Genomic DNA, 144179 nt, shown 5'->3' with positions numbered 1-144179 from the left:
CGGCGCAATTAGTTTGAAATGCTTGATTTAGATTTAAAGATCTTTGTTTTTGAAGTTCATTCATTCTGAATTCCCCTTTAAAAATAAAAGGCTACAACTTCAGAAATTTAATCGAGGTATGGAGATTTTAGGAGTTGTCTCGCCAGCATCGACTAAGTGGAGCCCGGGTCAGTTGTCTGTCCACACACACACACACACACACACACACACACACACACACACACACACACACACACACAGCTTTATTAACGTTTATCTGATAAGCAGAAACTGACTGTCCTTTGAGGTTCACTGCATTCAGTTTTTTACAATGAAACTGAATAAATTTCATCATTGGTGGAACGATATGGTTGCTAGCATTATTTTGGCCTGCTGTAAATGCATTTGACAGGGTGTTATCTCTGAAAGCTGGAGTTGAGACTGCACTAATTGACTGCTAAATTTTTAAGGTAACCAACCGAAAAAAATCCCACCTACTCCCTTCATAGCCTCTCCTCCAAAACACCTGCACACTTGTGCTGCTAGCTCCCTAATAGCTTTAGCAATACTTTAGCTAGCTCTGTGGAAGACTCTGGTCATATGCAATGAGGGCAGAGTGCAAAGGGTAGAGTGCACGCGGGCAGTTAGGTAGATAGGTAGACAGGTTGTCTGTCCAATCTTTTCATACAGGCTAATTGAGACAATTGGATGGTCTTATTAAAGGCCTGCAACAACCAGTTACTGGATTTTTTTATTTGTCAGAGCATTTGATTTATTGACTGTTGTCAGGATGTTAAGAGGTTTTCTACAAATATCACACACAAAAAAAATGCTTCTAGAATAACTTACCGACCTCAGCTTTAAGTACAGTGGGTTGCTGCTACCAGATTTTATTTATTTCTTTTTATATTTTTGTATATATATATATAATGTATGTTTCTTTCTGTGAAGGTTTTATATTAACGCTTTAATCAAAGTAGATGAAAGAGATGAAGCGCCGTCTTCTCAGTGTGGTAGCCTTTGTCAGCATCAGTTAAAAAAGCTTTCAGCTACTTACATTACTTTAAAAAGTATCAGTCAGCAAAAAATTATGATTATTATACAGAATATTTATTCTGATATTGACCCTGGTAACATTTAAAATGTATCATTTATTTTTTCCACCCTGCAAGGTCATAAAAGTTTAATTTCAGTGAAACAAGAACTTGTGGTTGTCAAAGACCAGTGGAAGATTCTTCACTCATTGATTTATGAAATAGAATAGACTAATTACATACTGGATAAATGAACCATGGAAAAAGCGGAACATTTGCATTTAGCTATGAAAAGAGGAAAGCGACTGTGTGTGTGTGTGTGTGTGTGAGAGAGAGAGAGAGAGAGAGTGAGAGTGCGAGGGAATATGCATGCTACTTCTTGTATCCTCTGTCTTACCCTGATCCATTTCAGGTCCATTGTATTGTCAGTTTGATTTATGTGGCGCCACACTTGCATCTCCCTACAATGTCAACCCTATGAAAAATATATGCAGCTGTTCATATAATGTGTGATGATATCAATGCTCTGATGAATGCCTTCAGTTCGATCTCCCTAAATAAGATGACTCCCATCCAACCCATAGCGCCAGCCATTAGCAAGCCACTCGGCATGCCTGGAATGTTAATAGGATTAGCATTAGCATTTCATTCAGGTCTCCTACCTGTCTAGCATTAATGCTTTGATCTGCTCACACAGAGAATAGATACTTGGTCTGTAACAAGGGCTAACACATGTCTTTGCTCCTGTTGGTACTAAGTAGAACAAGAGAGGAGGACAGGTGGAAATGTGTCAAGTTCCGATTAATTTGTGTGTATTTGAATACAAACTTGATGTGGCCGGAAAAAAAAGCTGAATAGGGATTTATTGATGGTTTACTGAAAGACAGTCTTCTGCTGCACGGAGGCAACCACACACACACACACAGAGACACACGACTACATTAGCCCTTTCCTTCAAAGCAGTTAGCAGCTTAACATGGCAATGAGAGGTGCCACATTGAAGTGAGGGGCAACCACTCGCTTGGTCTTGCTGTGGTAAAGCACACTTTCACAGATGAACATCAGCCAAACATTCTTTTCACGTTTAAATATATTGCATGTATCTATAACGACGTGAATAGAACCCATTCACAGGTCACACAGGGCTTCTCAATTTAAATTACAGATGAATACTTTCATCTGTGTGTGAACCCTTGATGTTGCTCTGACCAGCGGCTGAGAAGATACATCAGTCATGAGATTAACTGCAGCCCTGCACCAATCTACTAAGGTGAAGAGAACTTGAATCTATCAGAGTGTTCCCAGGGGTTGTTAAGACAAACAGCTCGGGGCTGTTGAAACTTGTGCACAGTGTCTCTTGTCAGGCGTTTTGCGAGCGTCGGGTGGCCTACGTGGCACTTGTCTAAACAGGGCGATGTGAGCAGTTCCAAGGTGAGTTTTTAGGTCACTTGTCAGTTGGAATGACAGTGGAGAAGGAGATGAGGCCACACCAGAGGAGGCTAGTTGACTGTGTGTACAGAGGGCAACTTATGTTAAATGACAGCTAGTCACCCTCTCAGCCTCAACAGTTTGCCTCAACTGATGCGTGCAGAGAAAAAAAAAGAAAAAACCTGAAGAATTAGGTACATAACAGACAAAATGAATTAAATTAATATAAAAGTAATGGTCCAGAGACTCTGCAGCTGAAATCTGATCGTGAGGTGTAATCACATCAGACCTGCAATTGGACTGGATTAATTTGTGTAAATGAGTGGAAGAGTTGTTTAAAGGATAAATCTGGTTAAATCTTATTTAATTTGTCAACTAATTGGTAAAAATTACCAAAACCAACAATGAATTGATACCACTAACAATAATGCCTGTGGAATCAGAGTCTGATATAACTTATTCCTCTGTGCATGTTCCTCTGTTGTGTTCCTTTAACTATTATAAACACATTGATGAGACACATTGTCTGACATGTTCCTTAATTAAGGTGAACATCAGCATCATAGTTCATTTTGAATCAATCTCACAGACATCCTTCTGCTGCCATAAAAACTCACCTAGGCACCATAGCTGAAAATGGTTACCAACAAATACAAATTTTTACACCAAAATTAGCACGCAGCTTTTTTAAGTGCAGGTTAACCCACTAAAAATAGGTGATTTTCTCTTTTCCCATTGCCAGTAGACGATTTTGCCTTTCTGTTTATTTTAATAAACCCCATTTGAATGATGTTTGAGCATGCTTGAATGGAGACAAATGGAAAAATACTGCCAATGTCGCGCTGGAATGGGGGCGAAAAGGTGTCATTTTTCCATCACAGCCAATCAGAGCTGGAAATACCCCGTGTCCACTGCAGAATCATTTGATCTGGGAATCTTGCTTGTACCCTTTCCCACTGAAGACAAAGGCCAGATGTTAGTGGGGTTTTTTTGTCCAGTGTGGAATGGGTAAAATACACTTGTATTAACACTACAGTGCCCAGTTGTTTCAGGACATCATGTAGCCTTTTTTTTTAATTACAGTATATATTCATTGCTTATTTTTTAAATATTCATGACTTCATTAAACACTGATGAGTTTGAGACTTTGAGAGCAATAGACAGAGCAGGGAAGTCCTTAAGTATTTAGAGACGGACTAATGCACAGCTGGTTTTGGTCTTTCGTTGATAATAAAATAAAAATAAAAACAAATTAAAATAAATTAATGAAATTAAAATATTGTAAGGCTTGAGTTGAGACTGTGCTAGAAATTGTTAAGAGGAAATAACAAAAAATATATAATTTGTGTCTGGCTATAGCCTGCAGTTTCCTTTTAAATGCCACATACCATTAATGTCTCTTAAATGATGCACTATAACTATTAGTAATGTAAAAAAATTCATCCATGCAAAAGCAGAGGTTAAGTTGTGTTACCACCTCCATCGTTCTCGATCTCACCTTTTTCCCCTCATACTCGTGCCACGCACTTGAACGCATACTGTACATCTATTCACACCCACACTCCATATATTACATCGCGCACATTCACTCTCTTGCCCTCTCTTTTCGTCGCTCCATCTCCCACACAGGAAAAGCAGCTCTTATTCTCCCTCCCCGATCTCATGCCTGCTGATGAGGGTTAGAGAGGACTGTGGAGGGGTAGGGAAGGTGGGATGGTTTGACCTGCAGGTGTTTCCCCATGAGCACAAAGACCTCTCTACAGGTCGATAATGCACACACTAATGGCAGTGAAGTGACTGGCCAGGAATGAGAAATAGCCCTCATCAGTTAGGGTAATGGTGTCCCTGGGCCCTCTCGGCCCATTCAAGGGGAATACTGTCAGATCCGTGGGCTTTCTGCGCGTACCTGCTCATGTTAATTACAGACGGTGGCAGACAATCTCGTGTTTCATCTGGCCAATCCCTTGGTCATATATCATCCTTATGAGGCTAGCAGGACAGGGTGAGGATTAATAAAAATAAGAGAAAACTCTTGAAAGTGAGGCACGTAGAAAAGTGCAATGACTGTGTGACTTATTTATTCATTGAGCCTTCGTAACATAGCATGAATATGCTTTGAAGTGCCTGATAAAGATTGTGAAAAGAGTGATGAGTTGGCTTTTTGTTTAAATCTTAAACCTCTTTTGTGAATCTAAAGTAAAAGCGCTATTCATGATGGTAAATACACATAAAACAGAAATTAACAGCTGAGCACACATTACTCATTCTATGTCTTGAATTATTAAGTCTTTCTAGTCTAGTCATACATTTCAAGTTCAAATTCAAACATCCACATACTATATTCCACAGCATTGCCATTCATCAGCCAGGAACCAGTTGACAATAAAAAGAACAATATGTAACAACTGAAGGACACTAAGAAAGCTGCTATCCTTTTCACATAGCACTGCTTGAGCAACAGAGCTACAACTTGGTTCTGCTCAATTGTGCTGAGACAGATTAGAAGTCAGTCTAACATCCAATACTCTCATACTTTGATCATCATATTAATAATGCCCGAAATGTAAAAGCTCCACAAAATTCTCCCATCAGCTTGATGCTCTCAACTTGACATTGGTTTAATTTCGAGACATTTTTAAACATCCGCACGTCCCTATGGTCATGACCGCACTTAGCGAATGGAATAGCCTTGATAACGATTTCAGCAAAACGGCTCACCTCCTTCACCTCTAATACGACACTGAGAGAGTTGCCTAAAGGCGGGACAGCTTGATGTTATTCTAAAAATGGCATCACAGGTTGCGCGTCCTTGTGTCTCTGTACATGCAAGCCTGTGTGTTTAAATGTGCACGTATGTGTGTCTCGATACAGCAGGGTGTAGTGGGCATGTGGACCGTCATATCCCTCTATTTTTGGCAACAGAGACAGATGCCTTGTTTACGCAAATCACCATGACACAGAAAGAGAGGAGGATTGGACTTTACATCGCTTTATACTGTTTATATAACCAGTAGATATAGAGGGAGTTATAGTGATATAGACATAGATATCTGTATGGATATATTTATATATAGTGTGTGTGTAGAAATTGGCCCACATGCAGCCCTGAGCACAGTTGGAGATTGAGTGGCTTGGTGAGTCAAATAATTGAATGAGTCAGCCGTGACGAGGCAAACACATGGGTTGGAGGAATAATAAGAAGAGTCTTAACTTTGCATAAAGGGAAAGGCAACCAATGGGAAAGAAAGGCATGGGTGTTGTTCATGTAACAAAAAATTAGAACAGTGAAACAAATTTTGCAGCCAAGTCTGTTCTTTCTGAGTGTACAATGATTATTTTTCATGCTTAAGCTCATGCAATTCTGATCTTTACACTGAAAATCATTCTGTAGCAACAGAATAGTGTAAATCACTCAAGAACATAATGTTTCACTCCCTGCCCATCAGAAAAATTGTTATTAGTTGAAGTTCGTACAGTGTTAAAAGGTACAGGGACTGTAAGCAGAATGCTCATGCTCAGCTCAGAAATGCTCATATACTGATACTGACTTAAAACAAATGAGGTTTCAGATCAATACATTAATTTCTTTGGTTTAATTGCACTTATTTAACTTGCATGACTTTAAGTAGATTTTGCTCCTTTAATTATGCCTACCCCCTAAACATTCAATATGTACTTGAATTTAATTAGTGAGGAACAGTTAATTTTGTAACAGCGCATCCGCTTTACTGCCAAAATTACATATTCAGAATCAGATGTCCTTCGGGATTAAAGAACGATTAGTCAGTTGGTGTCTCCCTGCTGTTAGCAACCTGCTGACAAAATAAAATGAATGGAAGAATAACCATGTTAGAATGTCGCCGTCTCTCTTTCTGAGCCATCATATTTTGATAAGGATGTCTAAAAATACAGCCTTGTCCATTCACCGTCACACAACCTCCATGACTTTCCCCATTTTTCAGCTGGCATGAATGCAGGAACGGTGAAGCAACAGGGACCCTGTGTCTTTTCTGAAAAGGCACATCAAAGTGAAGAAAAATACAAAATCAAAAAGTGATGGAAGTGCTCCAATTACTAGTCTGTTTACCTATATCAAAATGTGAGGGAGAGAGGTCAATTTCAAATCAAACAAATAAAATATTAACCAAGAACATCCAAGAGTAAGAAACTGCTTTTGGCACTCTCTTTGATGCCCACTGAGTCAGAGCTGCTGAGAGAGTTGTTTTTTTCAGGACTTGATAACCTAGTTTGCACAGGCAAAGTCAAGGAAGGAGAACATGTCAATGTAAGGACCATTGTGTGTATCTCTACATCCTCAGTACTGTCTGATGTGATCCTGCATTTGCTGACTTCAAAAGATCACCGCTGTCTAGGGTATGTCCTCTGTCGAGTTTCTTGGCGCAACAGGAACCTACTGTCAGGTTTGATGGATGGATTTGGCAGTTACACGTCTCATTATCAGAGCCCTGGCCATGTTGTAAGATCACCAGATGGCTTGTCATGTGTTTCATGGTGTGTGCGTTCTATCATTGCAGTGTTGTAGACTTCTTGTCACTTAATGGTCATTTACCAAATAAATTTACATGAACATCAATGTACCAATTGCTTTGATAAATAGGTTCAAGGAAACAGTTCAAAGCAACATTTTAATTACAGTCATTACTCGTGCACAGTTCCAAACCAGTTTACACAGATGAGTTTAATGATTGGGCTGCTGTTTGCCAATCCATTGAACTGAACTTATCTTGCCTGTAAATATAACCTCTGGCAAAAAAAAAAAACAGCAACATGCAAATAATTAAATAAATGATAACCTACAACATACTACAAGCTTTAGAAAAATAGGTGGTTACTTTATGTCTAAATTCAATGTGACTCAAATGACTTTGTGTCATGCGAAAGAGGTCATTTCTAGTGACATTTACAACTAAATTAGCCGTTCCTCTTAGCTCTAAGCAGTGTTTTAGGGTCTTGCAGCATATTGTTTTTGTGTTAGGGCGTTACTGTTTTGGTTCACTCTCAGAATTGTTTCCAGGTGGCAGGTGTTGTCACCAAACAAGCTGTGATAAACCTGCTCTATGCTGTCTGCCTAACCATATGAGAGATCAGCCCGATCTCGCTGCCAGCATGTCAAAGACTGTAGCCTGGTCAGTGGCCCAACTCAAGTTTAATGCTGTATGTCCCCCTGTAGCATCGCATCTTAACACACCCATCTAGTGCGGGGTGACTGGGGTCATTACATGGACTTTCCCTCTTGAGACCAGGGTTTGCATCCCATTTGTGACCAACAGTCATATGTTATTTGTTTTTAATTTATGTAACATAAGTAAGTGAACGTAAATACATGGGGTAACTGATGTCATGACGTTACATAAGTATCATCTTTTCCTTTTTATTTAGCCTAACCGAGCCACGACCATTTGACAACGTTATCGGATATTGAAAATTAAATATTGTTGCTAACTTGACCATGGAGCCTTTATTTTGAAAGTCTAACCAGACTTTGTATATAACGTATTAGTTAGAGGAGACACTTGGACGGAAACAGCCGAACCAACAACGAGCGAGGGAACAACACAGACTTAAATACAAAAGCAAATTATCAAGGGGGTGAAGTGCAAGTGGAGAGACACTGGGAACAGTGCTAATGAGGCTTATGTAAGACAGGTGTGGGGTGGCGAGGAGCACAGGAACAACAGGTGAGAAGGAAATAGAAGGTGATGACAATACACAAGAGAATCTCATCTCATCTCATCTCATTTTCTTAACCGCTTTATCCGTGAGGGTCGCGGGGATGTTACTGCTTTATCCCCCCTTTCAGGGGGTTGCGGTGGTTACTGGAGCCAATCCCAGTTTTCATATGGGCGGAGGCCAGTGTATATCCCTGAACAAGTCGCCAGCTCATCGCAGGGCCCTTTCTGACGGCAGAGGCTGCCACACAAGGTGCCAACTGCGCGTCAGGAGCAATTTTGGGGTTCAGTATCTTGCTCAAGGATACTTCGGCATGTAGCTCAGTTCCGCCCAGGGGAGCCGGGGTTCGACCTTCTGGTCGCTGGTCACCTGCTCTACCCACTGAGCTACAGCCGCCCCACACAAGAGTATATAACTACAAAATAAAACAGCAACACAACAAACCAAAAAAACCCAAACTGTGACAAGCTAATAGTGCTTTAAGTCAGGTCAACAGTTTTTACAGTTTACTGTATTAGTACATGTAAACACATTTTTATTTCAGTAATTCAATCCCGTTCACAACTATTAAAAAACACGTAACATAGTGTATACATGTGGGTTGGTTAGAGCCAAACTGTGTGGGGGTGGGTAAGGGGTGTTTACAGAGCCCTTAGCTTATCTAATATACAGCATTTCAAAATTTGAATCCAAAAGGAATAATGCCAAAGACAGAGAACAGTTAAAGATAAAATGAACGTGCCAGCCATAAAACATCAAGTATGCAGTAGATTGTGACTTGGCTGAGGAAAATAAAGCCCCAAGATTTATAACAGAAACAATGCAACACATCCAAACTAGCTGGCATAAACATATGGTGGTATTGTGTTTATTACAATCCACAGAGCGGTCGCCAGTGTGGTTCATAATATAAGACACTATCACTTACAGAGTCAATTGACAAGCAACATCTCAATCTCTGAGGATGGGTGTCCTGTTTTTGAAATTTTGGGAAGTTTCATACAGTATGGGAAGCAGTGGGTGAAGTTCATGGACTTTATAATTACCTGTTTAGCCACTTGATACTACAGTACATTTATTTGCCACAATGCTGCTCCCTGTTGTTGCAATGGAGGGCAGACTTTGATGGAAAAGGGTATTACCTAAAGTAATTTTACACAGCGGTTTGATTGATTGAGATGAAAATATGGAACCATTAGAAGAGGTGATGAAAGGTTTGATGACCTGACATAATAGTTAATGTAGTCTCCCTTACCTTAAAATGGATATCTGGGAAACAGTGTGACTTTGAGGGTCCTGCTGGCCATTTTCTCTGTGGAACTTCATGCTCATATATTTCTTGGGCCGAGTAGAAAGGGTTAAATTGCCAGACGCTCAACATGATCTTGTAAGTTATGCCACTTGTCCTAGGAAATACTTCACAAAGTCAGTTTCTCTGTTTACATTCCTTCTCAATGAATGATTACACTTTCATTATTTCATACAAAACCAACACAATATGACCCATCCTGGTGTGTCTAATCCACATTTGACTTTATTAGAAATACAGTCATTTTCCTTCAGCTCAAAAGCAGTCCAATAATAGAGAATGATCAGCCAGACATGCCCCCACATTTTTAGAGTGATACATCCATGAAATTGGATCCGCTTCTCACACTTTCATCCCAACCCGTTATTAATATTCTATATCATCCGCACACTTCCTGTGCTACTTCCCATACTGTTTAGTGGCCTTGGAGGAAACATTTGGCTCTTGATTAACCATGCAATTAAAGCGCATTTTACCCTACAATAATAAGAATGTACTAAAAAATAACTGATTCAAAGACGGCTCTTAAAGGCAGGAATTCCCCCTCTGAAAGCATAAACGTATCCATAAAATTCAATCACTACACATGGCACATTGGTATTCATGTATCTCAGTGTTGTTCTCTGAGGAGACGCTGCCTTCTGCCTGTATTATTCACTGCTTTAGTCATTTAAAAACAAAAATGTCTTCAGGTCTCATTTTTTTTGGCCAGGGTGTCTGACATGAAACAATATGTGACAACCTAAGAAATACTTCCGAGTGTGATTCTTTAAATAGCAGCTTTTATTGTTTAGCATTATAACAGCTATAGCTGTTAGTGAAGAAGCCTGCCTGTACAAGCCATAGCATGCACCATTAAAACATTAGCCAGTCAAATAAATTAATCACGTTGTCACTCAGAACCTGAGTTACTTCCTGAACTTTGCAGCTTGCAGGTTGTAAACACAACTTGCAGAGCACAACATTGTATAAGCTTCTCTCTCTTTTCCTTTGCTTTTTGTCTGATTCAGTTCACTCTTCCATGATGTGCGTTCGTACGAAAGGGAATTCGATTGATTTTATTGATACTTTTTCCCACATCTGGTAAAGCTAAACATCATTAGTTAAGATCTAGCTGTATGAATAATCATAAAATAGCTTTCCACTATTTTATCATTATTGAGGCAGCCAGAATCATTTGAAACACATTAAAGTGTGCAAGATTTTGTTCAGGATTAAAGAAGGCTATGACCATGGTATATCAAAACCGGTGTATAATAGGTTACACTAGAAATCACCCTCTGAAAACAAGTTGTGGTAGATAATTTTACATGAATTGTATTGGAGGTAATTCACACAAGCTGGTGTGTGACAACGTTACACAGTGCTACAATTTTACACTTTAAGCTAATTTTTTGGTTGTTTCGGTTTAAATTCACATACACCTCACTGTGTATTGTGCAATTCTGCTAAATCTTTTAAAGGAGGTATATTATGCTAATTTTCAGGTTGATAATATTATTTTGGGTTACTTATAGAACAGGTTTACATGCTTTAGTGCTCCCCCTCTGTCTGAAACGCTCTGTTTTAGCACTTGTGTCTTTAAGAACCCTTTAAGAACAGGTCTCCTTTAACTGAACAAATCAATTTATTGTTTAACAAGAACACTGTGGCTTCTACAAGACTTGACAATGACTACCTTATTATTAAACTCTTCCACACTTCCATGATGTTATTGGTTACAGTTGTGCCGGCAGGTTACAGATCTTTTTCCTAGCTCAGAGGACAACAAATTGCTGCCTACAGGTCACAGTGCCCACCATTTGGCACCGTGACACCAGACAATCTCGAAAATCGGTTGAAAACTTTCAAATGAAACTGAATGAAGCTTAATAAAGAGAATTTCTAAGTAATACAACTGTGTGTTCCCATAATGAATTGTCATGAAAGGCCCTAGTCTCCAATCACCATCCCTGTTATTTACTTGGTGACTGAGCAGACCAGGCAGCCAATTACAGGGCCCGTCAAACTGTCAATCAATGTGAAGCAATTCATAGAAATCAAACAGCAAACTGTCACAGCGACATTATCAGGTGCTGAGGAGAGAGAAAAGAGGATGCTCAAGCACCAATTAAAGGAGCTGGATGTGTTGCTAAGGAGGAACACAATCAATGTTGACTCTGAAAATTGAGGAAGATGGATAGAAAAGTAACCTACAACCCCGTGACATTTTCTACGCATGTTGGCTGCTAATCTCTTATTCTCTTCTCAGTTTAATGGGAAATTGTGCAATGTTTGAAATGTTTGTGCTCTACACAACCTGGCACCAAAAACCAGCCATTAGCATTGTGCGGCCTAACTTCAACACAGGTCATAGCATTCCATCACAACCGTGACTACTGCAGAGTCATTTGATGCAGGCGTGAATGACAATTGTATGCATTCACATTAAGAACAAAAGCCAGATGTTAGTGGGCATTTTGTGAAAAGTTTGAAAAGGGTTTATGTGTCACAAACTGCTGAGATCTGTATTCTGAATGTGATGTATACAATGCAAATTGAATTAATTAATTGAGTTAATTGAATTCTCCTGAAACTGAAATATATCAGCACACAACACATTAAAATTAGGCTTTATTCTGAAATTCAAATGGAATATGCTGTTTACATGACCCGTGTCAAATTTGAAATATTTTCATATCCAGAAAAATTGTAGAATATTTGTGTGCATGTAAAAATAGTCAATGAGTTTAGTTGTTCTCCAGATGGAGCCAGCTAGTGCAAGGGTATCACATTCCTGAGTTGCTGTGGCCATCCACTGAGGTGGAAGCACAAGGACGGGGATGGCTCAGGACAAGGCAGCTTGGATTTTGCTCCCGAAAAATGACCCCGTCTGTTCACAGATCTCTTCCTGTTTTGGTTTCTCTCTAGTGGAGGAGCAGATGAACAAGCAGAAAGGCTGGTCAAGGATGATGTCCATAGAGAGACCACGGATAAAGAATACATGTTGAATTATTCAATTGGCTGTCTCCTTGGCAGTGGGGAGCCTGGAAAGGTAGAATAGACATTTTGACTTTAAATCTTGCCCTATATTCTCCACCTCTATTTTGGTGTTTGTACCAGGTTTTCCTGACTCCAACAGGTCTAGCAGCAGCCTCTGCTGGGCCATGTCTCAGCCTGTCTTCAGGTCCTACTTGTGTAGGATTTATCTGTTTATCGACCCGCGCATCTGCAGCCTTAATGACTTATCAGGTCTTGTGTTTTTACTTTCTGGTCACAGATACTGTCGTTCCTGGGCTGTCAAACCTACCTGCCTGACACTATGCCTATAATCATTGAGTGCACTTCTCTCCGTTTATGCTGCTATCAGTTTCAAATCCTTCAGAGTGTCTGTACATCAGCTGATCTACTCACATCCATCTTTGCTGCTATTTGCGGGTTCTTCACAAACTTAACTAAGCTATTTAAAGGTTGGCAGGTGTAGGTAGAATTGCAATCACAACTGTTTGTTTGCTGTCATTCACACATGTCACCTGGATTGTTGTCAGTCCGTGTGGCTTGCTGCTCTCATTTACAACTGTCCTGATCATCCGTCGAATGAGACTCATCTTTTTCACTTCATTACTACTGCTTGTGTGTTTCTGACTGACAGCTCGGTTGTGTACTTCAAACGATGAAGTAGCGAAGGATCAAAGGCTGTGCTCTTTGAAACAGCAGTGCAGCAATCTCTGCCTCTATGAGTAAGATAGACAATGAGAGCGCAAGGAGGGTGAATAAAAGTGCGGGATATAAGAACATGTGTTTGCTCGGAGGGGGGGAAGTATGCATGTATGTGTGTGTGTGTGTGTGTGTGTGTGTGTTTGTGGAGGTGAGTGTGAGTCCTCTCGCTGCAATGGCGTCACAGTTCTCTCCAGCGTACGTACCCTGTTTACTTTGTTCTTCTCTCCATCTTCCCCGTGCTGTGCTGGCTGCCTCTCGACTGGCAGCTTTCCAAAAAGAACAGCTTCCAATATTAGTGTGCTTGAATGCACACACACACACACACACACACACACACACACATAGGCACATACCATATATACACACACGCTTTGAAAATGATCCTTAGACAATATTACTAAGTCTGGTAAAAGTGAAATTGGCTTGGACACAGCCGTCCTGAAATTGTGGCTCTGCCAATGAAAGTTTCACCATTCCTCTCCAAACTTTTTGGACTGAAGTAAAATAAACAGAGCTGTCCTGATTTTACTAACAGTACCACATTTGTTGCATAATCCTTTTAATGCAAGGACAAACCTGCCACTGTCTATATAGCATCAGTTTACAAACTGTGGTAGGCTGCTCCTGGTCAAACTCCAAAGCATCTTTTTTTTCCCAACAAAGCTTATGGATCCAGGGTTACATTTCTAGCTGTTGTGACTCTCCTCCCTCTGTCTTGGAGGCTGTTCTAGCAACCTCAGCAGGCAAATGGCTGACACGGAGGGTCATCAGGTGATTGAACTCAGCTGGGCCCTTTGACTTTAAAGGTCCTATCTGTAAGATAGTTGATTTTTGAGTCTCATTCCCAGCTTGTCAAATATTGACGCTTTGGAATTGTAGGTCAGACTGGCTGCCATCCCGAAGCGTCAGTTTTTGATCTGTTGTTTAGACTGATAACTTGAGTTACTTTTGTGGAGATTGGAGATTGGTTTTGGTTGATGTTTGACGGGAGCAGAATTAAAAATCCCCATTTTCTTTAGTTTGCAAACCCATTTGCAAACTCCTTTTACTCATTTTTTGGTTGGTTTTGTTGTGTGAGCTTTGTTGTTTGTTGATCAGCTTTGGTGCTTGTTTTGATCACAATGTTTTGATGTGTCATGGGTTTTAACCTCATTTCCTGCTGACCCCACTGCTCACTGTGTTCTTGGAAATACCATTGGACAAATCAGCTGTTGGACATGTCAAGCTGGAACCTTGATCTTAACAGGGGTGTGTGTTGGCCCTCCTACTGTCTTGGAGGCTGTTCTAGTAACCTCAGCAGGCAATTGGCTGACACGGGAGGATCATCACCTGATTGAGCGTACCTGGGCCCTTTGCTTTTAAAGCTAGTCCATGTGTTCAGTCAGTCTCTCCTTTCCTGCAGCTGGCATCCACCCTGCATTATTATTATTATTTTTCTGTTTTTTTGGCTTGCTTTGAATTTAGTTTTAAAAACTACTCGTTTTTTTTGTTTAAATGTCTTGAGTGGACACCTTTTCCTTTGACATTGCCTGAGCCAGTTTGTGTCAGTGTATACAATATTCAAAAATGTAGTAGTAAGTAGCCCAAATTAGCTTCAACTAATTAGGGTTGCTTGAGTGTAATTTGGCCATTGCTTCAGGAATTATGCAACAAAAGCTGCCCCATCAGCTGGATGCCAAACGTGTGTCACAGAGGTTTAATTTTTCTGTCTGGTGGAGACAGTAATGGATATTGTCTAAGATGTTCTGGCTTTGCTGCAGAGGTTATTTTAGAGCAGGACTGAGGTTCTGTTGTTAGCTCGTTCTTGCAGTGAGGTGTCATTGTTGTTGAGGCAGCCACACCTGCTTCTATTTTCTGGTCTCTCCCAGTGTATTCCTCACATAAAATTCTGCATTCACCTGTCATAGCTGCATCTAATTAGACACCACCCCCGGTGTATTAACGCCTTCTTCATGGCCAGACATGGGAAGTAGAAGTGGGAGAAATGTCAACACCAAACTCTGTGCGTTCGAGCTACTCGGCGGGAAAGACATGGATGCCCAGGGCTGTTTTGACTTGGCTTCTCATTAACACCAGAAACTCAAACAGAGATACTTCTTGACCCATTTACGAGAAGGCTCTGCAAATCAAACAAAACAGAGAGGTGTCTTTAAAAGTTTGTCAGTGATGCCTCAGCACATTGCTTGATCGGAAGTTTGCTCCTCCCGATGTATCAATAGCAATTCACAGACTTTTCATAGAATGTTTCAAGGTGTCTTTAAACTGCATACTGTATTTAAGTATTTTTCCTGTAGAGAAGCTGTTTTTGGAAGCGTTGCTTCGACAGTGTACCGTGTGTGTGTGTCCAGCCGATCCAACCTGTGACAAGCATATGGATATGCAACATTAAAGAACATAAATAGGGATATCTGCATCTGGAAACTTACTCATGAACTTGTGAGACAGGTTGGTAGGTTGAATGCATAATCCCTTCACAGGAATATAATTGATGTATACATATCCTTATATAAATTTCACATAGGTATGTTCTGCATTTTCAAAAAAACATTAAACATGAACTGTAAGGTTGGAAAGCTGCCAGCAATGTTAGACAAACCAATGTCCGAACCATGAATGCAGACCCAAATTTCTTCCTGCAGAATCCATGCCAAGATCTCCCTCAGTCCCTCTGCAATAGCCCCTCCAGTGTACTCTGGAGAAATGCAAGTTTGCAGACTTCTCATTGTTAAATCACCACTGATATAATGAACTGCAAGGCTCATATAAGGCTCTGTTGCAGAAAAATATCCTGCATTCTTCTGTTTCTTTGGAATTCCTCCTCCACACTCGGTTTACAGAACACGTAGCGCAGCTTTTGGGGAACGATTGCAAGAGGGGATTATATAACATTTGTTAAGAGTGTTAATAATTTTCTTTAAACCCCCATTGTGTGTGTGGCATTGATGGGAATCCTGTCTTTTGCCAAGTAATAAGTGATGGCCTCTGTACTCTCCTTTTGCCTCTGGGAGTTAAACAGACCCACTGATCCATTAAACAGTGTCTGTTCTTCTGTTGGTAAGAAAGGAGAAAGGAAAGGATGGTGTGTAAAGAAATGAGATAATAGCTTTATATATAGTTTATATACCTCGGAATGTTAATTATATGATCATTAGTATGATCACTTGTCTTTGTTTTTGAAACTACTGCATAACATGTTCTTTTTCCTTACTGCAATGTTGAATTCTTAGTGCAGCCTATTGCATGTTCTGCTGCCTGCAGCATACTACAGTAGTTATGTGGTATAGGTAATTATTTATTCACAGAAAATGAGGGTAAAAAATAGCAGGACTTGTTTTTTTAAGTATGGTTGCCATTAATTTTAAATCAAAGAGAGCGTTATGCACTGTAATTTGAGCATGGATGAATCCCCCTAAACCGGTTCTACTGTATAAGAAACTTTGCTTGCGTGTTCATATTTGCATGTTATTTGCAAATCAGGGGAAACCCACCCAGTTCTGCCTATATTCATGTCTGTCATACTTCACCCATGAGCAGCATCCTCAAAGTATATAACTCCGGCTGCTGTTGAGTTTACAGGGATTTGCCTCGTTTCATAGATATACAGTTTCAATGTGTAACATTTGATCAGCCTCACACTGTTTCCCTCTAATGGATCCTGCTATGATCCCCCGTTGTGACACCAGCACAGCAAGAAATGGCCATGAACCTTATGACGCAAGAGCTGGACAGCCTTCAAGCAGAGGGATGAAAAGGAAGATGGGGTGCACTCAACACAGCCTGACTGATCATACACAGTAGGCTCATAACACTCATCCATACTGAACTGTCTCCATGGGAGGAAAGAGGAGAGGTTGCGCCAAACATACGTATCAGTCCCTAGCAACCACACAAGGAGCCCACTAGGCCCTTAGATTTCAATATCAGTCACTCAGGCTGGAGAGAGGAGTTGGAGGTAAGCCACTTTCGTTATTCCACACAGATTTACCCTTCACTTAAGTGTGCTTTTTCACTCTGTGCACCCAACTTAATCTACCTGTATAGACACATGTGGGAGAGAGTGGCAACCGACGCAGCCTTAACTCCCACCAGTCTGGCACACTGGTAACCTTGCCAGGAGAGACCTATATAACGAGTGTCAGACCGAAGCAGCAGGACATTTGAAGATTCAAAAGGGACCAAAAAAACATGCAAGGTTTCATCCCAGTCTCTAGGCTGTGAAAAAAACCCACACCTGAACCTTCACCCAGCTAATGGGAACGACACCTCGTGGCCCAGCAGCCTTCCTCAAGAAACCTGCAGCGCCTGCACTGAGCACGGTTCGATGAAGAATCCTCTGATTATCTAGGGTCTCCTCTAGTATTGCTTCCTCCACCTGTGAGGGAAATCTCTTCAACGGCTCACAAGAGAGTGACCCGGGAAGCTCTCGCTGCAGGCCAGATGAGTGAAGAGTCGACTCACTGAGGGAAGAAACCGGTTTAGAAGAGGGTGACTAAACAATGCCCACTCACAGAAATGAAAATGACAGAGAGAAAATCACTGATATACATGTCCTAAAGATGGAAAGGTACTGTCCTCTACAATTTACAATGCAACAATGGAGAATAAATGCCATACAATTCTGAAATTTTTAAAAATCATGCTGAATCCAGGTAATGCTAACAGCTCTACGTTAGTTTGTTTCTGATTTAGATTTTTGTCATTTGTATTTTTATCTTCTCTTTCTGTATCTTTACTTTAGATTGAAATATACTGTGTGTGGTGATAACATGTGATACATTCATAAGAGGAACAACAAAGTGCCAGTGGCTAAAAGTCGACTTTACCCTCCTGTTTCTGCTCAAAATGGACTGAAATATGACTTTCCTAATAATAATTGGTTATTATGCATCCTACTCCAAATCATTATTCAGGAAAATGATTCCTCACGTAATCAAATTTGGCAAGACAATACAATTAACACAAGTAGGCCTAGAGGATGGGTGGACGGATGGGTGGATAAATGGATAGACAGATTTTTCTCCCGAAGTTCAAAGAAAGGATATGCAATACGCCATCTGGCTCCAATTATACTGGGCATGAAACATTAACAACCTAAGATATGGCTGGTATACTGGAACTTTATCACCACTGCACCTTGAGCTGAAATGAATGAAATCCATCGGTTGTAGCTTGAGGGCCTGAAAAACAATCTGGACCTCAGAGGTGACAGCCCATGGATAAATAATGTAAATACTAAGAGACAACCTTTTATTGAAGTTTTTTGTGTGAGGGGACTATGAATGACTATAGCGAGCATCCCTGTGCCATGGGATAAATTGCTGTCACTGCACAGTGTGTGAAGGGCCTCGAGTGACATTTGTCAGTGAGACTGACTAGCATTACAAATTGAGCATATAACCTTTATGAAATGATAATCAATCATGCATCAAGTCTTTCTGACGCACAACCACCAAACCACAACAGAATACTGTGTAAAAGAGTGTTTTATTTGTTGAAGTACAGGCATAGTCTTTGTCATAGTTAACTCCTTTTGGTCTTCCACTATTCTGTTTCAAAGTGATTGTTTCATAAATGTAGCTCCCGTCCACTCATGCTAGAGTGAATTTCTTCCATTTAGTCAGATAAATCAGATCAAATTTCATCATCTAATATCAGCCAATGTAAAGTTCAGTTCAATAAGTATTTATAATTATGATAGCAGTGAAAAATAAGATGTTCACAAAACTTATTTTCAGAGTTTCACAAATAATGACGCACAAATAGAATTACACAGTACAAAACAATTGTGACAGATGCTTGATTTCACAGTAAGTAACATCGGCTACCAAACTCACTTTGTTTGAGGCCTGTGGGTGTTTATTGACTGCTTGTGGCTCACATTTTTAAGAGAGATTTATGAGATAATAGCTATGCCCACAGCACAGAGGGCACAGAATAGCTTCTATGGACACCAGCCACACTTAACCCCCCCACTTTTTTTCATGAAGTCAGAAGATAAGTAACCTATTTTGAGAGAAGAACAGAGTTTCATAACTTATAAAACACAATACTGTAGAACGAAGAAGAAACACGATGCAAACCTATACTTACAAATGTAACAACTTAATGCAAGCAACGTAGTTCTTGCACAGTGTATGAATACAGATTGTGATTACTTAATGTTTTGTCATTGGCCACAGAGTGCATTGAACATTAACTGTGCCTATACTAAAGTAAACAATGCTATGCTGATACTAAATTCTGTGAATGAGCTTGCACATAGAAGAGATTTGTCAGCAAAAGGTTGACACAAAAATGTTTCCCCTTCTGTCTGGAGGGCTGATAACATATGATGCATTTAAACACATACATTATCAAAACAGAAGTGCTTTGATAAATGGGCTCTCTTGGTCTTATAATTAATCAACATGATTAACTTTAATTATAAGAAAAACTACATGACCTGACTAAATTTATCATTCAAAACTGGGTTCAACACTAATAAGGAACCCAGTGCACCAGATGTTTCGAGTCTCTTTATTATTTAGTCTCATCTCTAGCAGATAGCTGAATACCATCATTCACAGTGCTGAGTCTAATCAACACCTTGTCTCTCTCCTTTTCCCTAGATGTTTCCCAACAAAAGCTTCAGAAGACACGGGTTCAAACGAGAGGACGTACTATTCTACAGCAGTTTATTACCACCAAAGAGCCCCTTCACACGTCAATTCTGGGAGTCACCTTCAATACTTCAAAAAACACCTCTAGTGAAAATCATTCTGTGCAAAATTGAAAAAAAATAAATAAATAAATAAATAAATAAATAAATATATATATATATATATATATATATATATATATCTAAGGAACACTAGAGAATAACAAATGAAGCATCCATCTTGATAAATTGATTCTGTAGTGAATTCCTCTCCAAGTAATTATACAGGAACACTTATTGTTATACTGACTTGTTGAGTAGGGATCTGGCTTAGTAGGAGAGATACTAACCATTCACTTGAGTCCAGAGGGATGGCTGTTGTTTTTTCAGCCCGAGGTTGCTCTGATGCCAGGTCACGTGGTCATTTAGCTTTTTTTGTAACATAACATGATAAGAAGCAACGACAGCCCAAGTTTACTCAGGTGTACACGGCGTCAATTTCACCGATTTTACAGCTCAAGAGTATTATGCAGGCTAAATAATTCAAAGGCTTAATTTGCAGGCTGGAAATGCTCACACACACACACACCAACATCAGCCTTGCTCATAGTGTAATGAGACTGAATTCTTTATTCATTCACTGGAGCTTTTTCAGTTATTTTTTTAAAACAGTTTTCACTGCAGAGACAGGAGACAATTTGTGGTCACACCAAGTTAAACATCAAAGCTTTAACCATACCATTTCAAACTGCATATTGTCACTTCTTGGGTCCCTTGAGAAAGTTAAATGGTCTGAAAAGACGATAAAAAAAAAGTTCAATAAAAAGGTCTCGCTCTAATACCAGAATTTGCAGTCTTGTACTTCATGAAGTGCCTGAATGTGTTACATTTTAAATGACAGTGTTCGGGTAAATGTGTGGGAAGCACTCTGTCCTAGAACATGAGTGTAAGAGGCTTTATACAAGAAAAGCAACAAAAATTACCTATGATCGGAGGGGAGTAAGAAGCTTGATGAAAGTTTCTGATGAATAAATTAACTTTGACTGCCTTTGACTAAAGGACAGCTTTCAGAAATAACAGCTGGTAGCAAATGATGTTAGAAAAACTTTATCTCATCTCTATCTTAATATGAAGTATAATATAATGTTCAGCATGTTCTCGTGGGATGGTGTTTCAATCGCATGCCACTTTTAAGAACATTTCATGTGTAATGTGTTATGTCTCACATTTTAAGCTTTCATTTGAGTTTTGAATACGGGATGATGGTAGGTGACCTTCATAAATATATTCAGGGGACTTCTGTCACCGTGGCAACAATAATAAACGTGGTAACATGGTGAAGAGGTTAGTCTGCTTAGGTTAAGGCACCAACACTATTTTGTTACGGTTTAGTAAAAGATCATGGTTTGGGTTAAATAAGAACGTGATGTAAGTTAAATAGGTTATGCAAGTTTACAGAAGTACGTTTAAATAAGTCAGTGTTGACTTTTGGTTCCACATGGGACGAAAGCACCAGTCTGTTGGGTGAATGCACAGATTTGTAAGAACTAGATACAAAATGCAACGATGGCACTTATTCAGTGCATTGAGAACAGCTTACCTGGAGCATACGCCAAAAAGGTTTTCCAGCTTCAGGGTTTACTGGGTAATGCAGGCACTGAACATGTGTAGTAGTGTTTTTTTTTTCCCCTCTGGCCCCGCTTGTGAATTCCTTCTCAGCCCATAGACTTTGCATTGTAATAATGTCAGAGATTTTGAAATAGCTTTTCTTGGCTCAAGGTAAGTCAAACCTCCATGGATCAAAAAAACATTCATTCCATAAGGAGCTATAATTGACCTTGTTTGCAGGTCGAGGTGTACTGTCAACAATTTTACAAAAGACTCTTTTTTAATGGTGGTCTATGGGGAAAATGCTTTGCGGATAATTGTTTTGCTGCAATACTGTGAGTGGCCACTGGGCAAAATTGAAAGCAAGGCTGTGCTATTGTATCGAGGTCTAAATAATACGTGAACGTCCTGTGTTTCATCCATCCATCCACTACATCCACCTCCCCAGCAGAACTTTCTCACTCTTTCATAGACATGTTTTCTGTATGACATTCAAGCTTAATGCACATACCGTTAAATGACAAGGTAATGCATTAAGACAGTGGCATGTCATTCATAACCTGATATTTCTGAGACCAGTCTGTAATGATCTATCTAACGCTGGAATAAGTATACAGTAGTTCATTCAATTTTAATTTTTTCAAGTGACAAGCAATGGCTGTAAGTGTAAAAACTGCCTGCAGGACATACTGTATCAAAGAGGCCAAGAGAAATCAATGGGATGTCAGCAGAGTATTGAGTACAAAATGATTAAAGGAGCCCCGAGAAAAATAAAGGAAGGAAGTTTCTAATTCTCAGACAGTCTCTGACAGTGAGGTAGTTTGGCTTAGGGTAAGCTATAGCTAGCCTGTATTGCTTTAAAATAAACTGCCTTTACCTGAAAACAAAAGTCAGCAAAGAGCTTTAGGCTGAGGCTCAAAAACTTTATAGATACCAAGATACCAAGTTCAGCCTATACTAACATTTGCTAACATAAACCTCAACTCTTTTACTCTTAAGACAGCAATAATGCCTGTCTCTCCATGCATACCGTGATGAATGCCTCCCCCCTCCCCCCATGACTGTCATATTTGTGTATAGAGACTACATGGAGCTGATTAATGCTGTCTGACATATGACAAGCTGAATGCTCTCTTCTGTCGTTCTCTTTGTGGGTTTTGTAAGTCTTCTTTTTTCATGTATACTTACGTTATTATTAAATTACGTTGTCAAACAGTGTTAGTTTGTAATGGGACCCATGTAACACTCGTTGCAGTCTTACTCTCTGTCCCATCGAGACAGTTACAGTTCTATTTAGCTTTTCATTTTGAAAAAGAAGCATCATGTCTGACCTTGCCCTTACTTGCTTCCAGCAGTGGTAAATTATAGGAATGAGATCCTATTTCAAACTGATTAGACCACATAAGGACCTCCAACATAACAGTGATAATGGAGAACTAAATACTTGAGACCTGATTATAGCCTATATGAAAGAGAGCGTTTTAGAGTGTGGCAACACAACACGAAACTGTAGACGTCATTGCTCATTTCCAAAAGTTCATCAGTGAGATTCATAATTATTTGTCGAGACCACTGTGACACAAAACCTTGTAAGTTTATTATGCCGTGGAAATACAGTAGCCCTGTAATAAAGACCGATTCCCTAAGCAATGAATAAAATATTGCTCCATCTCGCTAGAAATCCCCAAGAGAGTTTTCTGTTTTACGTCCACTTACAGCCATGATCTCTCATGCCTCCAGTGAAACATCAGGGAGGCTTTGAATTGTAGCTGACCATAAACTTTGGCTGGTTGGTGGACACAGGGGAGTTGCTGCCTTCCCTAGAGAGACAACATGTTTGACAGCCTGTAACTCTGACTGGAATTGCATTATGCTATTATATAAACTCCCTATGTTTCATTTAATACTTTCTCCAGCCAATCCAACACATTCTCACTCCCAGTTCGTCAAATTTGGCAGCTTGGTCAGCGCCCTTAAGCTTCAAATTATGATGCTTTATCTACGTTTAAGCGTGCTCACAGACAGTTTGCATCAGCATTGCCAGATGGCAATTGTTGAACCATCATACCAAAGGCTTAAATGTATCATAGTTTGCATGGAAATGATCGTACATGAGTCTTAACTACAAGAGTAAATAGGTGTAAATGTGTAACATGACAGAAGATGTATTTAAACTAATTTTGACACACCTACAGATTCACCCACATTTTTTTTTCGTTTAAGCAAGCTGATGTAGCTCATGATGCATGGAGAAGGGCATAAATCCATCAGTCTAACAATCTTGGTAATAGCTTAAATTAGAAGACAGCACAACTGATAGCCAACAGTTAAGACTATGAGGTAAGCTAATTAAATTAATAACTGGGTTTACTCGAGCATTTTAATTGACCGTGCTCGAAAATCCTGATCATCAGCAGAGCCGACACCCAGCATGACTGGCTGAAAAGAGGTGCAGGATATATATTTTGCTATCCTGATTATGTCTGCAAATTCATTAAAACGGGGCAGCATAGACTAAAACCAGCGACTGATGTAAGCGTCACAAAATGGGCCAATTATTATACATTGATTGTGCACTGCACTAAGGACAAAATCATCGCACAAATAAGGAACTTATTGTTCATCTGGCAACACTGGTTTGCACAGTGACAGATGATGACTTACGGAATGTTATGGATGTTGTCAAATGGTTGTGGTTGTGGAAAAAAAAACAACTAATTGCAACAAAAAGCACTAGGAAAACATCATACTTTGGGTTAAAATAACTAATGCGAGTTACATTTGTGATTTAACTCGCATCACCTAACCTAGGGGAGATCGGTTAAACCATTTACTGACATTTCTTTACTTACATTACACAAATTAAAAAACAAATCACATTTGACTCTTGATCAAAAACAAACCCCCATGACTCACTCTTTATACTACTGCATGAGAGGGACGCTGCCAGAGCTTATGCTCAGGGCCGGCCCTGGGCATAGGCAGTATAGGCGAATGCTAAGGGCGCCGTCATCCACGGGGGGCGCCGCAAAGAAGGAAGAAAAAAAACAAACAAACAATTTTTTACCAGCGCTATTACTAATATTATTTCGAAATATTATATAAGCCCACAGCAACATAACCTTATTGCAAAGCCTAATAAATACTGGAGAGGCCTTTCTTCTGGGTTCCTGGCTCGTTGCACTGTACCTGCCCTCTGTGAGGGTGGGGGCGGGGTCGAGAGGCGAGCTGCCTGAATCTGACCGGACCGTCACCCAAGACCAAGAGAGGTTTATCAGTACCACTATGTCCAAAAGGCTGAAACCATCCGGCGCCCAGGGAAGGAGAAGAAGGAAAGCAGAGGAAGCAAAACGTGAAAAAGAAAGAGGTACAGTAACGTCAATGTGATGAAGTGAATGAAACTAATATGCATCGTAGTTACCGTTGTTGGAGCAGAGTGTTAGCTTGCTAGCTTACTTCGGACGATAGTAGCATTGTTTAATAATCAGTAAATAGCTGAGTCGACGTAAGTTAATGTTACTCCACCTTAAAGTCATGAGGGACATTTGGAAAGTTAACATCAGGTCTGTTCAGGTGTTATTTTAACCTGTTGGCTGCGTTTTCCTGCTTGTATGTCAGTTAAAATGCTATTAGCTTTCCACCCACTTTATAAGTAATAGGGTAGTTGTAAGACTTTGGTTTATTGTCTCACAGTTTATGTTTGTTAAAGTGTATTAATGCTAATACTACTTTCCCATATCATTCATAGGCTACATATGTATATGTATATATATATATATATATATATATATATATATATATATATATATATATATATATATATATACACACACATAAATTTCACTGCACTTTACTGCTTTTTGCACTCTGGTTAGACTGAATTGCATTGCAATGATGATAAAGTTGAATGAATCTCAAAGTATTTTCATTATTAGTCTATATTAGTCTTATGTATAGCACACACCAAGCATCTGTTTTTTATTAAACTGTAACATCCAGTGCTCACATATACTTCTCTTCTCTCTTCAGATGCACTTTTAAAATATTTCACCACCACCCCCAGTGAGCATCAGGTGCTCCTGTCCTCTACCTCAGCACACCAGAGTGACACAGCATCAGGACTAAAGGCTGCACCAATAGACTCTGCTGACTGGCCATCTCTTCTAACTGACAAAGTAAGAAAGGAGTTAGTTCACAGAGGACAGTTTCAAATAAAAAAACAGTTACACATTTACCAAAAACAAAGTTGGGAGAATGTCCACATGACTTTTTTTACTAGAGTCAGTGGGGAAAAATCAAAAGAAGCTGGCTGATGTACTCAAAAAAGAATGATAGCTTTCACTGCTTCTGCTGCAAAAAGGTTTCCTCCCAAAGAATACAGACTGTTTTTATTTTGTATGTAAATAGAATATTCTTTAATATGTTTGTGCAATACCTTATTTATATTGTATTTTTAATTTATCACTTGTTTCTTTTTTCAGTTTTTATTTGGTGTGATATTTTTGACTTAAAAGAAATAAAATCGAATAGAATACATACATGTAGTTTCTGTGTGAGTGTATGAAAATTAATTATAAAATTGACTGCGATGCAAGGGGGCGCCAGCCAAAATCTTGCCTAGGGCACCAAACTGGTCAGGGCCGGCACTGCTTATGCTAGAGGAGTGCGCACAGCATCAAACTTTGAACCATATGGCCACTGAGCAGGCTGCATTATTTGACATGTTGTGTATGGTCAATGAGAGACTATTTTAATTAAAAGTCAGTAAATTTTTCATTATAATCCACTTTCACCTGCCATGGAGAATGCAGCTGCAAGTTCCTTTGTGGAGCCAAGCTGGCAGCTGTTGATAGGTTGCAAGGATACAGGTATAAAAAGATAAAATAACAGACCTGATAACATGGTACCTAATAACTAATAATAGGTGCCTAAGAGAAGTTATGTATTCTGTGTTACTGACACTTATTAGCAATTACAATGCAAGGAGGAAGCTCGGTGTTGGATAATTTGGAATATGAATAAATTAGATGTATATCATCTGAATATGTTACGTCTTAACTCCGAAGAGGGTGGACTGCTGTGCCAGCTGTTGCATACACTGTATCATTGTTAGTACTGCAGCACTGTGAAATGCATATAATTACCCAAACTCACATCTTTTAGCACCATTAAATACCAATCAATACAATTCTGCTGCTCACATCCTCAAACCTGATGGGAGGTGAGCTCTGCGACACAACTTTCTGATAAACTTTAGGCAGCAAAGAAGTATAATGACAGCAAGAGAACTTTGGAATGATGGATAGGCAGCATAGGCTTTATTCCATAAGCTGATTTTTTTTTTTCTTCTTTTTTTTGGCAGGAGCAATGTGCCGCCTTCAATACAATATGAATGATTTGTATTGTACCATAATGAGAGAGCTCTGGTGCGCCAGAGGCCAAATTGTTTGGATTAAAAATCTTAAATAGGTCAGCCCGAGGTCAGATTTAATCAGGCAAACTCACCTTTTCACGAAATAGAGCATAATGCAAACCTTCAAAATCAATTTCATTTTAAGGTCTGCTCATCAGACACTGTTCTTTATTTGCCTTTATCAATATCCTCTATCTAAGTTATACTGCAACGGCTTATTTGAATTTAATAACCAAACACTAATATTCTCCCTCATAAGCTCGTCAGGATATTATGTAAAAGGCTCCGGGGACCAAATTGCAAAAAAAAGTGTGAGTTGCTTTCCCTGGTATGGCAGAACGCTTGGAAGGTGCTAATTTTCATTCCCCAGAGGTAAAGAAGCCAGCAATCCTTTACCTTCATTATAGAGCAGATGCAATGATGAACTCTTTGTCTTAGAGGCAAGTCATTTAACCTCCTCTTACCCCAGCCATGCAGTTTGTCACCGCACAGTCATGCCACGGCGTTGCCAGAGGAGAGCTAGAGGGATGAATGTCATATGAAAGTCAATGGCCAGAAAGGAATTAAGATGGCAGTTCAAGACAAATTTTCTACAATGGAGGTTGTGATTAGAAGGCAATTCAAAGCGCATGACCACCGGGGACTTAATCACATGAAAAAAACAGGAGAATATGATGGAGATAAAGGACCTATATGGGAACAGAACAAGGGAAAATTGCACAGGCAAAGCTCATAATTGCACAAATATATAGAAATTCATAGTGAACACTGACAGTTACATACTAAAGCACTGTCTTTGCATTCTCTTGAACATTATCATTCTCTCTCTTACGCCTCAAGTTTGATAGAGGTGGTGTGAAATGGTAAGGGCAGTAAAAGTAATATGAAATCAAGTATTTTCATTTCCATGATTTTCCATTTGAAAGTTGATCGCTGTTGAATAAAACTGAGGTCATTGTTGTAGATGACGCTCTGTAGCCAGGTTTCCATCGAAATGTAATACAAAATTTAACCAAATTTCCAGAAAGAAAAAGAGAAAAGAGAAATAAATAAAAAAAAAAAAAAACATTGTAGGTTGCCTTTCACTATTGTTATATAAACATTATAAGTTGGCGACTTATAAGAGATGGCTGCGAAGCCAGAGACAACTATTTGAGATACTGTTTCAACACAATTTATAAGCGTGATACCATAGTATTTTGAATCTTTCAAGCTATCACATCAAAACAAGGTATTTTATAGCAAAACATCATCTTTTCATAACCCAAACCAAGTGGTTTCGGTGCCTATGTGTAAACATCCCGATAAGCATTGTCCCAACATACAATTGAAAATTGAACCAAAAGAAATGTAGTTGCAACATATCCGTGGTTTGGTTTGATTAAAAGAGTGCAAGTCACACCTGAAACAATGGAAATCATGTGGAAAATGTGATGGAAAAACGTCAGTCATGCTTTTCATGTATTAATGCATTTCATGTATTGATTTCACAAAGGTTACAGGTTTGCAGGTTTGCAGGCCATTTTTTGCCTCTTCAAGAAAGACACTTGAGTAATGTGTAAGTCACGTGCTACATCATGACTTATTTGCAAAGTCTGTATTCAGCCCACTTTGTCGCATTTTCTTTTTTTCAATACACCTTTTTTCCATCTCAGCCAAGAATAAATACCTTTTGAAATATTTCAAACTTTTGTTCAAATTTACAGCTTTTACACTCCCCCTGAATTTGTGTGCAGATTCAAAATAGTTATTAAATCATGTGAATGGCAGATGCCCTTTTGTCATGTTTTTATCATTCCATAAGGTCATGTTTTGGTTATTAATATTTCAATTCTAGTCTAGATGAACTCATTCCCATCAGTCTGGCAGTTGAAAGGACACTTGATACACTTTTCCAATGATCCTAATCTGCTCTTTTGTACTGCATGAAACAGATCACAGCAACAGTTTTTAGCATGTTCATATCAATTCATTGTTTCAATCAGAAATAAAACAGTCTGAGATAATGAACTGAGCAAGTTTTGGTCCAAGCCTGAATTGAATTAAATTCCTGCATCTGTTACATGATATATCTAGGTGTTTACTACTTGTATTTGTGAATGCTTAGGGTTAACCATCTATTCACAGATGTCCATGTGTTTGTCTTAAGTTTTTGAGACCAAGTATTTATTGAATGAATTCTGGACAATAGGCAGACCTGGGAACATTTAACAACTGCACAGAATAGAAGTGAAGAAAAGAAAAGATAAATGTAAAGGCCTTTTTTTTGCTCTGAATGCATGATGTATTTTACAAGCTCATTCTCATTTAACACAATTTTTAAAGACCAGAGGCTCTTTTGTCATGTTGATTGTACATCTAAACATTTTGAGATTCACAGAAGGGCAGTATGAGCAACAAGCAATTATCAGTGCACTCACTCAGTGAGAGTAGATGTGAGAGAATGAACACATTAATCATTGTTATCATGACTGGTAGTATCAGTCCACTACAGTATGTGGGTTGCATTAATGTGAGTGGGACTCTGCGTGAATGTGTAAAAAGGGCTACAAAATGTATTAAATGAACACGAGAGAGAAGGTGCATCTTTGTAGGTGAGTATTAATAGGTTTTTGCGTTATCACCTGACTATGTGTGAGAGAGCGCAGAGAAGTCATATCGTGGAACAAACTGTTGAATTATTTACCATAATAATGATGATGCAAGAGGGCGAGTTGGAAAACAGTGTGGAGGAAAATACCCTTGCTGAGAACCTCAGCCCACTCAACTCACATCCTGAAACATGAGGCAACTGGAATGGGATCAGTAGTTACCCGAAAGAGTTAAGGAGAAGCCTGAGGCTGTACTTTAAACATAAACCAAAGTGTTGTCTGAAGTCATTCCAAACAGGCAGGGGGCTTTCATATGTAATGTTTTGATTTTCTTCATTTTGTTATCATTGCATCTTTCTTCAGTACATATATATATATATATATATATATATATATTGCATGAAATTGAAATTCTAACACAAAGAAATAGGTGTGGGTGATGTAATATTTATTTTCTTGGCACGATTTAAATGTGGCCCCTTATTAAAACTTGTATAATTCAGCCTTTTTGATTTGAGGGTTATTTATCTCTTCCAAACAAATGGAAACATAAACGATTCAGAAGCTGCATCATGTTTGCTAATGCTTGTCAGATGTTGTGCTCCTCATTAATTGCAACATAGCAATGATAACCTTTGTAACGTCTATTTTCGAGAGCATACTTGAACATTTCTGACTAACTAACAGGTCATGTCTGGCTACAGTTCAAAGTGTTTGAGTCTGTAGCATCTCTTGAGTTTTGGTCTGCATATTTCATAACCTCTATCATAAAATAAATATGATGTCAATTAAAAAACCCTAATATAGCCTCCGTGCAATGCCTTCAAATTAAAGCATTAATAAGAAACCATTCAGAATTCGACCACCACACATGTAAGTTGAATTTATACATTTATTAATTAGTTTATATATTGGCTGAAAAAAAAAACCTCATGTACAAAGAAAAAAAGAAACAAAGACAGAAAGAAAGATGGATGTGGCCAATGGGCTTACACACTGCCATGGCTTAATGGGAACACAAAAACAGTGCCATCATTAATGTCATCTGTAACACGTGTTTTTTTTTCTGCATGAAAACTCAAAGGATCTGCTTTGAAAAAGCTCCACATAGGCTGAATGTGAACATCAAATGGTCCTTTTGATGGTGGAAAGACTTTAAATCGTCTCAAATTAATCTTTGAAAACATGAAACCTCCCACACAAATCGCATTGGCTGTTTTCATTTAGGTCAACATTTTGGTATATGTAGCTTTTTCAAATCATTATAACAACAGTGGTCAATCACCACATTTCATACTCTCAGGTTCCGAAAAAACAAGAAACAACTGGGTCATTCAGATTGGAGTGTAGATCAGTACATTAAAATGCAAAGTATGGCCCACACATTTTTCAAAGAACGAGAAACATCAGAGCACTTTATACAAATACATGTAGATAAAGATTGTATATACATACCCTCCGGCTGTCGCTGTCATGCCAAATCCATCATCTAGTATATGTCACTAAGATAAACCAAATGCTGCTGCTGCTGCAAAAAAAAAGAAAAGACATCTGATGGCGGGAAGAAGCAGCAACACATTTCACTCCCAAATCATCAAATAAGGCAGCTTCATCAGTGGCCTTAAGCTTCAAATGCTGCTATACCTACCCCCCCTGTTGCTCGTGAAGGGCTTTGCATTCAAGTTAACAGTTAGACTTTCACATATTATGACATCTTATGACTTTTGGACTGTTATCGACATTATTAAACTGTCGTGGTTAGGTTTAGACAAAGAAACTACTGAGTTGGGTTTTGGAAAAGATTACGATTTGGATTAAAATAACTACATTCAATCACTTCCCTTACGTAACACAACTTAAACAAGTTGGTCATACACAAGACAAAAACCCTGGTCTCTAGGGGCAAAATCCTGTGACTGACCCATCCAACCACCCCAACCACCCCGAACACTCACTATCTTTATACCACTAAACTAAAAGGGCACTTCTCGAATGGCACTAGTGGAGAAACTACAGTGTCAAACTCAATAGTGTAGGACCACTGAACAGGCTGCTGTATTTCTGCATTCATGTGCTGGTGGAATTATCCAGTTATTGAATGCCCTCTAAAGGCAGTGAATGCCCTCTAAAGTTGGAACAACAACTGAAAGTCGGAGAAAGTTTTGGTACACGAGTTGCCGAGTTGACATCTGGCGCTGAAACACGGTGGACCAAAGTAAACATTTGGTTGATGTTAATAAACTTTTATCAAAGTCATGTTTTGTATAGTTAGTGTATCCTTTCCTTTACTCTTCCTTGTCATACTAGAAACAATAGTCAACATGTTGTTGAAACGCTCTGAGTGATAAAATGCAAAACATCTTCTTTTTTGCATCCATGTTGCATCCACATTCCGTCATGATGCACGTGAACTCACTGAAGTCTGAAGAACAACTTCCCAACTCAGGAAATGGAACCATCCAAAGAGCACGTGAATGCAGAATTTGACGTGCTGGGAGTGAGAATGGGCTGGAAGTAAGAATGCAATGACTGCACCTATACTTCCCTTATTTATGGATGGATATAAATATGCCAATTTCTAATGGTAACCTAATGGTTGTGGCCCATTTATAAGCAGCTTCTGCATTCTCTGATAGTGGTTCTCAGAGGGTAAGCATCCCAAGTTGCAAGGTCTTTTTAAGAGAAAGAAGATAAAGCGGAAGACGACGAATAGTTGAGTATTTTCTTACGGTTCAAAAGTCTTCACAAACAGATAAAATTAAACAAAATAAATGCAAATAATTTAAGCAAAGGGAAGAAACCCAAGCAGGAAAGAAAAAGGTAAAGATTGAGAAAGAAAGTCTTTCAGAGACATTTATTTTGTATTATATATCCATTATATGCTCTCACAGTCTAAACTGGTTGATCCAGCAGTCCTGATGGCAAAAGCTCACCATGGCCTGGGATACTATTTCAACATTTATTGCATCATTAAAAATTTATTTGCTGGGGGGAAGGTCACTCCCTTTTTTCTTTTTTTTTTTAATTCCTAAGGAGGGGTCATGAAAAACTCTTACTTAAGGTAGGGGCATTAACATTTAATGAGGTCCAAAATCCCATAGGTATCACAAAAAATGTATCAACCCCATACTGTCAGATGTCTATTGCAACAAATAGCTTAAGGAAATGTGATGCTGTGATGTTTGTGATTCAAATCAAATGTTTCGAAGGAAGGTTGATTACTGTATAAGTCATGCATATACATGAGCAAGGTGCATGGTTTCGCCTCTGTTGCAAGGCTGTCCTTTACCAGACAAATGACAGCATTGGTCATTTGTCCAAGTGCTTATAATGACAAGCAACCTCTTGTGGTTTTGTGAGTAAAGGCAGATGGCATGACATTGTTGCATTGCTTAAGGCTCAGGGACATAGTGGAGGTGGATGTTTGTTATGACGCTGACACTGAACACTACAGTTTGTTTTATGTCACCTATCGTGACATTCTTTATTGGGTCCCCATACGCTTCCACAAAATGGTTGCTAGTCTTCTTTGAGGCCCAATCAACATAACAACCACAGAAAATACAAATCAAAATAGCACAGTATCAATAGGACAAAAAAAATGCAGTATGATGTACGGATAAAGATCAGACAGAAATAATAAATAAAGAAACTCTATTCAAAAGGTACAAGAACAGCTATAACAAAATAGCATCTATGAGAGATTGCTCAAGTTCAGTTTAAGTGACTTCATATTACTATTTTCCTGACAAGGTACTACCAACTGACCAATACTAACTTAATGTGTTTCTTCAGTTAACAGTAAAGGCAACCTTTCCCTAACCTCAACCTAGTCGGTTTCGTTACTTCAACTGGTAATATACTTTTTTCAAACTTGTCTGCTTTAACGTATTGTCCTGATTTAGTGTAATGGCTGTAGAGAAATGACACCATCCATGTATAGATAGGTTACCTGTAAACTTTGCTTTCACTGTGCTATTCAGTCTGCAACCAGGCTGGATTTTTCTCAGATAAATGCGCAAGCTAAACAGGAAGAGGCATTGTTTTCCCTGCTCGCTCGCCCCAGGGAACTGGAATTACTGGAATCTCTATACTGCAAACAAGAAGGAACCCCGCTGATAAAAGAGGCAAGGAAGGAGAGTGATAGAGACCGAAGTAAAAACAAGCGGGAACGGACGGGCATTCACTTAATGGAGGGCGCTGCTGTTGTGTCAAATTCTTTTCCCCCATTGTGTTTCCACTTACCACCTGAGAAAGTTTAAAACCAGCAGTCTCTGCTAGATCAGTAAGCGACAAAACCTGCCTACTTATTATATACAACCAAGTGTTTTACTCAGCCTTTTCATAGCACTGAGATCAGAGTTTCTAGGTCAAACTTGGATTCTTATGATTGTTTTTTGCTTCGAATGGTAGCCAGGCTGCAAGCGGCAGCCATGTTGCTAACGTTGTCTTTGCAAAAGCTGTGCAAACAGTTATGCCACAGGGAAACACAAGGAGAGGGGATAGTTGAAAAGTTGTCTTTCCAACTTAAATGTAAGCAAATAAATTGTTTTTGGTCTCTTTGAGAAAAGTGCAACAAGCTTTTAAAACAACAGTAACTTATAATCACCTCATAGCCTTGTTGTGGGAAACATGTTCGCAATCAGCAGCAACATGTTTGTGTCTTATAAATGTTGTTACCTTATAAACGTGAATCCTATTCACTCACCTTCACTTTTAAGCTCTGTTTTGATCTCCACCATCTCCTGAGGGAAATATCTGACTCTCTAGCTGTGGAATGCTCCACTGTTTTCACCAGCAGTTGGGTTCATCCAATCTTAAAAGCAGAGTGTGAACCAAAACAGTAAAGTTGTGGGTGAAAAACCAAAACAATGAGCTGAAAGATGCCAAAATGTTCCAAAGCTGAGGGGAAATACAGGGTAGGGTAATAATTCTCTGTGGGTTAATCGCTACAGGCTAACCCTTTCTAACACATTCTCATTTGATCTGTTATTAAAATCAAAATATTGATTAGTGCAGATTCAACCAATCCTAAACCTTGAGGTAGCAGATCAGACAACATTTGTATGAGTCATTTTGTCATTTAGAAATTGCAGTCAGTCACCAGAAGATACCATTGGTCACAAAGAAAACAGAAAGCAGAAGAGGCAGAGCTGTTATGTTGCTGATCAGTGCGAATAATAACTGTCTGCTTGATATGCACAAGTGAGGCTTGAGCTTTACTTTTGTATGTCTTTTGCTCAAGTCTAATTGGGTTAATTAATCTCACTGCAGATCCGGAGCATAATAAGATTAAACATTACCAATGGTAGTGGACTTTTCCAGCCCATCAGATTTACACTCCAGTCCCAAGTGATCTGTTTATTTTCAATTAGGTCTGAAAATGAGAAATGTTCTGGCGGAGTGCGGGGGAGGAACAGCACCTCTCTGAAAATCTGCCACGGCCTGCTGCTCATGTTCACAGTCATCTTTTGTGGCAACTCCTACTGACTAAACCTTACTCCCAAACACACGCACACAAACACACCAACCCACACAATTTGAGCCAGGTTGAAATAGGGATTCCAATATGCTATTTTTTGTGAAATGTATTGACTAATGTTTTAAAGGAAATTCTGTACTTAAAGCTATACACCAACCACATATATATTTTAATTATACACAACACAGAATTTAGATACAGTATGTACAGTAGACAGACAAGTCTACAAAGCCCACAGAAACAAACATTTACTTCAGTTGAGCTTCATACTGTAGGTGATCTGGCTCAGAGGTAAAAGTTTATGAATGTCACGAGAAATAATAAACACCTGAATAAAGATCTGCATGTACCTACTGTAGAATTATTTGTACATTACTGGCTGAACATTGCACGATAAAAGTGTGCCTACCACTCAGAGTTAATGCAATAGTTTTGCATGTGAATGGCTTTCAGAATAAAGTTTGCTGACTAACAGCTTACATATTATGACATACTTTTAGGCTGTTACTGACATTGTTAAAATGTCAAGGTTTGGTTAGGTTTAGGAAAAGATCATACTTTGGCTTAAAATTGTTATGTTCATTCACAAAATATAAGTTACATGTCACGTCACTTACATAATGGGACGTAAGTTACATCTTTACATATGTTACCTTACTTACATAACATAACTTTAAAACAAATACATCTTGACTCTTTTTCATATTTCGGATGCAGTCTCCATCGGGGAAGTCCAGTGTATGACCCATCCAGCGAGCCCGACCTTTCTCGTTCTTTATACCACTGCACTAGAGGGGAACTAGTGGTGTAAATGCGATGTCTAACTGACCAAGCTGCTGTATTTGGCACATTGGGAGTGAGAGCAGGCTTGTTATTTCACTGTTAACAAACAATGAAATGCTTATAAACAATTTATTAAGCATATGTTTATTGTAAAGTTGCAAATGATGTTAATAATACTTGAAAATGTTCAATAAATACTATGTGGTTCATCTATAAGCATTATGTGGATGGCCATTATAAAGCTATGACTGATGTTTATAAACCATTACAATAGCCTAATAAATGGCTTATACAGCATTTCATTGTTTGTTAAGAGTAAAATAACTATTAATCAAAGTTTAATTAACTATTTAACTAAAGTTTACAATTTATTAATGATTGTTATTATAAGTGTTACCATGAAGTGGTTTAATTTGGAGTTAGCCTAAATGAATTACAGTGACCTCACTTTCAACTTGTTTATGTATGCCAACCCACATGAAAGTTAAACCAATGTAAGGTTTGAGCTGTTTTAGGATAGTAATCAAATTTTGTCTGCATCAGAGAGATCTGTAAAAAGCACCAACATCATTCAATGTAGAGCAGAACCTATGCATGCAAACCTTACATTTACTGTTCCACAGTTTTTCTCCTGTCATAGATTTGGACAAATGCACCACTCAGTCGGCTTGCTCCTGATTTAACTGGAAATAGATTAGCTATCAAATTCTGTTTGTGAGTTAGGAACTGAGAAATGAGGCTATACAGTTGCTGAATACAGCTTTATTTTATAATATCCATCACACAAAGGTTGGTGTAATACTTGCTCCTAAGGCCCAGAAGTTAGCATATTTTACTGAAAGGTCTGTCTGTTTATCAGTCTATCCGACTGGCTTTGTTCAGTTCTCAGTGAATGATCACCTGTTCTGCAAACTTAAGTTAACTTAAAGGCTATAGTGGTAAGCTCAAAACCAAACAAATTCATATCTTGACTATTCGTACTGTGATCACTTACAAGGGATGTAGTTCAGTTTTGTTTGTACTGGATTTTCTCTAACTGCAAAATGTCTCTCAGTCAAACATGACTAAAATATTGTGTTCACTCACCAGCAGGATTTCCACTACTCAGGACTGATTAGAGATAAGCATCTGTTGGTGACATATTTTCACATACCATGTCTGACCTCATGTCAACATTGTTGGCCATTAATCAGGAATGTGCAAACACATTTTTCAGAGAGACAATTTCAATAATATAATCAATGACAGTTATTGAAGTAAATTAGAAAACAGCTTATTAAATGTGAGCCACTGGAGGGTCTTTCAGATACCCTTTCACGGCAGAGCTGTGAGGTTGTTTCAGTTCAGTTCAGTCACAATTAAAAGTTTTAGCTGAAGCAAAATATGAAAATAGTACGAGGATAGAGAAAAGAAAAACCTCAGGAATATAACTGCTCTCATCAATATATTACCAAAAAGATACAAATCTATCAACATGCACGAATCTGTACATGCACATGCAACCGTAACCAAGGGAAAGAGGAAATCATTGAAAGGGTGATGCTTGGCCTCGTTCAACCTCTATTGATCTGCTCCCTGGATAAGGCCAAGGTGAAGGACACAGCCATCAAATGGATACGAGGAAGACGGGAGGAAGAGGTAGAGGAAATGATGAGAGATGGGGGGGTAAGGTGTCGCTGAAGGAAGAAAAGCAAGTGGAGAAAGTGCAACTGGAGTGGAGGTGGAGGGGAGAGAGGAGAGGAGAGGATCTGAAGGAGATTGACAAAAAATAGGTTCGAAAGAAAAGTATTAAAAAGAAGGAACAGTTTGAAGTCAATCGCAGATGTATGTCTACTGCATATAAAGGGGGAGAAATGTTGAAACTGCCCTCTTAGATTTACATAATGATGTCCCCAAAGTTGACCTCTTTTCAAGTCTCAGCACACGCTTTTCTTGTGTCACCCACTCATCTACCTGCATGTCTACACCAACAAAAGTGTGTTTTATTGATAGTAAAAGCTCATCTCTGCTCTCCACAGTGTCAGGGCATCAGTGAAAATACATCACAGAGAGGAGGCAGTCAACTTCAGCCTCCATACTGACAATAAATCTGAGGGTGAGAGGGCCTTGTAGGGTATGTGAAAAAGCTCGTTCTCGCTGATGAGAAAGGTGCATGACGCAAAAGGACACTCCATCTAAAATGGGCTTCTGTCAACACAGAAACAGAGGCGATGGAGCGGCAGGAGAAGGGCGAGAGGGAGATGAGCTGTGGATATGAGAAGGATGGCAGATGAGCAGTTGTCTCAGCAGCAGAATCATATTCTCCAAGCCTGTCAACAAGACACTTGGAAAATACAGTTGATGCCAATGACGGGATTAAAAAGGAAGGGAGGTGGACACTTGAGACATAAGGGGTGATGAGTTGAACGTTGGAAGAAAAAGGCTGCAGGAGTAGAAATAACGTCTCCTTTTGCAGATTGAGAGAGCAAATGACAGCTCTGGAAATCATCTGGAAGATGAATTTCTGTTGGCCTTGAGTTCCGCACACTCACCGGACCTTTGCATGTCGCATTTTTCTCCCCAACTGTTGTGTTTGTGGTAGCAATTTGAACTTTTTCTATTGTGGCACATTTCTTTGTTGCTCAGCATCAGAGCATTAGACAGAAATGGCTCAAATTTAAACTACAAACTGGAATATTCTTGTTTTTGTGCATTGTTTTCAACATTGTTAAATCGGACACATGTCTTTGGCTCTGGCTGCCTGTAATTGATACAAATAAAACCAGTCATGAGCGGTAATACTGCAATGCAAAAATATATCACTGCTTTGTTATTTCTGGCCAAAGAATGATAGAAATAAGCTTCTGTAGCTCAAATGGCAGCCAGCCAACGTGTTAAACACCATCCTCCACAGCTGAGCAAGATGAAGGACTTTTGACAACCAGACCCCTTGGAAATCCTTGCCTATTGCACTGCAGAAATCATTTAAAAACACAATAGGTTTTTGCACTGAAAAACAAATACTCTATCTTCCAGTCTGTACAGCTCTGTTTGTAAACACAATTTTTTGTGTTGTCTGCTCATTTATGTGCCTTATGTGTTGCTTGTCTTACATGCCTAGATTCACTGCTGAAAAGTCCTCCTGATTTATTCAGCTACATAAAAATCTGAGGCAATTTTACATTCAGTTTGATTCTTAGATTCATGTTAGTGGAATGAATAATACATGACAATATGTATTAGTTATATGGAAAACAGCTAAAGAAAATTGAATTGGTTTGCCTCTATTTTCACAGATGCAAAGCTACTTTATTCTATTCATTTTATTAAAACGTTACACAGATTACGTCTGTATGATAAAGGGACAATCTTGCTATGGTTTGGGCTCTTGGTTTCATAATTTCCCTTTTTATTTTGTAGGTTATAACCTCATGTGTCATGTTTTACTTTCCACTTCCTGTCTTTGTCTTTTTCCCATCTGTTTTCTGTGAACACTTGTGTTTCCTTTGACACCTCAAGTGTATTTCAGTCTGTGTTTTACCTTCCCTCATCGTTGGTTCGTCTACGTTTGCTGTGTCTGTTCCGCCGTCCTGCGTTGCTCCTTGTGTATCCTATGTGTTCCTGCTCTTGTTCCTTGTGGCTTTCTGGTTGGTTCTAAGTTTCTGCATTTTTCTTCAGCTCTTTCTTTGATTCTCTTTTGACTGCCTTTTTTGATCCCTGCCTTTTGCTGGCTGCATTTTGATTTTTGGGATTTCAGCATTACTAATAAAGCTTACCTTTTGCTTTATAACTTGCCTGCCTCGGTGTCTTGAATTTGGGTCCTTTAGCAAAAAAAAGAGCAAATCTACTGCACACCTACAAACATATAACTTTCGAATGACTAGACATTCAATATAAAGTGGTATCTGATACAGATTATGGCTTCTTTCAAATTGCCTGGTAATACATTTTCGATTGCAGAGACAAAAGCAGGATAAAACTCAAAAAGATTTAGCTTTTTTCTATGATTTTTAATCAGACCTATTGACCACTACATCATATATTTCACTTTTGATTCACTTTTTCAAACCAGAAAACTATGGTATCAGAATATTACAACAATTTAACATTCCCATTTAATCCACATCTAATTCAATTAATCAGCACAAGAACCTGAGGAGTGAAGTGCATACATTACAGGGCTGAAAACCATTCTCAGGCATTTGTTCTCAGAGGTCCGGGTCCTTGGAACCATTTCACAGCAGCCGTGTCACAAAGCTCCTTTGGCACAAAACGATTTGTAATTTGTAATTACAAAGATTGCTTCAAATGACCTCACTGGGTTACAATTTATTTTAAATATTTAAATTATTAGACCATTGAGGCTTTCAGCTGACAGATGAAGGTCAGATGTTATGAAAATACTGTCAGCTCTGAAAGAAAACCGTCATCATTTCAATGCATCTCCAAAAGCAGCATTGATGTGCTGATATGCACTCAGGCTTCTTGCCATACAAATACGATTCTATATCGTTCTCATTCCTTGTGAGACCTCTTATCCTGTTTAAATAGAAAGAGACTGAATAGCAAATTAACTCAAAGTGAACACAGAAGCAGAGGTGGGTGAGTGGTATCCGTCACTGGCAGCCATCACATCTGTCACCACTCATCAATAACTCTCAAAATGTCGCTCTCCTTTTGCTTTTAATCAGATCCTGCAGAAACGTCACTCAATTTGTCTCCCAGATTGTTTCGACAGACTCTCAGTTTGTCTCGACAAGCTGCCATGCTGTGACTTATGTAACAGACCCCATTTGAGAGCTGCACAAACTAATATACATGCATCAAAATTCATATCTCTCTCAAGGCCCTAAATTATTTGTGTAGCTTTTACAGCACAAATTAAATCCCACAAAGATGTGTGTTTTGCTACGTGGATCCATCTATCTTAGTTTGGAGCAGTAATTAGATTATCACTCAGTTGATGAGCTTCCATCACTCGGCCACCCATTTACTGAGCAAGAGTTATGTACACACTTACACACACTTACACACACATTCATGCTGCCTTTTCTTCGAACTCACACCACAATCAGCGCACACAAGGTTGAAAACATTCAATTTGAGCCAATGTTCAGGTGATCAATAGTAGATTATATGTACCTGTGACCAAATGACCTTCAGCACCTGAAAAATTGTGGTTTTCACATTTTTATTTGCTGGTTATTTGGTTAAAAATAATTGCAGTGTATTTTCATCCATGTAGCCTGTGTTCACAAATTAATTTGATCATTATCCAAAACCTAACTCAAGCCTTAAGCTGCTACAATATGATACAGCCTACACAGTATATGTCTAATAAATAGTGCCTAGAGGGCAAGAGAGAAAAGATAAAAACAGAGAGTTAGAGAGCGAGAGCAAGGTGAATTACTTGGATATAAGTTATAATAACGAAGCATAGAGCAGATCTGCTATAAGGCCTTTTATGAATTATTAAATTATTGATTAGTCTAACTATTGATGAGATCCTGTTTACTTTAGCAGCAAGCAAAAAGTTTCCATTTCTTAATGTGTTATATCTTCAGGAACGTAGAGCCTGAAAAATGAGTGTAATAAATGCACTATGTAAGAATTGGCCACCTGTCAAACTCATACTTAAAGCAAATATGGAGCAGCATAGCAATGGACTAACTGCAAACTGCTACCAACTGTTCATGCTGTTAGAAAGTTAGCTCAGTTAGACGTGCAACTAGCGGCCCGGACTGGGAGCTTGGAGACTGTAACTTCAAAACTGTTATTTCTTCACATTCTGTTCATCATCTGTTGATCATTTTAGTAACTTTTGAATGTTCTCGACTAAATATTTCTCCTTTAAAAGCAGACGACTGTGGCCTTCTTTGACTGGCACCAGCGTGGCACAATTACAATAATTCCTCAGCACTATGAGAGATTCTTACCAATACTTTACAGCATTCAAAAGCCTATTCGGAAAGAAAATTGTGTTTTCTGAAATGTCACTTTTTATTCGATTGTATCAAAAGATTATCCAAAGCTTGCAGAAGAAGATACAAATATACAACAATTTCATGTTTATGTCACATTAATGTCTGAAACCATTCTGAAGGCACAGACTAGGTCAACGCAAGGGGATAATGAATAGCTGAAATGTAAAAAGAAAAGTCTGCGGTTGAAAGGTCAATGCCTGAAGATAAAGCTTTAAAGTAAGAGTTTGTTTAAAGCATAGATAGAAGAAAGCACTCAATATCAAGAAACACTAATCTATTGTAATCTTTTTGGATGAGAGCAGAGAAGAACAGGGATTGGACTGCATCTTTTTTGGCGAGTGGTCTGATCTGAGAATGTAACTTATGCAGGACATCGTCCCAGTTCACAGCTGGCCTCCAAAACAATCTATCTTCAAACGTTGGACAATCCATCTCGCCTTTTCATGCTATTCTGTGCACACAAGAGAAGAAAAAAGTGGGGGGAGTAACACATCAGAAGAAGAGATTAGAAAGATGTTATCTACATCTGTGCGTAGCCCCATCCAAACTATTAATCAAAGATTCATTTTCCCCTTCATCACGGGGGCTGCTAATTCCTTTAGGAGATGAGAACATTACTACATCCTTACCTCTGTAAGCTCTTCATTTCTGCAGATTTAAAAAATCATAGTGTCAAAGCTCACAACAGACCGGCAGCTCCACTTTGTTCTAAAAGCATTAGTCTCTTAATCTCGTCTTTTTTTGTGTGTGTGGCAGCAGGAGTGGTGCAACTAAGCCACAACTGCTCGCAAAGTTAAGATGGTGAATAAATCAAAATCTGCTCAAGCAGCTTATAGATGTGGCAAGATTGCAGGGAATGCCCTGATATGCAGGAGTCCACTTTTGCTTGTTTATCAAATGTGCATCTCATCAAGGATCCAGTCGTATAGATATTGTGCGTAATTTGTTTTGAACAACACAAACAACTGCCAGTGTTTACTGATTGCTGAGCTGTTAAAGTGTTATGATAAACCTTCGTACACACGAGGCAAACAACAGGTGCGACTCCTTTCCTTTCCCGCAATTAAAGAGAATAAAAGGAAACGAATCCTGAGAGGCTGTTTTTATTTTAATTGTTAAACCCATCTTATTTGGTGTAAATCTATAAACAAAGCAGTGTTCTTTCTACCAGCAGTGTGTTGATAACGTTTGCACCATTCTGTGTGCTGAATCAATAATTGCAAATAGGAGTATGTTGTTTGGGAGCACCTTGAAATTGATTGTTTTAGTCACAAACTCTGATATGACTCTGTTAACATGTCACTGCTACACACAAAGACAATTATTTCTATTGGCCATGCACATATGGGGTAGTTAGTCAACCAATTACAAGTGGGCGCCTCTGTCCTAGATCTTGAAGGATAATACAAGCAGTAATTATGATGTGTTCATTTTAATGGAGTTTTATTGACAAGCAGGCTAGCGGCTCAGCCTTCGCCCCCAATTGTAACTGCTTGTGAAAACTGCTTTGCAACTCAATTAGTATGGAGTCATGTATTTGACCCCATGACAACAGATACAGGTACAATGTGGAACAGAAGTACAGTATGCCAGAATGCTATGCAATTCAGCTGTTTTAAATAAATCATAATGGAGGTGTTTAAAGCAGAAAACATACAATTTCATTGTGTGCATACATTAAAAATAATTGCTCTTACTCATAATGCTAACAGGGAAAAGAAAGAGCAGAAGAAGTTTGGGGGAAAGTTTCTTCTGCAAGATTTTTTCTTGTTCTTTAGTGAAAAACATTCACGTCATACACAGACTTTATTATGATTAATTCAATGATTTTCTGTTCAATAGATGAGAGGTTTAATGTCAAAGGGTTACATTCTTGTCAGGGCTCTGAAATAATCCTGTGTAGAGAAAATATAACACAACTGAGCCAACAAGAAAGAAAAGATACACAGGCAATTGTCTTTTCATTTACCTGCTCCTTTTCTTGCTCATGCTCTCTATTAACCTCTTTATATACGGTATCATCGATTTGACACTCTCTCTTTATCACTGCGCCTCACTCAGGCCAGTGTGTCTTTAACATCCTTTTATATCACGCCTTTTCATTCTCTCATTTCCGTCCTTTTCTTGTCCTTTATATCTTTTTGTATTCATTACTCCAGCTTTCTACTTCTCATTCTTTTCTTCCTGCTTCCCTCCTTTTGTTTTTTTCCATCTCTTCCCTTGAGACTTTAAGGTCATGGTCAGCCATTTATAACCATGTGCTTTAAATGCTGTTTAACCTTATCTCTGCATGCTTTATGGATGCTTCATGACTGATGGTAGAAAGCCTCAGTACGCTTCTCCAGGTGCTGCAACCAGACAACAGCTCTGTTTCTCTCTCTCATCCTCCCTCTCTTTCTCTCTGTCTGTCCATGTCTCTCATTCTCTCTCTGGACGGTACTTGTCATACTCAGCTCTCATGCATCAACCCCTCTTCTCAGTATACAGGTAGGTGCGCCACAGCCGACACGCTGACAAATAGAGATAGGGATGGCTGATCACATGATTCAGCGAGCCCACGTCCCGTGTGCTCCCTGTCGAAGGACACTGACGTCATGGGTAGAACCAGAGCTGGTGCAATGACTGTGTCAATGTCACCTTATGTTCTGCTTAGCTGTTAGCATAGAGTGCCGGGCGCTGCTGCTCCTGTCGTTACTGGCCTGGCAGCCTTGAGTGTAGCAAGGTGGAGGCAGTAGAGTGAGTGACAAGTCATCCTAAACTGCCACTTTAAAACCTGCTGTGGCTAATGACGTGTATCTGGAAGTACCACATGTGTGCGAGTTTATTTGTGTGCGTGCGTGCACACGTTGAATGCTTGTGCACCATTACATCTGTGGGTGTCGTTTTTAATGTGTTTTCATTTAGTTTAGCAATAAAGACATTGTCCATTAACCTCCTAATATAAATTTAATCTATTTTAACCCTTTGGTAGAGGTCAAAACACAAGAATAATCTAAATAATGGCCAAATAATGTTGTTTAGCATGCATTTCTTCTTCCATCTCATGAGCATGCCACCCATTTATAGATTATATTAGATTACATGTTCATACTGAACAAACAGGGTTCCTAGGCCTAAAGGAGTAAGTGTTATGTATGTGTAGGGACAGATTTTTCTAACTCCTGATCATGAAGTGCAACAGGATTTAAATATTGCTCTCCATCTCATGTGTCTTTAACTAGATGTAGTGTTTTTTCTTGTCAGATACCAAATTATCTCTAACAGAAGATGTAAATAAGAATTTATGAGTGTTTGTGCATCTGTCTTTGTATCTATTTATTGTAATCTGTAAGCATGTCTGTTCACCAAACCTCCAGCTGCACAGCAAAATGCAAATGGTGTTGTAAAGTGTGCAGCCTAATTGCACTTTACTGTCAGGGGCACACTCCACATCAAAAAGAGACTAATATAATGTCCTGGAAAGCACAGAGATGATAAGTGGTATATCATTGTGAGGCGTGAGTATTTGTATGTGTGCATGTGAGCGTGTGCGTGAAAGAAATAGAGAAATAGGAAGGAGGGACTGCACATGCACGTGCACATGCACTTTTGTGTGTATGTGTTGGGAATACTAAATAACAGCAGTGAAAAGCCCTCCAGCCACTGTCAAAATTATCTTCTGTAGCAAGTCCCCGTAGTGCTGCTTGGCGCTATCTAGAGCCTGTGGGTCGGACCCACAGTTGTGGCTCTGCTTGCAACTTGGACAAACCGCCAGTCTCAGTCTCATCACAAACTTACCACATCCTTAACTCAATGCAGACAACATCGATACAAAATAAATAAGTAGATCAACAGTCATAAAGTCAAATTTAACAAATCAGTTATGGCAGCGTGTACGGGCATCCCTCTCCCTGTCTCTTTCTATTTCTGCATTACCATACCCAGTTGCCTGGATACTGCTTCTATAATACACAGTTCTAATTGTTTTGACTGAGTAACAAGCTGTTTAATAAAGGCACCTTGTACAGTGTTGTGATTCAAGTCATGCACAAGCTCAGCCGATTAATTTGAGGAGGGGGTGTTTTGTAGTGGAGGGGCCGGTCATGGTGTCTGTATATGTTATTCTAAGTCAAAACAGTTGCATATAAACAGGTGCATTAATTATGTTAGGTAGTCAAACCCACTATGGGTGTAAAACACTAACATGCATGGACTCTGTCTTGCTCTCTCAAAGATTACATTTCTATACACCCACAGGGATGGAACACACATTGCAAAGACAACATTGGCAAGAGTTATTGTCAACAGTAAAAACAGCATATCACTCATGATTTGTATTTGCATGTTACATTTAATTGTTCTGCAAGAACACACAGATAAACTGTTACAAAACATCTACGTATCATGTGTCAATTTCATTAGAATAAAAGCCAACAATCTGACACTTTAATGATATTAATAGATTATGTTTCAACACATGCAGGAGGAGTTGAATGTGGGTGTGTATGTGAAAGTTGCTGGTGTTTCTCAGCGTTGTTTTTTTCTGTGAGCCGACTATATGGCAATGAGGCCAAAACAAAATTGTGCCAGTGTTAAGCTTTAAAATACCTCCACGGACCATAGTACTGCTGGTTTATGTAGTATCTTCCACCTCAACCCCATCTTCCAATTAACAATGCTGGCTCTTTCCAAAAGTCCTGCAAAAGATTTGACAAAGTTGACACCAAATAGCACAAAATGCCAATTTCTACATAATGTTGCCTTAACAACACAATATCATTAACTAGACTACAAATCAACCATTTCATCGTAAGTTTAACAATGTCTTGATTGACCAATTTCATTTACTTTTTTTTAATATTTGTTTTTATATTTTAAACAGAAAATGTCATGTGCAATTGTAATCTTTTTATAATAAGTGGTGAATATTGTAATTTCTTATTATATTATTATTATTATTATTATTATTATTATATATTATTATTTATACTGCATTTAGGTTAAGATGCGAGAATGAGAGAGTCTCTCAGTTGCTTACTGTTGTTTATGTAGAAAGCCTTTACAGGTGCAGAAGAGAATGCCTCAGATTGTGCCTTTCTCTCGTCATGAATGTGTTTGCAATCTAAATTTCTAGAGGCATCCATTTAAATGCTAATGACAGTTTCAGCTTCATGTAACTACACTCACATGGTAAGCAACAGGTTAAGAAGGTGTGACTGTCAATTGTCATTTATGTTGCTGCACGTGTCTGATGGAACAAGACAATTTATGCAGTGTTGTACTTATTAGCGTAAACATGTTTTAAATATCATCAATACAGAATAAATACACATCTAGGTTCATTATAAGAGACATCACAACAAAAGTATAATTTTATTCTTTAGGTTTTCTTTAATTAACAAACACATTTCTGTCCCCCCCTTGGTGCATTACTTGTATTTGAACTTTTCTGACTAATGCTGGTGTGCATAATGATTTTTTACTCTTTTGATTTTACTTTCTACCTATAATTATGTATAAATGTGTTTTTACCTTTGAGATTCTAATCAAATGAACTCACAATAAGAGGATAATTTACATTGATGTATCTTACATGACAATTTATTTTAGCAAATACAGTAAATCCTCAATCGCATATGGCAATAATGATCTTTGGCTGAGCATTCTATTGCTATTTTTAAGTATCTCTCCATCATTGGTAAAGGAAAAGTGAAACATTTTTGAACATACATGTAAGGGCACAGAGTTAGATGAGAATACTGATGGCCACCTGTTTATACTTATTTGCCAAACACCAGGAAATAGACATTTAATGATGGGAATGCTTTAAGTCTGTCTACACATAGAAAACTGATCAAAATATAAAGTTTATGTCTGAATTTTAGAAAATAATAATCTATCAAAGGTTATCATTTGAAAACTATATATAATTAAATTATTAAATGCATTATTTGTGATGACAACTCATCCACAAAACATTTCACAGTATTAAGTGAAAGAGCAGTAGCACAATTTGTCGTAATTGCCTTGTAACTAGATATTATTCTAGTTACTATTCTGAAGGAATACAAGCCCTTTGAAATGTAACAGTGATCTTAGTCAGAGCATATGGTTAAAGTGGACGCTCAAGTCAGTTTACTTCATTGCTAAGTGAGAAAGTAAACATGCAACATGTTTGTGTGGTCTATGAAAGTGAAAACCATAACAACAAATTAATATGTGAATTAACAAGCCAAGTAAAAGAGCAGTTTCAATGCCTTTAAAATTGAACCTATTTATCACTACCCGGTGCCCAGTCTGGCCTACTGTCTCCTTAGCATAAAGCTACATTAACCTTGGCTAAACACAGTCATCAATTAGCCTATTACAGTGTTCAGCAACTCTTACCTCCAACATATCTAGTTTCCATTACATGGGCCTGATTACATCTATAGTAATTGCACATTGCACACAGTCATAATCTTCCACAAATAATAATACTATATACTGTAGTTAGAAACCACACACTGATCACAAAACCAAACACATATAAAGTCACAATGCTTTGAACTCAAGGCTATTAAACTAAAAAACAATTCACAATGAATCAGTCAAAAAGCATAACTGTCAAGTAAACAATCAGCCTTGTGATGATTAAATCGCTTTCCCTATCATGATAAATAACAACTTACATCCTGTTCATTCACACACATAGACAAATAAAGAAGTTGTGCAGCTAAAAGATTAAGTATGCAGGATTTTTCCTGAAGTTTATTTCCAGATGAATCTATGCTGCCATTACTGCGGTGGCAAGTCGTGGTGCCTGCTGACACTGACAGTAGCATAGGTAGTTGAATTGACATGTCAGACAATGGCCCACAGTCTAGCCTATATGAAATGCAGTCTTAAAGTTATATTGTAGGGAGACGCCACCAGAGCAATGCAGACTTTCTACGTCCAATACTTCCAGGGATTTGTGTGTACACTGATACAAAATAAATCTCTGTCAATCATCACCTATGAACCCGTAGAAGTGTGTGATTGTGTCTGTATCTGTGGAGACCCCTGCCCTCTGCCTATATTTTCTTTCTTTTTCATGACATTTCTGAGCTTCAACCTTTGGGCAGTGGGTGTGAAGCCTCTGGCCAGTTACAGTCCTCAGGCTGTTAAGGTGGACTAAACATACTGACCAGCTTACATCACCGTCTCTGTCTCTCTGTTCTGCTCTCTGTCTGTTATTGATGCATACAGTTAAGAGCTGCGGGTTTGTGTGTCTGTTTGGCCGAGGGCGGGGCTGAGCTACACACACGGAGCCGCGAGGCAAACAGCAGACAGGATGAAGTTTGCTTTGGCTGCATTCACGCAAAATCTGGAGGGTTGCCTGAAGGTGCAGCCATGTTTATTAGTGCTTTGGAACATAAAAGCACCATGAAACAATCAAAATTTTTTTTCTCTCATTCACTACTTTGTTATCGTTCACGCCACTCCCTCCCTCTCCTCATTCACTCTCTAGCTTGATCAACCACTACTGCTCTGTCTCGCTCTCTTTGTCCTACCCATTGAGCCATGGGCAAGTGGCCAACTTTGAATGGTGTGTTTAGAACAGCCAATGACAAATCCTGCACAGTATGCCTTAAAAGTTCTTTGCTACTTTGTCAATGAAAGTACTTAATGTGCCAACACGTACACATTGTGGCTAAAGTGACTTAAGTAACATGTGTAAGTGCTACATGATGATTATGATAATTTATATTATGTCAAACATATTGTTAAGTGTCAAAATCAGGTCTTGTAGAGGGATATGAAAAAAAGAAGTGAGACACAGACACTCATACACCAACCACACACACACACACACACACACACACACACACACACAATACCGGCCATGTTGGGAGCTGAAATCTGTACAGACGGAATCTAGACGATACTAGAATCAGTATATTGGTCATTTAAGGCGTAAAAACACAGACTTACCAGTCAAATCCACACATATAATGCAAATATTTGTTTTCACACTGCAGTTCATGGTAAGATGGTTTGGTTCATGGTTCAATTTTATGACTAATCATCCAGATCTTTTTTTTATTTATTTTATTTAGCAAATGAACACACAGCAACACAGAAAAGCTAAAAATCCCCCAAATGTCTTCATGTCCATTTTATTCAGTCCATAGTTAGTTTTTTTTTTAGTGCAGCAGTTACGCATTAGAAGCATTCATAAATGAGTGTAAGTCATGATGCTGCACGAAGCCTTGCAGGGCTTTTATATAAGTGGAGTGCATTGTGTAAAATGTTTAATAATGCTTTGCACAGAGTAGTTTATCAAACTGCTCGAGCTCATGGCACTGTGTGCCGTGGGCAACTTAAAGACAGACTCACTGAAGAGATTGGAAGTAAATGTGTATACAGTGTTGTGCCAATGGAAAATAACTTCCTGTTTATATTTGTCAGTCAGTTTGAGCATGGGGAGGCAAGTGTAAGTGCTGCATGCAAATGACCAGGATGCCTCCGCCTGGGCTCCACAGGGGATGCTAATGTGAGCATCGGGCTGTCTTTAGAATGCAACTCAGACTCGAGTGGAGTGCACACAAACATGAACTTATACCTGATGAGGTGAGCACTGTCATTCAAATGCATCCGAACCAATCAGCGTGTGACAGGATTACCGACTTTGCCCTTGCAAAGTCGAGCCCTCTGTGTCTGGGGTAGCTCTAGAAAACCACACAATTTTCTCAGTTGTCATTGGACCCTGAAAAATGCCTCATATGTATTCATTATATGTTTGCAGAAAAGTAGTTTTCTTTCATAACAGCCCCGAATCATATTGTCTTAAAACCTTTTTCACATTGCAATTTGCATTAATGCGTTCTATGATTTAGATGCCCGTTGGAAGTTTCATTGAATGCTTTTGTTTGGTCTAATAGCAAAAAACTTATGAATAGTGTTGGTTTTGAATCAGAAATATTAAACTATTCAATAAAAATGGTTTGCGGTTGTAAATATGTCAATCGCTGTAATATTACAGCCATTTTTTGTTGAAACACATTATGTGTTTAATAATCCAAATATTCATTAAAAAAAAACATTAAGCAAACCCAATTTAACATTAATCATTGCTGTAATTGGTGATGATGAACAAGAGGGAAATTATGACTGACATGTTACATATGTATTTAGACAGACTATTAGTTTAATATTCTTAAAATGATCTCTGGCCATGACAAACAGTTTTGGAGCCACAGTTAAATCAACTAGGCTTCATGGTAGAATGCTTTACTCTTAGACATCCTCTGAGGATGACATCTTTTGTGCTACAATTTTCAACATCCTCTCTTTCTAATAAAATGTCTAGTACATGTAGGATCATGTTCACAAGCACTTCTCAGTGAGTCACATTCAATGTGTGACTGTGCTGCGAGCTGCTAGACATTATAAAACTTTTTCCTTTCAAATTAAATCCTGTTTCTCTCACTTTTGATGGTGAGATAAAATGATGATGTTGTGCTGGACTAAGACCAAACTAAAATGATTTCTGATTTTGTGTATCGACTAATAGAGATAATTATGACACTTATGAATTAAGTTGTCTGCCACCACCCACAGCTGGTATAAATCGATGTTGGTAAATTGCCAAAAACCTAATTCTGAATGTGCTTTCATGAGCATATTACAATGACAATAAAAACAAAGAGAGTAACAGATCCAATCTCTGTGTTAGCTTTGCTTGTAGGTTTAGATTATGGTAAGATGTCTGTGGGTCCGGGCTGATGTAGGTGTTACAAATGGGTATTGTGTTCTAATCCAACATCCACAAAATCAGCGCCTTGTATAAAAGAAGAGAGACTAGTAAACAAAACAAAAAGCAGATCAAAAAAACAAACAAATAAAATAAAATAAAAAAGTAGGAAATTAAACTAAAGTAAAAGGATTCCACCTGTGCTTACAGAACTTATTTCAATGCTCTATTGTACACAGATGGCAAGTGCTTGCACATCTCACCGTTGACCATAAATCTGGGTCACAAAAATATTCCAGGACCCATAAACATTATGGTAAAGAAGATTAAGCCATGACCTTTAACTGTTAAGGGAAGGGGCCAACATGCATCCATACCAGTTTCAAGGACACATACAAGGATGATGGATCACTGTAGAACATTGCCTTGTGATGCTGCACTTTGAAATACATAAACATTCTTGTCAAGTTTCCATCCAGAAGAGCACCAGTCTTTAAAACTTTAAATCACATGATTTTTATGGCTTTTTTTAAAAGTTGCTGTATTTAATTGGCTTGAGAAAAAAAACAAACAATACTAAAATGAGAATCTGCATTTCCTCACCATCTTGCGCTCTACTTTCTGTTACTGAAGAAATAGTCCAGGTTTCCCTAGCCACACAAGGACCTTGTTACTGTAAACTACAGTCCTTTTGCAGAAGGAAACACAAAAAGCTATGTAAGCAGAAATAACCACCACATAAAAATCAGCTTGAGTCAATCTGTCCCTTAGAATCTAAATATTTTGTGGTTAACTTCCATTAAAATGCCCTCTTGAGTTCCATTTCTTTTAACTGTGTAAAGCAATGTTCAGTCAGGCTCGCCCAACATGAGCACTGGCAATACTGTCACAATGATGGATAAGTTATATAGAAATACTCAGTAAGTCCACCATTGACTTTATTAAATTCTCTGAAAACCTCTGGGGAGTATTTTGTGCATCAGCCTACACAAAAAAAAAGGCGTCTTAGTTCAATGTCTGTTTCTTGAAAGACAATGGATTAGACTAAAGTTGTCACAGGTACAAGAAAACACATCACTAACCAAACTGGGCACAAAACTCAGTGACACCAGTAATTCTTTTTAAAAGCAAAAGTAATCCAAAAGAGGTCTAGGTGGGCTAAGAGGCCATCTTTGCAGCAGAGCTTCTCGGCTTTTGGCTGATAGAGATACAGACAGACAAGGATTACTGCCATCCAAACACCTGGCCTCTCATTGTGGTAAGAGAAGCTATAAATCAGTTGAAGTCCCCATTTACCCTGCTCTCTTGTTTTCATCCCCATCATATACACCCATCCAGTTTAGATTGGTGTATTCAGTTTGCACTTGTATTGGACCTGTTAAGTATGGACCAGAACTGAAGAGTGTGTGTCTGTGTGTTCCATTTTCTTTTGTTGTGGACCTACTACATGCTCAGACATTGTTGTAGATAATAAAGAATTTAACATGTTTTTTTTTTTTTTTTTATGAAAAAACATTGACATTGTTGTCCCACAGTGGACGAGTGGAAGAGTTAACTATCAGCAACAGGAGTCCCCAAGCAGCAAATGCTTCGGTTTGAAAACAAGTTGATGAATATAAATTGGGAAAATGGACTAAAGATGGACGATTTAAATGAGTGCAGCAATATTTGATGGACACATTTGTGTCCAGAAGTTCATGTCTCTTTAAAGGAATCTTAAAAAAGTCTATTTCCCTTGTATAAAGTATTCATCACTTCATGAAAAGTGTATTTTGCAGCTTAAGAAGAATCATGATCAACAAACATGCAAACAGATTAACATGTTCTCATTCGCTATTTGACGTGTTGTGAGTGAGAACAGGCTGAACAGATATACTCATTATTTAAAGGACTAAGGAATAAGTTGCTTAGCAATTTGAAAAAAAGCAAAGACAGCTTTACTTTTACATCTGCATGCTGATTCAAAGGGCAATAATCTATCTGGAAACATAAAAACAAAGAATCAATCCCTGCAGCTGTCCCAAACTACACTCCTATATCAGCCTACATGATATGTCATGTTTTAGCTGTAAGACGCATGTTTTAATGCCTTTGTTCATCAACTGTGATGTAAAGTTATGAGATTTTCACACAGTCAGAGACATAAACAAACATTCATGCATCCAAATGTTTGTGCATTCACACACTTCACAAATGCTTGACCGGTTTAGTCATGCAGCTTGAATCCATTTTTAATCCATTTATATCTATACCCTGACCAGGGTTTGTTAACTGGTCCTCGCACCAGGCTAAAGACAAAAGGAGATTGCACTTGTAGTAGTAGCTCCTTCACTCTGGAACTCTCTTCTATTGAATGTACGTAATGTGGACACAGTTGACACATTTAAAAAGCAGGTAAAGACTAATTTGTTTAAACTTGCTTTTGATTAATGTGTCCTGCTATTTTTACATTGCTATGTTTTCGCCCCTAGCATGCTGGCTGGCTGGTTGTTTTGGGGTTTTTTTTGTTTTGTTTTTTTTGCTTTTGTTTTGTTTGTCTGTAATTTTTGTAGTGAAGCACTTTGTGACATTCTGCTCTTGAAAGGTGCTATATATATACATGTATTATTATTATTACTATAAGTTATGCACCTATTAAAGAGCACTCCCACTGAAACACCCTTTTTTCCCACTTGCCATGAACAGTTAATCAGTTGTCCTTGACCTATCTTTCACACAATCGTTTACTGAATCGTTTTAAGAGTTTTGTACAATTTTGCGATTGGCCACTCCCTATTCCACACCATATTTTAGCCAGTCAGCATGAACACACTCACACACCCACAAAAGTTTGTATCCTGCAGCCTTACTGCAATGTAATAGAGAAATTCTGTCTACTTTAGGTTCTTGAAATATAGCTGACATCAATGTAACTGTGAATACAAGTTTTTCTTCATGTTCATGGCGAACTCTTAACAATCACACAGCAAATCAAGCACTTCTGCTTAGTCTCTGTCTTCCAACAATTTCCATCTTTACACCAAATCAGACCTGATTGATTGTTCTTATAACAGTCTCTTTTCTCATGATTAGTTTTGACTAGTTTCTGCATACACTCACTCAAGGTTAAGTTAATAACGTCTTCTCTCCGTCTTCTCTCAGCAGGACAAGACACGTTTATGCTCACATGATTAGCATGTTAACATAAGGCAAGCATATGTATTTCACATGACACTTATTTGACGAGTCACTGCTCCGTTCGTGCACGGCCCAGAAAAGGAAAGCTCTACAGCGGGTGATAAAAACAGCCCAGAGCATCACAGGAACCCATCTACAGAGCATTGGTGACATCGATGAAGTATCTGCACAGAGCTCAAAGGATACTAAAAGACAACACCCACCTCAGCCACAGTCTGTTCACCCTGCTGCCATCTGGCAAAAGATACAGAAGTATCCACTGCTATACCAGCAGACTACAGAGAGGCTTCTTTCCTCAGGCTGTAAGACACCTCAATGCATCATCAACACTCCAGTTTCTAAAATAGATGTAGCACAAAGGACTCAAACGTAGTTTTGTTTTTTAAACCCTTGTGTTTTAAAAAATGACAATAAATTTACCTTGAAACCTTGTACTGTTACATTAACCTTTAGTAAATCACAATTTATTCCCCTGCAGCACGCTGCCTTACCTTGCGCTGTCTGGCGCCATGCTGCCCACAGTGTAATACTGGGTCCTTTGCTCTTTCGCTTTAAAGAGGTTTACAGTCAGATGTATGTAGATGACACAATGATTCATGTAACAGCAGAAACTCCCCATCAGGCTGCTAACTAATTTTAATCAATAAGTTTTGAATTTGTATATGTAATGTAATGATTAATTGGTTTAAATAAATCAAACGTATAAGTAGCAATAACAGTATATGTAGGCGGTATACTGTATATATGTAGGTTGAGTACATAGCTGTAATATTTTTGTCACTGATAAAACTTGCAAAACTTTATACTATATAATTATAATAATGTATTTCGAAGCAACCTGAAGGTTTCCTGTGATTGCTTTTGAGACCATCTGTGCAGAGCATTCCTGGATTTGTGCTCAAAAGCATCTGTGGCATCTCTAATTCAACCAGCAGGAGGATTTCACACATAAAGGCACCTTACACACTTGTTTTTTAACTCAGATCTCTGCCTTAATCAATACCGGAGCTGTATTTAAAAGACAGACTTTCACATTGATTATCTACATAGGCCCAAGCTCACTTCTCTTCTATATAGTACATGTGCTATTTTTGAAATAAAACCACATTTTCTGTTATCTTTAGTCTTGCCAGTCTCGTTTCAGGAATATTAATCTGAATAGAGAAAGAGAAGACATAATGAATACAGCGTGGGACTGATGAGAAATAACCCAAGCCTTGTAGCCAGAGACACTGAAGAACTGACTCACTCTAATGGGAAGTGCCCTTTAATGAGAAGTGCTAGTTATTGTAGGTGGTGGTATTAAGAAAGGCAAAGGAGGATTGAGAAGTCAAGGTTCACACCCGCTCACCTCCTTGGGCTTTGTTCTCCATTACCACTGTAGTATACAGTGTTCACGGCTGCTGCTTGCATTATGCTCCGACATCAAAGAGGAGACTCATTTTCTGCCTCTTTAGCAGAAGACCTGGGGAAACAGAGATGCTGTGGAGTTGCGTGCTCATGTTTTTGTGAGGACTGGGATAGGAGTGTGAGGGGATGTTGCTGTCGAGGGATAATGTGTGTTTTTCGGTTGCTAAGGAACTGTCTGGCAGACCATCAGAATAGACAGAAGCAGAGAGAAAGATCAACACTGAAAGAAAAACATTTCAGATTTTCGCAAAGTCAAACAGGATTCTCAAAACTCTTTACAAAAGAATAGTTCAACATGAAAGAAGAGGGGGACAATGTATTCTCTAGTCTATTTTAACACCCAAATTTAAAAAAAGACAATCTCAATATATACAGTTTAAACATTATATGAGAAAAGGCCAAACAGCTGTCTGTTACATACATATTCTGTCTAAATTTAGTCTATCTTTATTATTCTATTTAGATAGCAGACTGTTCCTATGTTCAAGATTACAGTGTGTACAAAGTAGCACAAACTGCATATAACTGCATGTGTATTATTGCACTGTATGCATGTACAGCACATTTTAGTGAGCAGAGAGGGAGAGAGAGGGAGAGCGTTGCGTGAACAGTGATTTGTCCTACTGTAATTTCATGCTCACCCTCTCTTCAAGCCGGCTGGGAGACTTAAAGTTACGAGCAGATAGTCTATAAATTACTGTTTACATTCCCATATTGTGAGTAATGCTACAGCCGTACAGTACAGTACACTATGCAGCACATGATCAGACCTAATTTATCATGTCTCTCTCCTATGAATATGGTACTTTTTCCACAAAACAGACGTTTTACTAATATTTTTTGAACGTCGCTTCTACGGGAATGAGGTTGACTATTGATTATAGGGCTTGAATTTCTCATAAACCTCTCTTCTGTTGTCCCCCCATTCTATTATCAAGTGTGCGGGCTCACAGCCACAGTGGACCCATAAAAATCCCAGTAAGACTGTTTTTTATAAAAAATGGCGACACAGAATAATAGTCTCTTCGAACTCAAAGCCATGCCTTTCATACAGTTTGGTGCTAATACTAGTGTGAGCCTTTGTTGTGGGTTCATTGTTGATAACGAGAGTTTAAACCTTCAGGACACGGGTCCATTCTTAAATTTAAGGTCTTACAGCACTGAGCCATTTAAGAAACTGCAAATCCTCCTTGTCTCTTTTTCTCCCTCTCCTTTTTCATTCTTCCTCTGTACAGCTGGTACAATATCAATTAACAGCTTGCCTTATTAATTTCATCCTATCAATATTCATCATGACTCCAAGCTTTACTGAACAGCCAGGGAATGGAAAATCTAATGAAAGCATGAGTTTTGTGTGTTCAAAGGATGCTTATTGAAAATTAATACAGAGCTATTAAAAGTTGGATATATTTGTAGGTGTGCTCACCATGAGGGGGGGTCTACTGTAGCTTTTAATGTTGCCTCCAGGGAACAGTGTCACCTCGCTGCTGGAAACAGAATACGTTTTAGTGTTCGGGATCTTGAAATCTTATTTAAATTTAACATATACCCACAAACAAGTTTTTGTGCATGCATATGTGTACTTGTGGACGTCTGTCAGAACAAACGAATAGGGGACCCACATGTAAAAAACATTGCGCTTTTAATGGACAAAAACTCCAGATACTTTTAAGTGATGGATAAAAGGGGAGACAGGAGTCCATCTACTTAGTCCATTTAGTAAACGGACAAGTCCACATACCAAAAGCCTGAAATGATTGTTTTCTGATCAAACAACAAATGTTGGCATTTTCTGATCCAGCAGTACGACTTGCTCAACAGGTCCTCATTTTCTAAAAGACAGTTTCTCCATGCCTTCCAAAATGACTCAAATCATTTTCAGATCTGCCACCTCAGTGGTTTAGATCAGGCTAAGAGAGGCAAATAATACCACTTGATTAATTCTAGTTTAAGATCATGATCTGTTTTGACATCAGCACTTTATGAGCATTTAAATATAATCATGCTGCCCCTCACCCTTCCGCCAACTTTGACCTGAGTGCTTTTGTTGTCTAAGCTTGTTGTTCAACATGATAAATTAATGTACAGTACAATCTAATTTCAAGGAGACAGGGTGGCAGAGGGTTAGGGTTAGAATTAAGGCCGCTAACCCTAACCCTATTCTCTGGCAGAAGCAGGCATGAAAGGTGAAGTTGAGCCTCAGCATGCAGGAAACACTAGGGGGGTATATCTATTTAAAGCAACAGTTAAAGCAAATGATTAGACATGGTACGTTATTAGCTGAGACTTCCCACCGGCAGCAACCCTCCCCCTGGTGTGGGAAGGGGAGAGAGAGAGGAGTGAGGTTAGCCCCCTTGCCGGGCTCAGCTGCAAGCACCATGGAGTTCTACACAGTCGTTCCATGATGTCACTGCGAACCAACCGTTAAACCGTAAACCAAACAGAGACAGTGGCGTAATTATCAAATATAGCAGGTAGATATAAAAAATACTTGAGTGAGGCATAAAATTTGGTTTATTCTGAGCTAGTGTCGAGTATGAAGTCATGTATTTCCACGAGTCAGGTGAATCCCCCTTATCCACCCAGTCTCCTCTGATTCATTGTTTAAATATACAGACCATGAATTGGATTTACCTCAGCGCATTCTGTGGAAGTAGTGTTTTTTTTTTATTGCACTTGGAGCTACTTCAAAGGTGGTGGTTTTTCCTTTTCTGTCACATTTTTGATGCAGTTGCAAAAGTGTATTTGAAGGTTGTTTTTGCAGCTTGTTTTTGTTTCTAATCCAGCAGAACATGTGATTTATTCCCTCTGCTTCATGTTGCAGGCTGTATGGGTTGAACCAAACACAACAAAAAAAAAACATAATACAGGTAAAGACACAGTATAATTGATTTTCAGCTGTTGAGACCACACACATCCAGAGAAAAATTACTTTAAATTAACAATGATCGTTGAATCTTAACCTAACCTAAGTACAGCAAACATGCACTGAAAAAAAGTGTTTAATAAATATTCATTGTTAGCGTGACGAGCTCAATGTTTTTAAAGTCAACATGTTCTTTCTTTTTTTCTCTTACTTACTCATGTGTCCTTAATAAGAACTCAGAAATTATCATGCTATAATTTCATGCCTCCCTTTTCCTTGTGTCTTAGAAAAAAGACCACAATTACACAGAGAGACTGAAATGACTATGTTTACTCATGCTTCAAGCCTGGTGTTCACCACAGGAATTAGAGCGCTGGGGATGGAAAAAAAGGTAGAATGGAAGAGAGAGAACAAAGAAAAAAACATAATTTATACGAATGTTCATCCAGCTACGGTATCAAGTGTATCAAAGAAATGCCAATTCAATAACATCAACCCCGACACAATTTCATATGAATTGCATATTGATTCATATTCAACCATCTTTTACATTTTTGGAGGAGATTTTGCTCCTGAATTATTATCATATTAAACGAAATTGCAAAATGGCGATTGCATTTACTGACAATTTCAGTACGAGTGAATGAAATTATCAATCTTTTTTAATTCGGGAAGAACCATGGCCATTGAGTAAGTTGTTGTTTTGCCTTTTATGAGGTACGAGTGCAGTGTTTGTACAAAAAAATATGCTGTTTGGCACAAATTATCTGGTAATGTGAGGGGTTAACAGATCCAGTTTCAAGCCACCTGACCTGCTCACAGACTCACCGGGGCACCGGGGCCCCGCTAATATCAAACATGTTTGATATTTACGATTTAAAATCTGGATGATTATATCGGCACTCTCTGAGCTGGTCTATAACAACAAATGAGAGAGACATCCGAGAGCAGCTGACGGTGCTGCCAATTGAAAACCTGTGTTGACTGCATACCCAATCATCCGGACTTGTTTAATTTTCTGCTTTCGTAGGTGTTGCACCTCCCTAATCTTCATTTTGTTTACGTCTGCTTCCCCACATAGTCACGTGACAGGGATCACATGAGGTGGTGCATTGCTCCCTCTGGTACGCTAACCTCATCTTTAGTGTGTGATGTACCATTATTTTTAAAATATTGTTGCGTGTGCATGTTTAAGATTGGAGAGAAGACAATCTGTGGAGTTTCTCCTGATGATTGTGGCAGCCGTGAAGCAAGAATGCTGCTAGAACACAGTGTTCAGTTTTTAAATCAAAACGTATTAATATCAAACGTGTTGTGTGTCCACATTGCACCAAATTCGACACGTTTTTCAGACAAATGTGGCAAGTGTGAAGTGGATTGGATGAACGGTTCTTGAGATATGTGAAAGGACATATAGAAAGAAAGACAGACAGACGGAGATTACTTGTTTTATAGTTAGATAATAACAGTAGAACTAGTGTTTTTTTTCTTACTGTTTAACATCTCCCACAGTCCACTTATATTTATACAAAATCATTATCGGTGTAAGTTGAGTTTTGGAATCATTCCACTTTTCCCACGTTTCATATAACACAGTCAAGAAATTGGCATCAGTCATGCAGACAGAAAGGCTAAAGAAAGACTTTCTATGCAGACAGCAGCAGAGATAGAGAGATAGAGCGATCATCAACTGGTTCCATGAACACAGTCAGTCAGAGTCAGTTCACAAGTCTACTAAAGCAGCCTTCCACTTCTCCCTCACCCTAAAATGCACTTGGTGTTGTGAAGTAACTGTTACATAACAGATTGTATCTTATCCTTAAAACAAAAATAATTCTTTATTCAACCTTTACAAAAATGTGTATCTGTAAGGGAAAATGCTGCTGTAACACTGTGCAAACTCCACCACAAGTCATTAGCGCAAGAGCCACAAAAGTGTTGAGGATAATCTCATTAAATTTCCCCATAATACATTTAGTGTGACCGTTAAAAATAGATTTCTTTAGCAATAACTTTACAGTTACTGGCTGCTGTTACAAATGAGCTCTTAATAGAATATGACCAGGGATCGCTGGATTCAAATTTGTGTCATACTGTATCTGTCAAAGGAAGTTTTCTGCTTTGGCTGGTATCTCCTGCAGTCACAATGCACCTGTAGCCAAGGCGGGTAAATGAAGTACAAACTTGGATATATGGAGATACTCTCTTTACATTAATCAATTTCCCCCGTGTCTAGATAAGAATATCACAGTAAAATGTAACTTATATTTAAGTCAGATTCATCTGTTTATAACAGCAAACTCAACCGCTGAATTTCTCATTAAAAACTGGTGACAGAGACTCCAGTAACTCTCCCACTTCCACAAATACATAGTCAGCTACATGACATTCGGTAGCTTTTTTTCTTTACAAAACAATGATCCATAACTTAAAACTAATGTGGGCTACTTTCTACCCCCTTATTTCTGGTGCCCTTCCTTGGACCACGCCCATCTTTGAAATCAGCCTTTATTTTTTCCCCTAACTACATACCTGTAAGGTTTGGTGACTGTATCATGCACTGTTTTGAAGCTGTCACACTGACTAAAACCTTCCCACAGACAGACAGATAAACACCCAGCAAAATACTCAAAATCGCTTCTGTGCTCTACTACAAAAGGTGTCTCCAGGACCATATTCTGCCATGACACACAGACTCGCAAAGTGAAAACATTACCAGCCATCGCAGTCGTGACTGGTAAACATAAAAGCCTGGCAAAGTGCTCATTCTGTGGACCGCATTTTACCATGATCAAACACACCCACACATACACATGCACACACACACCCAGACTGACAAGGTGAAAACAATACCAGCCATGACAGCGAGTGGCTGGTAATAATGTAGTTATGACTACTGAGTAGTCATGGGCCAGAACATCTACACGTTGACAGTTGAGATCCCTTCACAAGATGATCTCTATTTTCTGTCTAACGAAAAAAATGTCAACAATCGTCAGTATATTTCAAAAGCAGCAATATATCTGATTAGAGTTATTCATACAACCTCAAAAAATGCATTAAAATAGAATGACTACTATAGAAATGACAGATTTTAACAATTACATGTTAAACTGTAATACGACTTTTATATATTTAATCAACTGAATCTGATGTGCCATATGTATTCACCAATTACCTTGAATAATATCAAGAACAGTGGCTTCTCCTTGTACATACAAATGTGGAGAAATTTGATCCTGAAAGCTAACAAGCTAAAGGAAAATTTTGCATCATACATATCATTATACATTCACACATACTGTGCCACAAGTATAATCATATCAGTGGTCTGACTACATTAATTAACTCACCTCACCTCACATATGAATAACATTTTTCTTGCAACATAGACTTCAAAGCATTTAGTTCGCTAGATCGATTAATAGGTGCATATTTGGCTGGCCTGATTCTAAAAGATCTGCAATTGCAGCCAAAGACAAATGAAAGGAAAGAACAAGAGAAACTGGACATCTCAAATGGAATTAGCCTTCCATTTTCCACATGGTAACAAACATCCACACCATTAAGAGTGACACAAATCTGAAAATACCTACAAATCACATGGTGAGAGTGCCGTGGCATGTGTGCAGACAGGCTGGTTATGTGCATTGACGTCTTTGATTTAGATCGGTTTGGAGATGGATCCGTGACTTTCATGAGCAAGGCTTATTAGCAGTCTGTAAATGCCCCTGCAAATGGGCTGATCTATTATATACAACTTGGAGCTCTGGCACTTTCAAACAAGTAAAGGGAGATTTTAAAAAGGACACATTTGGAGATAATTACATGAACACGGTGGAAATGAATTCATAATTTACTTGACATTCAGAATTCCTTATTATCTGGTTAATTTACTTTAGTCTGAGATTTCTCTTAATCAGAGAGCTTGATCTGCAAGGCACGGCAACTGTGTGTATAGTATATCCATTTTACTGCATTTATTGCATTTTTCTAAATAATAGATGGATGGGTGGATGGATGGATGGATGGATGGATGGATGGATGGATAGATAGATAGATAGATAGATAGATAGATAGATAGATAGATAGATAGATAGATAGATAGATAGATAGATAGATAGATAGATAGATTTTCCAACATAAACATAGTATATGCACATATTACTATACATTATGATTTGCGCATTTTGCAAATAATAAGTCCAGTGTCCACACATGACAAGAAAAGCTTGAGGGATCATCAATGGGACAGAAAGGCTCTTCAAAACTTACCACTAGATGGTGCTAATGTGTTTCCCACCCTGTTCCTAACAGCAGATGGATGTTCTTTTTGTAATGGTTGAACCATTTTTTTAATGTTACACAAATACATTAAACATATTTATTTAAAAAGCCTTAGATGAATTTCCCACTGTAGCAAAAATTAATTTCAAAGGCTCAGCCTTGTTTGAGCTGTGTGCATCTTCTGCAACCCCAGATGGAGGGAGAGAAGCAGTATGTGGTTGCCATGGATAAGCAGAAATTAGTATGGTGAAAAGTATAGTGTTTTTTTTTAACAACGGATGAGGGCTGTGGGAATGCAGAAAACACAGGGAATGGATAATAGAAACAGTGTAAATTGAATGCAACATATCACTGTAAATAAGCTCTCACTGCTCAGTCCATTCATCTTATAGGAGCGCAAAGCAGCTTCGCCTCCAACAAACAACACACTGTAAATAACCTTGATGCTTGTTGGAAATGTACCTAATCCAAGTACCATTTTGCATGGGAAACATCACTGTGAGTCAGGCATAGAGTCAGAAGGTTGTCTCCAGCTCTTGTGTCATCTACTGATCATGAACACAACCCATATGCATACTTCAAGGCCTCGAGAGTCTACAAATAATTGCAGCAGCTCTGAGGGAAACAGGTGCTGCACTGTCACTTCAGCATGATGCACATCTAAGCGCAGGCGCTGCACCGCTCTATGGGGATGGGTTGGAGTCTTTGTCTTCACCGCAACCCCTTTGATATCGCCTGGTAGGTGTGTGTTTGTGTTTGTGTGTGTGTGTGTGTGTGTGTGGGGGGGGGGGGGGGGGGGGGGGGGGATAATTCCTCCTCGATGGGAAGCAAAATATTGCCTCCTGTTTCACCTGTGCCGCCCCGGATCAAAGTACAGAGCTGCCGTGGATTACTCAGCATGTATGTTAGCTTGTTGTTATGTAAATACTGCACTTAATAACAGCAGAGGGTAACATCATAAATGAGAAGATGATGCAGCAATTCACTGAAATATAGAGCATTTAAAGGTGCAATATGAAAAAAAAATTATACATCCATGATTGAAGCTACTGTTAGCATGTTCACTGTTGCAAACTCCTCAGTAAGAAAAGTCGCTATTGGCTGTCCTAAAAGCTGCTAGAAGTTGCTAAATGACGCCATCCCTTAATTTGCATAACTGGCCATGTGCATTTAATTGTAATGGGCACTGTAGGAGAGAGGAATAACATTGTGGGAGAGATAAAAAAACACGCTTAATATGTTTAGAACTACAAATGAACTTATTTTAGCGCAGTGATTTATTTTGGACAAAGAAAATTTTACATTTACATCCAGCCCTGACTGTAAGCCAGGGTGGGATCAGCCAGCGGCGGCTTCGCACATGCGCTACACGCAGTCTGGACGCGAGGGGTAAACTTCTCCTGCTCTGACTGCAGCTGGGAGGGACTGTTGCGCGAGGACTGGGCCGCCTCTGAGTGCTTTGAGACGGTCCCACGGCAGCACCCACTGCTCATTGAACAATACGTGCTTTCACGTCAGAGTCTCCACAAGTCACTCAATTCAAGCAATCACTTTCCAAAAATGTGAAAGTGATTGCTTGAATTGACATATCCACTGCAAAACAAACCACTGCAGTTCCCCTCAACTCCATTAAGCATTTCAGCGTCTTTCAGCTCATTGTTAAAAGGGGATAATACATCAGTGTTGTGCTTATTACTTTTTTCCACTGCTCCAAGTAGCCAAAAAACAATTAATGCAAATATCTGATAAGCAGAAGAAAAAAAATCTGCTTTTACAAATCATTATTTCTTACCCTTATACCATGCTTCATTGTTTAGATTTCTAAGAAGGCATTTGCAGCTTCAAGTTAATAAGTAGGCTATTAAAAGCTTTACCCATCTAAACCTGGGATATAATAGTTAATACTTTATGAGAATTAACTGAGAATTCAGTCGTTTAGCTGCTGTATACATAATGGACTTCTACCTGATTCCTCTTGAGAGCACAGCAGCTTGAAGTGTTGAAGGAACCAAGCTGAGTCACTCTGCATTAATCTCCATACCTGTTCACTGAGTGATAGAGAGAAAAAAAAATGTCTGGAAATACTTTTCCAAGCCTGGAAACCTGGTCAGCGTGGTACCACAGTGCAGTGTCACTCCCATCACCTTTAATGGGTGGGGGAAGGTTACCCTGTGTGGGTGGCTGTCTGTGTGTCCACTCCCTGACATACAAGCTGACCGAAGTGACTGTGGACCAGATGGACCCTGATGCGGATGGCTTGATCAAGTGGAGCGTTATCAGACCACCCACTCTGGCTGACATAAGCTGTGAGGGCTAAGCGTATTAGGAGGCAGGGGGTCCGCAGGGAGTATGGAGACACTTCAGAGTAATAAACTCATCAGGAGAGAGACAGATACACCTGTTCGCTACAGGGTGACTGAGACAGAGGGCACCGAGTGGGAAGGAGACAGGGAACATTGAAAAGGAGGAGCCGTTGGTGGAGTGCACAGACAGAACGAAGGAGATAGCAACAGTGGAGGGTGGAGAGGGAGATAAAGAGGGTGAGACTGTGACCATCCCTAGAGTCACAATCGCCTTAGACAAGACAAACTGAGCTGGCCTAGTTGAGCACAAGTCAGGCCAAACATCAAAGAGGAAATCTGAATCCCGTTTTCAAATCCCAGATCTCTTGAAATCAAAACGACAATGCTTCACAGCATTGTTGAGCAAAATAGAACAATTAAGCGTTATTTTGAGATTATTTTAAGATTAGTTGTTTGATTTCTGCTGCAATTGAGAGTCATTATATTGTCTAAAACAAGACTTTGAGATGTTATGTCGAAAAATGAGACAACCGAATGGCTTTCAAATTGCAAATTTACAATGGTTTTATAGTAGTCCAGCCTTGAAAGACATGGGGAGCTAACACAGGCAGGCAGCCATGTAGAGAAAAAGGAAAGACGATAAAGTCCATATTAAGTGAGATGAGATGTGAAATAGAGGCAGAGAGAGACAAATCCACTCCCTTCACATACAGCAAGCCCACAGAAACCCAAATATAGACACTCTACGAGGTCACCTATATAAAATTGGTTGGTAATTTTCAACAATCCTACAACACTTGTTCTTTTTGATTTTCCAGAAATAATGCAGTGACCCATATGATTCTATCTCCTCTGTAGAAAATCACTCTGACCTATTTAGATGTAAAGTAGTCCAAGTCCTTGTTAAATCTGCCTTTTATCATATAAACGAATGAATTAGATGAACCAGAGGAACAAGTTCAGAGGAGGGTACAGGTATAGATGTTGTACAATGGCATTCCCCAAACAGAAATATTATTTTCATATCCCTGCAAGAGTCTGGTGAAGTGACAGACATAGTGTCCTAAAGCAGCATTATTCTTGCAAAGTATTAGGTTAGATTTTGTGGTGAAATGGTGCTCGGAAAACAAGATTTTTTCAAATATGAAAAGGCAACTTCCTTCTCTTTTCCCAAGGCCCTGCTCTTCAACATTAGCAGGTTTATTAAAGTTTTAAATCACAAATTTCAGTCTATTGCCGTAGTATAATTTATCAGTCAAGCAACAGCATGAGCCTGTTTCAGTGTTTGTGCTCTTGTTGTAGATGAACATCTGTTTATTCAATGACACTAAAAACAGGTGTGCATTGTTGTATCCTACCCGGCGCCCGGTTAGGATACAACATCATTGTTGTAGGATACAACAATGATGAAACAACGATGAAAATGTTATAATGTAGTTCACGTGGGCAGGGGTGCATGGAGATAGCTGAATTTAGATCTCAACAATATCTATCATAAGGCATCAATAATTTGAATTACTGTATTTTTTTATTTGTATTATTAGAGTACTTGCACTTGTTGAGCTCACCCCTGTGTTTACCTGAGCAGATGGTACGTTCCAGATTGAGGGGGACAGTACTAGTCATTGTCTGTAGTTACAGATTAGGTGGCAGTTTACTGTGGGGCGGTAGTACATATTATTTCAGCTCGATATTTTCTTTTGTTGAACTTGAAACTTGTTGAAACTCATTTTTCTTAATAAAAATCAGTGTTGAACCGACTCCTGCCTACACATTTTCATTGCTCATCATCCCATACAAAGGTTCTCAGTGCAGATCAGCATCTTTTGTGATTTATGTGGGCTGCGGCTGATTTATAAAAAATCATATATAAATGTATATTTTATTATACGATTTATTTAGGAAGAAATGGAAGGTGGAAGAACACACAAAATAAAGTGAAGATCTGGTCAAAAAGTTAAGAAGTGAAAGGGAAGTCAAGAGTTTCAGTATAGTTTGAATCAGATGTATCAGATATACTCAAAACTGATTCCAACTGTTGTGCTTTTGTTGGACAAACTGTCATTCTAAGCGTCATTTTCCTGTGATTATAGAGAGCAATACTTTGGTCTGAATGACTCAAATTGCTAAATGAACATAGGAAAATTAGACTGAGTAGTTTAACATTGACAGGCCAATGGAAAAGAAAGAAATAATATCCTGCTAAGTGTTGATGAAAAGCTATTGTCAGCGTGCTGTCTGTCAGGGGGGCTCATCTGTCACTTTGTGCAGTCTAATAAACACCTCTGTTTGTTGCTTTCATTAATCTCCTCCTAATGTTAATAAGCAAAGCAAAAGTATTGCAGGGAACAGCGTAAGTGGCTACTAATACCAATGACTGCTCAGCTTTTTAAATATATGAGGAGTTTTGGAACTTTCTACATCTGATCAAGTAAAAAATGATAATGAAAGTGATGTGATGCACCACTTCCTCTGATGTTTCTGACCAGGGCGAGCCTGAACAGAACAGATGGTTGATGGACAGTTTTTAATGCAGTGGATGATCATGATCAAAAATGATGCCATGTGTGTTGATGTATTATTTGATGTTAGGCTAAAATTCAAAAGCCTTCCTATGCCCAAAGGAGCTGTTGGTCTCATCTCCTTGTCACAGCACGATACCTGGCTCTGCAGGTGAGAGGAGAGGTAATTATTTGCACATCAGGGTGAATAAAAGACATAATGTCGACATAACCACGAGCCTGCCTCTCATTACAGCAGCAATTTCCCGTGTCCAGTCTCAGCTGGACAAATACGATTCAGATCTTTAGGAGCACTAGGTGATATGAAAAGCTATAGGAGATTATCATAAGTCATCTTTTACTCGTGCTCTGCCCAACGAGAAGAGTGTTACTCTACGCCACGAGAGTGCTGAGAGCATTAATGTATGCAACTGCACTGAGGTTTTCATTTAAGGCATCAGCGTCGAAGGACAAGTTGTCCAGCAATGAAAATGAATCATGACCGTACAAAGCAGAGCATTTTTTTGTTAAACCTCACTGAAGATTACACAAAAATGAATGGAATCCTTTTCATAGAGAAAATCCATGATCCTGCCGTCCAGCTGCTGAAGCCTATTATGGCTTGCATTCCAACAGTGAGGACTGTGATGAGACAGAATCAGTTACATAGTGTGCATTGATCAGGAAATACTTCTTGGAACATGCAAACACTGAACATTTGGTTGACACAAACACACACACGCAGGCAAATGAACACAAACAGGCAGACAAACAGATGCAGGTTTTACTTGATCAACAAATTCGCCCTGTCCAATAAACTCCTGTGCATGAAGCATTTGTAAATACACACTGGAAACCGACAAAGTGTACAGACACACAGGCAACGCACACGGAGACACTTTGTCATCAACCATTGTTTTTTTTCTTGAGGCTTAATGACATTGCTAAGCTAGGTCAGGGATTTAAACCGCTTCGTTACAAAGATGGAAACAAGGCTGGGAGAAAAGAATGAAGGCGAGGCTGCACGGTAAACATATAGGCAGACGGTTCACATGGCTCAAACTGTGAAACCCTCACTGTGCTCATCTGTTCATTATCATACATCTTTCAGACAGACACTGTGACTCAGTAAACTCACCTTGGCTGTCTATGTGAATGAGTAAATACACTGACATCTAACTTTGCTTTCCAGCCATCCCCTTAACTCAGCTGTTTAGATGCCTGTTGGACACTACTCAGCTTTGCTTTTAAAGTGCTATATAAATGAAATAAACTTGAAACTTGAAACTGTTCAGCAAACAGGTTTTGCACCTACATACATACGTATGTACACACATAGAGATACATATGTTTATGGCAAGGCAAGATTAAAATAGAAGCAGGCAAACATAAAACCATGTAGGTGTATAGCAAATGTCAATGTTATATTATGTAACCTTTTACCTTAAAATAACAGCTTCAAAATCATTTTGATGGTACAGTGTCTTGTAATAGGGTGAATGATGTCTGTGTCTCAGCCACTCTGCCCCCCATCACTTGTTTCTGCACTATGTAACTTCAGTGAAAGGGTAGGATCACAGCGTCACAAACATGTTTACTTCAACATAAAAGTTTTCATCACACAGCATTGTTATGATGTAATGAGTTTTGTTTGTAGTTAGCACCTACATTACAAATTGTTACAGACCTGGGATTTGTATTTACGACAGTGGTGTTGCACTCAGAAACTGTGGGGTGCGCCAAATCACACAAAATGCCAATTTCTACATAATGTTGCTTTAAAGGGGGCTTTTGTGTGGCATTAGAGCAGGTTTGAACACTTTGGTCTTTAGATTACTGTTTACACAAAACTCTATGCAAAGTTGTTGTTTTGAAGTATACTGAAACCTTTCCTTACTACCAGACGTGCAACATTAAGGGCATTTAGACGAAAGACAGCAAGAGAAGACGTCCCAATAAGCAAGTGTGTGAAATAGGAACTGAAAGTTCACTCTTATGTGGGTCTTATTCTGGTTAATGTCATCACTTTCAATTCAGCTTCATTCTATGGCATTAAACTATAGGGAACTACCGCTTCAGCAGTCCGTGAGATGCTCGGGGATTAGCCTATAAAATATACCGAGTTCAATGCAGATCGAACTAACTTTCAGTAAAGAATGTCATATGCAGGTCACCTGTAGGGAAGAGATTAATATTAATAGCTCAGTGCAGTGAGACTGCATTATACATAGGTGCTGTAACTAATGTACAGTACAGCAACCTTATGTCTTTGAAGGATGAAAGAGGCAAAAATCATACCTGGTGTGATACAATCGTAGACAAAGACAGAGACTTACTCCAACTGTGTTGGAAACCAGCATTTTTCTGCTGCTGAACCACAGCAAAGTGAAATAAACAATACGGTGATACCTCCCCTCTCTTTTTAACACAGCCAACACTTGAATGGTGCAAAACAGAAGAGAGGCTCAGATTCAGACAGCAACATGGAAAAATTTAGGTGGGAGACAAACAACAGCCAAGTAAAAAGTAGCAGTGAAAGAGGTGACAGTTTGCTGCTGGAAAACTCTCCGTGTGTAGAAGTCAGCTCTGATTTTTTTCCCCCCCTTTTTTTCTGACAGAGGTAGCGGAGAAAAAGCTTGCACTCAGACTCCACACGGTCCATTGTCATGGTTTGAATTTCTTTATGGTGGAAGAGTGTAACACATTCTTTTATCGCTCGAGGGAGGAAGGAGAAGTGGAATCAGAGAGAGTAAGAAAGGGAGGAAAAGAGAAATCAGAAATTGGTTAAATAGTGTAGGCAGGAAGAGGCCTTCACTCGCTTATTACCACCTGAAGAAAGGCCATTGCCATTAGATTGAAATTTAATTTACGAAACAGTGTTTTAATGCAGCTGTTCACCAGCAGCCCATTCTGAATATGCTTTCTGTCAGTGCATTTCCTGAGGGCCGTTTAATTGGGCTAATGAAGAAAGCTGCTAATGGCTGGGTTTATCTCTGGCGGTGCTGGTGACATTTCTCAAGGCAGGTGATTTTCCAGGCATTATTTAGGCTCAGTGTGTAGCATTTCGTAGTTGGAGAGAGAAAAAAGTCAACATGTTATTTGGGCAAATTTAAAAAACAACAACGTGGTGCTGAGGAAAATGGATAATTCAACTTCATTCAAGAACAGATTGAATTATTTTCTAATCAAATTCCACATACGCTGCTTATCATTTTGTTTTAAAACAGCCAGCTTATTGTTACTACGTTCTCACTCCCAATTCATCAAACACGGCCAAGCTTCAAAATATGACGCTCCTCTTACCCCCTTACCGTCGGTTTTGGGTGTAAAGGGGTTAAGTTAGGAATTATATGTTATATGCTACATCTGGTAAGACTTTCAAAATAAAGCTGCCTTACAAACAGTTCACTTATTATGGCATATTGTGAATTTTGGACTGGTATAAATGTTGTGAAATGGTTGGGGTTTGGTTAGGTTTAGGTTTCAAAACTGCTGAGTAAGGTTTAGGAAAATATCAGACCGTGGGTTAAAATAACTACGTTCAGTCTCGTAGTACTTGCATAAAATAACTTATCAACAAATCACCTTATACTCTTGGTCACAAAAGTCTTGTTAACCCTGGTGTCTGGAGATAAAGTCCGGTGAATGACCCGTCCAGCCACCCCAAATTCCCCCCTGACAAGCAATCCTAGAGGCGTGACAACAGTGTCAAACTTACGGCCACTGACCAGGCTGCCCTATTTGACACGATGAGAGTAGAACAGGCTGTACTCAGCATTTCATCTTGGGTCCTTTAATTCTTGGAAGGCCCACAGGACCTGAAGAATCCAGAGGAAGGTAAGCTTAATGAACAAAATATGCATCACATTTTAAGAGACACACACAAAGGCACCAGATACACACATTTGCACACACACCATGCAGACAGAGACAGTGATGTGACATTTACCTTCATCAGTTATCAACATCTTGACATTAGTACATCAAACCTGCTGTTTAATAATAAGCTTTGGGTGCCATCTGACTAACGAATGGTTCTGACATTCTTGTCATTCCATCCAGTCGGAGAGAAAGGTCAGTGAGAAAGTCAAAGAGGTTGAGACCCGTGTTTATACATGGATTGACTACAAGATTATACTGAACAAAGCTGACATGTTGAAATAGCAATACCAAATGAAGGGCATGGTTAAACTCTGAAGAAACTGCAGCTCTGTGACAATTGGCAAGTCAAAAGTCAACTAAATGTCCTCAGGGCCATGATGTGATATTTCTATGGGTATGCAATAAGATGTGATCTGTTTTAAAATGCTTGATGTGACATGGTAGCTCAGTGATTAGCAGTATTGTTACAATTGAGATTGATTACTGTTGTGTTCACTCTGATGCATAATCATCCTGTCCAGTAGTGCTGCAATTAAAGTTAATTTTCATTATTGAATAATCTATTAAACATTTCCTCAGTTAATTTTGTGGTCTGTGAAACATCCATTGCAATTTCCTAAAGTCCAAGATGACATCTTCAAATTCCTTGTTTTGTCTGACAAATAGTTCATCACACAGATATTTTAATCACATAAGACTAAGAAAAGCAGCAAATCCTCACCCCTGAGAAACAAAAAAAAGAGAGAATGTTTGGCTTTTTGCTTGAAAAAGGGACTTAAACAATTAAGTGATTACCAAAATGGTTGCCAATTAATTTTCTGTCTATCACAAAGTCATTTCAGCTCTGCCTCCAGTGCTGGAACAAAACTTTTTAATCGACAGTTTTGGTTGTTTTTTCTCTTTATAACAGGGACTATAATAGTCAGAGACAAGATGAAATGAAGTTCTCAGTCTATAATTGTTGAAGTACAATAGCCTTACTGAAAGTCAGAGTCAATGCAGCATTTCAATGTCACTTCAAATACCTGCTACAATCATCTACTCTCATCATTTCCCATCGTATAATTTCCCAGGTTATTCACACTTTTAATTACATAGAAAAATGTTTAATGCAATTACTGTTGAGCCTCAGGTGGCATTACAAACTTGCACAACAATGCAGAATGGTTTCATCCAGACTTTCTAGTCACACAGGGTACAGGGGATGTTTTTAAACTTCTTGTTTTGCTATTGAAACCTTAAATTTGGGTTCCAAAACCAATCTCTTAAGTAGGCTAGATAGTTAACTGCAATATGTGAAACAATATGATACATAAACACAAGTAAACTATTAAAACAAAACAAAAACAAATATAGGCTAAAGGTGTTATACAATTTAAAGTGTTATTTTACATTAGACTCTAATCCCTGAATACATTCTAATGGATTTCAGAATAAAAGCTAAGATCCCACATGTTACATTCAGATGATTCAGGAACTTCAAACCCTTTGTCCGTTATTTTCTTCTGATAGATGGCTTAACTGAAATTTCAAACCACTTCAGCTCTGCTCCCCCCCGCGCCCCCCACGCGTCTCCTGGCAAGGCTGTCCAACGCACGGTCTCCTTTATTGTAAACAACAATGAAGTGTGATATTTGAAAAAAACAGATGCGCCACCGGTGAACTACGAGCCACCAATCATTTGTAGTCTGCACCCAAAGCGGCTTTTGAATCCCTCCTTCTCTTCCCACCTCTTCAAATTCATTGGCTGCCGGAGGAGCAGCGACAATGTTTAATGCACCATGCGGTGTCCGGAGTTCAGTCAGTGAGAGGAAGCGTTCAATGTGCTTAGGACTGTTTTACGTGCAGAAAATACAAAACAACGACTGTGCGTATATATCCGAGAAAAATCACCCTCTTTTCTGACGGCTGCACAGACACTTGTGCCAGGATGCGGGGTTGTTGCTGACCACCTCCTCAGCAGCTGTCTCTCGCTCTCGCCCTCTCTCTGTGTGTGGACTTTGACGGGGGACGGCGGACAAGGACAAAATGCCACAACGGGAATCAGTCACTCAACGCCGCTTCGGACGTGGGGAAAAAACACTGACCGCTTTTTAAATACACACTTTTGGATCTACCTTACAGCACAACTGGATTTTTTTTCTTCTTCTTCTTCATCTTTTTTCTCCCCTTAGAGTATTTTCTCCGAACAGTTTTCCTTCCTGAAGAACGGTGACTCACTGCAGGCAGAAGGCGAGCCGCTGCATCCTAATCAGACAGCGGAGAGGACTTCAGCTCATTGACATTACAGTCATACTTTTCTGGAGCACTTTTTTTTTTTTTTTTTTTTTATTTCCACTGCGCTGCACTGTAGCCTGCGTGTGCATCGGAGGCTTGTGGCTTTTTTTTACCCCACTGCACACACACATACACACACGCAGCGGGGGGAAGAGGATACGGGTGGCAGCCTGGTGAAGAGCTTTGGGGATGAAACTCTCCCTGAACCCTGCTGGAACTGCCCGTTTTGATTTTACAGCTATATGTTTTGGGGACTATGACAGCAGTTTCCTTTTGGTAAGTTTGTGTCTTTTTGTGCTCTTTTCGTGTCTGTTGCTCATCTCGATTCAAGCGATTGTTATTTCACAGCCATCCCCTATGCATGCGGATGCAACAGCTTCTTCCAAGGACCGTTGGATCTTGCGGAGAGACGGGGAGAGAGAGCCTCGCGCACACACGCACGGAGCATCAGTGGGGAGAATTACACGGCTGTGCTGAGATGTTGGCAGCTCATTTCCGAATTTTTATAGGGCTCATTGTGAATATCCGGATTATGCGGATTTGTTAATGCGTGTAAGAGGCTCATTTTATACACACTTATTCAAATAGCCGCCACAATAGGCCATCTTCAGTTGTACGCCTGCAGTGTTACCATATTATTAAAGTTGCCCTATTACAGTTTCCGTCAGCATTCTCATAATGTGTGAATGGGCCATTATTGCGCGAGGGTCAGGTCGTGCATTGCACATTAGAGATAAATTAAAAACTGCATCCTGAATCCTGTGTTGGTAATAACACATGTAGTAAATAAGCTTCAGGGGGAATTATTATATTCCTGTGTATCAGGGCTGCGCCAAGTGTCTTCCCAAGGTTAACTAATTGACAAGCTTCCCCCATAATTGTGGAGATGAATTACACATGAGCCCTGTTTCATTTTTGGCACACTGGTAGATCTGATGTCTTACTGGCAGAATGGCTATAAGGTAGCTTAGTCTATTTTTACTCGGGTGACTAATTGCCACGTATACATTATAACAAATATATCTTTTTTTTCTGTTTTCCTTCCTAGGTGGTATAAGTGAACACTTACAATGACTATTCTGTTTGGAGACTGGATCGCGATTATTGCTCAGATGAGTCTGGGCGCTCAGCTGAATATAAATTAGGTGTTCGGCACCACAGATTGCTGGAAGAGGCAGAGGAAGAGAGAGACAGAGCAAAGACAATCCACAAAGACAAATGCCAAGGCCTCACATGATGAACAGAACTCTGTATTTGATCCCGAATAATAGAAATACCAAATTTGAACAAAATATCAACAGGTCAAAGGAAGTGTAAACACAACACAGATTATAGCAGCTTTTACAGAGTGGGGATGTATCTTTCTATTTTCTTTTTCCTCCTCTTATGGGCTCACGCCCTGACATTGAAAAACTTGAATTACTCTGTCCCGGAGGAACAAGGTCCAGGGACTGTGATTGGGAACATTGCCAAAGATGCCAGACTCGGACTCGAACAGACTGGACAGGCAGGACAGGGTAAGAAAGCCAACTTCAGGGTGCTGGAGAACTCAGCTCCGCATCTCATCGACGTGGACCCCCAAAGCGGACTCTTGTATACAAAGCAGCGCATTGACAGGGAAACGTTGTGTAAGAGAAACCCCAAGTGCCAGCTCTCCATGGAGGTGTTTGCCAATGACAAGGAGATCTGCATGATCAAAATAGATATTCAGGACATTAACGACAACTCACCCACTTTCCCCTCGGATCAGATTGATATTGACATTTCTGAAAACGCAGTGCCAGGGACGCGCTTTCCCCTGACCAGCGCACATGACCCAGATGCAGGGGAAAATGGCCTGAAAACCTATCAAATAACACGCGACGACTACAATCTCTTTTCCTTGGAGGTAAAATCCCGTGGGGACGGGACTAAATTCCCAGAATTAGTTATTCAACGACCACTGGACCGAGAAGAACGAAGCCATCACACCCTTATTTTGTCAGCCACTGATGGGGGGGAATATCCTAGGTCAGGCACCATGCAGATAAATGTTAAAGTTATCGATTCAAATGACAATAGCCCCGTGTTTGATCAGCCCTCATATGTTGTGGAAATTCCTGAAAATTCCCCTCCCGGCAAAGTCCTAATCGATTTAAATGCTACTGATCCTGATGAAGGCAACAATGGACAAGTCGTCTATTCTTTTAGTGGCTATGCCCCAGAGAGAATCAGGGAGCTCTTCTCCATAGATTCAAGAACAGGGGTCATAAAGATTCAGGGCGAAATTGACTTTGAGGAGAGCCCTGTTATTGAGATTGACATCCAGGCAAAGGACCTAGGTCCCAATCCAATCCCAGGCCATTGTAAAGTCACTGTTAAAGTGCTTGACCGGAATGATAACTGGCCATCTATAGGCTTTGTGTCTGTGAGACAGGGAGCCATCAGTGAGGCAGCACCTCCAGGCACTGTCATTGCTCTGGTCCGTGTCACAGACAAGGACTCAGGCAGGAATGGGCAGCTTCAGTGCAGAGTGCTGGGTAATGTCCCTTTTAAGCTTGAGGAGAACTATGATAATTTCTATACAGTAGTGACGGACAGGCCCTTGGACAGAGAGGTACAGGATGAGTACAATGTCACCATTGTGGCCAAAGACAATGGCATTCCTCCTCTAAACTCCACAAAATCCTTCACTGTAAAGATTCTGGATGAGAATGACAATGTTCCTCGCTTTACCAAGTCAGTTTATCTTCTTCAGATACCTGAGAACAACATCCCGGGGGAGTACCTTGGTTCAGTTCTGGCACATGACCCAGACCTTGGCCAGAATGGCACAGTGTACTACAGCATACTCAACTCAAATGTGAGCGGGGGTGATGTTAACACCTACGTTAATGTAAACGCTGCTAATGGAGCCATCTATGCTGTGCGATCTTTTAACTATGAGCAGATAAAGTATTTTGACTTTAAGGTCCTTGCTAAAGATGCTGGATCGCCTCACCTGGAGAGCAACGCTACAGTGCGCATCAGTGTTCTGGATGTCAATGATAACATTCCTGTCATAGTTCTGCCCCTACTCCTAAATGATACGGCTGAAATCCATGTGCCGCGTAATGTTGGCGTTGGCTACATTGTCACCACAGTGAGAGCGGTCGATAATGACTATGGTGAGAGTGGGAGACTCACCTATGAGATCTCAGATGGAAATGAGGAGCACCTCTTCGAGATTGATCCGGTGACAGGGGAGGTGCGAACAGCACATCCGTTTTGGGACGATGTGAGCCCGATTGTGGAGCTGATCATCCGAGTATCAGATCACGGCAAGCCAACCCTCACTGCTGCCGCCAGGCTCATGATCAAGGCTTCAGATGGACGTCCTCCTGACGGACTGCCGCGCACAAAGGACAATCAGAACTGGGACATGTCCCTGCCTCTCATTGTAACTCTAAGCATCATATCCATCATGCTTCTGGCTGCCATGGTGACCATAGCAATCAAGTGCAAGCGGGAAAACAAGGAAATCCGTACTTATAATTGTCGCATTGCAGAGTACTCGCACCCTCAGCTGGGGAAAGGCAAGAAGAAGAAGATTAACAAGAACGACATCATGCTGGTGCAGAGCGAGGTGGAGGAGCGGGATGCCATGAATGTGATGAATGTGGTAAGCAGCCCTTCCTTGGCCACCTCTCCCATGTACTTTGACTACCAGACACGCCTGCCACTCAGCTCACCAAGGTCAGAGGTCATGTACCTCAAGCCCACTGCCAATAACCTCAGCGTGCCCCAAGGCCACGTGGGATGCCACACCAGCTTCACAGGCCCAGTCACCAGCACTACAGACACACCTACTAACCGCATGTCCATCATACAGGTAAGGGAAATTGCACACTCCTCCTTCACTGTTATGCCACCATTGTCACATCACAACCCTCAGAAAGCTCCCATTTCCGCTATCAACGTTTGCCCCTTGTTTTGTAAAATGAAAGAAAAAAAAGATAAGGACAGGCAGAGGCAGAGAGGCCCAGGAGAACAGAGAGAAAACGGGGGGAGGGAGGGGTGAGCATTAGAAGGATTAAACAGTCATTCTGGTGCTCTCATAGAACAGAGCCTGTGACATCAACACAAATCAGTTGTGCTTGAAATATGTCACGGCAGGCTTTTGAAATCAGTTTTCATGTAGAAATTTTTCATTAATCACTCAATCATTGTCATTCTCTTCCCGTGGAATAAAGAGTTTAGCCTGTGGCTGAGCTATAATCAGGTATGTAGTTTTCTCAGGACCAATTCCATTTTAGATTACCCAGTTATCCCACAGACATTTGCATGTCCTAATCAAATGACTGGATTTTCTTGATACAATATTTAGCAACACCAAACATTGACAGATGTTATTTGCTTTACAAGCAACTGTTCATAACATCAAAACAGTCGTAAAGTTCTATAGCTCTTTGTGGTTAATTCTTGCGATTTTAATTCCTAGAGATTAGCAGATTACAGTTATTTTCGCAGCTACTTTATAGGTCTTTGTGCGGAGTACTTGGGTGTATAAGCCTCTAACGTGATAACTTCTCTGTGTCTTTGGTCTTAAGCCCATTAAAAGTCTGTCGTGTCAGACAAGGATTAAGGCCTGCTTAAAACAGTGGTATGTAACTTGGGATAATGGGCAGCTGTAGCAAAATGAACCCTTTTTGTTATGTTTACTTGTTGTTTAAATAAAAAATATATGCTACTAATATAATTTGATAGGAATAATAAAGAGTCCTTAGTTATCGTGTTCTGCCTGCCATGTTCTTGTACTATTTGGCAAATTAGGAGGATGACATTCTTTCCAGTTATATCTTCATGGACTATAACCATTAGTCTCCTGATTAGGCTCTCTGCAGTCCTTTCTATCCCACCATTTGTGTTGGACGTGGATGTGAACATGACTGTGATCAGATGTGACGTGTTCCCACCAGGGAGGACGGCCACTGTCTGTTGTTCCCACTCTCAGTCTCAGCTCTGCTTCTATTATGAGCCAGCTGCATAGGGCAAGGGTCAGCACAAAGACCGTTAAGGCTTCCTAATCAGAGGGACAGAATAATTGCTGGTCCATTCTGCAGGCTGTTTCTCTGCTAATGTAGTGATGATGAATTAGACTGTGTGGGCTGTTGCACACCCATTTTGTGCACTTTTCTTTCCCCCCTTCAGATTGTCAAAGGGGAAACAAGCAGGAGCAGCAACAACACATTCCTTAGCGTCTTGTTTACAGAGGGTCCCCTCGACGCATCAGGCGTGCAGGGTGCTCTATTGTATTATTCAACAGAAACCTGTGTAGAGGGAGATGGCCTGAGGCATTAAGTTTCTTCAGAAGCTGTACAGAAGCATATCACTTTCCTCCCTCCTCTCTGCTTCTGCCTTCTCTGTCCGTCCGTGTGGACAGTAAGTAACCTGAGTCAGAGCAGAGTGGCTATGGGAAAAATGTCAGGAAACAAAGACAGAATTCCCCTTCCATCGATCCCAAGGCCTCTCAGCCCATCTGTCATTACAGTTGCCACGGGAGGAGAGGCTAAATAGGAAAAATAAATAAAGAGACAGATAAAGCAGGGGAGCATATCGCCTGCCCAGTCAGTTTCACAAGGGCACCTTAGTGTGGCTGTCTTCATCTACACCTCGTACGGCTACTGTAACTGCCTGCAACTTCCAGTCTCTCTCCACACGGCTGCTGGTCTCTAATGATGTTTTATAGTGGTGCACTGGCAGACAGGCTGGGCTTGGTCTCTAGCTGGGAGAGGGGAATAATATGAACATATCAGCAGAGCTCTGCTGGCCTTATCATTGTCACCACCGTGCCAGCACCCGGCCCAGTGGAGAGCTTCATTTCATTTCTAAAGAGAATTCCTGGGATAAGGAGATGGATGATACGTAATGATGCCTAATTCCGCTTAAGGCGTTGAAGGGAATTACTTAGTGTGGAATCAAGGTTAAAACCAATCTGCTGCAAAATTCCTCAATGCTCAGGAAGAAGGGATTTCAGTAATTCGCTCCAAAGAGTGAGCCTGCGCCCACTCTGTCTTGAATATGTTTTAGGATTTGGTCCCACATTATGTTTAACTTCAGTGGCTGTGCCAGGCGGTGGCCCACTGACTGGTTCTTAACTTCCTCTGCTGCCTTCCTGCTACCTTTTTCCAGAGGCTGCCCTCCTTGTTACCAAACATTCGAAGACTCCTGTGTCATTACTTTTAATTGGCCCATAATTTATCATTGATTTGTTTTGATAAGTTTTGAATGTTATAATTTGATTCACCACGAAACTCTAATTAAACTGAATCCTGTCTCGGTGGGAGACCATCCATGTTAATAAGGTGCAGGTGGTACAGAGGCGGAGACTATGGACTATGAAATATTTCTCTGCATGACAGTATTTTGTTTCAATTGTTTTAAATGAAAATCACTACATTTAATAAGGAGACACTGAATGCATGCATGCATTACTGCAAATAAATTGGATAGCAAGGTAGATTTTTTTTGTTATTATAAACCAAGGTCTTTGCATGGATTCTCAAAATGACAGGCAGCCATTAAGCTACTAAAGGATTTTAAAGAAAGATGAAAAATCATTTAAGAGGTGTGACTGTAATCATTTAAGTACAATATATGAGATAAAAATTTCCCCCCTCTGATTTGTTAGGGTTGAGCATGTGCATGCCAACAATGTAGCTGGAGCAGATGTTGAAAGTGAATGCTTCCAGGAATGGTCTTACTCTGCATAATTTAGGGGGAGATGGTGTGTGTGTGTTTGGGTGTGTGTGGGTGAAGCGTCATTGTGTATTCCAGGCATGTGATTTAAGCCTTTAGCTGGCAGGCTCCGTGACAGAGCCCCTCTCTTTTATGAGCGGGACAATCTTGCATTTGTCCGAACCTTGAAACACCCTTCCTCCAAGAAACACACTCACGCACGCACACACACACACACACACACACACACACACACACACACACACACACACACACACACACACACACACACACACACACACACACACACGCACGCACATGCTCGTGCACACCAACACGCAGATGCACATGTAACCGGGCTTGGGCTGTTTTTAAGGATTCTAGTGAAAAGTCTTATCAAAGCCTCCGCTGTATATTGTATTGAAATTGCTCCCACACTTCAGTGGCCACTGAGGCAATGAATAGAAAAGCGCTCTTTATTTCATTTCTCTCCCTCTCCCTTCATCTTAGATAACTGCTCTCCTCTGGAGCTTTCCATGGAATGAGTTTGGTAAACCTGTATGTACTGAAGCCTGCTTGTAGACAGGATTGAGCAGCTCAGCTACTAGATGCACAAACAGTCATTTATAGGAATCAGAGACAGTTCAAGAAGCCATTTGTAATTTGTGTACTTTTGTTTCTCTCTTGAGCTCTTTCGGGCCAGTAGGCCAGATTTGTTTTATTTGAGCTTGCCAGTACATTAAAAAAAATCATCAGCTCGCCTTAGGGTGTATCTTCATATTTCCTCAAATAAACGTGCTGCTATTGTACACAACTGTACACTACACGCTGAAATTCTGAATTATTAATAGGCAGTTTTATTTTTATTTTTTTCACTTCCCTGGAGCTCATACGGTAGATTCAACTGAGAGAAAGTGCCTGGAGACCACAGAATGTGGCTCTGGGGAATAACAGAAAATAATTGTTATCTCAATTTAACAAAAATATAGAATTTTTTGTTGTTGAATGTTTGGTTTATTAGCTGCCATTACTTGTATTTCAATTTGCGGAAGTGCTTGCTCCAGTACAAACGCTTTCGTATGTCTTGAAGCTGTAGCAGAAGTGTAACACACAACACAACAGAGCAGCTATATTTGCAGCCTCTTTCATTAATAAATCATAACGTTTAACAAATCAGAGGAAAGCGGAAGATGTCACGATAAACATCAGAGGTCTCTGGCTACATATTTGTGAACATGGGGGGAGGAGGAGGAGGGTAAAACAAGGGGTAAGGGAAACTTAGCTACTTATTTTGTTATACGAGCAGAATGTGAGCTTTATTTACTTGTCCTGTGTCTGTTTGTAATACGAAGATGCAGGAGAGAAAGAGGAGATGACTGTAGTGATCTCTCAAGTAGCCCAGCAGTAATGAAATTTTCAGGTTTTAGAAAAGAAACACACATTGAAATCTGCTTTGGTTGTATGGAACAACACTGATGTCTTTCTTTCACCGACGCTTTTGATGTTTTCTTTGGCCTCGATTTCCATGGACAACATTGAACAGACTCAGGCTGAAAATTCTTCAGATATTTACACAATTAATAGTTTTGCAGATACATTTTACAAGTACCCTGGAAATGTGTTTGAGGTTGGAGGGAGCTGTGGAAGTGAATGTTTTATTTATTGCAAGTTCTCAAAAATCCAAGTAACCCTGATAAATAATTGAGTATAAATGGAGGCCCCAGACTCTGCCCACCACTAGACACAACTTTATCCTGTAACTTAGACCAAACTCGAGTCAAACTGTTGACAGAAAAAGGTACATATAGATAGACTGAAGACAATTATGTATACTGTCTCAGGCAGCCACTAGAAAACCTTTCAGCCAGCTGTTGTGCATTCATGTGGACACAGCACTTATCTGTGCTGCATAATTTCATTATTTTAACAGACCTCCCCGACCTGGCAATGCAGGGCAACAAAGGAATTTTGTTGGGTTTTTTCAAGTGTAGTGAAAGAGACAGGATATGAGAACACAAGCTGACCTCCGTGATATCCAGACTGGCCGGACGCATTAAACCAATTTGCTTGGTTCAATAGGAAGTAGCCTATTGGAGATGACATGGGCATGATAATACGACTGTGGATTGTCAGTGGACATTCATTGCTCGAGTTATTGTGTGTTTGTGATTGAGGGGAAGTGGATGATTAGGACTCCTCTGCCTATTTCAGTGACACCGGAGCTTCAAAATATCATGTCATACTGTCATGTCCTATTGTTAAGTAGCACTTAGTGACATTGTTTCGTATGAGTTACCTTCCAGACACACTGGCATTTTAAGTGGTATCAGATCAAGTCCTAAAGTAATTACTTTTATATAATGTTATAGGGCTACAGCGAGCATGACTTTATCTTGCCAGTCATTTGTGTTTGTCTGGCTGTGTGACAGTGTGTCTTGTTTTCCTGACCCTGTTGGTACTGCCAGTTGCCCATATTTCTGTTGCATTGCAAGTGTACGCCCACACCAGATTGATCTATGAGTTTTACACCTGACAGTCCTTTTACTTTAATGTGTTTTCTTTTTAATGTAAACGCCTTCAATCCATTCCATTTTACAGAGGAAAAAGAAGAGATCTGTGCGTGCCCCCAGTAGATTTTGAAGCATTTACCTTGGTGCTGCTGGTATTGTGCTCATAAAAACTCAGGAACAAGGAGCCAACCTAGCATCAACCGAGGTCACAAAAACAAGAGAACAAAACATAACCTTCACAGTGGAGGAATCCAAGATTCATCTGCCATGTGTCTATGTGTGTGTGTGTAAGTGCACATACACATGCACACCTCTGTTACCACCAGCTGTGCTCTGAAGCACCGGTCTTGCTGGTTCCCTCAGATTGGAATGGGCTTTCCTGTAGGGGTCGCCTACCCCCTGAGGGCTCTTAGATCCCCCCTGGGGTCTTCAGACTTAACGTTTTGAGCAGCAGGGTGCCCGGGCTGCAGCAATAGATGGGTATACATAAGAGTGACCTCACAATAATGTGCACTGAGAGGCACAGCGCACAGAGGGCTCCATAGGCGTACATGGCGTGGCGAAGTATTCTTTGAACTGCCAGCAGCTGTGTCTCCTTGCTGTAAATCAAACACTTTCAAAGTCAAACAAAGTGGAACTCGCTCTGCCGTGTCTTGGCACAAGTCCAACCTGAGAGAGCTTTTATTTCTGCCACATCTTCCTTCACTGTGCCCCCTAGGCATGTGCTGTAGAAACAACACGCAGCTCAAAGAATGAGTTATGTGAATCTGTTCTCACCTTCTATCTCATTAGTATAAGAGGAATGATTTATCCCTTTCTCCCTGACTATCTCTCTCCTTGTCCTTGCCTTCTACAGTTCAGCACTTCTTCAGCTTCATCAGTAATGTGATTAATTGATCGGAGCGACATACCATGAATACCATCTCATTTGCTCTAATTTCACCTAACTACGTGTCAAAACAAGCCGCTATATGACGGGCCTCTCCTCCCCCGTACAACCGCAGGAGTACATTACAGGCGCTCCATTCAGAACGACAGTTTGCTTTGCAATTTGAGGCGTATTTTTCTAAACAGTGTAATCCTGCCAGTGTATGTTTGTGTGTCTTTGAGAAGGTCCGACACACTAATAGGAGGGATCCCACTGTCTCCTCCGTTCCTGCTCGTATCTGTAGCACAGTTTGAAATCTGACTCCCATGTCTAAAGCCCTGTGTGTGTCTGAAGGGAATTGACAGCCACTGTGTTTTGCAGCGGCTGTTACGTGTTTGTGGCAACACAGGCGAATGAGTCGGCACTCTCAGATGTTATTGCCTAAACAAAAGGCCCACTAAGTGGTGGGCACACAAGATTTGTCATCAAACGTTTGACTGTGTCTGCTCTTCAGGGTAGCAGTGGCGATGCTGAGTGCTAATGGCGTATTGAAAATGGGACATTTGGCCGGTTTCATCTTTTTCTATTGTACTACACAGATGTACTCAATTGGCCCCTCACTGGGTTTATGTCTTCGAGAGAAATCTTCTTGGGGCCTTTAGCATTCAGATCAATTGCTGGTTTGCTCTGTTTCTTATTGATTTTTGCTCTGTTTGGGGCTGAAATACTGTATTTCATTATCTATCACTCTGAGCATTGCTTAGTTTTAGAAAAAAGTAAAGCACTAATGCTCGCGCTCTTTCCTACCCGCTTCCCCTCGCTCCCGCTCTGACTTGCTTCCTTTTTCGGATTCCCTTTCTTTCTCCCTGCTCATGTCATCTCAGATAAGCGTTGCAATTGCTCATGTTACTGACGACCCAAGCCAAATTCATAATGATGAGATTATCTTGTCAACAGTACAGAGTGTATATGTCTGCCGTATTGATCTGTGCGCAGTCTTAATAAATGAAGTACCACGATGGAAGCGTTGGCTCAATGGTAACTCCGAACAGATCTTGCTATTTATACACTCTCAACACTGCAGAGATGATGAATGGAACTTGTGTATTCTGCCCTTCTCCTCTCTCCTCTCTTTTTCCTATTCCTCCTCCTGTATCTCCTCCTCTCATATTCTCTCTTCTCCTCTCCTGTTTCAAGATTGATAGGGTAAAACAGCCCCTGTACCCCACACACATTGTCTGGAAGCGCGTCCTCTTCGAGGTCACGTTGACATGCTGAGTCGATGTACTCCCAGGTGGAGAGACATGGGTGCTGCTGTGGGAGGAACCAATCAGATAGACTACAGGGGAGGGAGAGCGGGGAGGGGAAAAAAAATTACCAGCGCCAGAGCTCGGGCCTGTGTGCGTCTTTTAAATGACTGAGGTTTCAAGGGGAGTTTATCTGTGCATTTGAAGAGAAGGTCAGCAGGGTTTAAAGCTCGAGATTATGTGTGATTGTTTCTTCTGCGGGCTAGCTGATTAATGCTAAAGCTGGTCTGACAGATTCTTAATGCACCATAGACGCACTTAAAAGAGACTGAGAGGAACTGGCATCTGATACTTTGACAACAGAGACTTATCGTAAAGCCTTTTTTGTCAGTTTTTTCACCGAGGTGTATGGACAGTATCCTTCCTGTCATCCATTCCTCTGTTTCCCGCCCACCTCCTCTGCTCAGATACCTCTGACCCGATGCCTATACAGTAGATAGGTCACCTTGAAATGAAAGCAGGCATAGTCCATCTGCTGCATGTGGTTACATGTGTGCACAGAGAGACACAGAGAGAGAACACAGGTGCGTGTATGCGCACTTGTGCATGTATTGATATTAGACACGTGTGCTTGCATCCGGCGTGTCTGTGTTGGTGTGTTTATTTATCTGTGTCTGGCCTTGGTTCTAGGCTTTGGGGAGATATATGAAATCCTTTCATCCACGGAACAGCTCCTCTTCCGTCAATTCAAATGGAATAATTATGTTCTTTAATGTTTTTGTCCACGAGCTCTCAGCTTCTCTCTTGTTAACCTGCAAACTAGATCACGTTTTGCGGATGGTTTGTTTCAAAGCTAAAATCAGAAAATGCTTGTTTCTTTGGTCATAGCCGATGCTAATACTGGATAAGAGGGTGAATAATATCAATTTGAAAGTGTAGTAAACATGAGCTTTTAGCAGACTGAAAACCAGGTTGACGGTGTTTTATTATGTGATTGCAAGGCCGCAAACAGCGTGCTTTTCTAAAGAATTTAAAGTGCCATGCTGCCTTTATTTAGATAGATAAGAATTCAGATTCACTTTATATTCACTTTATATTTGAATGCACTTCTCTATTGCAGTTAGTTTGATTACGATCTTCCATTCATTTCTCATTTCTTATATGTACGTATGAATCCCGTCTTCTGAAGAGGGAAACGTAGGTCATGGATTTTATCCTTTTGAACCTGATTTGGTTAATATGTCTATTTCCTTTCTTGCTGAGAGTTGAGAGATGAGTAGATTGAAACCACCATCGCAGTGAGCAGTTAGCTTAGCATACAGACTGGTAACGGGGGGAACAGCTCTCACAAAAATCCCCCTACAGGCACCTCTAAAGCTCCCTAATGAATTAATTTTTTATATCTTGTTCATTTAACCACAACATGTTCAAACAACACAATGCGGTTTTATTGGAGGTTATGTGTCAGACCTTTTCCTGACTGGAAGCAGTGAGGTTCAGATTTAGTGTACAGGCATGAGAAAAAAGAAAGTGAACAAGTGTATTCACCAAACTGTCAAAAGTATCGATTAAAAGCTTTCTTTGTCGGCTTATTGCTCAAGAAGTCTTCATCTGTGCTTACTCTTATGTATGCTCAGAGTTGGCAAAAATACACACATTGTATTCTCAAGCAGATGTACAGATGCTTTTCGACCGGGCATTTCCCTCCAAAGCTGAACTTCATGTCATATTAATAGAATTCGTAAACGCACCAGAAAGATAGTTGATTGTTGAGTCTCATTCCCAGGATGTCAAATATTGACATTTTGGGAAGGTAAAGCGTCCTGAGTGCAGCAAAAATGAAGAAAATAAGAAAATTCAGGCAGAGGGCTGCACGGTCTCTGCAGAAAAAAGACACTTACACGCCTTGTCTCCCCATTTGAGTCTCCCTCTCTGTCAGTTTCCGTCTTGTTCCGTCTGTTGTGCATCATGTGTGCTGATGGGTTTAAATCCCTCTTGTGATGTTGGGTAGGCATTGTGCAATGACACAAAATAAAAAATAATAATTGATAATTCCCCTCAAATGCATTCAAACTAAAGTAATCTGACATGTTTTGAAATGGTAAGGACTAGAAAGAACAGGTATTTGTGTTAAAACGTAGTGAGTTAATGTAAAAGTCAAATACTCAAGTAAAGTACAGATACCTGAAAAATCGACTTCGGTACATTAACAAAGTTTTCGTACTCTGTTATTTCCCACATCTGTGCATGCTTACATTCATGCGTGCACGTACAGTACGACAGGCTCCTTAACAGTTTTGGATTTTTGGGCTGAGTTGGCTTTGGATTAATGAGGGCAAAGCAAGGTCAGTGCTGACTCAAAGCTGTTGTAACTATCGATGAGCAAGTAGTGAATGATTAGTAGCTTACACATCATGATCACATTCTGCGCCCTGTCTTTCTTTTTACTAGTCTCCTCACACTTTCAATTGCGTATAAATAATTCAACATCAAGTAAAGTCATCTGTCTACACCATTTGACTCCAAAGTTAACATGTTTTCCTTTATCAATAATCATAAGACTGATCCCAGCTGTAACGGTGCCCAGACCAGCTGGTTAAATGTGTCTACACAAAGTAAGTTTGAGTTGTGAGGGAAAACAGTACTGCTATTTAAGGAGAGCTGACAAACTGCTGTGTTAGGGGTTTTTGTGTGTTGGAATAAATATCCATGCCAAAAGCTACATTTGTCATTTACTCCTGGGGCTAAACTGCCACAGATGTGGATTGTGTTGATAGGAGTACAAACGCGCCGTCGTGTGTTGCCCCTTCTCTTCAGAGCACACAAGTTTCCTCTGAGCTGAATTCAGAGACGGCAGCTGAACGGAATTGGCTGCTGAATTGTTGTCAGTATTGTTGTATTTGTAAAGAAATCGTGGCAGCAAGTGCTGACACACAGAAGTAATACTGTAGAAGGTAATTGCAAATATGACAGTGCCTGTGATTCTTAAGTAAGATTAGAATGACGTTATTCTCGCCCTTTTCAACTGGACAAACATTTTTTTTTTTTTTTTGAAAATAGAGATGGGGTCACAACCTGTTCCAGTAGACTGTGATTTAGTTTTTTTTATTTCATGTCCAGGTCTTATTTAATGATTTCCTTTGTCTGGTGTTGTGTTGACTGCCCACACCTGAACAGACTGCCTCATTATATTCCACTGCACATAGGTGCGACTGCACCCCATAATAACGGCTCAGGAACAATACATACACACACAATCTCTAACACCAATTCATCCAGGTATGTTTATGTCATTAAATATACATGTGTGCTGTGTTCACTGGTGAAACAATGTATTCTCAGGTCTTGGTGTTTTTGTTATTTTAAAAACAACTTTTATATTTTTAAGATATGATATATTATTCATTATATTAATTATTGATTAATGTGCTGATTATTGTCACAATCGGTGGATTAATTGTTTAGACTCTAAAATGTAAAAAAAAAATAAAAAATCTTGAAGAAATGCTCAACACAATTTCCAAAAGCCCAAAATGACAACATGAGATTGTTTCTTTTATCCAACCAACACTCCAAAAACAACCCAATTGCCAGAATAAATGTTAGCTAAGTATGTTTCTGCAAAACTAGATAAGTTAAAACTGAACGTTTCTTTTATGTTGTTCTTTTATGTTTTATGTTGTTATTTCTTCCTTGTCACAATGCTGTTCTCTGGTTAGGTTTGCGGACAAAAAACACTTGGTTAGGGTTAGTAAAAAAATCATGGTTTGGCTTAAAATACCTGTTTTGGTCACTACTATCACGGATGTAGATGGTCCGACTTCCCATGAAAAATAGCCGATTTTGGTCGCACCAAAAATGGCTGGAAATTTCCCCAATATACAGTAATGTGACTCGAATTGGCTGTTCGGCAGCCTTGTTGGCTTGGAATAACTCCACTACCGTCCCCCCACCAACAGATGTGAAAGGTGGGTAATAAGCATATAATGTGAATGTGATATGCATTGTTTGGTACAAATGTTAACCTTGGACCTACCTTTAACTGCTAACATTACATTCTAGCTACTGAGCTGCCCAATCCCAAAGACTCTTCATTTAAAATCAAAAATGACAAAGAAAAGCAGCAAATACTCACATATAAGAAGCTGGAACCAGTAAAAGTTTGACATTTTTGCCTGAAAAATGACTTCAACGATTAATCGATTATCAAAATAGTTGTCAACTAACTTTCATTCGATTCAACAGCAGTGGTTGATTGACTAATTATTGCGGCCCCACTTATTGCAAAAATAGAACCGCTGTCTAACTGTTGTCTTGGGTCTCCTGACTGACACACTCATCTCGGATTCAATTTATTTGATTTCAAACTAGAGGTGGATTGTTAAATGGGTCACAGTCAAATTGGCTTTATTTACTTCCATTTAGCCAAAAAAGATGTTGACAGTTTGACTCAGTGTAGAGCCGCAGTTGTACGCTTCCAACGTAGCAGCTTATTGTAATCTTTACCCGAGGGGATGTTGGTCAACATCACAGTATATGGGTAATGTCCTTTTTAGCTAGATAAGGATGATTCATTCAATAATAGCTTAATCAGCCCATTAATAAATCAATTACATGCACAGGAGTTAAGAAACAGATTATTATATATTTTTTGTAATATGTGGTAAACAGATTATTCTGTATTACCGTATGCCTATTAAGACAAGCCTTCTGAGCCATTTTGTTTATGCAGGATTTAGTTTAGCCCATCATTTGATTTTTCATGCATCATAAAATAGGCTAGACTGTAAGATCTCCAACACCTGTAATGCTATGTATGTGTGTGTGTGATAAAGAGAGAGAAAAACAAGTTCAAGGATACGCACTCTCTCAGGAGGTTTGCATTTTATTATTTTCTACGTGAGTTGATTCTCAAGATGATAATGACAGGCTTAAGAATAGAGTTTAACAACGCTTTGTTGACCATCTCTCAGACTCAGGGGGTCTGTTTATCTCGTAGAGTCTTCTTTTCATGCTCTTTAAGAGTAATTTAGTCGGCAGAAATTAACTGACAAACATTATTACGAGGGATGAATGGGCTCTACAAAATCTGCTCTTAGAAAACTGAAGCAAAAAAAGCACGGCGATAGACTCTTTCATAGCTGTGACTCCTAAAGGCAAATGCAGCTATTGCTACTTGAACATAAGGAAACTACCTTAGAAATCAGACCAAAGTAGTCATTTGTAGACAGAAGAGAAAATGATACCCACTCTTGCTCAGGCTCTTCCTCAAATGGAATAATAAAGTAGCAGTAACTGCACAGGTTAAAGGAAATCAGCTTTGAAGCAGAAGTGTTTTTGTCTCGCCTGTCTCGATGAAGAGATGCAAGCATGACCACCCCAGCCATCCCTCTGCCCCATGCACCCCTTCTTTTCTGTCTTCCTTTCTTGCTTTGCAGCTATCAATGATTTCAGTCCCCTCTGCTCAGTATGTGGTTAGCAAGTCAACACTTCATTTGCACACTGTTTTCTCTCTATATGAAGTGGCTTTCGTGAGACTGAGGATGATGAAACCAAAAGAAAAGAAGTTGTGCCACTTAAATGACTCGATACTTCCACTGAGCTCCTAATGGGCACCTCTAATGACACTGTATGGTCAACCAAAATAATTGGCAATCAATGTGAGTGGTTGCATATTAATTATGAATATTGTTTCTTTTCTGGTGAGCAGTGAATGTGCAAGAGAGGTCATGCTGTTTTTGCAACTGTATTAAAAAAACCTCCAAAGTGCTACTTAGCCATATTTAATGAAGGAAAAGGCCCATTCTCCACCAAATGAACACATAAACACACACACACACACACACAAAAGAATAATACAAAGGAATGCAGTTATGTTCTGAATTATGGCAAACCGTGATTAACAAGATGAGACTATTGAGTCGGAGTAAAGCGGCCTGAGTCACTGGCTTCATAGTAAACCAGCAATTTTATAAAAAGCCCCATAGTAGTTCTATAAAGAACACAGTCACAATATTTCAAGGCAGTAGCAAGTCTAACGCATGTAGATGTGGCCGACTTTATTCAGCTTGTATTAGATTTGTGGCGCTGAAGTCGAGCTCGGTACAATTAGATTTAGGGAAGAGAGGAGAGACTGTCAGTAGGAAAGATACTTTAAATGACTGATCGCGAGGAGCAGGACAAATAATCGATATATTCTGATACACACTCTAGTGATATGTTATGGTCACACTGACATTGATTTCATGGCAAGTTCTCATGCTTTACTGAGGTATTTCCTTCCATCCCTGCAGTCATTTCTGAAATATTTCTTTGTACATATTGTTCATTTTCTGCTGTCCATTATAAAAAACTGCAGCATTTTTGTAATGCTAGCAAAAGATTCATCATTATACATGCATCGAGTCCATTTAGGGTTATGACTGCCTTACATCAAACAAACCCAGAGCTTCAAGTATAAGTCACATGGAGTGCCAGCTCCAACGCACTAGTTTGACAGTTATGGTAACCTGCCATCTTCTGACAAACATTGTAGCATAGAGGAAAATCAGTTTATAAGATCTCGAGCTGAAACGAGGAGTACAGTAGAAGCTTTGTGATATATAAATGAATAACAGTAGGTGCAAATGCTCCCGAATGGTGATTCTCTGAACTGCAAAAAAAAAGCAAAGCTTTTTAGTCTTGTTCTTAAAGTTATCCAGAGGTTTGCTGAGCTTGCATGCTCAGTTTCAGCTGAGCCTCAAGTCATTCATACAACTGCACTCGTTCAAACGTGGAAGATTCTGGTTCAACAACCAATTTGTACCCTTCTCCACAACACAGCTCACCGGGGCACGTTGGAATTATACAAGAGGTTATGTTTGAGTGTCGCAGACATGTGGTAGAATATTTTACCTTTTAGTTGGTACTCTGAGATAGAGGTACTCCACAGGCATCAAGTGGTGCACAAGTTGCACTCTTTTTACCTATTTTACATTTTTCTTTGCTGTGTGCAAATTATGTGCCAAAAATACATCTGATCACAAATGAACCACTTATATTTACCCTCTAGGTAAATCACAGACTAACAGAGAACTGTGGCAATTTTAAAATCATTTTATTGAAACGTGCTACAAGGAGTTTAATACTGTTGTGTCTATATGACCAACATTAGCGAACGAGACCATCAGTGGGAAGATTTGCGTATTGCTGTACAGTTATTCTTGATGCCTGCTACTAGGTCAAATTCCCCACAAAATGATAGCATTAATAGAGGATGTTGATGACTCTAGAATTTGTTCACATCATCACCTTTATTTAAACAAGGAAGGCCAATGAGAGCAACCTCCCTTTTTGCAGTGATGCCTTGATAACAACACATAAAACATCAATACATAAAGATTACAGTATAATTAAAACAATAAAACCAAATAAAGCAATAGAGGCACGTCAATTCAAATAAGACACCCACATTCGTAATGCTCACTGTCTATTAAAAAAAGATTTAAAGTGATTAAAATGGTGGTGATGAAACATTTGTATTCACACTGCTCAATATCTATTAAAACAGATTTTAATTATTCTTACACAGCAACAAATACATCAGGAACGGAAGGGCGGAAAGTAGTATTAAAAATATGTTTTGATTACTCTCTAAACACGTGTATGCGCTAGCCTGATCGAGATTTTTACAACAGTAGGCTGTGGTGCTCATACAGCTTTTGTCCACAGGGGCCACCAGGATCAACAGGGAATTAAAGTTCCTTGTAGCAGCTTTAAGTCCATGTGTGCCACAGCATCAAAATGACAAATAGGAAATACAGAAATCACTTCCTCCTAATATGAATACAGAGAAGGCTAAAACACTATGACTGCATACTATCAGCCTCCATATATTGCCATGTCCAAACAGTCCTTGAAATCCCAACTTGTCTTGGAGGATGTCATCTTTCTTTCAAGGTACTTTCCAGAATCATTAGCAAGGTGTCCATCTTGCCTGATAAGACCTCAGTTTGGTTGAAATCTGTCTCGTCTCCATTTACCGTCATCGGTAGCACTTATTTGTCTGAAAGTCATTTGAACCGGACCTCTTGTAAGTTATTTGGAAGATAGTGGAAGATATTTAGCAGGCAGTCGACTGTGATGGCTTTAAGTTCACTTAAGCCTGCTGATTGATTGGTGTGTTATCTCCAGGAAGATATATAGGACCAGCTAATTAGATTTGATCACTTACAATTGCTCCTCAGCCACTAGGTAATCAATGCAGTCTAATTATTGTCTCGTTTCTCCGCCTATTTTTCCATACTTCCTTTATCATCCTCTCACTCTGCCGTTTCGCTTTCCTTTTTCTGTTTTCAGTCTTTTATTTCCTGCTTCTGCTGCACTCCCCTCCAGCGATGGGTTGTCTCTCCTCTAAGCTCATTTCCTCTCCATTTTATCCTTTACCCACTCTTCCCATTTGGCTGTTGCTGAGCCACTCTGACAGTTTTCCAAGAGGAATCAAATAGAGCTCCCCTGGTGGTAACGTCCCACAACAAAGACATAGTTTATCAAATTAAAAACTGCAGTCCAGATCCTTTTGGCTCACTGACAAGGTTACGGTGGATCTGGAAGTGCTCACACCTTCTGACACCAAGCAAACACATGCACTTGCACTAGAGTGAGTATGTGTGTTTTTGGGAGACAGTAAAGGACAAATGCATGTATCATGCCTCGAAGGGTAGGTAGAGGAAGGGGGTGTACTCTTGTTCCTGTGAATAAAAGAGAGCTGTCCAATGATGTGTGAAAGAGAAGCTGCAATTTGTCCTCTTTCGCCACCGCTACCTAAGATATCAAACACACACACACACACACACACACACACACACACACACACACACACACACACACACACACACACACACACACACAGGTAGATACACACAAACATAGCCCCAAAATGCACCAACAAGGCCTGATAGTAGAATAGCACTCCAATATGCTCGTCCCATTTGTCTCAATCGGCCTGCTGTCTGCTCGGTCAGTCTTAGGGTCTCAATGGGAATACAGAATAGACTGCAGCTTTTTACACTTACTCAGCCACACTGTACTCAGTATCCCTCTGACCTTTGTGGCCTTGCTGCATGGACTAGATATAACACATCATCCGGTGCAATTCAACAACATGCCTTTGGAATTCTCATCCACACTACCAAAGAAAATATTCTCTGTCGATATCTACACAAAGTGCACTGACCCACAGCTGCTGGGATTCATTGTGTGTTGAATGGGTTCAGTGCTTCTCTGAACCTTCAAGGTCAAAGACTCATATTTTAGGTCAATAAGCAAGTCAGATTTGAGACCTTAAAGGCCAAATACACAAATGCCGCAGTTTGGGTCAGTTCAATTTGCAGTCGGTCAGTTTAGTTCAGCTCAATTCAGTTCACCTCAGTTCAGTTCAAGAAATCCCACAAGATGAAATTAGAAGGCAAGGAGTGCGGGCATGCAACATAAAATACTCAATGATTCTTGTGATGCTAAATTAATTTATGTACTGTTTAATCCAGTGTCTGATAATAAAACTACTGGACATCTAGCCAGAATGTATCATACCCCCCTCCCTCAAATTATCCTGTATTCATTGAGGGATCTGACTGGCTAAGTACAAAGCTGCCCATACTGGCTGTTATCGATCCATTAATTGGAAAGTGGCCCATTGTAGTGAAAGGGCTGGGCACTATGGACAGACAGGAAGAGATGGAGGCTTAAGATCAGCCCGGACTCTAATTGGCAGGAAAGAGGTTACTATGAAGTGCCGTAATGTGCTTTTTATTGGCATGCAGAGGGGTTATTTGGTGGAGGGATGCAGAGCGTATGCTACTTTAAGTGCGACAAGAAAACTAGACCTTTGCCATTTCAAGTTTATTTCATCAATGGTAAACACCCCACTGGGTGAAAAAATGGGATCCATGTGAGTCTTGTGAGTCAGTAAAAAAAATATTATGATCACGAGGATATCATTTAGATATTTGTTCTTTGTGTGCAGGTGCAGAAAGTAATTTCAGCCATACAACAATCAAGGAAAACCTTCTCCTGCTAACGTCTTTTCATCCTGATCAGATTTAGTGCCAACAGAGCTGACTTGATTGAAAAGTATGTCCAAGGACGAGTCCCTGGTCATAAAAATACAGAAGGGCCACATCAATATAAAGACTTCCATCTCCCCTTTTTGAAAAACTCAGGCTGTTATCATTTCAATGCCAAACTATTTCAAACATTCATTCTTCTCTTAGCCCGTTGTTAGATTCCAGCCTTTGATATATTTTGTGGGTGTTTTCTTTTAATCTTGGCGAAGGCTGAGGTGGAATGGCGTGTTAAGGTAGAGATAAAGGTGTTGGCAAAAGCATGGAAGGTCAAAGTACTGAGGTGGCCTGTCTGACCTTCACACACCCTTTTTTCATACTGAGCCACCGCAGAGCACGGATGACATTGAAATACTCTATCGACCGTGAGTCAAGCTGTGCATGTGAAAAAGCCTGGCACAAGGAGACATTACTCACTAAACATGACATTTTACCGCTATCAATTCAAGACAGAGAGTTGTGCACTACATAGCGTGATTATTTGTGTTACGGTGATGAATGCAGCCACAACAGTATGAAAGCTATTTCTCTTAAAGGCATTTGTTTCTGTTCCTACCTCTACCCAACAGGGACTTTGAGATATTCCTGTAATAATTTAACAAAATATAAACACATTAGTTTCTGACCTGTGTTCTTCTATACATCTGACCGCTTTAGTTGTTTTCATCATTATTAATGTTGACAGATACTTCTGTAAATGCCAGAAAGGAACTGGGATCTTTGTGACCTTTTATCTCAATTGACGTGATTAAAAACCCTCATATACCGTAAAATTAACAAGAGGGAGAGAGAGCCAGACTGTCGGAAAGACAGAGTAGTTTCCACTGTCAGCGTGATTGATCCGGTCTGTAATGCACTGCTGCATACAGTGCTGAGTGTTTGTAGGGTTTGTACCGGTATTCCATTATGCTGCTGTATTTTGTCATACATGCCATGCTGTTTCTTTGTGTGACTGTTTATGTCAGGCTTTTTTCTACGTTAACATGTGTGTTTTTTCCCATCGATCCACATATTACAAAGCCCCCTGTGTACAATCATATATAGCCCCGTATCCAATAACCACCAGATGGTTCAACACAGATCCTCACAAACAATTTCTCAATTTCTGGAAAGGAAAAAAAAAAGTGTTGTGGCTCAGAGAGTGAACAGTTTGTCTCGGAAATGTTGTTAAAGGAAATAGCAAATTGCATTTTAATTTCTGCACAAATAGCGCTGTAATTTGGTTACGAGATGTTTAGCTGACACTTCAACACAGCTACTGCGAAGTTTTCTGTGCTCATCAAGGCTATTGTCCTACTTGTTATTGATTATACTACGTCTGCCAGATTTGATGCTCAGCTCTGCGGTTTACTCCCAAATGGCTAATTAGCCTGCTTTATGTGGTTAATGAAATGCTCCAACATAAACGATATAGAGCTCATATCCACAGTGTTTTACTTGCCCCTACTCTGTCCTCTGCCTCATCTTTTTCTGCATAATTAATCACGTCACTGGGAGATCTTGTTGCACAGCAGGACTCTGCAGAGCCCACTACATACTTTTCTCTCTCTTTCTCTCTTCTCCGCAGACGGACAATTTCCCCACTGAGCCTAATTATATGGGTAGCAGACAACAGTTTGTTCAAAGGTAAGAGTTCGGATCTATAACTGTCACTAAATCTCAGACCTTTGTTTTCTTTTCTCCGATAGTCCCAACACAGTAGTTTCCCATCAGCTGCTCATCTGACAATGAATCTGACCAAGTCACAGCAGAGATAAGAAGGGCATGTACATTTAATTAGGCTGAGAAGTGGTCACTAACAGTTTTCTCTATAATACATTAAATATGATCTCACAAAAGAGTTTCCCTTTAGCAGACAGTAGTGCTGCTGCAATATTTTTAGAAGCATATTATTACACTCTAAATCCTGTTAATAATTTTTTGTTTTGTTTAATCATTCAAGGGTGCTCATCAATGTTTCTTTCTGTCTCTGAACTCTTAAAAATAATAATGAAAGGTCTGAGAAATTCTCTGCCACAGACTGTGTACTAATACTCTTTATTTTTTTTTTTTTTCTGTTTTCTTTAGTAGTTCGACATTCAAAGACCCCGAGCGAGCAAGCCTGAGAGACAGCGGCCATGGTGACAGCGACCAGGCCGACAGCGACCAGGACACCAACAAAGGCTCCTGCTGTGACATGTCTGCCAAAGAAGCCCTCAAGTTGAAGGCCACGGGCGTGAAACCACCACCTTTGGAGCAAGGTGAGCCCCTCAATGGCAAGTTTGACTGCATGAGGAATGAAAGCTGCTGCGCAAGCCAAACACACTTGAGCCGACTGACTATCAATCCGTTCTCTGCGCCGCAGTTATTTGTATTAACGATTGAGCTCCTGACTTGCCTGAACGCTCACAATCTGAACTTCTACTTGGCTACTTTATTCTCCCCTACTTTGTTCTCTGCACTTTTCTCATTTAATGTGTGTGCGGTGTGTGAGCCCCTATGTGTGTATTTAAGGGTGTGAGCGAGTGTGCATTCTATACACGTCCTCAGTTTATCAAAGCAGACAAGCCCATTATGTTTTTATAAGCCCAACTACTTCAGCCTCTCCATTTAGTCCCCCTTCCCTGAGCACCCGTCTCTGAAACTTTGATAATGGAACATGGAAAATGACTTAGTGAGCGGCGTGCGATGTAGCTTCGTCGTGTGGTGATTAAATATGAATAATTATTCTAAGCACTGTGGGTCGGGCAGATTACACATGACATGTGTAGAACAATAACTCCCCAGATATGAGTTGTTGCAGTCCTCCTCACCCCAGCCACCTCACATGATTAGCGCAGGGTCAAGGGAGGCAAGAAACCCAAGATTATGCATTGGCCTATAGAGAAGTAATGGGACAGGAGGTATGGTACATTTCTCACTGCAGCTTCAACCAGTCATGTACCTCACCGTGGGCCATTACCTGCTTGGAAAAGCAGATATTCCCACAGAAATACAAATTCAAGCCTCTATGTATCTCACTGACTGGATCTAGAAGTACAGAGCCGTATACTGAACATGGATCCTCTGTAATGGTGCTATTAATCCTGGGAACAGAAGGGCTGTTTTACTCCTTGCGGAAGGACAATGACAATTTGTGCAACACTCTGTGCTGCAATATGCATGTCTTACTAGATAGCGTTTTTTTCCCCTTTCATTGGTTTTTTGAATGAAAAAAAGCCACACACGTTGGCAAGAGAAATTGGCCAATTAAAGGGCTCCATATGTTTCTCATTTTGAAAATGTTCCCATTTAATTGTCCGTGAGGGACTGAAAGAATCGCATTTGTACACACACAACACGTGACAAAATGAGCTAAGAGGAGTGTGCTGGGCAGTAGTCAGTCTGTAAAGACTGTCCCCGTACAACATTGTTGCTGCCGCCACCTGATAGTGCCAACCTCAGCCTGTCCGTCCACCTTTTCTGTGTGTCGCCTTCGATCACTATCCTTTTGACGGTCTCGAACAAGAGATTGTCAGACAGTACACATGAACACACACACAGAAGCCTGGGTGGTGCTGGAAAACTCAGTGAAAGGCTGTAACCTGCCTCTGCCTGTTCCTCACTCATCGCTGCCCTCCCATTTGCTCTCACCCTGCCGCTGTGTTCGCACCCCCGCTCCACGACGTTCGCTCCACTTCTCCACCTCACCTTGTTTGGGGAAATCGATTGATGTGAGATTAGACAGTTAACTGGCTGCAGCTGGCTGTGTTTAGCCAATAACATGTGGGCTTAGCTGAGCTGTGGGGGAGGGCAGGGGCAGGAGGCCAAGGCATTGTGAAAGAACAGTGATGATGAGTGAGGGATAGGGAACATCACACTGGCAGTGTTCCAGTGCATCTTTATTAAGTGAGAAAAGCATTAAATTACATCTCATTTTGAGTTTAGAAAACAATATGATCTACTGCCTTTTCAAACTACCATTCGCCTTTCTACTTCATGTTCTCCTGCCCTTTGAGATGCCTCACGAGATGGTCACCTTGTGCCTGGTGAGCATAAGAGTGGCCCCATATGCTTCTTTGTCTTAAGCAGACCCACTCGTGTTCATGTAATTTATTACAGTCATTTTCTGGCTAATTAATGAGGCTTAGCAAAGAGAGAACTGAAACATGAGCTTTGAGGAGGAAACACGGTGTAATGTGCCGCTCTGCATTCAGGTATCGCTTTCTGCAGCTTAAACGAAGCTCCCTGTGCGTGGACACATGAACTGCACACACGGAAGCCCACAGGTACTGTATGTCTATTATCAGATGGGAAGGAGGGGGGGCTTGTCATTGGTCACTGTCCCTGGGGTCGCTTTCCTGCAGGCTTATTTTCTTTACATCTCAGCACTTAGCATCTACTTCATAGGTCTCTCTCCACCCCCCTTCGCCTTTCCCTCCTTCTTCCCATCTTAAGTCCTCTGCTTCTCTCCAAGCATAGCCCTCCCAATTACTCTCTGTAGCTCTCTCTGCTCGCCTGCCAGGACACTGCGGCCTCATTCACTGGCTCAGTATAAACAAAACTACAAGTGCACAAAGCATGTAGTTCAAGTCCCAATCAATCCCCAACCCTGTTTCAGTTCTTAGCCTTTATAGTCACGAGGTTGTAGCCTGCAGTGTGCACACATTTGTGTCTCTCTCCTTTTTGTTTCTGATTTCTTCATCCTTTTAAGCCTTTTTACTTCTTTCCTGTTTTATTATTCATTTCCCCTCAATTTTCACTATTTATGCTCTCCTCTGGCAATAGGCATTGGTAGAACAAACACACAACTCCCCATTTCCATGCTTGTAATTCATCGCCTTCTCTGATGTTCAGTGCGCTTCTCCTTCTAGACAACATAATCTGGACATCTTCGCACCAGGGACGGGTCTCGAATTGATTAATTAGCCCTGCAAAATTGGTAGCAATGTATTAATTAAGCTTAAGTATATCAAATGCATTTTTTTCCAGTTTTAAACGGCGATTAATTGATGCTCCAGCGCGTCTGCAGCAGACGTTGATATGAGCTCGCCTGGCTCCGGCGGAGTGGCTGGCAGCACATTGCTCGCCTCTGTGGAGATGACTGCCATAGTCACTATCACGAACAGACAGGCGGCAGTGGTGTAGGGAGATGTTACCCACTGATAGGGCTGTCCGAGGAAATGGAGAGAGAGATGGATGATGGAGGAGGAGGAGGAGGACGACGAGCGTGGAGGGACACTGTTTGACAGGGATACTGTGTGACTGTACCAGCTGACCTATCCTAATTAGCTGCGATTGGAGTGTGATAATCAAGCCGCCTCCTGCCTTGTTTTAAAAGGGAGGCGTGAGTGGCACAGAGGAGGAGGGAGGAGGATGTGATACTACAAGGACAGCGGGGGTACAGTGTAGAGAGACTGCATGAGATGTGTTCCTATGACAGTGCAGTAAAAAGGCGATGAAATTGACTTTTTCCTGTTATTTGTGGCTTGGTGATAGAAATCCCAATCCCCACATCATCCCTCAGCATGTGAAAAGCTTAAGTAAGGGAAATGTCATGCTTTGTCAATTGCTCTCACATGTGCAAACCCTCGGCACATGCACACACAGACTTATATACTGTACACAAATAAATGATGATGTTGGCGGTACAATATGTTTAATTATTACTCACCATTCCATGTATTTATATGATGCTTATCTTCTCTGTTAAGTAATTTATGGCGCTGAGTTTGTCAGTGAGTCCTCTGAACTCGGATGTACAGTTTATAAATGTCGATTTTATCTCGCTGCCTGGTAGCAGGATATCTTAAAAACAGAGCTGAGTTCACAGTAGATTCATATTCTGCACATTCTCAAAAGCTTTAATGAAAAAAAACCCCTGAAAAGTGACTATATAAATCTCTCTTAAAGCAACTTAAATTGAGAAATATTTTATATTCAAATAGCCAGTTTCACAGGACAGAACTCTTGAGTTTTTTGAGTTAATCCTTCATTTTCTCTGCTGCCTAAATTGGAGTTTTAGCCAACAGGTGCAGGACAATATTGTCATCTTTTATCCTACTGTAGCCTGTCGTGTCAAATATGGAAGTCGTGTTGACATAACATCACAGAATGTCTTACTGCAAGTTTTGCATGTGCATAATGCCTCTGGAAACAATGTTGAGAGACTATTTGTTCCTTTAGATGCAGGGCTGATGAATTTATTATTATTGTTATTATAAATGAGAATTTTAAGTTAAATACAGGAAACAAAACAATAAACATATATATATATTTTTAAATGCCATTTTATGTAATGGTTTCAGGAGTCCTCTTCGTGGCATTGCAACGTGACAATTATTCGTCTGTAAAAAAACATGAGAAAATTAGCTCGTTATGTGTTGTTTTGTTGAATAATAGGTTTTCTCTCCCACTTCACACTGAGACCAAACAAACTAAATATTCAGACTTTAATCCATCTTAAATATTCACCCATCTTCCCTCGTGGCAGTCCTAATCTTAAGACTCAAGCATTACTGTACTTTTCCAAAGGGTTTCAAGTCCCCACAATCTCAGTCCTTGCTTTTTTTCCTTTTTATTCACAGCAATTAACTGTGAATCATGAGTGAACCTTTGATTAAAAAAAAATAAAAAATAAGAGAAAAAATTGCAATTCCAAGATTAATTGACTGGTCAGGAGTCAGATCAGATGCCCTTTTCACACTTGTAGCCATGGCAACTTCTATCCTGCTCACACTGGCCTTCAATAAACCTTTATCTGACGGTTGGAAAAGGGCATTCAATTCAACATCATTCATATTTCATGGACAGATAAATGCAGACACGGTTTTCATTGGGTGGCTCGATGCGTATTACATCTGTAATTTGAATTCCTCTGAATTCGTATTCAGAATGCAGCGCCATCATGCCCGCTCTGAGGTTGTGTTTGGCATATATCCCATTTTTGTTACAAATAGTCAAGCTGAGTCATGTCAAAGTTTATTTGTACAGCACATTTAAAGCAACCACAGTTGACTAAAGTGGGAAACAGGCTTAATAGCATAGTACCAGTACAGTTAATATACAGTATATTACAGTTATGGTTGCAAGTAACAATGCGTGCTTGTTAAATTTACTATTCTCTTAAACATGTATGAAATAAAAGTTATTTTATTATGGCTGACAAATTATACCTATGAAAGGCAAAACTTTACATCCATATTACTAAAATATTTTAGTTCATTATTAGCAAATGAAAAATACTGAGATAGTTTAAAGCTGCTGTTGTTTCAGCTAACTTCCTGTCCGTTTTGCAGTTAGCAATCCCCTCCCATCCTCTGCAGCGGTAATCTCCAGACACAGCAGCAAACGGGAGGATCCTGCTCTCTGTGTATTCACAAGCAGACAGGACCGCCTTTTCATGGAATTCTCTGTCCTGATTGGATAAAGTGGGCAGGGATACCAGAAATTTTTCTTTTCTGTTTTACTGCATGAGCAGGCGGAGGAGAGACGTGTGTTACTGACCCAACACTCTATAACAGTGATTACTGTTGGATTACAGCAGCTTTAAATTGTTCAAAAAATGTTGAAAAGAATCTGGAAAAACAGCGATAGTTGTCAAAAATTAAAAGTGTTATTACGTTTTCTCAGAGTCTGATGGATGAGTTTGTATCTTTCTTTAAAAAAAATGTTAAAAAAATAACCATTTTCATGTGGTTTCTTTTGAGGGGTAAATTATTGTGTATAAGGTGACGTTTCTGTCGAAGCAAGAGAAAGCCAGAGAAAGAGAGAGACTCACAGTTGAGTTCACACACAGCACAATTGAATCCCAGAAACAAATGAACAAAGCAACACAAAATCTGGCTGCTGGAGGAAGATAGGCTGGTTGAAGAAGCACTTCTTCTGAAACACTTCCAGTGGGCATCGGATCCAAAGTGTGGATGGAGCCACGGCACCACCAGGACGTGACTCATTCATATCTAGTAAACAGGAAGACTGACTTTTAGACACCTGTCCATGTGTAACTGCAGTTATGAGAGTGGAAAGTGCTTCAAAGTTCTCATTTCTCATTACCATTAATAGACCCATCTTACCGGTGGTAGTTGCAAGAGCATATGTGATGTTACATACAGTATATGTGAAAAAGAGGCTTTATTGCAATGCTGCATAAAGAATTGCCAGTCGTTATTAAGTGTACATATCATCGCTGAAAATCCACATTGATTAAACCTTAGAAACTTGAGTGGAAAATGTACCTTTATTCTTCCATAATCAGTACAGCACAAACTGTTTTCAGACCTTTTCTATTCAGCCTATTATTTATCCAAACATCCCTCTGAGCAAGGTAGCACACTAAATGTTTTTGAAGTCTTTGTCAGGGTGTACTCTCCGGTGCAGAGAGGGCACTGTTAATGTGCAAATCTTCACACGATGTTAAAGCAATTGCTGCGCAGGTTAATGGACATCTGCTGAGAGGAGAGCTTCATTTGAGAGGATTGTAATTAGTTAGTTTACATACATTACTCTAAACAGGTAGCATATGGAGGAGTCATGGTTTCATGTGATGCTATCACATCTGTCTGTTTAGAAATGATTAATTGAGTCCATCAGAGTGTGTTTACACCCATCGTTCCAGTGGAGACATGTACGTGCGTCACTCCAGTTAACTTCCTCATAGCAACGCGAGCTGGACCTGATGTGTTGCAGAGCTCCTACTGACTCTTTGTTGCCGCTTTTCATCATCAGTTTTAAAAAAATCAGGGTCGTTTTTAGAACCTCTTTGTGGAGTATGTGTCATCTTTTACTATCAAACCTTAAAGAATCCATCTAAAAGTATGGCCTTGGGGAGTAGATTAGAAAAAACAAGAAACATCTGAAAACAGCAGCCAGATGCTCATGTTTCTTCGTAGTGTTTGTTCGAGCCGTTGGACAGAGAGGATTTGTCTCTGAGCCTTTCATCTTTTCCTGCTCCTCATCTTCTCAGCTCTCCATGGTCTGTCCCTGGCTGGGCTGATAGCCTGATTCATGGCAACATCACCGGCTACTTTCCTGGTGTGGAAAATGAGAACCATCAGCAATCTGGACATCACTCAAAGTCAAATAAGACTTGTGTACGTGTGTGTGCGTATTTGTGTGGCCATACACATGTGCCAGTTCGTGTGTTCACCCCATTCTTAGAGGATGTGGCAGTATCGCACAGCAGTGAGGCGATTTGCGGCTAAGCTAGTGGAATCCTGTGGAAAGCCTAAAATCTTGTGGGGTGAAGGGAGGGGAAATATCACAGTCTTAGGATTTCTTCTCTCATTATGGAAGATTTAAAGGGATTAGTCTATTTTCTTTAATACATGAAGTTTTTATTAAATTCCATTGTTATGATTGAGGTTCATGAAGGGTAATGTCCATTCTCGTGTCCTTTCTCTTGCACTGAGTGTGTGTGATATTGGGCTGGGCCGGCTGTTGGGGTGTGATTTCCCAGCTCTAAACCTCAGCCCGCCTGCATGGCGGCTCACCCCCTGATCCTCATTCAGCCAGTGAAGGCTATCTGAAGCACTGTGGCACCACAGCGTTGGAGAGGATTGATGAATATCTCAGACTCTTACCACTCGGGCCATAAATCTCTGACATTATCCCTTCACCCTGGCAGGCGCGGTGAATAATTATGGCATGTTTATGGAAGCAATGAGTAAAAATATGTCTTATTTCACTCTAAGTACCATTAAAACCTCTCATGATTGGACTTCTCATCTTTAAAAAAAAAATCTGCGCTAGATCCCCACGGAGGGTGCTTTTCTCCAGCACCTTCCAATAAGAGCCGCTGCCCCTAAAAGCTTACGGTAGCCCGGCCCTCTCTCTCCTCACACCGCTTTGTAATGAGAACATTACAGGGTATTAATCCAAGTGTGTGCTCACTCATATTAGACATTGAAAAAACACACAAAGCCATTAAATGCTGTGGAAATGTTATTCAAGGCCCATTAAAAAATGTAGGCGCACTGAGTGTGAGGATTAGTGCAGAGTCATGGAGATTTAAAGTTAATCACTCTCTCTAACCATATTGTCAAAGTTTCATCCACTGTGAGGTCCAGTGAAACCTCAGTGATATTACTGTTATCTTTTGTTTTTTTTAGCGCAGTATTTAACACACTTGTTTCTGCAGATCCGTTTGTCAAGCTGGGGATGTTTCTGTCATCGAAGCCTCGGCTGCAGATGAATTTGAATTCGTCTGTATTAACGCCTCATTTGTGTGTAATAAAACTCAGAAAGTGAGGCCAGACGGTTTGATTACTTTGCATATTCCCGTGTTGACAGCACACAGACTTGCTTGCTGTAAACACACTAGTAACCTACATTATCATCTGGAGTGTATGTTTTCACCCTGGTTAGAGTGAACAAAACCCTCCTCGCTGAACTTGTTCTGCCACACGAATACGTTGGAAATGCTCGCTCAAAGCAGGAGCGGCAAGAGAGAGAAAATCCAGGGTGTTTATCTCCTCCATCATCATGACAGACATGATTCTGCTCCCAGTTGTTCTCTTTGTAATCACATGAACAACAACCTTGTAGATGTGGTGTCTGTGCTATAAATGAAATTAATTAACATTGTGTGGCTGAGCCCCATGGCAGTGCAGCCTACGTTTTTGTTTTTTTTTTCTTTCTTTCTTTCTTTCTTTCTTTCTTTCTTTCTTTCTTTCTTTCTTTCTTTCTTTCTTTCTTTCTTTCTTTCAGGCATTAACCTCTAATTGAAACGCTTAGTTAAATGTGTGATAACAGCACACACAATTAGGATGTTATCATAACTTTTGATGCTGAGATATTTTAAGATGGAGCTGGATTCAGAGAGTGGGGATGTTTTTCCAGCTTATGGGTGGTAACAAGTGAGCTTTTACCGAAAACAGCAAACAGGCTGAACAGTAATTTAGAATGCTTTGCAGCCTTGTGTTTGTGTCCGTGAGTCTCTGAGACACACAAAGACTGAGGGACAGAGATAACCCCTGTGAGCAATCAAAGACTGACTTGCTGAGTGGATGTGTTTTCGAACATGTTGTTGCTGTACATTTGTACTGTCCTTGTGTATGTTTCCTTATTGCATTAAGAAAATCCCTGAGTGAGTTTTGGCCTTTAAAATGACCACTACAGCTCAAGGAGCGCTCACCATAAAACTTAGTTTGTTGTCACAGCACCTCTTTAAGAGTATGTGTGCGACAGAGCAGCAGAAGAGCTGTTCCAGTATCTGCTCTCAGTGGGCGAAACATGTTGTCCAGCACAGCAGTAGGCAGGATACTACGGAGCAGATTATAATGATACAGATCATCGTCACTTCCTGGACCAGAGCCACTCTGCGGCCATCTGTCCCCTGTCCGTGCTCAGCCGGGGTGTATATGTGTTTAAGTGTATGTGTGTGTGTGGGATGTAATTCTAGACATTAACCACACTTTTTTACATATGCCGTGGTAACCTCTTTTACTTCCCTCCTATTATTATCCCATTCTCATATCTCTGAGCACTGATTTACATGTGTTGAAATCTTTATCTTTGTTTCAAATGTAATGATTGTCCAAGCAGTTTATCAAGTAAAAAATATCCAGCAGCTGCTGTGTCCGAGTTGAAACAAAATGCAAAGAGCTGCTTGTTGCACTCTCTTTCAAATTATACATTGAACAGAATTAGTTGGTTACATTTGTTATTTCCAATGGTCTATAGACAAGTGATTTGTTGATCAATGGCAGAAAAAATGTCAGGCTGCAGAAGTGATTATTTTTCATAACTGTGTATTAATTAATCTGAGTATTTTCATGAGTCATTGATTAATCGTTTGGTCCTCTGGTTCCCAAAGCTTGGGCCGTACCCCCTAGTGTTCTGTGACGGTACTGCAGGTAGGCTGTAAGTAAACATTCAAATTAAAAACATGATCAGAACTGATAAAACAAGATAGTTAAATTATGTGTTATTCTTTATTTTTCGGACCTATTTTTATCCGATGTTGTGTTGAAGTCCATTTCCCACTGACGTGTGCCACCTGCACAGCCTGCACCCAACTGTGCACTAAAGGTGTACTAACCACAGCTGATAGTTGACACTTTACTGTCCTTGTATATTTATGTCACTTAAGTAGCACTCAAAGCAGTGCTGCCATCAGTAGATTGTGTCTCTTGAGTTGGATTTCTGTCAAATCACAAGAAACTAATCCACCAAGATATCAATTAAATATTCCAAAGACTTCAGATACTGACATGTAACAGTTTAGGGTTTAGTTGATATTGTAATTTTACACGTTCTTGTTTGCAGGAATATGCCACGAAGTGGAACTTAACATGTAGTGCCACAACAAGTGTCCTCCATGCCTTCACATGCTGGGCACACGTTGCACTTTTAAGGGCTCAGCGTTATTTCATGCTTTACTCTGCCTTAAGTGCGTATCTAAGAATATGATATCCAATAAAACACCTACACCACGATACATTATTATACAGCGACAGATTGAGAGCCATTACACTCTTTCGTAAACACTTGTGCTTTTCAACTTCGATGTGTTGCGTATGACGAATTCACACTGGTAGCCTGTTCTCGCAATTAGAGGAGTTAATTCTCTCGTCAGCTGGTAACAATATTGTGGGAGGTGAAGTCATGGGTAGCACAGATCTCTTTTACACACAACTTTGTCTCTGATAACAACAGAAGCGTCTCACTTGCCCACTGCTCGCTTAATGAATTCATGTCTTGTGTTTGTAAGCTATCTGTGCTGCTTACAGCCATTTTCAATACCAAGAGTTGCTTTGAATTAGCAAACTGATCGGCACTCTTTTCATATTTTGTGCGACTCAATACCTGCGTAGCAACACAAAAAGTGGCGCCTGTAAGCGTGCAGTTATATTAATGTGTTTCTGTATGGATTCGGTGGTACAGACACAATCAGCAGAGATTTAAATCACACAATGCAATGGTTTGACTTATATTGTGCCCAGTAATGCTCTATTGGATGCGGCAACATTATTAATTACGAAAACATCGAGTGACAGATTGTTTGATCAATTCTATGCAGGCAGTTACAACCTGGGAAATTGCTCAGCTTTGATTATGTGAAAATGAAATGCCTGGAAAAAATGTACTTAGACAGAGATTTCAGCACGACTTCCACTGAATCAGTGAGATACAAGTGAAGGCCCCCATTGTCCAGGCTGTTTCCTAGGCTGATGTGAATGAATATTTGTGGTGCCCTGGGGCATTGTTTCCCCATGTTACACTGCATCAGGAACCAGAGAGATAAATGGGCCCGGCCTGTCCAAGGCATCAGGACTTCTTCTCTGTTCAGCCATAACTAGTAATGTCCTTTCATCCACTGCCTGCAGTGCTATAGATAATGGAGTGCTTGAAGAAGAGGAAATGCTAAAACAAAGAGAGGATGTGCTCTATGCAATGACAGTGGATATGATGATCACAGATGTCAGAAAAGAAGAAGAAGAATCGTATATATGAAAGGAGGTATAGTAGCAGGGCCTAAATGGATTCAAGAAAAATAAACTCAAATAGATGCATTGAATAATCACATAGACATCCGAGATCAAAGAAGCGGAGCTGCAATGAAGGAAGGAAGAAACACAGCAACCGGTTGATAAGTGATCAAATGATGAGGAGAAGAAGGAGCTCATGGGTGGATGGATGGATGGATGGATTGATGGATGAAGAGGGGCGGGACCAGCAGGCGGGCTCCATGGGAGATTGGCTTATGTAGCATGGTGCCAGGCCTCCTACGGCGACGGAGCCACCAGTTCAAAATCGAAAGAAAAACCTGTCAACTTAAATGCATACCCTGTTAAGACGAGCCTGAACCCAGTCGGGTGCGCACACACCCAGGGGCATAATTGCACACATTGCGGCGGCATAAAAAGACTGTCATTAGTCTAACCCCTACAGCTGCGATAAATATGTTTTAAAGCATTTGCAGTATTATTAAAGCTTTATCTAGGAATACAAGCTAGCTGCGTAAATTTCATATCTCTGTAACACGTGTGGTACTGTACTACAGCGTTCTCAAACTGACGGAGATTGAGAGAGAGAATGCTCGCATGTGAGTGTGTGTGTCTCTCCAAGTATGTGAGGACAGCGACTGGGAGTGTTTTTCTCCGATAACCTCAGTTTGTTACTTTTTGATCCTGCTAAATTAAGATAAGGGGCTTGGTTAATTAAACTGTCACATGGCAATACCTTGAGGAATTGCGAGGCCAACACAGCTTTAATTGGGTGGCTGCTATTGTCCCTGCGCTGCCTCACTTCCCTGGGAATCAGCCCCACAGAGGGGAGAAAAACACCCTACTGGCAGAGGATAGAAGGAAATGACGAGTTTGAGCATTTATGGCAAAGACAGGATGATTTCATCTCGAATGTATAAAAAAACGACGTGATTCCTGCAGTGGCTCCATGACAGGGTGAGAACCAGGTTTAGGTTAAGACTTTTAATTGCTGCTTCAGCATGCGTGAATGAGAGTTGAGTAATTTTCTATACATCGCTGTAATCTCTATGGCGCATTGGTTGCAGGTCTCCAAAGCCCCGTGGACAGTGTCAGCAAGCTTAAGATGCATCTGTAATTACCAGCAGCCAATTAACAGCTGACCTCGCACTCCCACCTCAAACCACAACAAAGATCTATTATGGAGATTTAGAAGGCTTGCAGTGTAAACAACGAAGTGTGATGGATCTTCGTGCGGTGCTTATGGGTGTTTGCACCTCCTCTTCTGGTTTACGCACACTTCATTGATATTCAGACCACGGCGGGTTAGACAGTCGGATGTGTTGCAGATGTGTAGGTTTTTTGCCAACAGAAAAGAGAGAGCACCTCAGCTGATCATCCTATACGTGTTACTCACACTACGTAGCACCAGATTCACTTGTGCTTACAATTTTAATCAGGGGAATTAGTTGTAGAAAGTTAAAAATATTTGTTAAATTGTCTAGAGTCTATTTTATCTATCTATCATATTAACTGAAATGTCAGCAGCAGTATGTGATATAGTTTAAGAAAATAAGCATTCCTTAGTTTATTATGAGATTACAAACGGTGCAAGGCTTCTGCTGCTGCTGCTGCTAGAAGAAGTATCCTCGACAGCATAATGCCCATTGTGCGGCGATGTTTTGAAAACAGTTGTCCATCTGTCCCCGAAGGTGATCGAAATGTGCCGTGATTAACGAGTGGGAAATCTGGGTGATGGTCCCCTGTGCTCACTCTCATCCCCTCCCAAGTGGGGATCAGAGAGGATGAAGTTTTGAGCCCAGGGATAATCTAGTTCCCTCGATTGTGATAATGCTGCTCAGGATGATCATGTGGATGAGCGGGGTTTGGTTTGGCGTGCGCATGGCCGTGGGATCGCGCTCGCATGTACTCGTGTGGCTGCGTGGTGGTGCTCGAAAGAGAAGAGAGGCAGACAATGGCAAAGTGAGCCATTGAATTAGTACACACAGACCGATGGAAAATACACGCTCTTGCTGTTGCTGTAGCCAGGCAACCACATCAGAATTCAAGACATATCGAACAACAGGTGATTGCCACCACCTTCCTTTGTGGGTTTTGAGCTGCTAAATTAAAACCACTTCTGCTCAAAAGTGAATTAATGTACAGCAAATTCAATCAAGTGACACAGAAGTTTATTTCACACAGAATTGCAGTAAAAGTAAAGTAAAATCCAAACATTTAAATGCAGAGAATTTCTTGAAAATTTGAGTTGACTTGGGTTTGTTTGTGTTCTTTGAGGATTTTTATTTTCTTTGCAACTCACAATCGGTTTGTGAAATGACAGTGAGCTTAAGCTCCGCTGAATCTCATTTTAGTTTTAAGTTCCCTGTTGTTCCGCATGGTCTCTTCCCACCCTGATCCGTGTCTGGTGTTGGTGTCCAGCTGTTCCATCAGCACGACAAGTGGTTCAGGAAACTCCCTCATTGTTCACTGACCAATCGCAAACACACCAGAATGCTGTCAACGAGCATTTTCCACCCAGTGGTTTGCATTTGCCTGCACCTGTGGTTTTAGCCCAGAGGGCAGGGGATGCAGGAGGGGGGTGGCAGAATGGGGAGAGGCTGGGCATTGGGGTGGAAAGGCAGCCAGGGTTGGGATTAGGCTGTCTTTCTGTCTGTTGAGATTAAACGAAATAGATTTTATTGTTGAGTTTCCTTCCGTTTTGTCGTGTTTTCCTCAAAATGCATCACAGGACAGCTGAGCCTTACCACCCGAATTTGCATTTTTGTAATTTGCATGAACTCATTGGAGCTTGGAGGCAACTTACGGTTGTGTTTGCACGTATGCATGCAAGCGTGTGTGTGTGTGTCTGGGCATGTGCTTGGTAATTTGACAAGCAAAATAAAGAACTTGTCCAAACAATCCAGTAGACATGACTGGAAAGAGCCTGCTCTACATTCGTGGAAATCTTGCACACGAACCACCTGGACTGTCGAAGCATTTGTTGTTCAAAATTTACTAGAATGTTAGGAAATTACACTTAACTGCCTTCACTGACTTACAACATGTTGTAACACAGTATCATGCTGCAGTGGAAACTCTACTGTGGAGAGCTACTAGAATAGATAGACTCTGCACTGCAGTGCTTTGCTAGCCGGGGTTGTGAATCTTATCAGGCGGAGTTGTGGTAGTGGATTCTGTGTGTGTCTGTGTGCCTGTTTGTGAGTGTGCGTGTGTCTGTGTGTTTGTGTGCCTGCGTGTGTGTGTCCAGGCCCCTCTGGAGTCCATTAATCCCAAATCTAACAGACTTACTGCAGAGGCAGCCTTTGATGTGTGTTGAATCCCTCTCTGGAATATTGGATGCTGCTTCCATAATATTCACTTCCTATTCTCTCATCAGGAATACGTTGTTTTGTTTTTCCCTCCCATGATGCCTGGATTGTCCAGCAGGACAGGTGGCTGTCGTGTTATGAGTTTGTTTACATTTCAGGTGTGTTTTCACCAGTTCTCTGATCTGTAATTTTACATCTCTGAGCTCTTTTAATCCCATTCTTATCTTGTGTAAGCCTTCTAATCTTTGACCCTAATCTTAAACCACCACATAGAATGGTGCAGCGTGGACTGAGGAGAGTTGTTTTTCTCACCTTCAGATTCAATGCATATATTTGTCAGAGAGAGCTAGGGTCCCCTTAGCCTGTGGGTTTTCTTTCTCACGAGCTGAGACTGAGAGGTACTTATTGCTATATATTTCTATTTATTTGTGTTTTATTGCAGTGGCCTGGATTTGAACCCAGCCTTTTTTAAAGCCTCGCGCTCATAACCCACCAGTCTCAGGAGTGAAACATATGGAGAGGCAAAGAAAGTATAAATTAGATAGTGAGATGGAAAACGCATTTCTATTTGAAATGATTATCCCCCCTGACGAGTAGACTAATAGACCGTTATTGCATTTCCGTCAGTTTCTTTTAATCTAATCATACTTATAAACAGACGAGCGGGAGTGTTAGTGTGTGCGCGTGTTTATCCACACTGAGACACAAGCAACCAGTGTCTAGACTGGCAAACACCAATTTGGCTGGGGCACGGAGGAACATCAATGCTAAAGCAATGTTGCTGAAACACTAGGCATGTACCTCAGCCCTGCATGGAGAGGAGATTGCAGTGACAGACAGACGGCGATAGGAGGAGGAGGAGGAGGTGCAGCAGAAATAGAGGAGAGGTTGGCAGAGCTCACTGTGGCTAATACATCCAAAGTGTGTCAGTTAGCTCTCTAAATGTGTTAGGCCCCGGGGCTGAGAAAGCCAACACCATCGACTCAACCTACCTCTCTCCACCTTTCCACTTAGCCTCTGCTCAACACCCGCCAATATCCTTAGGGGAGCTACACTGCTGTTCATTGGCACAATTGATCAAATGCCTACATGCTAAAGTGTACAGTTTTCTTATTGCACATATTAGTCTCATGAGTACACGTGCTGGAGATGAATCTGGAGGGGTGTGCTGCTATGCAGCGTGGCAAGTTTGCAGGTGGTGTGTCTTCACACCTTTTCCCCTCTTTTGGCAGATGTATCACTTTGTTTAGCAGGCAGTAAGAGCGAAGTCGATCCCATTTCATTACTGTCGGTAGTGATACTATTACTTGACAGTTTGATTCATCACACAGTATCGGTGTCATGTGCAAGTGAAAGTAGTGATTTGTACTCACACATTATACTATATAAATTCTCTACACCGTGAACTGTCTGAATAGGTTGTCTTTGCAAGAAGCTTAGTACGACTCATATTTGCATTCATTGTGAGGCGACGACTCTCGTGGCCATAGGGATTAGAGCGGGAGAGGCGGAGGAAGTTCACGTAAGGAGGAGAAATGGGTGCATTTGCAGTGGAAAAAAATAGAAAACACATCACTCAAAGATGATCAGCTGACTGTTACTGAGGTTAACTCCTACTCCAACTAGAATCTTCTTACTTTTCTTGCAAATCTTTATTTTTGATGAATATTATTTGAACTTTCCTAACCATAACATGCACAAAGTCACCATAAAGGCAAGTTGTTGCAGTAAAATACCTCTACATTTTTTTTAAAGAAGAATTTGATAGTTGCCAGGGTATAAAACACCTGATCTGATGATCTTTTTTAATCCAGATTCGCTAGTGTAGTTATTGCATAGCTGAAAAAAGTGTTGAAATCGAAAAGCAATTCGAATCGTGACCTTAAACTTAAAAAAGTCACTTTGAATGATGCATTCAGGCAATCATGACACCCCCATACGCTAACTTAACTACGTAAGTGAACTTACGTCCATAACATACATATTTTAACCCACATTATGATCATTTTCCTAAACCTAACCAAGTAGTTCTGATGCCTAAACTCAACCAAGCCGCGATCGTTCCACAACTTTAACCACTTTTTTATGATCGTCAACGTGACGTAACCAAACTGCGACAAAATATTAATAACTTTAATATCTTCAGTTTTTATTGCACTTTTCAAAAACAGAGCAACAAAGTGCTGTACAAATAAACGGGGCAAAGCATTTAAAGACATGTGGAAAAGAGGAAGCGTCAGCTAGCAAAGCATGTATTACTGGGGCAATTAAACATACGAATAAAAAATGTATGAATAAAACAGACAGACAGAATAAAAGTAACATAAATAAGTAAAAAACAAAATAAAACAAAGCACTGGAACCAAGAATTGAAGGCAGCTTTATACAAATGTGTTTTGAGGAGTGATTTAACATGGGGACAGGCATCGGGTTTGTCTGGTATGCCTGTCGCTATTCTTCTACAACAGTCTTACATTTTGTTTCAGGGGTCAGTGGCAACTGACCTTCTCTGTTATTTCTATTTTCAATAGTGATAACTGTGTTCATTAAATTATCTGGAGTGCATTTTTCCATGTGCGCACACTGAATTGCTATAACTCACAAATAACACACACAGTGAGAAATGACTACGTGCTCTAGTGAGTCAAAGTTAGAAGATAAATGAAAATATTTGCACACACGTAGACCGGCTTGGTCTGTCAGATTAGGCTGTTTGAAAACATCCGACTGGTGTCATATCAGGTATGTGCTTAAAGTATTTTTGCACGGCTGCAGATGCTGTTAGTTTAGCTGAATTAATGTAACCAAAGTACGTGACAGATCTTCACAAGTGTCACAGCTGCTCTCCACAGACATACTGGAGTATTTTTCTGGTGGTGTTATCGCAATCTGCAGAATAGAATCTGAAAGATGACAAAAAATCATCGGCACATCTGGCGTTTCATCCAGCCATACTCGGGCTAGATTATCTACTGCGGCAAACTTGGGAAGAATGAATTTGTTTGTGGTTGTGCTGAAAACATGATATCTGCTATTTTCTGTGACTATTTTGATGTCTGAATCATTCATCAGCACCAGCGAGGACATATTTACTTTCTATGTCATGATGCCCTCTTGGATTGCATTGGGCTCTGATTATCAAGCTTTTAAAGATGTTACCTACCAACTCTGTCTGTGTGGAGTTTGACCCTGTTCAGCAAGAGAAGGGTATTGCTCGTGGCAACGGCTGTGAGAGAATCATAAGGGTTACAGAATGTTCCTTTTCCTCTTTTGTAGCCTGATTTTTATTCATGTATGTTGCCATCACGACTTTTCTCTCAGAATTCGGCTTCATTCTTATTACAAAAACTCACTGCTACAAATGATCAAGGTCATTTGATACCACAGGACCAAAACTCAGTAGCGAGGGAAACACAGCGCTACTGTACACTGTATGTGAACGCGTTGTTGTATTACAGTGAAGGCTCTGTTGAGAGAGAGGGAATCAGAAGCACTCTCCCTAATCCTGCTAAAGCAGTACACATGGGAATGATTACTTGCACAAAGCCATGACACCCTGAGTTGTTCAAATCCCTTTGTTCAAAAGAGAGCGACAAACAGAGACACAGACAGAGAGAGGCAGACAATAAATGAAAAGTGATTTAATTCAGCAAATGTGACAGGATTGTGTGATGTCTGGTGGATCTTGTTATTGTATGGATTGTCTGAATGAAGCCTCCACAATGCTAAATGGGTTTTATCCTTGTTGTTTCAGGCCGGTTATCAGGACAGGGCCACCGCGCCCCATTTTAGGCGGCAAATCCAATCAGTTTAAGAGGAGATCCCTCAAATGTAGAATGTTGCAAGTAGCATCATTAAAGAAGCATGGTTAAAATGTAAAAATGTGTCGGATTGAAGCACTTCAAAAGACGACCCTCCGTGAATTAGCAACAAAAGGTTTCCCTTCATTCTTTCTTTAATAGGGTACTTTAAACCTGTTTTCTCCTTGGATAGAAACAGGATTTCTGTAATGAGCTGGTGAGTCATAGATTCACTCGGCTTAATTTTTCTTAATTCCCTGCCCCCCCCCCCTTCTCGTTTCTCTCTCTGTGTCTTTCTCTTCCTCACTCTCTTTCTCACTTTATTTCTCGCGCTCGGTATCTTTCTAAATGGGCCAAGGCAACTTTCCTTACCGTCTACTGGGGGAAGAAAGTAGATTAAGGCTATTAACAGGCAGAAGGATGCTGATCGGCCTTTCTGGTCTCTGGTCTCATGTCTGGTCCACACTGTGCTCTGTCTCCTCAGGCTTTTTAGTTATAGGCACCCTTCGAACACGGTGTTATTGTGCGCGTGCGGTGGAGAAAGTTTGATTGAAAACAGCCCATTTGATTCCCATAAATGTGCCAAAATTCAATTTAAAGGTGTCACGCAGTGTCCAAAGCAGCAAAAAGAGAACGCACTCTCGCTTACCAAAAACAGTAAGCAGACGTGAGGAGAAATAAAACATGGCGCGAGCATGCTGTGTCTGTTTACGTTGCCGATGAGTGAACACGCCGCAATGCACACACAATAAAGAGTCATACACGAGCACGCTATATTTAGATGACAAACTGCTATAAACCCAGGCAAAAGAGGGAAGAAATAAACAAAAGAGAGGAGAAAAAGCAAGGCGGTCCAGAAGCATCCCCTGTCACGGTGCAATCCCCCATGTCCTAATTACACAGGCTTAGAGGAAACGGAGGATTAGCCACTGATTCACCACGCTTCTCGCCTCATCTTCTAATAAGTCCCCTTCTTGTCTCCTTGCCACCCTTTGTGCCACCCTCCATGTCTCTCTCCAGGTAAAGGTAGCAAGATACTATTGACCTGTGGCTTTCTGTCTCTCTTTGTTCCTCCTTGCTAACATGTCTGCCTCAGACAACCCCTAACAGGGGAAAAAACCTAATCCCATTTCGAAAGTAGGCTGCACAGCAGACTTTTTTGTTCGCTGTTCTCCTCAATTTATGTTCAATATTTGAGAAAAAGGACAGTTCTTACATCACGTTCATATGTGTACAGGTTTTGGTTTGTATGTCTGGCTTTGTATGCAATGGTGCATGTGATTGCAGTCTGTACCCTTATAGGGTAATTAGCTTTTTTTCATTTTTTATATAAGTAAGGGTCAGACACCAGCATCTATTCACTGGTAAGTACACTGAATGTGTTTTATTTACAGCAAAATAACTTTATTTATATCAAGGATCTACAGTGTTGAAATTGCCAATGTGAGGCTGCCACACAATATCTCGCTTGTTACTTTGATTTACAATGAATAACACACTTTCAGCACAAGAGGCACAAAAACGACCTTCAAATGTTTCCTCTGTAGATATCTGTACATTTTTATTGGCAACTGTGTCACATTTCTCAAAGCTGCTATAAGCGTTGTTGCCATTTTAGCTAACTTGTTGTCCATTTTGCAGTTAGCAATCCCCTCCCTCCTCTCCAGACATAGCAGCAAACAGGAGGATCCTGCTCTCTGCCTGTTGACAAACAGACAGGACCGCTTCTTTATCGAGCTCTCTGTCCTGATTGGGCACAGTGGGCAGGGATACCAGGACATGTTTTTTCTCTTTCACTGCAGGAGCAAGTGGAGGAGAGACATGGGTTACTGGCAAAACACTCTGTTGTTGTACTGTTGGGATTTAGAGCTATTTAATGCTTATTTTAATAAATGTATATCACTTACAGCAGCTTTAATGTCACAAATATGAACCAAAATGAACCTGGACCTAGTGCAGGATGAGCTCAGCTCTAATATTTTCAGAGCAAAAACAGTATATGGTATACAGATATAGCACAGGTGTATTGTTAGCATCCATACCTTCAGATAGATTGATAGGAAGAGATTACAGTATACTATGTAATTGTAATGTTATTGATATTTATTTTCTTCCAGCTTAGAGCCGTTTCATGTTAATTGTTTGATGTATGAGTATAAATAGCTTGATGACAGCAGGAGCGAGAGTTGCTCCTCTCAGACATCCACTGGATATGTAATGGCTTGCCTGTGGCTGCTCTGCTGAATTGCTCCACCATTAGAACACTTAAGGAGTTAGAGAAAGAGGAGTTGAAGAGTGAGCTATAGCCAGCAGAAATGTGAATTATACAACATCTTAAGTCACAGGTCGGAACAGAGGCTCAGGTTTTTTGATTGGCTCAAGCAAAGATCTTCCACGACTAACCCTGCAATATTTATGGGGTACCTCTGACCGCTGTGAGCAGTGAACGCTGCATGCCCAGCGAAAGAAAGATCACAAAAAATAGCCTTTTCTCCGATGGCACTTTTCTTCCTCTCTCTCTCTCTGTTCCTCGTAATGAAAACGCCTCAATGAAGAACACTTACGACCTGATTGAATGGGCTGGTCAAACACAGCAGTGGGAAACTTCTGAAGAGTGTTGTCACAGGTGACAGGTGCGGTTACAGATAAACATCAGTTTGCCTGTCCTCAGCACTCTTTAGCCTTGGATAGGTTCCCATGGTCGGTTCCTCATTACTGTTGGAAACCCGTTTGTTGAGGTTGTTCGTTTTTGTCTGATTGTCAACAGATAACAGGAACGGTGTCTCGAGTTTTCACACTCGTCTCAAGGCTGGCCTTTGCTAACAATTAAAGTTTGCAGAAACCTTTGATAATTGAGATTATAGCAGGCAGCACATGGCTCAGCTGTGAATGACAAGTCTTCAACCTGTAGTAAAAACATTCGGAAAGCTATTCATATGGAAATTGAGTACATAAAATGAAAAAAAAAAGAGCTTCATTGAAAAACAATCAATGCCCCCTCACGTTGCAGGCACACAGACACTGACAATGCACGGTCCATTCTGCTCTGTTCAGACAAACACACACACTTACGCACACAACACAGCCTTTTACGTAACTAGGTAGGTCACTTGTAAACAAATGTGTATTTTTAAGGACCACATTGTGCATTTTAGGGCCCTCATTGCTGCTTTGTGTTAAAGGGAAAGCACTATTTGAGAACATCAATCTGGCTGTCCAGGAGCCCCTCATCTCTTCAACCCACAGGCCTTTCTCGCCACCCACAGCACACAGCCCTGCTTGCTCATCATTGATTAGGCTCTCTGTGTTTGTTTTTGTTTGAATATGAGCTTATGCTCCTCTTCCTCCTCCTCTTGGGTTTTTATCCCTCTCTCTCCTATGCATAAATACTCTCTCCTCGGGGTGTTCTTTGAACAACTTAGCCAGGCATTAGCTGACGGAGGGTCCTGCCGTTTGCGAGGGAATGCCTGAAGAGAGGACGTGTTTGATCCTGAGATATATGTCCTTGATTCAGTCTCGGCATCGCCAGCCACCGGGCACCCCCACCACTGCTGCCAAGCATTTCCTGCTATGCATCAGTATTCTCATGCCTCCCACTGTGATAAAAGCTATTACACTGGAGAGAAGTATCCTTCTCATTGTGCCTGGCCACCCACTGCACAGAACAATCCGGACCTATTCCCTCAACACACAGCCACACTCTCAGCAGATCTTTAAATAAAACGTGAGCTTAATAACAATTTAACATATCATATCCTAAAATAGTTTTAATGTGGATACAGTTGCACTGCTAAAGTAGATTATATGTGGGCTGCTGTGGATGAAGAGCCTTACCAGGAAAATCTACATTTTATTAACATTTTAAATCACACTATGGGCACCATTTGCTGTTGTTGATAGATTTCCAGCAGGGCTGCTGGCCAGAGTGAAACACAGGTCCCACAGCAAAACTATATTGAATACACCCAGACAACAGCCTGATAAAAAATACTACTGTATTGCAAACCTCTTGAAATAATGTTGACAAAACAGACAGACTGGCCAACTGCAGAGAACAGCCTGTTTTCCCAGCACAGCTCTGTTTTAGAATCATAACAATATCAGATGCAGTAATACACTCGAGTGATGCTCTCATTTCACCACAACAATGCTGTATAAGGATAAAGGGAAATAAACTAGCGTGCTCTATATCTGAAGTGATGAGAAATATAACATTTTGATTTGTTGGGGTCTGTTTCATGAAAAAAAAAAAAAAAAAGAATTCAAAGCAGAGTAAATGTGTTTCATAAGAGAACAGCAGCTCTTTTATAAAAAGAAAATCAACAGATTGAAAAAGTAGTAAGTGTAGGATCTACCTCAACACTGAATGCCGTATTCACAGATAGTAATTTCGTGTATAGCCCCAGGAGAAATTGGCCTTCCAGTCTACCACATAATGTCTAAATCCTTTGAAATTGACAAAATCTTAAATTATCCGAAGCACAATCTGTTCACCCAGACCTAAAGTTTGAAATTCTCTCCTCTGACCGCTGTTGTTTGGTAGACTGGAAACCTGAGAAGTCACAAGATATTTACTAAACATTCGGCTCAGTCGGAGTGGAGACTCTCTCATCTGTGCAGTTCAAATATTTAGTCACCCTGATTGGCTGAGAGTGCAGGAGGGGGGGGGGGATCAGCTGGGCCAGATAGCAGTAGGCGAGGAGATTAAAAACACAATAACACACACACACATGCACTTCATAAACACACACTGTGAGCTCCCTCAGGTGAACAGGTGCAGTCATGGTCTGTCACAGATGCTCTGCGCAATTTGTCAGCTGCCATTCCTCCTGTCCACCTTGGGTGGGTTGGGGGATATTTGCCGCAACACAACCTCGACTCACAAATACACACCTAAACACATTATCTTAGATCATTCTCCAACCTCATAGGCTCTATTTGTAGCTCATAAAGCTGTCTAATGACTACCCAGGTGTGTATAACGGGAAGATGATTCACCGCCACTACGGTGGATGCTAAATCGTTATGTGTGTGTAGCTTTTTTAGTTTCCTGCACCTTGTTTTTCTAACTTTGGGAACACTCCAGCACACTCTGAGTTTGTCCTGTATTCAGCCTGCTTTGCCAGCAGTGGCCTGCATGTACAGCTCTCTCTTGGTTTGCTCCCTCCCTCCCCGGGAACCACAGAGTGTGACAGAGGGACATTAATCACAGGGCTGGGTAATAAAGCGAGGAGGGATGGGCATGTAGGGCCAGGGGGGCAGGCGTCTGGAGGGAGAAAGGGGTGTTTAGGGAAATCACACCATGCTTTATGACACACACTGATAAACAAGCCACACTTTTACACTTACAGGTTTAGGTGCACATCCTTCACGCGCCATACGGGAAGCTTCCAACCCAAAAGTTTGAAAAATTAAATCCAGGAGAGGAGGAAAAAACACACTCTGGGGTTGGTGACCAGTTACTTTCTCTTATAGTCTGTGTTGAGGGAGAGCCCCCTGCATTCAGGCCCACCTGTGTGTTATTTTAAGTGGCCCCTTCCTAATTAATTAAGTGTTAATTTAGTAAAAGACTTTTTCTGGAAGGAAAACAGAGGGGAGGTTTTTTTATCATTTGGAAAGGGATGAGAGGCGTTTTATGGCTCAGTAGAAGAAGCACCCCCACCGTTGCTATGTTGCTGAAACGGCTGCGGGAGGTTTTCATGATACTGATAACTCTCATGATATGAGATGGTGATAAAATGTGGCTGTTTATATATGATTACAAACTAAATGACAGCAGAACACAACAATTTAGTAGTCTGCAGGGTGAAGCACTGTATTAAGGATTCCTTTTTTTCTCCTCCAGCATTTATTTCTGACCCCTTTGGGTTATTGAAGTTTTTTAATATCGACCTCGTTCCATCTTGACATTTTACAGTGAACACTGTGTTGTGAATCATCTCAAGTGGAGTTGTGATAGTGGATATTGTGTATATAGGTGGGCGTGTATGTCTGTACAGGTTTGCCCCACCAACCTCGATTCTTTGTTGTATATTTTCTGTTGCATCTGCTTTAGCGTGGTGCTCAAGAAGTATTAGAAAGTGCTAGGTTGAAAAATGAGACACCAATAATAGCTCCCTGTTCTTATGAATCTGTAGTATCCACACAGCAAAGGCTCAGTGCTCTAGAAAAATCAGTACATGCTACAAACATAAAAAGATAAGGACGGCATTGAAAGTTGGACTTCTTACACAAAAGAAACATACAAATGTGTTTGGTAAAACAGCAAATATTTATCGTGTCTTTTTGTTGCACATGAATTGCAAGCCTTTTTTTGTTTGGTCTCTGTTGGTCTCTCTCTGTTTTGGTTGGAAACATTAAAGGGGCACTATGTAGATTTGGAGAGGAAATTCAAATGCAGTATTTTAATATTTACCATATCAATGAGGTAATAATACAAACTCAGAAATATTTATGTTTTCCCTGACTGAATAAACAAGCTGTTCTCAAAGGAAGAAAAGGTCCCCAGAACATTGTTTGAAGCTAGAAAGGCGGCAGGGTCCACCAAATATAAAATATGAAATTGTGTTGTCCTTTTAGTTTATCCAGGCATAAAAAATCAGAAGCACAAAAGATATTTCTCTTCAGATTAAAATCTCTTCCCCAGAACTACATAGTGCACCTTTAAGTTATAGGTATAAATTCATCCAATGCACAATACATGTGGTCTACTTTTGTTCCCTCCTCGCCTCCTTCTGAATACCTCATGCGGTCATCACGCACTGTTTTAGCTGCTCTACGCTGCTTTTTAAATGGAATTCATTATTGAGATTATTCATTCAAATTATTCATAATTTATTCAGCAAGAACAGCCTCTAAAAATGTTCCAGTCACTTTAAAGAGATACATGTAGGCACTGATTTTTACATTTTAGATAAGGCACCTCACTGGTTCAGAAAGTAATTAACAAATCCTTCATTCATCTCTCCTGCACTTCCACTGGCCTATCTCGCCCCGGCTGCTGTAACGAGGCACGGCGATATCTGATGTTGACAAATAAAGCAGTGAACCAGGATCATTTGCTTCTTTTTTTTCCCCCTTTTTTTTCTGATGTTGCTAAATTAAGGTTTTTCTCTGAATTGTTAACAGTTTCCGTGACACTGTGTGTCCTTTTTATTATTGCTCAAGAGATTTCCTGGAGCAGCTTTGCTACTTTTATATCTGTTTCATGTGCTCTTAGCAGTAAAGATAACTGGCAGCTACATAGCTGTCCTATCTAACTCATTGTTACCCAGTCTGGCTATTCTGCCCTAAAGCAAGGCAATTAACCCTGCCAGAGGTAGTAAGATAGCTCCGGCTGCTCGCTGTTAAGAAAGCATCCACAAGTACAAAAGAGTGTGTGAAGTTAATTAAACTTTTTTGTCGGCAATGGAGGTGTAATAAATATCTGATTTCAATCAGGGATTTTTCAACCGGGTCAAGTGTCTACAAAAGGGCTGCAAAGATACAAACATCAACGCTACTGCCTCCTGACAATTCCATCAGAGTTTCGGTGACACTTTACTTGTAAATTGAGCTCAATTTTTTATCTTCTTCTTGGTGTCCAAGACATTTTTTCTCTTACGCTTTATTCTGAATAATCTAAAATTCATGCTGCATATCATCTCATCATCCCGTCTTTTTCATTTGTTTCCATTTGGTTCAGGGCCAGTGTGGTTATAGGATGCAGCGGCCATTTTCAAGGCCTTTTATGTAAGATGAGATTTAAGGACTCATTTTTCTTTAGCTATACAATATCAGCATCCAAGATTGGAAACATGATAAGAGAGTGGACACCAAAAGATAAATAATACAGTGTTACCTATTGTAAACATAGATTGTTATCTTGAGGTTGTAGCTATCTTGATGTTTTGATTTTGCAACAAATACTCAGAATTTCAAGTAGTGATGTTGCAATAAAGAAAAACTAAAGCGGTGGAGAAATAGTAAAGCCAATGGGACTCTTTGCGTAATGGTTTACCGTATGCTGATTTGTCTGTTTCATCATCGTACAACATGAAATCACTGACCGAGAGCTGAATCAAATTGTGATAAATAATTGCATGATTCACTATCAGTGTAATTTATTTTGGAAACCAAACACAGCGCTGAGAGAGAAACTGGAGATGCAGCGGCCGAGCACGCACCTGGTAGCCAAATCATCACAGGCAAATGTGTCCTTGGTGGAGGCTTCTGTTGCCCATCCCAGAGAGCTGGTGGTGGAGCCATGGTGAAGGGAGAGAGAGAGAGAGAGAGAGAGAGGGAGTGAGACAGAGGGGGAGGGAGGAAGGGAGGGAGATGAATGTCACCCTTGCTCTCATATGTCATATTGTTAGCCATAGATATGAGGAGAACGCCTCAAGGTTGAATGTGCGACTGAGACATGAATAATCTATCAGAGGTTTCCTCCAACTAAATAGAGGGAAATATGTCTGCATGGATTATTTATGCTTTAATATGCACACGGTGAATGGACAATCACCTCTGAGAGCATGAAGACATTGTAGGGGCTAAGTTAATTGTGTGTGTCTGGAATGCATGCGAGCCCAGTGTGTGACTGGCAGTGGTCGTCCAGCTGTTAGGCCTGGTTACACGTAGGGTCTATATTTTGTTGCTTGGTGATGGATTGCAGTAATAGGGTGTTCTGGTTGGAAAGTGTATTCGGGTTTGTATTATGTATGTACAAGCTTTCGACCATATCATCGATCTTTGCGCTTTGACATGTTTGTATTTTCTTACTCAAATCTCAAATCACTCTTGCACAAACACTCGCACACACAAACACACACACGAATGCTTCGCGGTGAGTGCGGATGCATTCGCTCACCCCCCCGCACCATTTAAATGTAGTCCATCTCAAACTGGTCCGGCCTCCGCTTTTCCAGCTCACCTTATTTCCTCTTCAGCTGACTGCCTCGACATGGGAAATGTCAGGCTCTCTCTGCCAGCGCTGTTTGGCTTCTTCAAACATTTGTGAAGTGTTAAGCTCATCTCTACAGCTTAGGAGGGCAGTCTCTTAGGAATCAAGGCTGCTGACCCGCAACACAGCAAAGACAGCCTCGCCAAGTGCACTCAAGCACATCCACTCTGCCCGCTCATTTGCATCAACGAAAAGATTGTGTTAGTCCCAAGTTTGTGGTCTTTACAGCAGCACTCTCGCCATGCTGTAAAGGTCCATGCATGGTATAATGGAATTGATTTACAGCTCCTAACAGTAATGTTGTCTTCTCACATATAGTTGAGAATAATAGCAGAAAAGCTGTACAGCTTTGAGTCACCTCAATGTGAGTCTTTTAAAGGTGCACTATGTAGTTTTGGGGAAGAAATTTTAATCAGAAGAGAAAGATCTTCATGAGCGACTTTTATGCCTAAAAACCTCCAAAAACACTCTCTTTGTTTTCATGTCTGAATAAACAAACAGATATTTGGCGGACCCTGCCACCTTTCTAGCTTCAAACAGTGTTCTGGGGACTTTATTTTCCTCTGAGAACAGCTTGTTTATTCAGTAATGGAGAAAATAAACATTTCTGAGTTTGTATTATTACCTCATTAATGTTGTAAATATTAAAATTCTGAATTTGAAAAAACTACATAGTGCCCCTTTAAATGTTACGTTTAAAAAAGAAAAAAGTGTTTGTCACCGCATTAACATATCCCTCAAAAGGTCACCTACTGAAATTTGCTTCAGACTTCAAGCCACAAAAGGCTTGTTAAATGCAGATAAATTTCATGGGAAAAACATCACTCTCAATATACAAGGACAACGATTCATCATGAGGAATCAAGGTTTGAACCATTACCATTCAGCAGGGGAGGTGAAAAATGTCATGAAGCTGTTTCATGTTTTAAGAGTATTAAATTGTTAAGTCTATGACTGATTTAAGTTCAAATATTGCTTTATGCCTCTTGGGCTTTTGCCACTTTGATTGGCCAATACAAACATCAACAATGCTGAAATTAAGCTCCCATGAATAGACTTAACTAATTCCTCTTAACAAAGAGAGCTGCTTGACTTCTGCTGCATTTGTTTCTTTCCAAATAGTGTATTTTAGCAAACAAACAAGTGCATTGCTGCAAGAAATTAAGAGTGTGGTGTTTTTCAGCGGCGGTTGGCTCCACAAACATATTGTTTCCAGATGCATTGCATATCTTGAGAACAATATGTAAATCGGCCTGAGCTGCATTTATTTGGAAGCCTGTGAATGAAAGTAAGCTTTTAAATTTTTACTGGAGAGCAGCGTTCAATGCTGTTGCATTATTTGGTTTGCCTAACATGTAACTTGTCAAGTTTACACTTTCCTAAACTAATGGAATGATTGATGGAGGCCTGTCGAGGCAGCAGAATGAAATGTGTTGGCTTACTGTATATTACACTGTCGGATGTGTGGATGAGAAACAAGGAACTACATGTACCAATTTCATTTGTATAGTCCTGTCTGTGTCATCTCGTCTCTTGGTTTCATCCCACCCGGCCAATGGAAAAATTCCATTTATGGGACAGCAGATGCTCTTTTTTTTTTTTACCCTCTCTATTTTCCCCTTCCACGCCAAGGAGAAGAAAAAAATGTGCTCCTCTCTTTATTTTATTAATATATATTTTTTTGTAACCAAGTTCTGGATCTGTTTGACACAGGCATGAACACTCCCATAATCAGCCAGAGTGTGCATCCCTCTGAATAGAGATGAAAGAGGGGAACACACACACACACACACACACACACACACACACACACTTGCAGTTATACACACATGCGTGCACACACAACAACAACAAGGAGCTCACAAATAAACAGGCACAAACACACGGGGAAGAAGCACAAGCCATTTGGCACAGTCTCTCTGTCTAGGGAGGGCTTCAAAGCCCACTGACATGAATTTATGATAACGCCACTATGCCTTTGCCAAACCTCAACTGTTGTTGTTTTTCTCTCGCTCCCTCCCCATCCCTTCTGTATGCTCTGCCATCCCCTTCATCAGAGCTTTGGAAAATGCTAGCAGGTGTCCCCCAGTCCCTTGGAAAGGTGTGTGTATGTGTGTGTATGTGTGTGCATTTACAGTTCTTGGAATGGGACATGTTTAGCTGCCTCTTCCTTTTATTCATAATTTCATCAGGCTTGGCTCTACTTCCCTAACTTTGGGCTCTTTGTACCGTTTCAGACTAGTGCTCTGATTCTGTTACCCTCTCCTTGTGTGGTTTCACTCTCTCTGCCCACTACTGACATGATTGTGACTTTTTTTTTCTCCTTCCATCCCCTCCCTTTGTTTCTCTCTGCAGATGAGGATTGTGTGAATTGTACGGAGGAGTGCCGAGTACTGGGTCATTCTGACCGCTGCTGGATGCCCCAGTTCCCCGCTGGAGGAAACCAGGCAGAGGGTGTCGACTACCGCAACAATATGTTTGTACCAGCGGGGATGGAGACGGTGCCCGAGGCAGAGACCTACGAGACTGTCAACCCCAATGGGAAGAAGACGTTCTGTACTTTTGGAAAAGAGAGGCGTGACCACACCATCCTGGTCGCCAATGTCAAGCCCTACTTGAAGGCGAAACGTGCCCTCAGTCCACTGCTCCAAGAGGTACCCTCAGCCTCTAGCAGTCCTACCAAAGGGTGCTCCACCATGTCTCCCTGCTCCTCAGTCAAAAGCCCAGCCGACGGGGCTGAAGGAAAACCTCCTCCTGCTACCTGCTCCGGCCACTACGGGCCTCCTGATGGTCAGTACCTGTCACCAACCAAACAAACCAGAGACCAGGGGGTCTACCCACCCTTGCCTCCCTCAGACCCAGTGGCCAAGGTGCTCGCAGAGGCCCGCTCCAGGATCAGCCAAGAGGCAACAGGTGAAATGGAGTGTGTCCTGGAGCAGGTGGAGCCCGACGGAAGCCGCGACAGAATGGACGCAGACCAGGTGGTGAGAGACATCGACAAATTATTGCAGGACTGCAGAGGAAGTGAGGCCACTGGCACACTCAGGAAGTGACACAGAGGACTGTAACAAAAAGAAGTAGGGAGGTAGAGAGAGGAATATGATGCTATTCCAAAAACTCTCATGCCAAAACTGTCACTGTCACCAAAACAAATCAAAAAGGTTAAATGGCTCTTATGATAGGAGCTCTTTTCACTGTATTTGTTGTTGAAGTACCAACTCTGGATGGACAATGGGAACACTTATTACTTGGCACCAGTTTTGGAGCTAAGATCCCAACCAACAAGAAAGAACTGGCTAACAAACATCTGAATTCTGCTGAATTTATAAACTCTTTTTGTTTTGGATTCTGCAAATGCAGAGGCTTATGCCTCTGGCACCTCGCAAGCTATTATCTAAGTGCCCACCAGCTCATAAGTGTGTTGTTCATGGTCTCTCGTGAAATCCTACATATCTAAGTGTGTGTAGGTGGATTTCTGTTTTGTGTGATGGCCATAGAAACTGAATGAAAAAGGACTAATTATGGTCAGACACGACAATCGACGCGGAAGCAGAGAAACAAATTCTAATCTACCCGGGACAGTGAACGATGGAAACACACAAAACAACCTTATCATTTCTGACTTTAATAAATGTGTTTATTGTGTGATGGATCCTGTAACTGAACATGAACAGATTGGTTAATCAGGGGTGTGTTCGCAGGGGTTGTTTAAGGACTCGCAGTAAGGGGGGGGCTTAAATGCTACGCTGAAGGAGAATTATTAACAGTGTAACCATGTTTCACCTGTCATTTGTAGCCACATGTGTAAGTTGTGTCTGTCTCACGCCTCCTATTTAAACATTCATGTTGCTGGCCGGTGTAGCTGCACGCACCAATTTTACACGTGTGCACTACACTTTGCGCATACACATGCTGACACACGCACTGACACACACACAAACTGACACACACATACACACTAATGCTTTCACACAACTGGCCATCTGTGTAATTGTCTTATACATGAACATCATCAGCTTTCAGTCCCTTGTGTACAGTGAATTATCATGTGTGTGACTATGCCTTAAGGCAATCACAAGTTGTATAAAAAGGGACATTTTTCCTCAACTGTGAAAAGATGATATCTATATGATTATATAGATGACTATATGTATGAATTCCATGTATAGTGTCCAAATATTAACAAAATATTTATACATTTTTTAAGAAAAAAAGAAATGAGGAATCTCAGCAAAAAAGTGTCCTCGAGTTAAGGTCTAGAGCGGGGTGTTAACTCAAAGAACTGCAAAGGACACTGCCATTGTTTTGAAAGACAAGTATCCAAAAATATAAACAAACAAGAAAATGTCCCTTCACATTATCACTATACATAATATCATTATATGTGTAAATGTATCCAATTTAGATGTGTTTACATCAAAAAATTGACATATTTTTATTGATTTCACTGCAATTTCTGTGCATTTGAGCCAAATTGTTATGTGTACAAAAGCTATATTGTGTATTTTATTAAATTAATATATAGTTGTGTTGCAATATACATGGGCTTATATTGTATTTGGCAAAAGTTGCCTTAGTAGCTGTCGAACTCTGTGAGTTTGCTTTAGTTTGGGTTTTTGTTGGTGTTTTTTTTCCTCTCTATTCTGCATCTTTGCAGGCTGGCTTCAGTGCTTTTGAGATGTCGCCTCTTTTTACCCTGAGATCCAGCTGGATCAAATACAGTAACTGTTGAAAGCTTAATGAGCCAGCTGATCTAGAAAACAAGTCAAACCAACAACAAAAAGCAACAACCACAAGATAACAGTTTGAATATTTTTACTGAGCAGATTTTTACAGGGCAGCTATTTTCTTTAACAATAACTAGTATGCGTATCTTGTGTTCATTATGTTTTTACTTTCTTTCCAAAAAAGAAACCTGCCATATGGAAAGTGGAGTGGTTTCCTTGGTGATCATAAAACTGCCTTACTGTCTCTGCGGAGAGCTTGTTGTATCTGTGGAGCTTGTGACTGCTTATAAAGCCCTGGTCCACCAGAATGTGCATTTTCTATAAAGGACCAAAAGAGGTTCTTTTTCAGCAGTCTGTGTTGTTTATGTATGTACTCCTTCTCTATACGTGTTAGAATTCTCATACTTTGCAGAGAAACTTGACATCTGAAATTATATCTGAAGTTCCTTTGGATTCGATGTCTTTAGCTGTTTAGGTACACGGTTTATACAACCAAGTGTCTTCACATTCAGGCTTTCTTAAAAAAAATAATACAGACATTTATTTTTGAAAATTTTGGCACATTTCGGCCACTCTCTGAAATAAGAATGGGAGGTGCTTTTTCTAATATTATCTGACAGTAAAATAAGCAGAACAGTAGGCTATTAGACTAGATGTGTTCTGGAAAATATGTCCACAATCACCAAATCTATGTAAGATGCAGCCATGAGAGGGAACAGTGACTTATATTCGTATAAATGGCTCCTGGTGTGTTCAATGTAAAGTGAATCTGAGCTGAGTTGGAATCTTGACAGCAGATTTAACACATTCAGACATGTCACATCTGAGTATTTCAGTGTTTCTGTTCTTGCTTCTTTTTCTTAATCGAGGTACATGTTTGGACATTCTCCTGTCATTCTGCCATCCTGCTGTATCTTAAGCCTGCTTTCCATCTTTTTTTATATCACTATTCCTTTGCTTACTTTCCTCCTCTTCAGCTGTTTGCTTTCTCGCCTCTGAGGAGCAAAGCAACTGTTAGCTTTCCTCCTCTCTTTCGTCTGTAAAGTATTTGGTTTTGGTTTACCCTTGCTCCTTTCCTGGGAGATGGCAGCGGCTGTTTTTAGAGAGGGCTTGGAAGATTTGACAGAGGAGGAATAATATTTATGGTTATTTTTAAATGACGTTTTTTTTTTTTCTTTTTGGGTTGTTGTTATCTCTCTCAAATATCTGGATAAATCAAGCGAGCCTGATATTCACATCATACAGACAGCACAAATGGTTAAACTGTGCTGTTCAAAAGTGCATTCTGCTACTGTGATCCTCACAAAAAAAAAAAGAAAAAAAAAAAAAAAAGAAATGCTGTTTTGCACACACCCAGACACACAAACACCCGGGCACTTCAGCAACACACTGCCTTTCATTTAAATGCATAGCCCCTTAAAGGTAAAGTGAAGGCTGAAAGAGAGGGCAAAACGCTACCCAGACAAATGTGACACTTCCACACTTGTCTTGATGGTTTATTTTCTTTTTTATCTCATTTTGCTCGGTCTTCATGCCGGATCAAGCATTCTCTGCTCTGTGTGTGTGCGTGTGCTTGATTCGCTTTCATGCCCTCATTGTTTGACAAAACAATTCCTTCCCTTCTCATTTAATTTATGTTACCTGTGTGCTATAGATTTAATTCCAACTCACATTAAACCTATTGCTGCGGTCTCTCTTTAATTTGGGCATTAATTAAAACAGAGTGCAGAGGTCACTCCAGGATTTACTCAGTTTGGCTGCCACAAAGAGTCACTGTCACAGTTCAAGCACATTTAAAGTGCTGTCCCCTCTAATGGTGTTCCCCTGGCCTAGCCACTGTCTGTACACTCACAAACTGTGGGCAGGAAATGAGCTGGGTCCAGTGGATTGAAGGAACTCTTTAAAGCCATGCCCCCCCTCTCTCAGGCTATTTGCTGTCTAATAGAGCAGAGGCTGCTTCTGAGGTCAACACATAGTTGGAGATTGAGCATAATGTAAGGCCTCTCATTGTCTAATGACACACAGTTGGCATCATACACTGTTGGCAGTGCATTACTCAAATCTAGAGTGGGTAATTTTTGCCCACTTGAGACTGTTGGTTTTACTAAGTGATTAGGACTGGGCCTTGTTGAATGTGGCTAACCGCCTCTGGTCTCTGACTCACACTGATGCAGGTGCACACAGACTCAGACAGCCACTGCTTCACACACGTAGAGACAACATGCCATTTTGGTTAGTTAAAACAAGCACCCGATGTTTGTCAGTGTCGTCCCCTCAACCCCTCCCTCCCAAAGCCCACACTGATAGCATAGGGCTCCACGCTACAATGGGCAACTGGTGAAAAGACCAGAGACATTCATTTGTATGGATTATTTCAACTGCTATTGTCTAAAGGCTGTGTTCATTGTGATCTATCTGAAAAAAAAAGATGAAAAGATCAAATAAAAAAGCAATTACTAATAATGTTTGCTCTTGTCCTTGTATGAGTTGGTTGAGGAATGGATAGTCATGGCTTTGATTTAATTTCTCTCCTCCCGAGAGATAACCTCGCACACCACGGTGTTTTTGTTCCTTCAAGCGTCTGTGTGGCCAATTTTGCCTTGTCGAATAGGATTGCTCTGTTTACATCCACCGTGCCAGCTTACTTTGGAAGAGATAAAAAATAGCTATTTCAATTGCGTTCTTTGGTTTAAAAATGCACATATGCATGTACCTTATGCGCACACACGCACACTGATTTTAAAATTTGCTCCAGGCAAATGATTCTTTATTCATGACATTAGTTCACATATTCGCCACACAAAAGATTACTGCTCATGCTTATTTTTTTTTTTCGTATTTTTTTGCCTAATTGCTCAGAGGCAAATAAATCGGTGCTTGAAATTATGTGTACTTATGCTCTGCAGATAAGATGTTGCACTCCACCCTTCAGCTAGATTCACATTCAGTGGCCAATTTGCAGTTTCTTCAACACTGGCCTGTGTTTAGAGAAATATACTGTATGCTTCTCGTTCTCTCAGTCAAATCTGATTTGCTTGATTCGTAGGTAATGGCTATTAGTTGTTGGAGTGGAACATACACTGGCAGTGGCAGATGTGACCCTCCCTCTTGGTGTTTAGTTCCCCAAGAAGAATAGTAAACAAACTTTTTAGAGCTGACTGGTGCTTAAAGTATTAGTGCTTGGGAATGGGTTTTTAATGTTCTTTTTCAGTGTTTCTCAATTCAAAATGACAGACCATGGAAGCTAATGATACGCCATAACATTTATCTCAGAACTCTATTCCATCATCGCTGTGTAATTGCAGAAGTACATATGGTCCTATGCCTTGTGACTCAACGCATCAATCGGCATACTGCTGTCTAAGAATTAAAGTTAGTCATTTCCCAGACTGCAGTCCTTCTATATGCTCATTCAGGACAACCACATCCTAATTGCAGAAAAACTTCCCATAATCTGCCAGTGAATATTTTCTTGGTGCTCAAGAGATTAAATATTAGGAAGCTTTTTTAAAATTTCTAGTATAAACTCAAATAACTTGCTGAGTAACTGTTGTCTCAAGGACCAATTGAATACACTTGAATTTTTATATTTAACTGGGACGATAACATCGGTGCTTAATGTGTGCAACAATCCAGTGGAAAAAATAACTCTTTTAAATACATCAAGATAAATTATTCGTAGAATTATTTATCATTTGAAGAGGCTCGATCAAATTAATTTTCATTTTGACCACAGAGGGAATGTTTTCCCCCTTCCTGGATATGCAGACCATTGGTATGCACTGAGGCTTTTTTTTCTGTTTGTATCTAACTATTCGCCTCAAGGCAGATATTAATTAAAAAGATAGCAGAGGCACTTTCTTAAAAAAAAACCACACATTTCTAGGCTGCCTCATTTGGCCCAGTGGAAAGAGTTTTCTATAAATCAGTCACATACGAACATAAAAAATAACAGCTTGTCCTCTGGTACATGTCAATCACCTTCAAACCTAAGTTCTCAGAACTTTGTAGATCACAACTTGTTAAGAGAACTGTGACAAAGTGTGAGCTATTAATGGTATGGCAGATCATGCGACAAGTAAGATCAGCAGCAGGTTCATGGTGTGAAAAATCCTGAGCTAGAACAATAAAGAAGCACATTTTTTTACCTTTGACAATACATGACATTAAGTTTGCAACAGTCGTATGCAATACAAAATAAATGTCATAATTATCTGGGCAACATCATATGCTATTTCAAAACATAGAGCAAGAAAATGAACATATAGTTTGGCGGATATTACCACTGAGGAACTCTAGGAAAATCACATTTGTGCATTTTAATGAAGGTCCTTCATTCACATAACCATGCTAATGGGATTTAATCAAGTGCTGTTCTATATTGAGCGGGCTAAAAGGGCACATGGAGACAAGATCTTTTCAACATGAAGAAAGAAAGGTATTTATCATATTTGAGTTGAAAGACAAGAGTTCTCCTTTCATTTGTGGTCGTGTTGTGTGGAGGTAAGCAAATTGAAAAAATGTGTGTGTAAGAATCTTTAAAGGGATGTGTGTATGCGTGTGTGAACGCGCGCGCGCGTGTGTGTGGAGAGGTTGGAAATGTATGTCTCACAACATGAACAGTCATGCATGTCGACTTTGATTTGATGTCGCTGACAAAAAGCAGAAACACAGTAGGTATCTATGGTCACAGTGCCTGAGTGGGTGTTTAAGAGAATCACTTTTCATCAAACAGAAGAAGAAATGATGGCACACGCAATCATGGCAAACACTGTCACATGCCTAAATAACAATGGATAGCACTATGAATGTGCCATGGTGATAAGAGGTTTTCTGTCACTATGTAAATGTGCATCCGCACTCCATTGAAATTCTTCCTTGTCTGAAAGAAAGCCGTCTGTCAGCTTGTATTAGCCGGAAACTTTTTGTCTGTCCTTAAAAGCACAAACCTGGAGGAAATGACAACCTTTATTACAAAAATAGAGATGTATGATTACAAAGAAAAACACACAAACACACCGATTAACATGTTTGGGTTGAAGCTTGTCTCTGATCCAACACCTCAGACTCCTTCCCAGTCACCTCAGAGAGAAGCAGTGTGTTAAGTGTTTCTGACCGGAAGCGGAATAGAAAGCAGCGAAATAATGGCTCTCGACAGCTTCCATGAAGGGGCCGGCTCCCATCAGTGGGGGAAAATGCTAGATGAAAAGGTCAATAAGCAGCACGGGGAACTTAATATGAAGTAGACATATGAATTCCATCACATGGATTAGTGCCCCTGGCAAAGTGCAGGACTGACTGACACTGCTGAATCAATTCAGAAATATTCAATGTCTGGTGTGTGAGATGCTGAAGAGCTTCGAGGACCTTTCATCAAATTCCTCCTAGACTTTTAAACCATACGTATTCAAATATTTTTCTTCATTGTTACTGGTAAATTTTTCACTTTTGGTATTTCTAATCATTATGTCTCTCCATATACACACAATGTGCACGTATACACATACAATCAAACTACAGTTAACATTCAGTGACACACAGATCCATATACACACAAAAAATATTGCATGATGCCCTACACAAAAATAATACACAGCCAAATTTTGCACATTCCCCCCAATAAAGCCATAACATTAAATATTGCACAAATGCCCTACACCAAGATATTGCACATTACCCCCAATAAAGCCAATAAAAGCCATAACATTTGTACCTTCTGCCCGAAGGCATCAGCTCATACTCTTTGTGAAGGATGTGGTTTGGGTCACAGGTGATTTTAAGGCCCTGCTTCCTCTCTGTCTCCTCAAATAATAATAATAATAATAATACATTTTATTTGTACAGCGCTTTTAAAAACTCTCAAAGACACTTTACAAATATCTCCTGGAGAGAAGATGGGGGCTGCATGCCAATTATTTTTCCCGCCCTTCTGATCAGGTTTTGGAGTTGCGATTTGAGTTTAACGGACAGGTTACCAAACCATGTTGTGATGCCATAACGAATGACAGATTCAATGGCTGCCCTGTAGAACAATAATAATGCTTTTGTCCACTCCATGGACCCTGAGCCTTCGCAGAAAATGCAGATGCTGACTAGTTCGTGAACAGACATACTCCACTTGGTGAGCCCATTGTAACTGAGAATCAAAGTGAATACCTAAGTACCTGTATGTTGTTACCTGCTCAACTCTCTCACCGTTAATTAGAACTGGGCTGTGATCACCAACAGACCTGAGATCGAAGACCATTTCTTTAGTTTTTTTAACGTTTAACAGCAGGTTGTGCCCCCCACACCACTGCACAACCTCTTCTATCTCTGACTTATACATGGCAATGTCTGAATCTTTTGTCAGTAAACTGAGTATGGCTGTATCATCAGAAAACTTGATAATGTAGTTGTTTGTGTACTGGTTTCTACAATCATTTGTATATAATGTGTAAACAAGGGGAGAGCTTACGCAGCCTTGAGGAGCTCCAGTACTTATAACCTGTATGTCAGAGAGAGTTGAGTTAACTTTCACCTGCTGTTGTCTTCCTATGAGAAATGCATGGTACCATTTGATTATATAGGGGTTCACCTCCATCTGTTTCAGCTTGATAAAAGGTCTTAAAAAGGTCAAAAGGTCAAAGTCTGTGCCAACAGGAGAACATCTCTCCCACAGAAAGCCTGGCTCCTGAAACACCTCGTCAGTCGTCCCGCCTTCAATTTTGACACTTTGTGACATCACACTTTGTCACCATGTCACACATTTGCATAGTTTATGCCTATATCCACAGTAGAAGTGAAGCTAACTGGAAGCTGAAAACAGGACAGAGCCAACCGGAGACACGGTGTGCATAGCTGGCTCAGACGTGTGTGAGCTGACCAATCACAGCAGACTGGGTATTTGAGAAAAGGAGTCTGAAAGAGACAGTAGCTGAAACAGATTGTTTCAGACAGAGGGGGAATACAGTGCTGCTGCACTGGACAGTACGAGAAAACTGGTGCGTTTTTTGAGCATTTCAGCATGGAAACCTGTTCTAGTGCTAACCCAAAACAAAATTATGAACCTGAAAGTGAGCATAATGTCTCCTTTAAAGCAAAATATCAGAGACCATGTCGAACACCTAGACTACATTAGTGCCCATAATTTGTAAATCTGCAGGCATAATGACAATATCCATTTGTCCAATATAATATAGTTGTATCTGTTATTTTAATAGTCAATTCTCAAGTGATTTTATTGTTAGACTTTGACAACATCCCACAGAGGCTATCAGACAGAGGATGTATTGGATGAAAGGGAAGACAGATACCTCAATGGCTGTACAATAACAACAGGATGTGATTTGGACAGAATGTCAGGAGGGAACAGGAAGGTCAATATTACAGTAACAGAATATGACCTTGGGGACGAACGTCTTACTACTGAAGCTGTTCTTCTTTTGGCAGAGCTGCAACATTGATCCTTTCCTCTAATATCAATTAGCTATGCCATCATTAAGCAGACTTTACCACAATGTCATTTTGACAATGTTCCTTGGAATATATCCAGAGCTACCCATTTTGTCTACTCTATATTTAAATGTTCTTTGAGGCTTGTGGGAAGTCATCTTTGTAAATTTTGTTCAGGTTAGAGCTAAAAGCAAAGTTAAAGTTAGAAAAGTTTACATGGCACAATCTTTATATTGTGAACGCACGCATGCACACGTACATACAACACCCCCAGACTCGCCAGTGACTTTTGCTCCGTGATATATCTCATGTTATATATATATCTCAGGAAAAATAAATAAATGGGGCAGATGATTAAATTATAATTACCTTAATAGGGTTTGCTCTTTATCTGACCTATTGGCTGTCTTGTCAAAATAAGAACATAAATTACATTTCCAAGCTATTATGTGATTCAGTGCCTGCAGTTCTGTCTGTTTAGTTATTTGTCATATTTAGCACAGTGATAGAGAAACACAATCAGTTCCTTTGCAACAACATCAGACAGATATTCATAGATTTCATCACAGATCTACATTTGTTAACCATTTTATTTCTATTATTCTAACAAAAGCTTGCATTTTCTACTTTGAAATTGTTATCCAAAGAAAATATTTTTTTTGTATTTTCATATTTGGTGATGTTTTTGTAGATTTTTTTCAACAGATAAAGGTGTTAAAAGGTCCAGTGTGTTGGATTTAGGGAGATCTAATGGCAGAAATGGAATATAATAGTATAATAGTAATAATGCATTACCCCTTTCTACGGAAGAGGATTAGGGCCACTGTAAAGAATAGAAAACTTTCTCACTCTTTTTTTGACATTTCTTATTTTTTTACAGGTATTCTTAGTGTATAATCACCTGAAAATAAAGTGTGTTTTCTTTTCCTTAGAATGAGCCCTACTAGTATACATACAGAGCAAGATGGACCTCTTCCACAGAGATCACCATGTTGCACCACCTTGTTTCTACATTAGCCCAGGGGGGACAAAACAAACGCTAGTTTCACATTTCTAGCAGCCACCATTGTTTTTCATATAATCTTAATTCAAACACACTTTGAATTAGCTTCAAAATGCATTGAGACTAAGCTCATAAAAGGTTACATTTTGGAAATAGGAGGTTTAAAAACTGTGTCTAAGGGGAAAGTTAAGTAATTTTCTGTTAACCGTATTGAAGTTATGGCAGCTCACTGAGAGTCCGTGAGGAGTTTTTCTGCCAGGATAATACTTCACTTTGATGGCTGAAGACTTTGGCTTTGAGAGTCAAATGACCACAGTGAAACTCTGAGAGACATTTCTTTGTTTGAATTTATTCAAAGACTCACACACTCGGTCAAACCAAACTTTTGTATGGCATAATATGAACAAGAATGGCAACTGGCAACTTTCAGTTGGATCAAAGCCTTGTGCCTCTGCCTTCCTCCCTTTGTTTTCAAAGTTTATGTATCTCTAGTGTGAACACAGCAGTGGGCATCATGCTGGGACGTCGGCCCCTCTCTGAACTCAGAGACACCACTGACAAAGGCGATTAAAGCCATGCCTGCATATGATTAGCCCATACTTTAGAGCTTTGAACCCCCACCCTCAACTATTCCCCAACTTATACACTGAGACACTAACAAAAAAGGACCATGCAGTCCACATCAATGAGGAGTGAGGGATGGAACGATCAAATAGGAATCAGCAAGGGAAAAAACAAACAAAGAGTTGCTAAATAAGCTGGGCGACAGGCAGAGGCCTTTTCCTCGGCTAATGGCTAGTGCAAATAGAATTGGTCTTCAGGGATTTAAAGGGCTGCGGCTGACAGTTAAAGCAGTCTAAAGCTGATCTACAACAAAGTGAGAATGCGATGCATCCGCACAGCACCAACCTAGACAGGATGAGAGGGTGTAAATAACAGTCGGTCCCCAGAGATGTGTGCCACATAACACAAAGACTCCCTGGTTTGGGTGTTTGATTTGTTTGAATGCTATCTGACATTTACTTAACCAACTGCAGGGACATTATCTTTAAGGATTCTCAATTTGGTTTAACAATGGTACCAGCTTCTGCCTGTCTTCATCCATTTAAGGTGCCTCTGCATAAATCTGTCCTGCATATCTTACATTAGAATATACTGAACATTATGTTTCGCATGCTTATGGAGTAGAAATTCAAGTTGAAATAGAAAGCTAACCTAACACTGAAGCAGAGCTACAAGAAGAGCGTCTGGAGTCACCATGAAATCATGCTAGCCTCAGGTTATCCAGGAAAAAACGAGTGTTCCATTTCCATTTATGTCTCTTTCTGTTCTTATCTGGTCCAACATCCCTGCCATCACATCTCTGTTACCTTAATGGAAAACATAAGAGATGCCCTTCTAATGTTTCCCCCCTTCAGATATACTGCTCTTTCTCTGCCTCTCTCCATCTCCCTCCCTTCCTCCGGACCACCCAGACTATCACAGCGAGTGACGTGAGTGTGAGTGAGTGTGTAGCTGTGTGCGTATTGTGCATCTGGTGTAGTGTTACAGCTCAGATCACAGCCCACTGCACATCTGAACACCCTGTTTTCAAGTGTCAGTTGAGTGGCAGAAGGACAGTGACAGTGCTGCCTCAGATCCGCTGCCTGTGTGACACAATGTGGCTGACAACAGTTTACAATAAGGTGACATGTCGGACATCAAAGGATGTGGACTCCGGTGAATGAGTTGGGTCGAACGACTTATTTTGTCTCTGAAAAGCACACCCAGATCTTATTCGATTGATTTTTCAATTTATTGATCTTCTGACTGCTCAACATATTAAGCTATTGATGACATAATTGATTCACACTGCATCAGCTACATGCACCCAAGATGCCAAGCCCACATGGACTAATGAGACATATTTCCTGTCAGTATTTGCACATGACACACATATTCCCAAAGAACTGGGGTGTGTGTTCATTCAGAAGGAGAGACAAGAAAAACAGCAGCATTGGTCATTAAGTTCTTATAACAAGCTATGGTTTTCTTCTTGTTGTTTGCCTGGATAAATGACTTTTCTCAGAAGCAAAAGAGATGGGAGTAGTGTCATTGTTATTCCACTGCAAATCATCCTTGGGATAAGGTCTGGGTGGCTGTGACTTTGACACCAGTGTCTGTGGTTAGCATACCGTCTCCTGCCACAGCCCAGTCACCAGGATATGGTGTTAGCAGTTAACGTTTCTGCAAATCACAGATGCGTCCATGGTTGACATTTGTAGCAACTGTATAGTGTTGGTGTTATTTCAGTCAACAAGGCTGCCATACAGCAGACCGCATATTCAGTGGATATTTTTAAGGACATCAGAGGATATTTCCAGCATTTTTTGTGACAACAAAACCAGGTGTATTTTCAGGAGACCTGGGAATATTTCTAGACGTTCTTGTGGTGTGAAAAGCAGGTGTTTTTTAAGGAGACCTGCAGACATTTCATATGTGTTCATGGCGACCAGTACAGGTATTTTAAGTCAAATCATGATGTTTTTCTAACCTCGACCAAGTGGTTTTTGTACATAAACCTAACCAGAGCTAAGCACATCGTTGTGACTACAGAAAAATAGAAATTTCAATGTATAAAAAGACATTAGGTTTTAATTTACCTGTGGTTTGTAAAAATGTACTACACTTACATTCATTCTGCCAATTGGGTTGGGTTAGCCATTTCCTACCAACAGTTAGTGATGGTTTCTCTTAACTTTGAAAGGGGTCAGTCCCTTCTGCACATGATCTTATTTTAACCAAGTAGTTTTGCATTAAGGTGGCAGATCAGAAAACCCTGTTTTATGTAATTTGTGTAACCTGATTCAATGTTTAAGTATGAGGATTTAAAACCCCAACATCATACTTAAACACATTATGCAAAAGTACATTATTGGGATGAGGCTGGTGGAACAATGGCCAACCAAAAGTGGACAGATTGGTTCTCTATAACTAGATAACTTCCTTAGCTAACTGTAATAAGACTTTATATCTTAGACCTGTCTAAGCCTTAGGGAAATTATGGAATACCAAAGAAAAAAATGGCAGACAGATATATCAAAATCAACAATGTGATAAAATACCGTAATGCTATAACACAGCACTTATCAAATCACATAAAATAATCCATGCAAAATGCATATTTTGCAGTGATCAGGGTGTCCATTTCATCACCTACAAAGTCATTTTTACATGCAAAAACTCTTCGGAGGGCCAGATGGTTCAGCCCTGACGTACATGAACCGTTAAATTTCAAAAGGTTGAGATGGTGCCACGGGTGGCAAAGCTGCATCTGGCATGGTATTGAGAGGCCTGTGTGGTATCTAGACCACATCCATTCCTGATGGCATCATTCAGGACCACTGGGGCACAAACTGATGCCCAATGATGACTGGCACGGTCAAATGAAGAACAGCCTAGTGCCCACAGAATGTCAAATAGAGGAGACAGTGATTATTAATTTATAAATGCCATTTATTTAACAAAGACAATTAAACTCAATTGTACGTTTAAATGTTCTATTACATGCATACTATTCAGGTTAGCAGAATCTGTGTTGAGATCTATGTTGTTCAGATTGACTCTCATTGTCATGAGAATTCACAATTACTGACATGGGAGCCCTTGGTTATGTTTTTGTAAGAAGTAGTGTAGACTCTAGTTTGGCTTTTTTTTTTTCTGCCATTATTGAAATATGGACGAATTGTTAAAGCTTATATGAAGGTCAAATGAATACAATAGTACTATTGGATGATATGAATGATATTAAAAACATCTTCAAAATGCATGGAAATGAAGTGATGAACAAAGATCAACATGACATATTTTGTCTCTCCAGTATTCAACTTATCCAAATGTGTTGACCTAAATTTAGAGTGTTGGATCATGAGGCCTCTGATGTCACTACTCCTTCTGTCATAGCCCAGTGGATCACAATCACATGTTTTCCGTGACATGTGGTCCTGGGGTAAGAGAACAGATTCTTTTTTTAGGCTAGAAATGTTGTCACCACTAAATTCAGCACATTTATTATTATTTAAAATTTCACTGACAAAAGTAATCTAAAGCACTTTGATGCTATTGTTGAATATACAGGCACTGATCATTGAAAAAATGACAAGGCATTTAGGGATTACATTTGAAACATTGAAATGTCAGCAATCACCAGAATAAATGTTAGCTAAGTTTGTTTCTGCAAGTCAAGGCTGTACGTTTCTTTATGTTTTGACCTTGAGTTTCTTTAGGATCCATTTTTTATTTCTCTCTTGTCACAACGCTGTGCTTGTGCTCTGGTTGGGTTTAGGCACAAAAACCTGGTGGACTCAGGGGGGGTGCATGGGGGCATGTTTGAAAAAAACACTGCGAAAGTGCCCTCTTGGATGCCCCTATGGTAGATAAATAATGATGCCCACTAAAGTGCCCTTCCAGTGGATAAAAAGGTGGTGAAGTGATTTCTCTCAACTATAATTATATCATGACTCTCTGCACGCTGGTGCCTTTTTTTTTTTTTGCCCCTGGCCCTCAAACATCCTGAGTCCGCCACTGGTGATTGTTGGGACAACATCATGGTTTGACTTAAAAAAACAGTTTTGTTTCCCACAAACATGGCTGGAAATTTTCTCTAGTTCTTGTTAAAAGTATACAGTGGTGTCACATTTACAAAAGTCGAACTGTGGTCACCTCATTGCATGTAACTCCACCATCATCCCCTCCACCTCTCTTTGTTAAAGTCAGGTAATAAACATGAAATGCAAACCTGATATGATATAAATACATTTTGAACAAATGTCATTATGGTACATAGCCTGACAAGTACAAACTTGGAGGTATCTGTGGTTTGCAGAAACGTTAGCTGCTAACATTATATCCTGGCGACTGGGCTGATGACAGAAACAATCCCTGCTACTTAGAATAATCAACAGTGTCGGGAAAGGCATTCAGTTTTTTAATTTTTAAAATGTGGACTCTCCATTCTCTGTGCACAACAACGTCCCATTCACTCTCACTGTGTTGGGGTGGCAGCATAAATCCCACTGGCAGAGATCTCAAAACATTGGCAAATACAACCAGAACTATCTGCATGGCTGGATACCACTTGGAAAAAGGTGGCAAAATATGTTTATTTGTGATTTGGGTGAGCTGACATGAGTTGCAGCTTTCACTGCGCACCTGTATTCCAATGAATCAATTGTTTGGCACATTATACCGAGTGTAAGGTGCTGCCAATGTTTGAGGAAAACAAGACTTTCCCCTGGAGAGCAGACAGCACTCAACAGACGATGCTTGTTGTCACACATAGGTTATGTAGGTCAGGATATGTAGACTGGCGAGTACAAAGGAGAGCACTCAGCACCACCCCTCTAAAAACTGTTCATAAATACTGCAGGGTGACGCTTTGTCTTTCTGCTGCACTGAACCTACCCTCGCTTACAAGACAGCTGTGCCTTGGCAATGTGCTTCCCAGCATACACCCTGACAGGCCCCATATATCCTGATGTATTGTTGTTAATGTTTAAATGCATCTACTGCCATGCCAATAGGAAACACAGTAATGTACTTCCACCAGCAAGAGATGAAGGAATGAAAAAAGAAATAGGGTGTATGAAGCTTATTTTTTGAGATACAGTATAAGTCGGAATATTATTGACAAGACTGCACAGACCTTCAAAATCTGACGTCTTTACTTGTGGAATTGCAGCATTTACCGACAATATTTATCTAGTTTGCACAGCTGACAGCCTAAAGCTTTGCATATACAGTGAAGCTCTACGGTGGGAATGATGATGTTGTGCTAAGCTCTTTAAGGTCACAGGAGTTTCAAATAGCAGAGCAGGTGAATCACTCACCAGACACACCTGATTAAAATACTTAAATCTCTCCGCGGGAGATGTTGCTTCGTTAGAAAAGGTGTAATTTCGGGGAAAAAGTCTGCTTTTGACAGGTGAGCGCTGTGGAGGTTTGCATTTCAGCACAAAGCCTGACACTTGTTTACACAGTAAGTTCAAAGCTGTCCAGCTTACAACCTGATATAGCTGCTTATTTCGATGAAAAGTAAGACCCTGTAAAAACCTTTATTTGCATAAAACCTTTGATTTAACACA

General features: G+C 40.2%; 1 protein-coding gene across 1 annotated transcript; it reads left to right on the top strand.

The window, feature by feature from the left end:
• Positions 1-75285: 75285 nt before the first annotated feature.
• On the top strand, positions 75286-128317 carry pcdh17 (protocadherin 17). Its single transcript, XM_073464752.1, has 4 exons — positions 75286-77867; positions 97006-97064; positions 97506-97678; positions 127249-128317. The coding sequence occupies exons 1-4, from the start codon at positions 75372-75374 to the stop codon at positions 127944-127946; spliced, it is 3426 nt and encodes a 1141-aa protein (XP_073320853.1). The 5' UTR covers positions 75286-75371; the 3' UTR covers positions 127947-128317.
• Positions 128318-144179: the final 15862 nt, after the last annotated feature.

This window comes from Pagrus major, chromosome 4 (genome assembly GCF_040436345.1).
Source record: "Pagrus major chromosome 4, Pma_NU_1.0".
In the NCBI taxonomy this organism is placed as follows: domain Eukaryota; kingdom Metazoa; phylum Chordata; class Actinopteri; order Spariformes; family Sparidae; genus Pagrus; species Pagrus major.
The sequence above is the reverse complement of the archived record's forward strand: the minus strand, read 5'-3'. Positions and strand labels throughout refer to the sequence as shown.

Bases quoted from the DNA above. Each gene is read 5' to 3' on its own strand.
- pcdh17 (XM_073464752.1), top strand. From the start codon at position 75,372: ATGTATCTTTCTATTTTCTTTTTCCTCCTCTTATGGGCTCACGCCCTG. The intron at 77,868-97,005 runs GTAAGGGAAATT...TCTTCTCCGCAG, and splicing joins ACCGCATGTCCATCATACAG to ACGGACAATTTCCCCACTGA. The intron at 97,679-127,248 runs GTGAGCCCCTCA...TTCTCTCTGCAG, and splicing joins ACCACCACCTTTGGAGCAAG to ATGAGGATTGTGTGAATTGT.